Source organism: Sturnira hondurensis, unplaced genomic scaffold (assembly GCF_014824575.4).
Source record: "Sturnira hondurensis isolate 20B ecotype Veracruz unplaced genomic scaffold, ASM1482457v3 Scaffold0022908, whole genome shotgun sequence".
NCBI classification, from domain to species: Eukaryota; Metazoa; Chordata; class Mammalia; order Chiroptera; family Phyllostomidae; genus Sturnira; species Sturnira hondurensis.
Window position 1 is genome coordinate 7,533,543 of NW_028095539.1, and position 133,555 is coordinate 7,667,097.

The following is a 133,555-nucleotide window of genomic DNA, read 5'->3' on the forward strand; positions in this document are numbered from 1 at the left end:
GGGCTCCTCTCTCCTGTGTCCCCTGCTTCCCTGTCCTTCCCTGGGCCTCCACCTGCCGCCCAGGCTGAACTCGGCTGCCTCCAGCTCTCCACTGGCGTTCATCCTTTTAGGCTTTCTTCCCTGCTTTCCTTCTCCTGAGGACCTCAGCCTGAGGTCGTCGTAGATGCCGCTTTCTTCGTCAGCGCTGCCCACCCCCCACTCCTTTACATGCTGTGTTTACACCGCAGCAGTTCCACCCCGAACTGTATGTACCTTTCGGGGCGCTCTGTCCAACCTGCAGATCAGGAGACAGCTCCTCCGGCTGCAGTTTGAAGGCCCGGTGCCCGGTACCTAGTAGGCACTCCATAGACAGGTATTAGGGGCGATGCCTAGCAGACTGAGTGTCTGTGTCCCACTCATTCATATATTGAAGGCCTACCTCCAGTTTGATGGCATTTGGAGGCGGGGCCTTGGGGCAGTTGGGTTTAGCTGGGTTCCTGGGGGGGGCCCACAGGGGGGTTAGTGCCCTTGTCAGAGGAGCAAGAGAGGGAGCACCTCGCCCCCTCTGCCACGGGGGTGAGGACGAGCGAGAAGGCGCTGTCTGCGAGCCAGGAGTCTTGTCCTCATGAGAAACCCAATCTGCTGGCACCCTGATCTTGGACTTCCCAGGCTCCGGGAGAGTAAGTGTCGTCTGCATTGCCCAGACTGTGGGATTGGGCTGTGGCCTGCCGGAGCTAAGACAGGGAGGTGGGCGGGTGGGGAGGAGGAACCTGGTATGTGCAAGGTGCGGACAGTAACTGAATGAACTAAGGAATGAACGAGCGAGCACAGGGATGCTGAAGGGATGAGCCCTTGGGGCAGACTCAGTCACCGAATCTCACTCGGTGGGCTGTGCACTGGGCGGTGGTGTGGACCCAGCAGGCAGCCCTGGAGGGGCTGGGAAGGGGCCGGGGCTGGAGGTCTGGACCCTTCTCCAGCGATGATGGCCTGTCTTTGCCTTGGGGGGCTGGGGTCCTGGTCTAGGGAGGGGATCCCTGAGTCGGTTTCCAGAGGGGGAAGAACTGCTGAACTGTACATGCCCTGGGTCATAGCTTCACGCTAGAAAATACCCCAAAACCAGATGTCCCCATTAGATGAAACTGAACGCCCACCTACAGAGAGCGGTGGGTGAGGTAAACCATGGACCCATTAACTACGTTCATAAAAGCCGCGGGAGACTCTAGGAAGTACTTAAATAAAGCAACATCCCCGGAGAAAGCGGTTCACAGCAGCAAGAGGTGGACGTGTGTGGGCAACGGGGCCAGAACGTGAGGAAACGGACTCGTGAGCTAAGGGAGAATTTTTTTCCCAGTGTCCTTGAGTTATTTTTTAACTTTTCTGCATGATTTCAAAGTGTTTTAGTTGACTGTTGGGAATGTGCAACATCCAAAGACTCGTCCAGATGTCCGCACCGGAAACATCTCTCTGGCGAGAAGAGAGACCCAGGGCTGGGGCGACAGTCCCCGGGAGCGGCCCGCGGGCGGCACCTAAGCCCCGCCCCCGCCCTGCGCCTCCGAGACTTCTCTCGGGCTCGGTGACGTCCAGGCCGGCTCGGACCTCGCCCCAAACCCCCTCTCTCCCAGCCGGACCTCGGACTGGCAGTGCCAGTCGGGGCTTCCTGTCCCCAAACCTGTTTTCTTTGGAAGGGAAACACGATCCCCCTCTCGACACAGGGCTGGAAGGGCATGCAAATCGTCCTAACAGTGCCCGTTTTGTGCGCTCCTGTCTTATGCAAAACTTCCTCCCGAAATACATTAATTATCCCGTAAACCGCTGCGGGGCCGAGGAGGCGAAGGTGTGGGATGGGGGGTGACTAGGGAATGGGGCTTGGTGCCCAAATGGATAGAATGTCCGACACTGGCCGTCCACGCTTCCCGCCTGGTGAGCAGGGGGACACACTGGAGGCCCCCGCGGACCTCCCCGGGCTCCTCCGTGGCCACCAGATGGCGGCACAAGCACGCCCTGGGACCCGAGATGGGCTTGCTGACTTCCCTACCACACCTGACTGTTCCTTCACGCCTTCCAGAGCCACGTCCAGGGAGGCGTGAATTTGACTTTCGTGCTCAAAAGCGACCTCTGCGAGGACAGAAGGATGTCCCGAAGAGGGTCTGCAACTGCTCAGTAGCCAAGTGCTTTGTAGGAGAGTGCCTCCGGGCTGGGGGCTGTTGAACTGGTGGGAGAAGAAAAGGGGCAGGGAGGGAAGGAAGGAGGGAAGGAAGGAAGGATAAAAGAAATCCTTGAAAGAAGTTCTCAATACAAAATCAGTACATGTTTCCATTCGACTTTAAAATGTCATAACTGAGCCATCAGTGTCTTTGCCTTCGATGCCATTCAGACTCTCCGGAGAGGGAGTGCAGGCAGCCCCGGGAGCCGGAGCGAGCCCGGGGTTCAGACTGAGTGGGGAGCCCTGTCCTGGGAGGCTTTGATAAGCAAATACAGCCCCGCTCGCTCGCTATTGGCTGTCCCCTCACCGCCAGATTTTGACAAATAATCAGATTGAAAATCAGGGAGGGGAACAGAAGAGGGGGGGGAAAACCAGTGAGGGAGAGAGAGAAGGGGAAAAAAGGAGAAGTATCTGTTTGCGCAGTCACCGAGTTGACCGGGTGGAGCAGCGAGCTTCCCGCCGCGGCGCCCGGACGGGACAGGTGAGTGTGGAGAGGCACTCGTCCCTGCCTCCTCTTTCCTGTTTGCCGGTCTGGCTTCCAGACAGGTTCCTTGGTCCCCGCAGCCGTTCTAGACAGAGTGAGGTGGGCTGCAAACCTCTCTAGCAGGACTTGGCCTTCCACCCCTGAGCCCCGGGGAGAGGCGGAGGTGAGGAGCTGCTGTGAGCCGGCGCGGGAGTGCCACCACCCTTTCCAAAACTCAGTCTTAGCCTGTGGGTATCACCTGCCTGCACAATGTCATACACACACCCGGGGGGCCCAAGGACCCGGGCAGGGCACAGTGTGGTGTGGCAGGACACAGGCCTGAGGTGGGGTCCCCCGTCAGGCACAAACTATCCAGTCCCGGGGACTGTGAGCCCTTCTCCGTGTATAGGCCCTCCTGGGATGGAGAGACCGCTGAAGGGAGTCCCACAGCCCCCAAGTCCCCGAGTTCCCCGATGCTGAGTGGGGTGCCCTTCCAGCGAGCCTGCTGAGGGGACAGGGGCGGCTGCCCTCTCCACTTCTCCCCCCAGCCTCCAGGAGCGGTCGGACTGTAGATGGGGAGCTGGTGTCACAGCCTCTTCTACCTTTTTTGGGAGAAAAAACCAGGTTGCAGTCTGGGTGGCGGGGCAAGGTGCGTGCTCTCACTCACATGGGCTTGCTGGGGGGGTGGGCAGTCCGCGGGGTCGTGGTGGGCGGCTGCCTGTGTACTTTCTTTCTGGGGAACAGCCCATGGCTTCTGTGAGATCTGAGGGTGCAGGGGTAATTGGCTGTCCCTGGACACGGAGCTGGCAGAAGCTGGCTGAGCTCCCCCGTGCCACCCAGCAGGTTGTGAGAAAAGGTCTTCAGTCTCGGGAAATGGCAGGTCCCTTGTCCTCAGAGCTGGTGCCCAGGGAATCTGCGGATGAGATGAGGGGATGAGGGAGGTCCCTTGCAACTCTGATTCATGCTGGTTTCCCCACGGAAAGGACTTGGAGAGCATCAGAAGCTCCTGGGGTTCGGTGTGATGGATGGAACTGCTCGAAACAGGGGTGGACCTGTTTCTGGGGCTTTCGGGGGGGTAGGGTGGTCATGGGGGTGCTTAGTGAAGAACACAAGGACTCCCTACGGCTCTGGGGCCAGATGACCAGACGGGAGCCTGATCAGATGCCCCGGGTCCCTGGGACTCGACCTCTCTCCCCTCTCCAGAAATAGCAGGGAGCCTCGCTGCTCTGGCCCCCGTCTAGAGGCAGGCTTTCCGCCACTTGTCTCCGGGGATCCAGACCAGCAGGGGCTGCTCCGGTCTCCAATTCAGAAATGCTCAGGACACGCCTTATCCTCTCACTTTTGTTTTCACGGAGATGAAACAGACCTGACACGAAACTGGCCGTTGTACTCGGACGGCTCAGAGGCAGTAAGTCGCCCCACGTGGTCGCTGCCACCCTTGCGCAGAGCTGTTTCCGTCTTTAGTGACTGAAACTCTGCTCATTAAACAGTAGCTCGCCGCTCCCCTCCCCCAGCCCCTGGCGACCACCGTTCTCCTCTGGTCTCTGTGAGTTTGCCTGCTGCAGACCCTGCGTGTAAGCAGACTCCCCAGCCCTTGCGCCTCTGCGACTGGCTCGCTTCGCTCAGCAGAGTGTCCTCCAGTTTCGTCCACCTCGTAGCAGGTGTCAGGGGCTCCTTCCTTTTTAAGGCTCAATAATCTCTGACGAGATGCAGGGGTTGCGTTTATTCATCATCCATTGGCTGGCCCTTGGGGCGCTTCCACCTTTCGGTTGTTGCAAGTGCGCTGCTGTGAACGGGGGTGTGTCGATACTTGTTCGAGTCCCTGCTTTCGGTTCCTTTGGGGGTACACCCCGAAATTGATTCGCTCACTTGTTTAAAGAAAGATTTTATTTATTTACTTTTAGAAAGAGGTGACGGCAGGGAGAAAGAGAGGGAGAGAAATATCAGTGAGTAAGAGATGCGCTGAGCAGTCGCCTCTCACATGCCCCTAACTGGGGACCTGGTGTGTAACCCAGGCAGGTGCCCTGACTGGGAATTGAACTGGCGACCTTTCAGTTTACAGGCTGGTGCTCAGTCCACAGAGCCACACCAACCAACCAGGGCTGCTTCACTCACTTTTGACGTTGCATTCCCTGAACGTAGAAACAAACATTTGAGAATGCCTTCCAAGTTTCAGAAAAATAATGCCTCCTCCCCTGACGTGACCGGGGCCACTTCCCCCTCCTTCTACCTGGAAAGGGCTTTTGTTTGTTTGTGTTTCCCCCTAAGTCACGCCTTCAGGCACGAGGAAGTCCAAAGGGTCCTCCTCTACAGCCGACTCTGAGAAACGGCAGTCTTGCCCAACCCTCCCAAAAGGGGAACCCGAGGGACGCGTCTCTCAGACAAGGTGGGTCGGTGCGGGGCTGCTGGGCAACGGACAGCGCATGGGATTTGAGAGCAAGAGGGAAGTGGAGAAACCTTAGTCCAACCGTCCCGACGAGAGACAGGAAAACCAAGCCTCAGGTCGGCAGCTGATGCGGCCCAGCACAAGGTCGCCAAATCAGACCCAGGGATCCCAGGCCTGGAGGTCGGGGTGCAGCGGGGGTCCCCCAACCCCCTCCATGCCGGCCTCCCAAGTTTCCGCTGAGATTCTGACTCTGGGAGGGTCGGGACCCTCTGTCAGGATTGGGGGTTTTTGAAGAGATGTTAACAGCGAGTCTCTTTCCGGAGTCCGATACCATCGAGGTCTCTGTTTTATGAAGAAATCTAAGCCTTCTTTCACAATCTCTGCGCTTACCTCCTCCTCAGAACGGGTTCCTGTGAATCAAAACGGTGTAGTTGTCGTTGTTAATTAACTACCATATAGGTGATTGGTTCCTGTTTTTTTTTTAAACTCAGGTGACAGGGGTCAAAAGGAAGTTCTGTGGGTGCAGCGGGCCGCAGGGCAAGCTCATGAACCTGAGAGTGTCATCGTCTGGCCGTCCTGGGCTCCTTGGACCCCAGGCCCGCGGAAGAACAGAGCTTCCCACAGGAAATCTGTTCTCTCACCTGCCTCTCACCAAAACCCTTTAGGGCCTGACGTGGGGCTTCTGGGTTCTGGAAAAGGTGCAAAGATCAGGGGGATTTGCTCGTTCCGGCCCCCAGCCCCAGCCACCAGCCTCCGCCCGCCATCTCCACCCCAGGCTGGACGCACCACTGACGCAATGCACTGAGCACGGGGCCAGAGGTCAAGGGCTGGCAGGATGGGCACCTGGCCACGAGGCTCTGGCAGGCCACACTCCTCTCTCAGCCTCAGTTTACCCCTGGGTCCTGGGAAGACAGTCACTGCTCCCCCTGCCCCGTGGGTGTCGGATTTGGTGACATAACACCGCACCCAGGGGGCTTTAAACGCTGTCCTGTTTTCCTGGTGGCCTGGGGCTGGGTGCCCACATCCTGCCTGCTCCACCTCATTCTGCCCTGGGACCAGCTCTCAGCCTCAGTTTCCCTCTGTGAAACGGGGTGATAGTGACTCGGTCCCCAGGTCAGGGTGAGCAGAGCTGAGACGAAGCAGGCCACAGCCGTGAGGAACTCCGGCGGGGTTCAAGTGCAGCGGCTTTAATGCCTGCCTTCGGCTCTAGTAGGTTTGCCAATGAAACACCACGTAAAAGACAAAATCTCTTGAAAGAGAGATTGACCGTGGCCTTAGGAGGTTCCCCAGGGCGTAGGGTCTCCTCAAACTGCCCAGGGTCTGCTTCAGTGGGTTCCTCCCCACAGCCAAGAGCTAGAAGGGGGAAGGAAGGGGGCTGTGGGGAGCCCTGGGTGGGTGGAAGGGAGGAGGCAGGAAGAGACTGTCCCCGGGAGATAAGGCCAGCCCGGGCAGCTCCGTGAGGTCGAAATCTGACAGTGTCCTTCAAGTCCCACCCCTTCATTTCAGAGCCCCTCAGCAGAGGGGCCTGGAGTGGACCCTGCTCCCTCTGGGCTGACCCCCACCCTCTGAGGGTGTCCATGAGGGCCAGCACTGGGCATGGGACGAGGTGAGGCCGGACAGCACACAGCTGCGCCGCCCTCGCCCGGGCCTCCCTGCAGCCCGGGCACCACGCCTGGCACATCGCACGCTTGTCTGCAACAAACAAGGGTCCTTTCCTGCCCTGGCAATCCCAGGAAGCTTGGCTGTGATGCCATTTAGCAGATCTGCACACTGAGGCATACAGCAAGGAGGGCCCAGCCTAGGCTGGCCCCAGGTCAGGCAGGGGGGCTGCAGCCCACACACTGGAGGTCCCCAGGGACTCCATGCACAGCTGGGGGCCCTCGTCTGCCTGGTCAGAGCCATCCCCGGGGTGACGCTCCAGGTCTGCTCTGAAGGCAGAGCCCCAGGCTGCCCTCTCTAATCTTCCTCCCCCAGAGAGCTGCCCGCCGCCGGGGCCTTATCAACCACCTTGGCTGCTGCTTAGAGCGGCGTCACCCCTTTCCCGCGCTTGGCCCTATCTGCCCTGCAGCCCCGGGGCTGGGCGGGGGGGAAACTCCTCCTCGAGACCTAGATGCCCATCTCACAGAAAAGGGAACAGGCCCAGAAAGGTTAAGTGTCTGCCCCAAACTGCACAGCAGTGAGCTGGGATTCTTACCCAGGTGCCTCTGTCCACACCCTGAGTGGAGACCACCCCTCGCTGAGACCCCTGGAGGCTGGGCCAACCAGGATGCAACGCAGCTCCCCGGACTGCAGGGTGTCACCTGTGCCGACACCCCCTTCCCCGCTCCTGGGGCAGCTCAGGCATGCGGGTGGCAGTGGCTGGTCCTGGGGCTTTCTAGAGGTTGGCATGTTTGTTTCCTACCCAGCAGTAGGGAGGAAGTCGGGGTTTACAGTTGCCATCCCCAGGTGCCACAAACCGGGCCCCTTAAGACAACAGGACTGTATTATCTCGGGGTCTGTAGTCTGTAAAACCAAAGTCAAGGTGGCGGCAAGCCTCTGCAGGTTCTCAGGGAGCATATTTCACACCTCTCTCCTTCAGCTGGCGGCCCCCCGCAATCTTGGGTGTCATGGGTTTGTGGCCGCATCCCCCCAATCTCTGCCCCCCCTTCAGCGGCCTTCTCCCATGTGTGTCTGCCTGGGTGCCTGAATCCCCCACTTCTTACAAGAGTATTGGACCTCGGCACCCCCTACCATCCAGCGTGACCTCACCTGAACTCTTTGCACCTGCAAAGACCCTGTTTCTGAATAAGGTCGCAGTCACAGGTTTCAGGTGGACACTGTTCAACCCAGGACAGTGCATTCCAACTTCGGGAGGTGGCTCTACCACGCAGCTGAGTACCGTCCCCCTAAGTGTCCTCCCCTCTCCCAGTGCAGGTGTGAGGGGCACACGTGGACAATGCCACGCTCCTTCCTGGTGAAGAGCAAGAAGGCTCACACGTACCACCAGCCCCGAGGCCAGGACGATGAACCAGTCTGGCCCCCTGCCCTGAGCCTGGGTAAGTGGGAGCACAGGCGGGCCTCGCTGCACCCCGCCCCTGGCCCCCCGCCCCTTGTGATGGGGCTACAGCAGCTCACTGCCCTCATTCTGGGTCTGGGAGCAGGAGGAACTCGGTCCGCATCAGCCGAATGAATGAAGGAATGTCCGATCTCTCTGAGCCCTGGTGGCAGTGAGAGCTCAGGCTGCGGACGAGGAGGACGTGTGGGTCCTAAATGGGGTCCGATCTAGGGTTGAGGTTGGGTGCTCTGAAAAACAGATACTGGTCCAAGAGTTTTCTGGGGGTCCCGTCCTGGTTGCCAGCCGGCTCCCCTGTCTGGGCCAGGCCCCTGAGTGTGAGCAGCCAGAGTCAGCAGCGAGCCGGCCTCCCCCTCCTCCTGGGGAGGGTCCTGTCTCCCTCCCGGGGTGCCCTCCCAGGGCTGCAGCTTGCGGCGGCGATGATGGTCTTGTCTCCCCACAGCGACCAGGGACCAGGTCCCGAGCAAGGACCCTGTCCTCAGCACCCTGTTACCGAACCCGTGCCTGGACTGGACTGACCTCAAACGGGAGCCAGAGCTGGGGCTGGACCAGGGCTTGACCAGGATGGTCTCGGCACCAGGTACCTGGCCCAACACCCCCGGCCATTCCAGTGAGGGCCAGGGAGGGGAATGGCTCCTGGGGGCAGGGGCCCTTGGAGTCTTGGAGTCAGGAAGGACCAACAAGGACACAGTCACCTGGACACTGGGCTCCCGGGCTTCTGCTTGGACCCCCTCCTGGGCAGGAGCTCCTTCCCAGATGAGGAGCCTAGCTCGGGGGTCAGAGGGAACAGCTGGGCAGGCTGAGGAAGTGGCATGTGGTGGGGACACTCCGGGGGGTGGCACTCTGCCGGGGGCACTTCGGCCTGGGCTGCCGAGGAGGCGCAGTGAGAACCCGGCCCCCTCCCCCCAGCGAGTGCCTGGGACTCACGCGCTGAGTGAGCCCAAGCACAGGCAGGAGTGGGCACTCCGTGTCTCAGTGAGTCCCCACCAGGCCCGTCTCCCTCTCCACAGAAGGTCCTGCTGTGATGCCCCAGCCCCAGGATGGGGACCCGCCCTCCTCCGACTCACCCCCGTTCTACAAGCCCAGTTTCTCCTGGGACGCCCTGGCCTCATCCTACAGCCACAGCTACCGGCAGGCCCCTTCCACCATGCAGTCGGCCTTCCTGGAGCGCTCCGTCAGCCTGTACGGCAGCCCCCTGGTGCCCAGCACCGAGCCGCCCTTGGACTTCAGCCTCCGCTACTCCCCAGGTCTGGACACGTACCACTGCATCAAGTGCAACAAGGTGAGCGGCGGCAGGTGGGTCTGCAGGCCTGCTTTGCCTTCCCCCCAGCACGCTGGCACAGTGGGGCTTCGGAGCAGGGCATTCCAGGGCAGCTTGGGTCCCCAGGGGGATAGAGGATCCACAACGCTGGCCTGGTCGCCCTTCCTTAAGCCCTGGCTGGGTACCCAGCCCCGAGCTAAGCACCTGATATGCATGAGCCCGGGAGGTGGATGCAGGGCTGAGGCTCAGAAAAGCTGAGTCACTTGCCCAAGAGCACGCAGCGAACAGACCTCAGAACCAAGTTCAAAGCTGGCTCCGGCCCACTTCGGTCCTTAGCCACCAGGCATCCAGAGAGGGCTAGGAGGGGCTTCCAGATCCCCTCAGCCCCTGCTCCACACACAGGAAACCCAGCCACACAGGGAAAGTGGCCTTCCCAGGACGCATAGCACAGGGGATCCTGAATCGGGGATCCAGGTCTCCTTCTGCGGGCTGCCCACCGCAGCTGGAGTGGGGTGCCAGCGGAGGTGGGGGGCACAGCCCTGGGACCCAGGTCTGGCCCCTCCCCACAGCCCCCTGGCCTCACACGCTGCCCCTGCCCCCAGGTCTTTTCCACCCCACACGGGCTCGAGGTGCATGTCCGACGCTCCCACAGCGGGAGCCGGCCCTTCGCCTGTGAGGTCTGCGGCAAAACCTTCGGCCACGCGGTCAGCCTGGAGCAGCACACTCACGTCCACTCCCAGGTGGGCACCCCGCTTCCCCTCCTGCACTGTGCTGCTCCCAGGAAGCCCAGGGGCCACAGACGGGGGGCCCCTCACTACCTGCCCTCCCTCACCTGAGTCTCCAGTACCCACCGTTAACATCCCTCCCGCCCCAATGGGCCAAGCCGGACGAGCCCCTTGGCCCAGGGGGGTCCCCGAGCAGCCTGATGTCTGTGAGGCTCAGGAACAGCCCTGTCCCTTGGGGGTGAGGGCAAGTGTCCTCACTGTGGCATCCTGGAGTCAGGCTCGACTGCCCATTTGCCGCACGCAGCCCTGCCCGAGGCGGGAACCCCTTCTTTAGCGTTCCGCTCTGGAAAGGCGCCTGCCGCTGACCCATTGCTAACGCGGGAGTGGGTATGAAAGTCTCAGTTGGGAGAAGTGGGAAAGGATCAGGAGAGCTTGCATTCGTGAGCTCCCCGGTCCTCCCAATGACCCTTTGAGGTCATCAGCGCTACTGTTGTAATGTGCAGATGAGGAAACTGAGTCTCAGGGAGGCTGAACGACTTGCTACGGTCACGTGCCTAGCAAGAAGCAGAAGCCAGACTCAGGCCTCAACTATTCAGACCCTTACCCAAACCACCGAGCAGCTCATGACCGTCCTTGCTTCAGGGAACCGCTCTGGGTTCAGGGATGTGAAACGTGAATCCCTGAAAAAAAACTCCCAGATCAGTCGGTCCACCAGTCAGTCAACAAACATGTATTTTGTTGGGGACACTGTGGACGTTACCAGGAAAAACCCCACAGGAGGCTCCTCAGGCCCCAAGTTCTCAGCAACTCCTTAGAGGGGAAGGAATGGGGGGTCCTGGGTCCTGCTCTGCCGGGCCTGTCCTCAAGGCCACCCCAACAGAGTGTCCTGTTCCTCAGGGGATCCCGGCCAGGTCCAGTCCTGCGCCCAGCCTGGCAGCCCTGGGTCGCGAGGCCCCGCCTGCGCCTGACCCCCCGGGGCCTCGTTTCCTCCGGCAGGAGCGCAGCTTCGAGTGCCGGATGTGTGGCAAGGCCTTCAAGCGTTCGTCCACCCTGTCCACCCACCTGCTCATCCACTCGGACACACGGCCCTACCCCTGCCAGTTCTGCGGCAAGCGCTTCCACCAGAAGTCGGACATGAAGAAGCACACCTACATTCACACCGGTGAGGCCGCCAGCCCCACGCTGCCCCTGCCTGGTCCGTGTCCCGGCAGCGCCCCAACGCGTATTGGAACGGGATCCAGCTTTAGGACGGTGGGGTCAACGTACGTGGGGGGTCCCCCTCCACCCGGAGGGCTGGATGCCATGTGTTACTTGAGCTCACCTGATACGTAGAGGAAATACCAGCAGGAAATAGCCAAAGTCAGCAGTGCGGGTCTCCAGGTGGAAGTGAGGCTAGCGGGGGAAGTTTCACTCCTTCCTTCCTTCCTTCCTTCACTCACTCACTCACTCACTCACTCACTCATTCATTCTCTGGCTGCTGCCTGAGAGCCTGTTTTGTGCCGAGGGCTGTGCCAGGTTGACGACCCAGATGGACTAGATGGACCGGTCCCTGCCCTACCCCAGTCCAGTCCAGTGTGGGGGGGGGTGTCACAGTCAGTGTGGACTGACAGCGGGATAAAGCAAGAGCGATTTGGAGAACCTCCATGGGGCGTCAGGGCAGTAGGCCTGGCGAGCACGGCCTTGACCCAGTCTCTGCTGCCCTGCAGGCGAGAAGCCACACAAATGCCAGGTGTGTGGGAAGGCCTTCAGCCAGAGCTCCAACCTCATCACCCACAGCCGCAAGCACACGGGCTTCAAGCCCTTCAGCTGCGAGCTCTGCACCAAGGGCTTCCAGCGCAAGGTGGACCTGCGGCGGCACCGCGAGAGTCAGCACAACCTCAAGTGAAGAGGCACCGACGCCCAGCCCTGGCCCGCCCCGCCTGGGGTCCCGCGGCCAGGAGGGAGGTCAGCCTCACGCACCCAGATCCCCAGTCTCCTGGAGGCAGCACCTGATGGGAATCTTCCAGCTTGTTTTGAGACTCACGAAATGGCTGTGTGACTTCGGACAAATTGCTTTCCCTCTCTGGAACAATAGTTCTCCTGCCATGCAGTGTGCACTGAAGGTGTGAAAACTTGGGTGCCTTCCACAGGGCAAAGCCAGGGAGGCCAGAGTAGCCCCACGTGGGCAGAGATGCCCTGAACAGACCAGAGCTGGGACCCACAGAGAAGTTGGAACCCCCCAGTGCCTTCTGCCCACCATGCTGGTATCTGGCCCCCTGGTTTTAGGGGGCCTCTTTTGGGCTGCCGGATGGTCAGATCAGAGCTGCCTCCTGCAGCAGGGTGGGTGCCGAGCACCCCTCTGCTTTAGCCAAACCTGTGGGCTGCCCCCCACTTCTGGCCGGCACGCAGCTGCCCCCAGGGTGGGGGTCCAGTTCTGCCATCAGACCCCAGGGCTGCAGAAGCCAGTAGTTGCCGCTGTCAAATGTCTGCTCCTCTCGACTGCTATAGATGGAAATAAAGACACAGATTTATTTACATTGGACCAGCATTTATTAAGCGCCTACTGTGTGCAAGCCAGCATAAGAGGCTTCAGGGAGGAACGGTGGGGAGCTCTGAGAAGCAGAGACAGCCACGCACACAGTCTCCTAGGACCGGCTGGGAGAGGAGCACCCAGACCAAACGGGAAGGGACTGTACCAGAAGCACTGGGCAAGCCCACCCACCAGGCAGGGCCCGGTCAGGGCAGCAGGGGCTGTGCTTGGAGCTTCACGCAACACAAATCCCTTCTCCCACAGTCCTGGAGGTTCAGAAACCCACCAGGAGTCCCATGGGGCCGAGCTCAAGGTGTCAGGGGGCGAGTTCCCCCTGGAGGCCCTGGGAACACCGGGTCCTCCTCTGACCTTGGAGGCCACCAAGTTCCTCAGTTTGTGGCTGCTTCCTCCACCCTCCAGCTGTCCCCGTTCCCCCTCCGTGCCCTTCTGCCTTCCCCTCCCTGCCACCCTCTTGTAAGGACCCCTGTGACCACGTGGGGCCCACCTGCCTAATCCAGGGTCAGCTTCCCACATCAGGGTCCCCACATCGTCGCTGTGATAGGCTGAACAGCGGCTCCCAGAGATGCCCCCGGGGGTCCTGGCCCCGGGACCTGGCAGTGTCAGCCCCTATGGCAAAAGGGAATTAGCAGATGTGACTGAGTGAAGCCTGGTGCCCCCTTGCTGGCTGCATGACTTCGGGCTGGGCTCCTACTCCGTGAAGTGGTGGGCATGGCCCTCCGGGGTGTGGGCGGGGACCCGCACACGGCGAGCACAAGGCCTCCTCCCGCCCCGGAGCACTGAGCCTGGGCTGGCGGTCTCCAGGGCGGCTCTCCTCGGCTAGCCGGTGTTTCTCTGGGTTCCAGCTCTCAGCACCATGCCCAGGCTGGGCCCCCCGCGAGGGCCCCTCTAAATCAGTTGCGTCCAGGTACCAAGCGGGGCCCAGGGTTTCCACGCACTGCCTCCAACCTGTGCAAAGAGGTGTCCCTCTCCCATTTTACAGAAGGGGCAACTGAGGCTCAGAGAAGTCAGCCAACTTGCTCAAGGTCACATGGCAGGCAAGTGTGGCCCTGGGACCAGGATACCTGATCCCAGGTCTTGGACTTCAGGTCCCCGTTCATCTGACCCCCAAGGACACCTGCAAGTGTCTCCTCTGGTCCACGCCTCTGCTGGGGCTCCAAGGCCCCATGAGGAAGGGAGTCCCTGGCCCTGGGGTGGGCTGGGCAGCACCCCTGGCCCATTGCATTCCCCAGGCTCTTCCTGTTCACCTGAGCCAGGGTTCCCCTGCACAACCCTGTCCAGAGTGTGGAGGGTGGGGTGGGGGTGGGGCTCGGAATTTGTGTGGGAAGGCAGTCCGGCCCCGTCAGCGGGTCTGGCTCCCTCAGCAGGCTCCCACCAGTTCACACCCCGCAGGCCTGGCCCTTGAAGTTGGAGGAAGAGGGCCCTCAACAGCCAGCACCCCAGAGTGACTCTGCCCTGGAGACCAGGATGCCCAGACAGGGAAAAGGACTTGCCCACACAGTGGGGCCGGGCCTGTAATGGCTCCTGTCCCGTGTGTGTGGACAACTCCCCCACCCCCACACACACACACGGGAGCTGCTTTGCATGTCCCTTGTTTGCTAAACAAAACCACACCAATATCGGGATTTCAGCCACTTCTGCGGCAGGGCGGGGCGTGAGCCGCACAATGCATCTTTCTTCATCTGCTGAGGTTCTGGGAGAGCAGGATTTAGCTTGTGAGCCCCTCCACTGAGGGCCCCGAATGGCGCAGGAACAGGTGGGGGGCGGGGGAGCACTGCAGCCTCAGCGTGCTGCACGTTGGACCCCACCTGAACTTTGCCCAGAAAGGGGCCAGTGTGGGGACAGGCATGGGGGCTCCGTGACATCTGCTTCTCCCTCTCTTCTCCTCTGCCCCTCACAACCGAAGGCAGTCGCCAGGACTGGGGATGGGGGCTGCTGGGAATGCCCTCCCCCCGCTCCGTTGCCCTGGCCCCTGCCCCACCCGCAGGGAGGAGGGGCCTCACTTGCACAGCTGTGGCCCCTGGAGGAAGTGCCCAGATGGGCTTGGGCAGTGAGAACAGGGCTCCTGGACCAACGCCTGACCCTCGATCAGGGTCAGGGGACTGCTCGTCACACTGGGATGGGGGTCCGCACCCAGGAGGTGCCGTGAGGTGCCCTTCGCCGTTGGGGTTGGAGGGGGTTCCCTCACCCAATTCCCTGCTTCTCATGACACTCCTGCCTCCCTCCTGTCTGAATCCACACCGTCAGCACTGCAGTGTGTGAACTCGGGGACAACGTCCAGCCCCACAAGAGGAGGTGGCTTCCCTTTGCTGCACCGGGGCACCACGGCCCAGCATGGGGCACCACGGCCCAGCAGTACCATCTGTTAGCCTAGAACCCAGGTTTCCTGGTGGCCTTTCCACCAGGGCGCAAATCGATGGTACAACGTCAAGTAGGGTGTGACTGGACACCAGAGTCGCACGGTGAGGCAAGGGGACTGTCCCCTCCTCAGACTGTCACACGGAGCCCCGGGAGACCTCAGGGCAGTGCTGGCAACCCGGCTCGAGCATTGGTTCACTCAGCAGTAAATAATAAAACTAATACTTCACTGTTAAAACAAACTGGCCACATTAGCAGCAGAATGCAATATCTGCATGAATTTTTGGATCAAATGTTCTGTCAACGGTGGAAGCTTCAGGCTACACCCCCAGGCCCTGTGCTCTGTGCTCTCCTGCATGGGGGGGGGGCATGTGACACCCCCCCACCTCAGAGCAGTGCACACCCAGGCAGGGCAGCCAGGTCCCACCAGCCCCAGGACCAGGGACCCCGAGATACAGACTAGGAGGTGCCCAGAGGAAGTCTCGGCGTGAAGATGGAAACGTGTCTCCCAGGGTCGGCCCAGGCGTTGGTATGTGGCCACAGCCCATCCCCGTCTGCCCACAGTACGGAGTGCGGGTCCAGAAGGAGCAGTGGACTGGGTGAGGGGCTGGGGCGGAGTGGAAGGGTCCGGGTTCTGGATTATCCAGAAGATTAGGTTCTATTCTGAAAGTTCCCTGGAGGCCAAACATGGCCCTGCCCGCCATCAAGTGAAGACCCAAGTCCCAGCCCCTGGCCTTGGCCCAGCCTGCACTGCCCTAGATGGGCCCCCAGCCAGTGTGGGAGCAGGCTACTCCAGAGAGAAGGGGCAGGACAAATACGGGGGGTGGCGGTGACAGGGAGTACAAGAGACACACCCACAGAATGACAAAGAACCCGGACTGGCCGGAGGCGCAGGGACTTGCAATGGCCACACGCAGCGGACACAGCAGGGCGTGGGCCGGGGCAGCAGAAGAGACTCAACACCTGGAAGAGACTCCAAAAGTCACAGAGCCATTGACTCCTTGGCAGACCAGGGACAGGCCATCCCCGGCGGAGGCCCCGTGTGGCCTGGGAAGCACGGGGGGGGGGGGGCCCCAGGCGTTGGAGGCTAGTCTGGAGTCACCATCAGGGGTGACTGCAGCACCTGATGTCAGCCAGCTCCTCCTGGCTCCCTGCTGAGGCTGGCCGGGGGTTATGCGGTGGGGAGGGACCCCACTGTACCCCTGTGGAAGGGAGGACGCAGAAGAACATCAAGGCCAAATTCCCCACCTCCCTAGGACTCTGGACAAGCAGCAACATCTTTCCCATTCCCCCCCCCAAACAGCCTTTAGGGAACTCTCGATGCCATTTCTTGCCCCTGAGGCTTTGCACATGGTGTTCCCTCCCCCTAAAATGCCCTCTTCCCTCCCCTGGACCCTGGAAGCCCAGCCCAAGTACATAAATTGTCCCCATGTGCTCACCCCACACCCTCCACTTGTTCCTAGGAACACAAGGCAAGGAAATATTCCCCGGTGAGCACACAGATCCACTGGCTCCAGAAGCCCACGGGTCCTGGGGGGGAAACTGGAACCACCTGGAACGGGCGCAAGGAGACTGGCCACAGGAAGGAGGATGCGCGGGACAGAGGCCACGCAGCTGTGGGAAGGGCACGGCGTGCGTTGTAAGGGCTGACCCCAGGGGGCCCGGCGCTGCTTCCCGACAGCCTGCGGTCCTGGAAAAAGCACCGTGTGCGTCTGCGGGTGTCCGGGGGCAGCAAACCCGAAGCAAGCCCGCCCCTCGTTGGGAGCAGTGGTTTCCCCGGGGGCAGGGAGCAGGGCTGGGCTTCACGCTCTCCGCTGTCTCAGAGACTTGAATTTGTGTGCATGTCTGTCTACCTATCTGTCTATCTAGCTATCTTTTTACTGAAAAAAAAAAAACTGGAGAGGATAGATTTCGCAGAGTGAACGCGCCGACACAGGGAGCCGTTCTGACGCCCTGCGTGAGGAGTGGTTTGGAAATCAGTGCGCACCTCGCGAGCCCGTTTCACCGGCTCGAATGTGGGAGGAAGTTCACAGGCTGCAGGGCGGTGTACGGAAGCGGCCAAGAGGGGGCTGTGCCTACTTGTCTCTCCTCATTTTTCAGGGTGGATGCTGCACTTTTGTGCAATGGGCGCTCGTGATAACACTATCAGTGGCACTACAAAAAGACCCCCTGGCACAAATGCTTCCCTGCCTCGGCCTCTGCCTCTCCACCCCTCCCTGCTAGCCCTTCGGGTTTCCGCAGGTGACGGGGCACAGAGAGCTCCATCGGCAGGTGCCTTCCTCCCTCACGAGTGCTGGCTGGCTTGTCCTCAACCCGCAACCCCTGAGGCACCTCCCGGCAGACACTGGGTTCAAGCTTTTCTCTGTATCCTGACACTGAGCTAGTGCCCAGCACCTAGAAGGTCCCCCAAAAGTCTAAGATGAATGTACTACCTCTGGCACCTCCTTGGCAGGTGGGGTGGGACCCCAAAGATGGAGCCCCTGGCTTGGGAGCAGTGGGGTGGACACTGAACATGAGCCCTTCCCAGACACCCCGCCCTGCCTCTGGCCTTGGTGGGTCCGGCTGCGATTGGGTGCGGGCCTGGAGCCAGGCGGAGCCCAGGGCTCAATGGCTGGGGGGAGGGGGTGCAGGAAGGCAGGGGGAGGGAAATCTGGGGCAGGGGCTGTGCTGAGCAGCGGGGCTCAGGTTTGGTCTGATAAGTTTATCACACGGTGCCGGCCGCCAACTGTCAGCGTGGAGCAGGCCCCGGGGCCCTGGCAGCAGGAGGCTCCCTGCCGATAGCACCTTCGAAGTGTTATCAGGGGCCTGGTGCCCAGCGAGCGGGAGAAGGGGAGCAGGAGAGAGAGACCCTTCCGGCCACTTCACCCCAGCGAAGGAGTCAGGGAGGAAGAGGCCTCCTGAGGTTCCTTAAGGGTGGGGGGCCCCCCACTTCCCATCCATACCAGCACATGCAGCTGAGAGTGGGCCCCGTGTGGGCAAAGGCTGGAGATGCTGCTTCTCCTGGCCCTGACCTCCCAGAACGTGGAATGGGACCATGTGTCCCAGCTCTTCTGCAAGGCTGAAAGAAAAAGTCCCCCTTTCTGGAAGCTTCTACCCCCCCAAATACATGAGAGAAAGCATGAGGGAGTGAGCGAGACTTCCCCGCCCCTCATCCTGCACCAGCCTTTTCTCTCCCTGACTCTGTGGTCTTGGCGTGAGGACTTGCTTCTTGCTTAGGGGGCCCCTGAATGTCCCACCCAGCACTTATCGCCGTCCCAGGGGACCACCACCCGGGAAGTCGGGGACGGGATCACCCCCGCCTTCTGAATGAGGAAGCAGACGGAGAGGGGCAGACAGAGAAGGACCCGGGGGCCAGGAGTGGAGCCGCGGAGGAGGATGGACAGGCAGCTGCCCCCAGCATGTCATCCGGAAGGGGGGCTCAAAGCGCAGCCACGGGCAGCCTGACCTCCAGGTGGAGACAGCCTGTGGGGGGACCCCACGTTCTGGAGGGTTATCTTGGGGGCAGGAGGCATTGTGATGAATGTAAAATTTTCCTTTGTCTAGACGTTTCCTGGGTTTTCTATGATTTTTATAATAGCCACGTGGAGATTTGCATTTGGTGGGGTGGGGTAGGGGAAGGGGATTTGTTTCCAGGTGGAGAGAAGGAGTGAGGGTCCCCGGAGGGCGGGGAATGCTCAGCCGGGCCCCCCAGCCCAGGAGCCGTCTACAGACACGGCCTCCGCAGCCCAGTGCCGGGCACGAGCAGAGGCCGGGCCTGCCCGCCTGGTGCAGAGCGGACAGCGTGTCCCCCAGGGAGCCCACAACAGGCCGGGCTCGGGACCCTACCAGAGGCACAAAGACCAGCCTCGTGGGTCAGGAAGCTTTCATCCATCGACTCATATTGGGCGAATGCCCGCCTCAGGCTGGGTGCTGCTCTGGATGGTGAGCAGAGGCAGGGGGCCAGGGACGCAGACAAGGTGCCCTCCTTCTTGGATCTCAGCGGGAACACAGAGGAAAAACAGAGCTGGGAGACACAGGGTGGGGAGGGAGCGGTGAGTCCACTCCGGGGTCACCGTCCACAGGTGGCCAGGGCGGGCCTCACGGAGAGGCGAGAGAGACAGGGAAGGAGCGAGCCCTGGCTGAGGCATCGGGGGCTGCAGGTCACTCTGGGCCCCCTTGGCAGGAGGCAGTGACTTTCAGCACCCTGCTTTGGGCCTCAGTTTCTCTGTCTGTAAGATAACACCTGTGGTGTTCAGAAACCTCTAGATTGGACGGCACACTCCAGGGGCCCAAGGGGCCCTTGAGTCAAGGGAATGGAGGGTGGGGTGGTGACACGGGGAGAGGGGCCTCACACACCGGGGGTCTGCAGCCTCCAGGAGAGACCCCGTGTGGAGCACGGAGCTTGCAACTGAGGAAGGTAGAAAATTGGCATCCGACACATTGTTGCAACTGAGCCCCGGAAAAACTACCAGCGAGGGAAGCACCAGACCACACTGCCAGCACTTTATAGAAATGACCTCTTTGAAGGAAGCATTACGATTGTCCCCATTTTCTTGATGAGAAAACTGAGGCCAGAGAAGTAAAATACCTTGGCGGGGGGTGTTCACAAGTGGTTCCCTGTTGCCCACATCTGGCCATGCCGCTTGGCTCTGACCCTCTGCTCTTGCCCCACAGCACGCACGAATAAATGGAGTTATTTCCATGGCCAAAGACCATGACCTTGGACCCCAGGCCCGGGGCTGGGTGCCCTGGGCCAGTGTCCTCCCTGCTGTAGCGTGATGAACAGAACTGAGCCACACTCATGGGCTGTCCCCGCTGACAGCTGAGGCCACAGACGCCAGGCTGAGGCTCAGAGCTATTTCTGTACAGGGTGACTTGGGACTTCCTCCCGGATCTCTTAAAAATAAAGGGGTTATCGTGGCCCAGGCTCCTTCCTCCACACGAGGAACCCTGACATGATTTCTGGGGAAGGCCAGAGCCCCCAGGCCTCTCCAGGCCCAGCGAGGACTTATCTCCGAGCTCAGTGGGCCAGCAGGAAGGCAGCAAATCGACCGCCGTGGTCAGCTCTTCCTGCCCCAGAAGCCCCTTTTGGGAGCAGCAGGGGATGTGGCCACTGACTCAGGGGCGTCAATCACCCCAGGTCCCCGGGCTGCGGTTGCCCATCGGACTCTGAGGGGAATCAGAAATCAGGGGGCAGACAGCGTTCTGGGGAAGCTTCCGCCAGCCTCTGCTCCCGGCCCTCCCACCATGCCCAGCACAGCCCTATCTCTGGAGCTGGCCCACCAGGGACACCCGTCTCCACTACAGCCCCTGCAGGGGTGGGGGTCAGGGCACCTGAAGGTCAGGCCACTCTGCAGGCAGAGTGAGGGGTGATGGCCCAGGCTGCCGCAGCCACCTCTCCCCGCCAGGGCCCTGGCTGCAGAGGGGAACCGTGGGCAGCCAGCCCGCCCCTTGGGAACTTCTTCCCACCTTGCAGGCCTCAGACCCTGGGTCCCATGCAGGGCAACTCCTCTTCCGGTGGTCGAGCATTTGCTGGGTGTCCACCCTGGGCTGAGCCCCAGGGGGAGGGGGTCGAGACTCAGGAGAGGGACACCTAGGGGATGCTGGGGGTCCCCAAGCCCAACCCAGGGTCAGGGAAGTTTTCCTGGAGAAAGCAGGGATCTGAAAGATGAAAATAATTTGATCTGTCCAAGGTGGAGAGGCGACCCCACACCAAGGAAACAGTGGGTGCGGGGCCCAGGGTCTGCCCCAGCTCGGCTCTGTCCTGCCAGCGGAGCCAAGAGGGGCAGCTGGCGCCATTCTCAGGGCTGCCGGGGGCCGGTGTGTGAAGCAGGGTGACCCAGCAGGGCGACCCAGCAGGCTCCACGTTCACCCCAGCTCACTGTTGCCTCTCAGGGTCCCTGCCGACCAGTCCCTGATGGCCGACAAGATGCCACCTACGCCCGCCTTCAGGCTAAGGTCCCTGAGCTGAGTGTCCGCAGGGCAGTTTGGCAGAACAACAATCTTAGCTGGAAACTGTCGCAGTGGCCTGGGGTTTCCTCCCCAGCGCCCCTCTGCGGCCTCGCACTTATCACTAGGCTCCAGCTGCCTCGCCCCCGGCCCCTCCAACCACCTCCCCTGGGTGATTCAGCAAATCTTCCCTCCCTGGGGGGAAAAACAGGGGTGAAAAAAATCACAATGTCAGATTACAAAGCCCCAACCGTAGGGCTGTAGGTGGGCCCCTGGCAGGGAGATAAGGGACCGCTCCCCTCAAAGCCCCTCTGGCAGATAATCCTCCTAAAGCAGCAGGGCTGCCACAGGTGTGGGCGTGCCTCGGGCCGTTGGGTGGCCCGGCGGCCGGCCACCTCGAGGCAAGCAAGCCAGGCAAAGAGGAAGCACCCTTGGCGGGCACTGGTGTGGTCACCCACCCCCGCCGGGGAGAGGGAGAAGGAGAAGGGCGGGGGCCTTCTCAGAAAGTTCACTGGGAGGGCGGCCACGAGCGCCCTCCACCCAGCCCCCTGCCAACTGGGCCTGTACACCGCACTGGCCCGCCTTGTGGGGGCGCCGGTCCTCAAGGAGGGAGGGGCCTCCAAGGCCCGCACAGCCGCCCAGCCCCGGACAGTCGCCTCGGCCTGGACAGTCTCCGGGTCAGTCCTGGCTTCCAGGCCCGACTCAGCTCTGGACTTGGGCAGGGGCTGGGGACTGAGGCCGCCAGGCTTCCTTGACCGGTGGGGACACGCAGACAGAATGACGGGTCTGCCGCTGGGCCTGGTGCGGAGCTCTGTCCTCGACAAGAGGTTGTCTGCAAAGTGAGAGGGCTAGCCCGGCCCCGCCCCTGCAGGGCTGTCAGAGGGCCCGGGTTCACTGGACAGGCTGCAGCCGCTCCAGGTGGTCTCTGGTCTCTGCTTCCAGGGCTTGGGGGTCTGAGTCAGGTTGGAAATGGGCGGGGCAGTGGCTTGGGGACAAGTGTTCATGTGGTACTTCCCACGTGGCACTAAGTGTCAGCCACCTTCGCCTCTTTTATCTGGGGAAGATGTCTCAGGTCATCTCTCAGGAAGTGGTGAGGGTGGCCAGAGTGGAGTAGGTAGGGAAAGACAGTGTGCCCTTGTGACGTGGGGGTCCCTTTACTGGCCTCGAGGCGCGAAGGAGGGCGGCCAGTCCCAAGGAGGCCTGCGGCCCCTTTGCTCTGGAACGTTGCAAAACACCGACTGTTCGCTGGTGTGCTGGGCCCCAGGTGCCGAGCCAGGGGCACGAGAGGAGCCAGCAGGCTTCCTGGCCACGGCGTCCACAGCGGCCGAAAGGGGAAGCAGCTCAGTGTCCATCGATGACGGCAGGCAGATAAGCAGCGGTCCGTCCACTGGTGGGGCGCACGGGGCCTCGAGAAGGAAGGGACTTCCAACGCCTGCTGCTGCCCGGGAGCCCCACGGCCGGGCGCCCAGTGGGATAAGCCAGTCACAGAGGGACCATCTGCGCGACTCCGCCCCTGGAGGTCTCCAGACAGGCACGTTTAGAGAGACAGAGAGTAGCAGGGTGGTTGCCCGGGGCTGCGGGCGGGGGCGGAAAGTTACTGTTTAACAGGCAGAGTTTCGGTTCTGCGAGATGCAAAGGGTTCTGGAGACGGAAGGCTGTGCGTGTGCTTTAAATGCCACTGAATCGTGCACTTAAAATGGTGGAAGTGGCCATTTATTTTATGTCTATTTTAGCACCATGGAAAAAAAAAAGCTGGATCCTGGCCCCCAACAGCTCCGGGTCCAGCGGGAGAGATGGCAGGAAACGGCCTGACAACGGGCAGCCTCCGAGAGGGAGCCTTGGCGGCACGAGGCCCCGGACTGAGCCCCGAGCACCCCACCAGGCAGGCATGTTGGCATCCCCGCCCCGCCCCTTTCTTCCAGGCTGGCTCTGCCAGGACGCTGTGCCCTCTGCCCGAAGGCCGTCCCCTCATTTCTGCACCAGGTGGCTCCTCCTCTATTCTGTTTCCCTCAACGTGACCCACGAGGAGGTGTGCCGGGTGTAGGCGCCCCCAGCCCCTGTGCTTCCCCGAGATGCTGAGCACGGGTCTCACCAAAGAGCTGTGTGCGCCCTTGTCAGGACATGTTCCCTGAAGCACCCAGCAGATAAGTACTTTCCGACGGCCGGATAGACGGACAGATGGGCAGCAAACAAACTCATGGGCCTGCCCCCTTCCCACCCCCAGGGGCTGGTGTGTGGTGAGGACCCAGGGCCGGTGCAGGGGGCTAGGACTGTGGACTGCAGTTCAGACCCACACCGGTGCGGACCGCACACCTGTGGGAGAGCTCTCCCCCGGGCACCCCAGCTCCAAGCCACACCCACTCCGGGGGAGAAAGACCCCTCTCTAATCTGAGCAGCGTTGTGGCCGTCCACAGGCACCCGCCTCGGCCCGGCGTTTCCCGGACGATTCACAGTGAAGAGCGCAGAACACAGGTGCCCACTGGGCCAAAGCTGGGCTGAACCTGAAGGTGCCTCTTCTCGATGGCTTTTCAACCTGGAGGCGCACCTCCCCAGGGAATCGGGCCACGCTGAGGGGGCTGCAAGGGAGCCAGGGCTCAGAAGGACGGAAGGGGGCAGGGGCAGGGCGCCAGCCCCAGGGTCAAGGAACACAGACCCCCTCCCTCTTCACGTCCACCCACCCCCTCTCCTCCTCCTCCCCATTTGTCCTCCCTTCTCCCTATTCATCTGGTGTCTGGGGTTCCCTGAGCGCCCTCTGCAGCTGACACCCCAGCTGGTCTGTCCTGGCATCCAAGGCCCATGACCCCTGGGTCCCAGTTCTGGCAGGGGCAGGAGGGGACAGTGCGCCCCCCCGGGGGCGTGGCGTGGCCACTGGGGCCGCATGGCTAGGGGTGCAGTTCTTGTGTGGGTTACTAAAGCCCTCGTTCCTTAGCCAACACGGACTAGGTGTCTGTCAGTCTGTGAAGGGTGCCAGAAACGGGCCAGAGACCCTGCCGCCAACAATCAGGAAGGGGTCCCAGACAGGGCAGCCTTCAAAGTGGGGGCTGGGCCCCCTTCCAGAGGCTCCTGTGAGGGGAAGATGGGGCAAAAGCATCAAGGTACGGAGGGGTGGGAACCATAAGGTTAGGAATTTGGGGGCAGGGGAGCAGGACCCCCAGAATCTGTTAAAGGGTTTGGGTACCCCGCAGCAGTGGGGAGCCATGTATGCCAGAGGCAGCACGGAGAAGGGCTGTTCTGCATTTGAGGGGAAACAAGTGCACCCCCCTTCTAGGGCAGGGACGGGGGCGAGGCAGCCCAGGGCAGGCGGGCAGGGGGTGGGGCACTGGGAGGTGGGGCTGCCAGGGGCCCAGGTGGAACAGCTCCGGGCATTCGGGCCTCGCTGGAAGAACGTTCGTGACAGAACTCACCTAGCGCCCCTCCCCAACAGGTAGCCCAGGTAGGAACGAACACGCAGGGTGACTCACGGCTGCACTGTGTCTGCACAGGCTGGAAACAACCTAAGTGTCCCCGAGAAGGGCTGATACAGGAATCGTGATCCAGCCACACGTGGAACACTGGGCGTCCTTGTGAAAAAATGAGGAAGTGTGTGAACTACTGCGGAATAACTTCCATGGTGGCCAGTGAGGAAGGCGGGGAGGGGCGAAAGGCACTAAGGCGACTTTCATGGACCAGGGTCATATTGTCGCCTCCAGGGAAGCCCACGGAGACACGGGCAGCCATTCACTAGAGGGAAGAGCAGGACGAGCCGTGGGTGGGCTAGCTGTTGGCCTCTGCAGAGGACGGACGGGACTCGGTTTCCAGCCACGCAGAGCAGCTCCAGAGGATAAACAATGAACTGGTGGCCTCAGTTGCCTCCAGAGAAAAGACAGTCCTCAGTCGGGGGACAGGTGTGGGACACTAGACCTTTTCACCACCAGACTGGGGTGTCTTGGATTTGGAGTCACAGGGATCTAGTTGCCCATCCCCCTGAAATGAAGACACGCGCGGATGTGGCCACACCGGGAGGGGATGTGAGCAGAAGGGGGTGATGGAAGGGTGGGAAGACAGATGGGACCCGGATTTAGAAGGTGGAGACAACCCTGTCCCCGTGGATGGAGGCGGGGTGCCAGGGACGGTGGGACTCCGGGGTGGCCCTGCATTCCCGGGGCTGCCATTCTGAGAAGGGGGACCCACAAGGAGACCCGGCATGAGTCCCGGGGGCAGGGAGGACTGTCCAGGGTCCTGCAGGGGTCTCAGGGGGAGGGCACGTCCCAGCACCACCCTTGCCTGTCCGAGGGAGCCCCGGGCTCAGATGCCTGCGCGTCACCCTCCAGAGCCTGGGCGCCCACATGCCCCGGCCACAGGATCGGCCAGCTTGCTGGCTGCTGAGGATCGGGGAATTCTCTGGTGACCGAAATGTTCCGTGTCATCGTTGAGGGGTGACCGCATCCGTGTATCTGTCACCTCACTGAACTATGCACTTACACTGGGTGTGTTTTATTGCACGTACATTGTACCTCAATAAAGTTGATTTAAAGTACACACACACACACACCATACACACATATACACACACGTGTGCCATGGTAACAATAACACAAGAGGGGTCTAAACATGTCTTCACATGGTCGTGGATGTGGTAAAAACACTGACTTATAATTAGCATTTTTATGATTGACTTTAATAAATCAAGGATTCATATTATAATTCCCAGGATAACCAGTAAAAGGCAAGTTTAAAAAGTACATAATTAATAAAAAGGGGGAACAGAGCGGGGAGGAAAAGGACCCAGAACAGATGGGACGAGCAGCAAATGAACAGTAATATGAAACTTAAAGGTGGGGTGGGCAAAAGTAGGCTTACGGTTGTGAGTGCGCAGAACAACTTATTCTTGTGTTTTTATTTATGAATGTGTTGTGTTCCGCACGGACAACTGTAAATTTCCCCAACTGTACACTGGCATTGCATTAACCACAAAACAACTAAACACCATACTTCAAAGACAAAGGATATTGGACAGAAGGTTCAAAGGAGACACACGCCTACATCCTGCTCACAGGACAGACTCAAAATGCAGAGACAGACAGACAGACTGAAGTGAGTGATGGAAAGATTTACATCGAGAAAACATTAACCAGAACAAATCTCCTGCAGCGATAGTAATGTCGCGCCGTTTAGACTTCCCTAGATAAAAAGGGGCCATTCGTGCCCTGGCCGGTGTAGCTCGGTGGGTTGAGTGCAGGCCTGCGAACCAAGGGATGGGGCTTGATTCCCGGTCAGGGCACGTGCCTGGGTCGCAGGCCACAGACGGACACAAGAGGCCTCTATTGATGCTCCTCTCCTGTTGTGGACCGACCGCTCGGCCTGGCTCTAGGAATTGTATCTGGACCCCTGTGGCTAAGGACAGGGAGGGACGACCTCTGGAATGTGAGCAGCAGGAGACAAAGCTTGACTCTGGTAGCAAATGCTGCCTCAGTTTCCTCTCCCTGCCCCCAAAGCTTGGTAGGAAGTCAATGACAGGTAAGACCCCTCACGGTGGGGGGCAACCTAAGCCAGACTTGATCACTTGGGAGGCCTTCACGGAAGGACTTGGGGGGGGGGCTGCAACAAAGAGCAATGGACTCTCACTGCCCCCGCCCAGCTTTGACAAAGCCTGAGTCCCCATGTTCTCTGGGAGAAGTGCTTCCTGGCTCTAATCCCCTTAAGCCTGAATACCTGATGGGGAGGGGTGCAGCTCCTTGCCTTGCTAGAGCGTGTCCTGGGGAAAAATCTGGCATCACAGAGACTTCCTGATAAACCTGTGAAATCTGCTCTGCTAAGAGTGCTTTCATTCATATGTTAAGGGTTCGAGCAAGAAACCCTAAAACTCTGTTCCTGACAGACTCTGACTCATAGTGAGCCCTCAGATTTCTTTGAAATGTTATCTACTCTTTGATCCTTGCTGCCCTGTATTCCTGTGTATTAGAACCCAATAAAAGGCCCTAGAAGAGGGGGCTCAAGGCCTTTGTCTCCCCTGAGAAACGGGCCACCAGCCCACGGCCTTTTCCCTGCAGGAAAATGGCCACTTTTCCTCCCCAAACAGATCACATCCTATCTCGGTCATATTTACTCTTCATCCGTGGCACTTGGGGGGACTTGGAGGGAAGTCACCCCCACACTCTCCCTCTCTCCTTCCCTTCCCCTCTAAAGATAAATAAATAAAAGCTTATTTTAAAAAGACTTTATTTATTTAATTTTAGGGAGGGAAAGAGAAAGAGAGGGAGAGAAACATCCATGTGTGGTTGCCTCCCACATGCCCCCAACTGGGGACCTGGCCCGCAACCCAGGCATGTGCCCTGACTGGGAATCGAACCGGCAGCCCTTTGATTCACAGGTCCGCACTCAATCCAACCAGCTATGCCAGCCAGGGCCGGAATGTTTTCTGATGGACCTGCAACACATGACAAGACCGACCGCATGTCGGGCCACAAAGCAAGTCCTCATAGGTGTTAAAGGAAGGCTGCAACCATACGGGACTCTGATACCTGACCGCGGTGGAATCGAGCCAGAAACAAACAACTGAAAGACAGTTTCACAATTCCCCAGTGTCTGGATATGAACCGCTAGACCTCTGAATAACCCACAGGTCGAAAACCCCAAAAGAACGACCACGGCTGTTGGAAGCGTCTCAGCTGAGGGGAGACGGAGGGAGAAGGGGCGGGAGGGAAGGCAGAGGCACCATTTCTGGCACAGGGTAGAGACCCTGGGAGAAGGGTCGCTTTCACAGGAAATCGTGTAAAGCCACCGATCCCCCCACAACAATGAAAACACGGAATGAACTGAAGAGCTACAAAGCTCCAGGAGAACACAGTCTCGTGCACTTGAGATACAGAAGGATTTCTTAGGGCGCTGTACAAGGACCCATAACATAAAGGGCACAGGGGCTTCTGAGGTACAGGAAACGGATCTCCTACCGCTCGGTCCGGGCAGAGGTGATGGGGGCAGTCGGGGGTTCGGGGGCACACTTTCAGATCTGGATGCCACCCTTCCATGGAAGAGCTGGTTTTTATCAGAGAGAGCGATGTCCCCAACACGCACGGGGGAGGAGCAATAGTGAGTTGGGGCAGAAGAGTCAGAGGCCACCCCCCAACCCAGGAAGCCGGGAGGAGGGGCGGGGAATGGGCTTTACACCTTGCAAACTGAAACTGTCCCCAAAACATCGTTTTCCTCTCACCCCAGGCCCTGGCGACCAGTCCTGCTTTCTGTCTCCAAGGATCTGCCTTCTCTGGAATGTCCCACAAAAGCAGCCATGCTGTGTCCCTCCGTGACTGGTTTATTTCCTTAGCAGAATGTCCCCCATGTCCATCCACGTGGTAGCATGTGTCAGAATTTTTCTTTTTAAGTCTGAGTAATATTCCATGGTAGAGTGGACCACTTCGTGTTCATCCAGTCTCCCCCTGTGGGCAGACCTGAGAGGGAGCTGGCTGCTGACCTCGCGCCCACCCAGCACAGGCCTGTCAAGAGGCTCTGCTCAGGCGCCCCAGCCCACCTTTCCCCTTCTCGCAGGTGTCATGGGCACTGGTGAGCACCAGGTGGCGGTGTTGCCCATGAGGACGCTCCGTCGCCATCTGGTGGCCAGAAGTGAACACTGCGTCTTCTCCCCCGTCCTTAGAATGCAGCGAGAATCCAGCACTGACTAGGGACTGTTGAACCCCCACTGCGTGCTTCACAGCCTGACCAGAGGCCCAGGGAGGAATATTCAGATTCCGGTGCCCGAAGAAAGCATTTTCCAGAACCCTTCTTGCCCTCAGTTAAGGATCAGTAACCCCCCTACTTCAGTTCCCTGGGCCATTCCCAACTCCACCTCTGCGGTCACATGGCCTCCTCTTCACTGTGTCCAGTCCTGTCCGTCTCTGTCATTGGATTTAGGGCTCGGCTGGACAACCCAGGAAAGTCCCCCTTCTCCAACGCCTTTGCTGAATCTCACCCACTGAGACCCTGTTCCCAGGGAAGGCCGCGGGTACAGGCTGCTGGGGTCGGGATGTGGCCGTGTCTCTAATCCACAGCACGTGGGGTGTGAGGTTTGGCACCTACTCATGGTGTCTCCCTTCTCCAGCAGGGAGCTGTTGCTGGGGCAACGTGAACACGCAGCAGGATGAAGTGCAGCGGGCCAGAGTGAGATTTCGTTCTAGAGAGATCACTCCCGCTCCCGTAGGGAGAGCAGACGAAACCACTCATTAGATTGGGGGGCGGGGGGCTCAGGACCTCAATGGGCTCAGTAAGGTTCTAGGTGGTTTGGAACCAGCGTTGCAGGTTCCGAAACTTGATTCCTTCAACACCTAAAAGTAGAGGTGCCATATTTAGCAAACAGAAATATACTAGCTAAGTCTCAATTCCAGATAAATAATGAACAGACGTTTGGTGTCAGTGTGACTCCCTATTACAGAAAATTCAAGTGTAACTGTGCACCTAATCTCTCATCAGTCCATTCTACCAGGCCAGAATCTTCAGGACTGACTCCTGTGTACCAGATTCACAGGGGTCTGACAAAAACACACCAATTCATTAATTTACTATCACAGGCAGGATGTAATTTACTATTATGTACTAACCTACCATCAGTATACTTACTAATATATGTCTATTACTCAGACTTTCCTTTCAGGAAAATTAAACCAACCACCAAGATTGTTTGTCGAGCACAGAGTGAGGGCAAGTGAGAAGTTTAAAAGGAAATTTCATGTCAGGGCATGGAACCTGTGGAGACCCACTCTGGCCACACTGCACAGAACACACACACACAAGCTCCCACCGGAGAAGGCGGGTCTGCCAGCTGAGTCCCACTGTGCTCTCAGGGGCCTTTCTCTCCAAGTGCTGGGCACTGGGCCAAGTCTTCGCATTACAGTGTGACATGTCTCACACTCAGGTCTCATGTTTCCCTTCATCCCACCCAGAACAAAGTAATCTTTTGATTCAGAAGTCATTATATCCAGAAGTCTCTCACTCTTCCTGACTTGAATCTCTTCCTATCCTCAAAGCTAGTCCCTTCTTTCCACTCTAACTGGCACTTCCCTCGCTCCAGGAAGCAACTCTTTCCTCTCAGTCGGTTTATCAGAACCTTCTTCTGCTCCCTTGCCCTCTCTGAGGTCCATTCTCTACACACCAGTCTTCCCCCTGCTCCCAACGCCACCCAGGAGCGGGAGGAAGGGAGAAAGGGAGGGAGAGAAACATCAATGTGTGAGAGATACAGCATTTGGTTGCCTCTTTCCCGCAACCAACTGAGGATCTGGAAGGCAACCCAGGCATGTGCCCCAGCTGGAATTGAAACAGCAACCTTTTGGCTCACAGGTCGGCACTCAGTCCACTGAGCCACACCAGCCAGGGCCCAACCACAGTCTTTTAAACTCATAGTTTAGACAGTGGCACTCCCTCCGAGGGCTCTCCATTGCACTCAGAAAAAGCCATCTTTTTAGGGTCTTTCTGGCCACTGCTGACCTCTGACCCCCTTCATCTACCCCAACTTCACTCCCTATGATTTTTTTTTTAAAGAGAAGGGAGGAAGAGAAAGAAACACGGATGTAAGAGAGAAATACCCATTGATTGCCTGTAGATCACGGCCCAATTGGGGACCGAACCCACAACCTATGCACGTGCCCTGACCAGGAATCAAACCAGTGACCTTTCCCTATGTGGGACGATGCCCAACCGAGCCACACCAGTCAGGGCTTCCCTCCCCAGTTTTGTCTTCCACAATTTTTCAAGTAAGAAACGTCCAAATCTGTAAAGAATTTTTATAAGATTTGAGCCAAACTGACAATTAGCAGGGAGCAAGATCTCAAATGTTCCGGAGAGTGACAGAGAATGCCGTTTCTTTTATGCATTTGGAGTTAAGGAGGGAATTTAAGGAAAATTACATGAGGATGTGAGAAAGCAAGGTGGGAATTGGAACAGGATAATGAACAAGATTATGTGTTCCCTTGAGGGTGGTTACGCTTATTTTTCAAAGGTTTGTTAACTAGATGGACAAAAACAACGCCCAGGACTTGCTTAAAGCAAAGATAAACCTTTTACTAAATTTATGCGCTGAAGGCGCGACTTCCACCATGAACTGCCCATTTGGGAATTCATCAGCAGATCTCCCCACGAGGTTACTTTCCCTAGAACCCCTTTCTCACCCACAACTTCCTGAATGGCCCCTGTCCCTGCTTTACGGTCCCCCACACAGCTGCTTGCGTAACGCTTAGCTTCTGAGTCTACCCCAGCGCACTACCGGCGCTTAATAACTGTCTAAGAAATGAAGGACTGACGCGGGCACTGGCGAGCATTCAAAGTGCAATTCCCTCGAGCTCGCTATTTTCAGATAGAGCTCCCCACCTGGCTCCAGGCGCTGCTAGAAACCCGTCCTGGGGCAGCGCAGGCTGCAAAAGTCGTGGTGGCCCCAGCCTCCAGGAAACCTCAGCGGATTCCGCGTCCCGGAAGTCAAAGGGTAGCTGCGACCGTCCTTAGGAAGGTGAGCCGGAAGTATGTTTGGAGGTACTCGTCCGGACCCGTCACTGGGTGAAACTAAGAAAAAGGCGGAGACCCGGCCTAGTTCTGGTTCTTTATTGGCTCAAACTATGAAGCTGGAAGAAGGGGTGGAACCTGGCTTCTGCCTGACTGCTCATTGGCTAAAATCTCAGCTCGGCCTTCAGGTCCTCATTGGCCTAAATCGAGAGCTGGGCGGTGTCCTACTATCCTACGGGCCCCTCGTTGGTCTCTCGCTAGTCAGTGGAAGAGGCAGGGCTCTGCCCCGCCCCTCGGGCAAACCCCTCCATCTTAAAAACACAATGTTGAGAACAGAGTGGTAGTTTATCCCGAAGCAGTGGGGCCTTCGCTTGGGGATTTGCTCCTCGAGTCCTTGGAGACTCCGCTGAGCACAGCAGTATAGGGAGAGACGAGAGCGGTGAGGGAGGCTGGAACGAATCCTTCCCGGAACCACTGACGCGAGGCTTCTGGGAGCACGTGGAGGAACGGTCCGCGGCGCGTCAGGCCAGACTCTCAGGAATGGCAGCGGGGGCGGCCAACGCGGGGCCGGGGGTGGCCATCCCCGTGGATCTGCGGCGCGAGCGGCGCATGGTGTGCGTGGAGTACCCGGGCCTGGTGCGCGACGTGTCCAAGATGTTGCAGACCCTGGGTGGCGAGGAAGGCGTCTCTCGGGTAAATCTCCGGGACCCCAGGGGAACGACTGTATTGTGGTCCGAGGGCTGGGGGGCGGGGCAAGTGTGGTTTCCTTGACAACGAAGCTTTAGGCGGGCTCTGGAGCGATCAGTGGGCGGGGCTTTGCTTGCGGGAGCGCGGGGAATGAGCCCTTTTTCCCCTAGAAGGAGAGAGGGAGGGGGTGTCCTTTCCATCCGGTCTTCGGATGGACGGATGTGCCAGGCTGCCACATCCTCTTTTCACAGTAGGAAACTGAGGCTCGCCGAGATTAAGAACCATTGACCGACGTGAGAGGGAAGGAAGTGTTTTGTTACCAGGATTAAAGGTAGTAATAGTTAACGACTTTTCTGTAGCATTAGGGTCCTCATTAGAACCCTGGCAGGCGGGAACTGTCGTCCACATTTTGTTAATTCTTTAAAAGATTTTATTTATTTTTAGAGACGAGTGAAAGAGGGAGAAAGAGGGGGAGAGAAACATCCCTCTGGACTGGTTGCCCCTGGCACTGCCCCAGCTGAGGACCTGCCCTGCAACCCACGCACGTGCACCTACTGGGAATCTAACTGACGCTCTATTAACTGATTATCAATCCACTGACACACATCAGCCAGGGTTGTCCACATTTTACAAGGAAACTGAGGCAACTTGTTCCAGGTCACCCCAGAAATAGGGCAGCTGGGATGAATTCTTACGTGGTGCCAGGCTCTGTGTACGTGCTTCCCATGCTCCAGAGCTTGAAATGCCTCTTGCGGAGGGGCCTTCACTGACCGCTCTAACGCACATGGCCGTTGGCAGTGCACGTTGCCTCCACAAACTGTGGATTCCAACCTGAAGTTGTATTTTAGGGTGCTCATCATCCCTCTTGGCCCCTTGGCTCTAAGATTGTAAACGCCATGACAGCAGGGCCTTGTCTTTCTGGCTCACCTCTGTGGCCCTAACGTCTGTAACGGTGCCTGCTCCCAAAAGACTTGTCAGATGCATGACTGAGGCTTCACAGCCAGCCTGTGAGCTAGGTCCAGCTATCACCCCCACTTCTCAGGTAAAGGTTGGGTCAAGCAAGCCCCTACACGGTGCAGTGGGGATTTGAAGTCACTCACGCCTCCTCTCTGAAGTCTGACCTAACTGCTGCTTCCTCATCTCGTGTGAATACCGAAAAACCTCCAGCCTGTCACCGACCACAGGATGCTGGCAGAGGCCTGTGGGTCACCTTTTGTTCTTCTGTCCTGACTTGTTTACTTCACGCTGGCATTCACAGGGCTGTTGCTCTCAGTGACCCCGACCTTCTGGACCAAACTGTCATCCAGTGTGAGCCTTTCAGGAAGAGGCTGCTTATTCACTCATTTTGTGGTGTTTCTTGAGGACCTCCCCTGTGCCAGGCCCCCAGTGGGGGCCGTTCCCAGCCCAGCAGTCTCAGACAGCTGCGTCCCGGAGAGGGGATCCCTAGGAGCAGAGCTCCTTTCAACCTTCTTCTTTCCCTGGATGTGTCCTGAGCACCTGCTAAGGGCCAAGCCCTGTCCCGGGTGCCGGGGAGCCAGCACACTAGGGGGCAGGTGGTCTGCGCCCCCTGAGCGTTGTTGGTCCTTCCGTGTGCACACAGCCGACACCCCTGGTGGGGCAAGCACTTGTATGTAGGTGGCACGCGATGCGTGTCTGCCGTGAGCTAGGTACTGGGATTGGTGTGTTTTCGTTTAATCATCATAATGCTCCTATCAGTAGGTGCTCTTACGGTGCTTGTTTTAAGGAGAGGGCAGGCTTGCAAAGGACAAGCAGCAGCTGGTCGGAGCCAGCTGCTTAATCCAGCGGTGGGTTCGGTCCCTTTCGGACCTACAACATTTGCCCGTGACACCGAGACCCTGGCCTGGGCAGTCAGTCCCCGAGTAGGGCACATTGCCGCCCAAAGAGCCTCGTGATTCCCAGCACTGACCGGGGCCCTTGCTGATGCCAGCTTTGCTTAACTGGCAGTTTCTGCCTCCAGCTTCACAGCCGCTGAGAAGGAGGAGACGATGCTCGTTTTCTCTGCCACATAAAAACTGACTGGGGTAAGGGAAGTGAGTCTTCGGGAACTAACAGCTCAGAAGGAAATAGGCTTCCTGGGTCAGCAGCAGGCTTTTGTTGAGAGTGGAGCGGTCCCTGCCGGCTGCTGAGCTGGCCACTCTTGGTCCCCTTGGCCTCGCCACAGATCTACGCAGACCCCACCAAGCGGCTGGAGCTGTACTTCCGGCCCAAGGACCCCTACTGCCACCCCGTGTGTGCCAACCGCTTCAGCACCAGCAGCCTGCTGCTCCGGGTCAGGAGGAAGGTGAAGCGGCAGGAGGGGGTGCCGGGGCCTGAGGCCCCCCCTGAGGTCACATTCGACGTGGAGACTGTTGGCATCGTCTCTACCGTTTACAAATTCCAAGGTAACCACAAAATGCATTTTTATCCCCCTGGGTTCTTTTGGGGTCTGTGTCCCCACTTCCTTGGGAACCCGTGGGTCAGCCACATGGTAAAGTAGGCCAGGAGGGCGCAGGTATGGGGGGGCTAGAGGTGAGGGAGCCACTTCCCTCCAGCTGATAGCTCTCTGCAGACCACCCCCAATTTCTGTGCCCTTTGGAGAAGCTGGGGCTCCGTGAGAGGTGTCCTCATATTCAAAGTTCTTTTGTGGGGTCAAGAAAAACCAGGCAGCGGCCTCTAGTTCTCACCCCCCAGTGTTGGGGGGTCTTTTCTCCGTCTTCATGGCTGCTAGTGTTGCCTCCCTTCGGAAGCCTTCGCGGATCACCTCTTCCCCTTGGGACCTTCTGTTTCTTGAATTCTTAGCCAACTGGATGTCTCCCATGGGGTCCTCAGTCAAGTGCGCTTCCCACAGGGAGCGCTGTGAACAGGCTGGAAGGTGGGGTGGGGTGGGGGGGGGGCAGCGAGAAAGGACACGGCCTCCCTGAGCTTCTCTGGGCAGGTTGCTGGGCCTCCCCACTTTGGTCTCCAAGTCTGGATGGCAGGGCCCTGAGGTCGTTAGGCCCCGGTGAAGATTTGGGGAGATGATGTTGGTACAGGGCCAGCCCAGCACATCAGGGGCGCTCAGAAACGCCCAGTTGCAGCTGTGGTTCTCAGAATCTGAACAGACTGACGAGTGAGGGAGTTGGAGGGGATGGAAAGAGAGAAGAGAGGAAACAGGACCTGGAGCCCCAGGGTCGGGCATTTGACTCTGTCATCCTGATGGGTGTGGTGTGCACCGAAGACGCTGTCCGTGCCGGGCCTGGCTTCTGGGGGTTCATCTCCCGTCTCCTCCTGAGCCAGCTCCTCGCTGTCAGCGTGCCTCCCAGGCCTGCGGCTCCTGCCTCACCTGGGGGCCCGTCAGAAGCCTATCGGAGTCTGCCTTTGACTAGATCCCGGGGGAGTCACCTGCACCTTACGTTTTCAGGAGCGCCAACCCGCACTTGACTGTCACACACCACGTGACCCTCTCGCAGCCCCAAATACTCTTTATCCAAGTGGCCCGCAGTGCACGGAGCCGAGCTCACGGAAGCATTTGGAGGGGTGCGGTTTCTGCTCCTGCCACCGGGGCTCAGCAGCGCTTCCCTGAGGGGGCGTGGGCATGGCCGCGGCCCCTCCTCCACAGGGGCTGTAAGGAGAGCTGTCCCCGGCTGCGTCGGCCATCTGTCTGCCTCTCTCCAGGGATGTCGGACTTCCAGTACCTGGCTGTGCACACGGAGGAGGGCGGCAGGCACATGTCGATGTACAACAGGGTGCTCCTGCTCCGGCCTGAGAAGGAGGCCTTCTTCCATCAGGAGCTGCCGCTCTACATCCCCCCGCCCATCTTCTCCCGGCTGGACACCCCGGCGGACTACTTCTTCCGGCCGGAGACGCAGCACCGGTGAGCCCCGCCCCCGCAGCGTGGGGGGCGGAATGAGGGCCCTGGCTCAGAGGCTGGCGGACAGCCTGTGGGACCGCAGCTGCTCACCGCGGAAACGGGGTAGTGAGTGCCCACCCATCAGGGCCTCAGGGTTACACTTAAAGTGCCTAGGAAGCCCTGGCCGGTGTGATTCCCAGTCAGGGCACGCGTGGGTTTGGTCCCTGGTCTGGGCATGTGCGAAAAGGCAGCCCGTTGGTGTTTCTCTGCCACATCGAGGGGTCTATGTTCCTTCTCTCCCTCCCTTCCCCTCTCTCTGAAATCAATAAGCATGTCCTTGGGCGAGGATTAAGAAAAGGACAAAAGCTCGGGAAGTTTCAGCACCTGGCCAAGTGCAGAGAAAGCCCTCAGCGAGCGGTGGCCTGTGTGCTCCTGATACCACCTAAGAAATCCCCCCGTGAGCGTGCCCTGTGAGCCCAGCCCTTTTCCACCACCGCTGTCCCCTTCAGGCCTCCCTGTCCCCACCCCTGCGGGCCACTTCATGGCCCATCTCCCTCTGCCACACTCCCCCCAGCTCGCCCAGCTGTGTGCCATCTCCCTGTGCCGTCGCTCCCGTTGTGGCCATGACCTTGCTTACTGTGCACTTGGTCTGGTCTGTCTGCTTGTGACGGCAAGCTCCTGAGCACAGGGCTGCGTGTCTCTTGAGTCGGGGCAGCTCTGGGGCTGAGACGGGGAAGAGCCAGACAGATGTGTGTCACAGTCTGCGTCAAAACCCATCCCCCAGCCCCGCCTCCCAGCCCCGCCTCCCAGCCCCGCCTCCACGTGCACCCCAGCAGGACTGCATGCGGGTACGGGGTGTGCCGCAGCAAGACGAGTTCTTTCACTGAGAGGCCGTCTTGCCGGTCAGTGAGGAGAGCCCCAGGGATGGTGGGCTCGGCAGGCCTGGGCATGTCGGATGGTGGCTTGGCGTTGCATTCTAGCCCCCTTGCCGTGACAGTAAGGGATGGGTTTCGTTTGTATAAAAGCCACAGGGAAATGGGGCCCTTGACTGGCCTGGGCCACACAGGGGGCCTGGGCCCCCGACGTTCTCACCGCCGGGCCTTGGTCATTGCCACCCTGCGTATTTTTGCATGCTTCAGCTTTTAATATTTTTTATTTTTTAAAGATGGGTGGGAGTGCTGATTTTTTATTTCTTTTTAGACAGAGGGGAAGGGAGAGAAAAAGAGAGAGAGAAACATCCATGTGTGATTGCCTCTCACATGCCCCCACCAGGGACCTGGCCCACAGCCCAGGCCTGTGCCCTGACTGGGAATCGAACTGGCACCTCTTTGGTTCTCAGGCTGACATTCAATCCACTGAGCCACACCAGCCAGGGCAGAATTTTTTAAGTGTCTCAATTTTAGTATAAACTCCCTGAAAGGAGTGATTCGGTCTGTCCTCTTTTGTAACCCTGGTGTCTAACGCAGCCAAGCCCGGGAGAGGCCCTTTGCAAATGTGTGAGAACCTGTGAGTGAAGCTGTAGGGTAGCAAGACTAGGAAAAACGGATGTGTGAACGGAAAAAGGCACTTTGAAAGGTGGCCCATAGGTGATGATATTAGTTAAAGGGTCATTTGTAGCAGGTTTTAAGCTTCCAAAGATGTGGAGGGTTTTAGCACCTGCTGACTTGGTGGCTGAAGGTCTTCGCCCCTCTGGCCGCTGGGGGCTGCCGGGTGTGCTCAAGGCCATGGCCCCCACACCTCCAGAAGCAGCTACACAGAGGCCCTGCAGACCCAGCCCCAGTCCCCACACCCCCTGGAGGCCTTGCTGGCCCCACTCTGTGGAGAGCAAATCAGGCTGCTGCCTTTGGACTTGAAGTCCTGTCCCCAAAAGTGTGCCCCTCAAGGTGCAGAGAAACAGACCCCCCACACATAGTGAAGGGTCGACCTTTGTGGGGAGCAGTCTGGCAGAATCTACTATGATTTTAGATGTTCTTTTCCTGCTCACCGAGCAGCCCCACCTGCCCAGTGGGTCCCATGGCAACTCTCGCCTGAGAGCTGGAGGGTGCAGCCCCGAGAGTGTTTGCTGGCCGACTGTTGGAGCAGCAAGATTGGAGAGCCCATGGGGTGGGGGTGAGGGGCCCGGCCTCTCCCAGCAGCTCTGTCTGCAAGGGCGACAGTGGGCGCGTGTGTGCCGCCCTGTATCATGGGGCCTCAGTGACTGCGGATTTTTGAAACGCTCACTTAGTGAGTGCCTGGCAGAGTTTGCTGAAGTAAACGAATCAGTGACCAGTCCCTTAGTGGGGACGTGGCCGGTTAAACTCCAGCCTGTGGAGCCCGGGGAACACCATGCAGCCTCGCTGCAGGACTGACTCGGGGCACCTCCCAGGTACCTCGCTCTGTGATAAGGGCAGGGTGTAGAGACAAGTCTGTGGTATAAAAATAAATGGGTATGATACTAGAAGCCTGGAAAAATCTGGAAGGTTGGGCCCCCAACACTGATCTCTGAGATGGGAACTCTCTTACCTCATTAAATAGTGCCTCGAACAAGCAGTGACCACCTGGTGTCAGGGAGAACAGGGCAGGTGAGCTTCCGGGCTGGGCCGGGCCTGGGGAGCTGGACGGAACACAGGTGACTGATAAGTGTCCAGATGCAGGCGTGACAGGAGATGAAAGGGGACTGGGTCTGAATGGGCGGGGAGTGGGGTGGGGGTGCTGAGGGTGTCAGATGGGCCCTTGGAGGAGCTGACATCTGAAACAGACCGAAGCGTGGGCAGGCAAAGACCCAGGAGAATGTTCCAGACCAGGGGACTGACTTAGCAGAGAATGAAGGGTCCGGCCGCAACCCCAGAGCAGGACAGAGGGAGGGAGGGGCAAGGGCCTCACCGGGCAGGCTGAGGGGCCTGGGTTTTCCTGAGGAAAAGGTGTGTTGTTCTCTGTCTTTGAAAAAGTGTGTAATAGAGAGCCCAGACATACCCGAACTAGAGAGACGCGTCTGCTGGACCCCCGCCTGCAGCAGCAGCAGCTCCCCACCCACCCCAGGTCTTGGATCGCGTGGGGTCGGTCCCTGACGAGGAAGGACTCGTTTTTAAAAACATTACTGCAGTCCTGTTGTCCCAGCGAGCAGACCTAATGCTCTTCCTTACCCCGTCCTCATTCCGGTTCCCCGGCTGTCTCAGCAGTGACTCCAGAGCCCGACCGGCCCCACGGCGCTGCTGTGATTGGCGTCTCTGGCCACCCAACGCAGAGCGTCATCCCAGCCCCTCTTCTGGTTGCAGGAGGATGTCCTGCTGGTTCAGAAGACGAGGCGTTGCGGGAACGCGTAACCGAAATCAGGCCCCTTCTGCTCCTGCTGCAGCCTTGCACGTGGAGGGGTGTTTCTGAGCGGGCATTAGGGTTAGTGCGGCCAGGTGCGAAGCAGACGGTGTTAGGGCCCATTATAAACTTAGGTGTGTCGGAGATCTTCTGATTATTTTTCCTTTACAGGTATCTTACTCTTACAGTCAGAAACAAACAAAAAGATGTAGGGGAAGAGAATGGGGCTCCCAGTGCAACACTGCCCTGGCTCTGGTGACAGCATTTGGTCACTACTCTGCCCTTCGGGGCCAGCAGCCAGCTGTTCCCAAGCCCCCAGGAGGGGGACATGGGAGGAGGGCTAGCTGCCCTTGAGGCCGTGTGCTGTATTGATTTTCCAGTACATGGAAAGAACCTGCCTTTTCTCCCAGGCCCCTGCTGCTTATCGGCTCGGCTGGCCTTCCCAGGAACACGGGGATGGGGAGGTGGGCGGTCACACGGGGCCTCCCCTCGAGGAAGCCGGAGTGCGGGGAACTCTGGCCCTGCTGAGAGCTGTGTTCCTTCACGGGTGTGTCCGGGGTTTCGGGGAGGTGGCTTTGGAGCCAGGATACTGGCTCAGCTGCTCAGGGGGGCTTCTGATGGGGTCATGGCTTTTTAAAAAGGGCCCAGACTTGTTCCTGTGTCTGTAGTTCTGTTCCCAACGTCAAAATCACTTCCTTGTTCTTCATGAATATGCAGGTGGCATGCACTCATGTAGAAAAATTTAGGTAAAATGGAAACAAATTTAAAAAGTAACAATCACTTCAATACAGTTGTGACGTCTAGGATGTAATGCTTTAAAACGGACTTCAAGATACTTGAGTGAGTCTGGGTGCCGTGTGGGCGAGGCGGAATTAGCCGTGGTGGAAATTGATGACGCCGATGATGGGCTTACGGGGGTTTTCATACTGTCCTCCCTGCTTTCGTGTGGATTTGATGTTCCTGACGCCCCGTCTTAAAGAGGCGACGCTCTGGGCACCTTGGGACGCGATTGCCTGGGTGTGCTCTGTCTGACACACGGAGACCCATGTCCCTGGTCCAGGGACCCTTGATTTTCACCTCTGCTCTGGGACGAGGCCACTTGGTCCTAGCCATCGCTCCTGCTCTGGACGTTGTCCGGTTGTTTCCGGGCCAGACTCACGCCGTCAGAGGGTGTCTGGGGTCCCCGGCACATGTCCCAGCTCTGAGCCTGGGCCTCAGTCACCTCGCAGGAAAACGGTTTCCTCCTCATCAGTGGTCTCAGGGTGAGGGACGAGCTGTGGAGGTCAGTGGGCGGAGCTGCCACATGGCAGCAGCAGGTCCATTGTCCCGCCCGAGGGCATTTAGGTGGTTCCCAGTCTTTGGCTGATGAGAGCTCCTGTGAGTCAATGCAGTCAGGAGGCCACTAGCCCCGGGACAAGGGCCCTCCCCAATACCTCGGCCTGCGGGACCTCCCGGCCTTGCCAAGCTTCAGAGCTGCAGGCTGGAGCCCCTTCTCACTGGCAGTCAGCCTGAGCACAGACTCCTGGCTGCAGTAACCTGCTCCGAGACCTTCTCCCTAACCCAGACTCCAGGGAAAAGCATAAAAACTCAGGCTGCTGGCGCCACAGGCGGTGGCTCCCTATCTGGTCTGGCTGGACCTAGGCCAGAGGCCCTCCTCAGTGCCCCGGCCCTCACCGGCCCTCTCTGGTCCCAGGGAAGGCTACAACAACCCCCCGGTCTCAGGCGAGAACCTCATCGGCCTGAGCAGGGCCCGGCGCCTGCACAACGCCGTCTTTGTCAACTTCGAGGATGACGAGGTGCCTGTGCAGCCGCTGGAGCCTGCGGTGCAGACCTGGCGGCGGCTCTGCACCAACCCCATGGACCAGAAGGTGGAGGAGGAGCTGAGGGAGGTGAGCACATGCCCCCTCGGGGGCCCACCTGCCCAGCTCACCTCCTGCAGACCCCTCGGGGCTTGTCCTCCTCTTGGGCTGTACGGTGAGCTGTGCTGGCTTGTCTTAAACTGGCTCTCAGCCCACAGGAAGGTCTTGCCCCCGACGTCATGCCTGTGAGCATGCTGGTGCAGGCTTGAGTCTGGGGTGCAGATGCAGCTTGGAACTTTCTGGGGCTCTTTGGGAGGCAGATGCTGTCGGTGTGGGGCCCCGAGACCCCGGGAACTGTCCTTTCTCCCAGTGCTTCGCTCCATGCCAGGTGCATCGCCTGCGTGAGCCAGGCCCTGCTTCTCCCATTGACAGCCAAGGACCCGCCTGCCCCAGGGCAGGAGTGGCCTTCTGCTTGGCCCTCTGGCCTGTGGGTTCTGGGGTGACACAGGCCAGGGCTCTGTTCCTCGTGTCCCCACAGGCACGGGGCCACGTCACTGCTCACTGAGGCACACCTGTTGTTGAAGTGACTGTTCCTTGGGGGTGATACTTCTTAAAGGGACTGTGGATGCCTTGTACTTGCAGCAGTCACTGGGCGGGGGCATAGGGGGCATAGGGGGCATCGGACAAAGGCCATCCCTTCAGTCTTCATGGTGTCCCCTGTCAGGTGCCGCTCCCTAGCTTGGGACCAGCCCCCCTCTTGGCCCTGCTCTGAGCCCTCCGGTCATTTGCCTCCCCTGCTGGCCTGTGAGATGCACAGGACAGTGACTGTGTCCCTCGTGGTCAGTCAGGACCCCTGGCCCTGCAGCCCCACTGTATGCATGCCAGGGTGCAGCCCCAGTGCTGGTGTGTGGGCCTGGTGCCCCGAGCACAGCTGTGTGCGTCTCCAGCCCCTTTCTGGAAGGGCCTCTGGGGGCCGGACCACTCTGGGCGTCAGGCGGGGTACTGCCCATGCTCCCCTCAGCCTCTGCCTTGATGCCCTCCCCCAGCTCTTTGCCATCCGTCCCGTCTGGTCCCGCAATGCCGTCAGGGCCAAAATCAGCGTCCACCCCGACAAGCTCAAGGTCTTGCTGCCCTTCATGGCCTATTACATGGTGAGTGTCTGCCCTGCACCCTCTTGGGCTCCCAGCAGGGTCCCCGCCAGGGTCGTGCTGACCCCCGATGCGCACCCCCAGAGCTGAGGCACGAGCGGGCACCCCCTGAAATGGCTGGGGACAGGACGTCCCATCCACGGGACGGTAATAGCATTCACTGAGTGCTCACCATGTGCCCAGCAGTGGTGTGGGCTCTGGGGGCTCCTGTCATCTCCCTCTGACAGGAGACCGAGCGATTTGCCCAAGGTGGCAGCTGACGTGGAGAGCTGGGGTGGGGTTCCAGAGCCGTGTCCCCAGCTTGGGCTGTGCCCACAGCCCCTCCTGCCTTTTCTGTCTCCAGGTCACGGGTCCCTGGAGAAGCCTGTGGATCCGGTTTGGGTACGACCCTCGAAAACACCCAGAGGCCAAGATTTACCAAGTCCTCGATTTCCGAATCCGCTGTGGAATGAAATACGGTAAAAGTCACTAACACCTCTCTTTTTCCGTCTGTCCTTCCGTCCCTGGCACTCTCCTTGGTCGTGAGTACGCGTCCACGTGGAGAGGGTAAGAGGCCTTCCCCCGTGGTGAGGGCCCCAGCAAGGTGGGCAGGAGGATCCAAGCCGAGTCCCGGCTCCAAGGGTGACCCTCCAGTTTTGGAACTGCCGTCACTCGTCCATTTGGTGACTCTGTCTTTGTGGCTGCTGTGCCATAGGCCAGGCGGTGGGTGCGTGTCTGGTCCCCAGGCCCACAGCGGGCCCCTGCTGCCCCAGGCCCTGCCCCAGGAGCTGTCCCCAGTGAGCCCTGGTGTGCCTGTCGCATGAGTCCAGTGCTGTGGGCTGGAAGGGCCTCTGTGCCACCATGCCTGACATGCCCCCTTTGTCTGCAGGCTACGCCCCCAACGACATGCCTGTGAAGGCCAAGCGCAGCACCTACAACTACAGCCTCCCGATCACTGTCAAAAAGACGCGTGAGTGCCTCAGGCTTGCTCTACGACTCGGGGCCGGTTGGCGCTCTCCCTCACCAACACAGGATGACGGCGTCTGGCTTCTGGGGGTGGGGGTAGGAGCTTCCCCTAGGAGACAGCCCGGGCCCCACAGGCTGCGCCCCCTGGGAGGGATGGAGGGAAGGGTGGGGGGCGGGGACCCCCGATCTCTATTCCAAAGCACTGCTGTTGTCACCACAGCCAGCCAGGTTGTCACCATGCAGGACCTGAAGCAGGGCCTGGGCCCAGCGGGGACGACCGGCATGAGGAAGTCAGCCTCCAACAAGTACAAGCTCAAGGTGGGTGCCCGGGAGCCCGAGAGAGCAGCTGCCCTCCGGCGGAGAGCGGGGTGGAGGGCGGAGAGGCCCTGACACTCCATGCCCCCAAGAGGAAGGCCCCCCCATGACCTGCCCTGGTCTCCCCTCTCCCTAGGACTCGGTCTACATCTTCCGGGAGAATGCCCTGCCGCCCTACCGACAGATGTTCTACCAGCTGTGTGACCTGGACGTGGGGGAGTGCGTACATGAGGGCCTGAGAGGCAGTGGGGGCCACGTCGGGGGCAGGGCCGAGAGACTGCCCGAGGACCCCCTGCCAGGCCTCCGTGCCTCCTAGCCGTGATCTCAGCTTGAAGGCTCTCCAGCCTGGGTCTTAGGTGCTGCCTGGCGAGGGTCCTCTCTGGGCTCACAAGGCCCTCAGGAGCAGCTTCCGGGGTGCACCGTGGGCTGCCCCTTGGAGCAGCGGCTGTGGGGGTCCCCAGCACAGAGCTGGGCCAGCTGCAGAACCGTCTGCCATGGAGTCACTGCCTCTCCTACATTGCCCACGGGGGCTCACAGCACAGTACCCTACCCACAGTACCCTACCCGTCAGCACTGACTGGAGTCCCAGAAACCTTGAACCTGGTCATTCTTAGTGATGTGTAAACACAGTGTGGAGTCTGGTAGAAGCGGCGACTCACCCGTAAAATGGGGTGGCCGTGCGTCCCTGCTCTGTGGGTGGTGTGGGGGGGTAGGGAGCACACAGCGAGGGACCCCAGTGTTTCTGGGTATCCTTCAGTGCCGCATCCGACCCTCTGACCCACTCTCAGGGCTGGTTTTCTAAGCACAGCCCTCTGCCGCGCTGCTCACTGACCCTGTGGTCAGGAAGCCCCCTGGAACGTGGTGTCCGGTCCCCAGGTTGCAGAAGATCATTCACCGCAACGACGGGGCCGAGGAGACCTGCACGGAGCGGGATGGGTGGTGCCTCCCCAAGACCAGTGACGACCTGCGGAACGCCATGTCCCTCCTCATCCAGCAGACCATCCGGGCGCAGAGGCCTGGTGAGAGCGCGGGCGGAGGGGCGGAGCCAGTGTCCCAGTGGGCCTGACCTCGAGGACTGCCCCGAGGCGGCTCCTCTGTCCCTGACGAGAGTGGAAGGGGGGCGGTGTGAGCCAGGACTCAGCCCCAGAGCCAGTGCCCTGGGCTGCTCGCTGCCACCCAGGGCTGCCACTTCACACCCAGCCTCCTTCCCGCCCCTTCCGGCTGCACGTGTGTGCGGCCTGCCTGTCCTCCCTGGGGAGCGGGGGCCGGCGCCGTGGGCTGGAGGGGAGCTGAGCCCTGCTGCCAGCACGGCCTGCCCAGGTGGGCACCTGCTCAGCTGGGGGTCTACGAAGCTGGGCTGGGGGCTGGTAGGCAAGCAGGCCTCTCCTAGGGGGCTCCTTTCAGGGGCGCTGTGGCGCTGGCGAGAGGAGGGGTGACCAGTCGCGTTTGGGACACGGCCCCTTGACCATGGCACTGAGGCCGTGAACCCCTGCCCCACTCACAGAACGTCGTGGGCACTCCTGGGTAGTCACTGGGCCCAGGAAGCCACCTGAGGCAGCTCGGGAAGAGTTTTCGAAGCTCTTTGCCTCCACGGTCCCCAGCTCCATCCTCCACGGCAGCTCCTGGGGAGCCCTGGAGCCCGAGGACCTGCCCTGGGACTCAGGGCCTGTCCCCCGGCCCCAGCTCTCTTCTCCAGCCCGGCCAAGGCAGACGATGACGACAGAGGGAAAGAGCCAGCTACAGGCGGGTCCGGGGAGGATGAGGACGAGGACGAGGAGGAGGAGGAGGAGGAGGAGGACTTCAAGCCATCAGATGGGAGCGAGAACGAGATGGAGACGGAGATGCTGGACTACGTGTGATGTGGCTGTGGGCCCCCCGGCCAGGCAGCGCTGGCCACAGATCCCCGTGGGCCCATGGTCGCTGGAACGGCCGTGTGTCCCCTCCTAGGAGAGCTGGGACCCCAGCACTGGGTGCAGCTGGCCCTGGTCCTTCCTGGCTTGCTGCTCAGGGCTGTCCCCAGTCCTGGCCGCTGGGAACATTCCCGAAGGCTATACCCTGGCCTCCCTGTCCACGAGCCAGCCCAGGGTCCAGTGGGCTGAGACCTGCAAGGGCTGGAGGTAGAGATGCACCTCTGGTAGGGGGTGGGGGCTTGGCCTGGGTCTCAGGACAACAGGAGGATGGTGGGGGAGCCTGACCCGGGGCTGCAGGTGGTAGGAGGCATCCTTGGGTCTGGGTTTACCCTCTTGGGGTGGCCTGGCAACGACTGGGTCACTGGAACTGCCCTCATTAAAGACATCTCCCCAGAGACTGGGTGTTGGAGCTTGTGCTGGGGGCCCGGGCTCCCGCTGGTGGGCGTGGTCCACCCTTCCATCACAGGCTCAGTGACCCCACGGGGGCAGCACTGGGACCGTCGAGAACAGGCCTGATGCCCCTCGCCAGGTGGGTGGGGTGAGAGCCTCTGGAAGTGGCCCTGGGGGACACAGCCTGTGTTCTCCCACGGTCGCCCCAGTGCTAGCTGTGCATCCAGGGGCCCCGGGAGCCCTCCCAGGAGAGAGCGGGAGCCCCGGGGCCCGTGGTGCTGGGCCCAACCTTGTAGAGAGCCAGCCGGAAGCAGCCCTCCCAAAGGCTGGCGGCCCCAGGCCCAGTGCTTCTGTCCAAGGCCTCCACTCTCCACTATGCATCTCCAAGGGACTCCCCACTTCTGAGCTGTACCCCGAACCTCAGAGGGAGAGGATGTGGGTCCTGGTCCCCACCTCCCAGGAGTCACTGTGGTCCCTGTCCAAGCCTGAGGAGGGTGGGCCCAGGGCGGGGGTCTCCCTGCACCCGCTCTGCCACTTCACACGAGGTGTGTGGTGACCCCTCGGTCAGAGACCTGGGTATTGTGTTTAACCCCGTTTTTTAAAAGGCTTTTTGTTGTGGAAAATGCTGAGTGGCTGCAGAAACACTGAGTGTTGTGGAACTTCCTGGTGCCAGGCCCCAGCAGCCCCCTACCAAACTTGTCCCCTCTGCTCCTCAGTGTTAGGGTCCCGTTCTTGTCTTCCTGGAACTCTCTTAAGGAGAGGTGCCACCTCTCAGGAGGGACCCAGCACGCCACTGCTGCCACCACACCCGACGCTCTGGCAGCCATTCAGGGTCAAGGCCCCTTCCCGGGGCACTGGGCACGGCCTTGACCCACAGGTGCAGGAGTCATCCCTCAGTGTCGCTGCACCGCAGCCTCCAGCCACCGTGATGTTTGCTGGGACCGCCTCTTCCTCAGGCTGCAAAGGAGCGACTTCCAATGTGTGGCCCCCCACGTCCACTGGCTGGACTCCCAGAAAGGGCTCTTCCCCCTGAACCTCAGGGTGTCGGGCTGCCCCGAAGCCACCGGAGCTGGCGGAGCAGGAAACGGCCCGTTCCCCCTCCGTCGGCTTTCAGGGAAAGGACTTGGCACCCAGGCAATGGCCAGTGATGACGGGCGGGGGCGGGGGGGGGCGCTTTTTTCTTTTTTTGTTTTGTAATGACCTCTAAAATCTGTTTCAAACGATTGTAGTCACACTTTTGGATGCCCACCTTGTCCCATCTCTGGCCGTAGATGGCCCCGGTTGCCGCCTCTGACCTTTGCCACCCCCTCTAGTTCTTTGTGCCTTTTTGCTCCCCGCCTGCCGACCCAGGATGCCCGGTCCCTGGCCGCCGTGGGGGGGTGTTCAGGGGCCCCAGTCTGGTGCCCAGGGGGCTGCTGCTCCTGAGTTTTCTAGTGTTTTTGAACCCACAGAGCCAGGAAGTACATCTTTTTTCCCGAACAAACATAGTAAAGTGTGAGTTTATACAGATCCCAATTAAAAAGTAAAATGATAGGGTTTTACATCTCAGATCTTCGGTAGACAGGACAGAACTGGGTTTGCAGTTGTTGGCGGGAAAAGTGATGGTGACTCAACAACACGAGAGCAAACTGTGTGCCCCGCGCCCACAGTGGCACTTGTTGCCCGCCCGCCCTGCCTCTGCGACCGGTCGTGGGCCACAACGCTGTCTCATGGCGGCGCCAGGCAGGCCCAGCGTCCATCTGGCCGCAGTGTCTGCCTCTTGCCGTGTCAACACAGGTGTGTTTGCCCACAGAATGTGCTCCGAGCCGGGGAGGTCATTTCAGGTACTTGCCCGAGTCCTGTGTGCCACTAAGTCAACAGGGTGAGGGCTCTGCCTTGTCAGTCGCGTCCATTCAGACTTCATACTCCAGCCCAGTTACCCAAATGTCTCGGACTTTTGGGGAACCCAGAGACCCTCCAAGCATCCAATACTAGCCGTGGAGTCTTCCCACGGGAGAGGGCAAACCCACAAATACATGCATCCCGTTCCAGAGGCACTGCGAGTCTGTCCTTGAACTTGCTGGCAGGTCCACGGGCCACGGTTCAAAACTCACCTCATGTTTCCCTGCTAAGTGTTGGTCTCCTTGACTAGTAAACGCAAGTAAAATGGAAGCACCTCCATATAATATGTTGGTAACCCAGAAGGCAGATGTTTCCAGGAAGTCAACAATACGTGACCTTGAAACACATGCGGTTGGTTTCTGTACTTCGGGAGCGTGAGGAGTCCTTCACATCCATGCTCATCCCTCTCTGAGCCAACTGGAACAGCGCTCCCTCGGGGGTTTTAGGTATGAACCTGGTAACGGCATCGGAAGTGGGAGAGTATCTTGGGCCCATGCCAGGTGAGGTGGCCTGTCTGCCAGGGCTTGTGGGCGGGTTTTTAAGACTCTTTGCTCCGGCGTTTCACCTCACAGCGGCTGTGGACGAGACGGTGCTAGTCTCTTCTGGAAGTTTTGGGGATGCTCACCCTGGGTTGTCAACTATTCTGTGTGGGACCCTGTGGGCCCCGTATTGTTAAATAAGTGACCACCCAAGTCGTTGAAATGTGGGGCTCTGCCCCCTCCCTCCTACAAAGAACACGCACTGACTGTCCCTGAGCACACGGGCCCGTCCCTCGTACTCGGTATCACTTAGAACAGGTTCTCAGGATCGCAACAGCTGGGAAAAACACATCAGCACACGCGCTTCCTTGCCCCCCAAGCATTGCTCCCAGGCTCTGCTGCCCAGCCCCCGCCACACCCGCCTGGCTCCTGCTTCCCCCATCCGCACTCCTCCCCACCTATGTCCCACGGCTTGAGGCCCTGGACCCTGTGGGCAGGCAGGCCCGATTTGTGTAGATCCCTGTGGGTACTGGGGACAGCCGTGGGCGCACTGAGGTCCTCCACGGCCTGCGTTAAGAGCACCAGTCCCAGGCAGCAAGGAGGCTGCCTGGACCCAGGCTGAGGGGCTGTCAGCCTGGGAGGACTCGGGCTGTCCCCGGCTCCTGGATGCACCCCCTCACTGGGGATAGCTCTGAGGCCAGACCCCTCGAAGGCGAGAGCTTTGGCTTTGTCCATGTTGTCTCTCCCTCTTTAACAACCTTCTCCGGTTACCAAAGTCAGACACACTCCCCGAGGCACAGCTGTTTCACACTCTGTGCTCAGTTTCCCCATCTCTCCGGCTCTGTCTTTGTCTCTCATCGCTCTCTGCCCCTCTGTCTCTCTTGGGATGCCCCAAGCCCTTCCTTCTCCTCCAGGAAGCCCACCGGGCTGGGCCATGGCCCCCTTTCCTCAATGCCTGTGCTCACCCAAGCCCCTTGTCCTGCCCTCCTGGGCCTGCTCACACCGAGTGTGAGGTCTTCCCCACACTCTGAGGGCAGGGTCCCCATGCCCAGCTCAGACCACACACCAGTGGGCCCTGGAAACCAGGCCCAGCAACACGGTGGCCCAGTAACACACAGCACCTCAGTCCCAGAAGTCACATGCCCAGTCCCCTATAAACATCCTTTGCTGAACTCGGGGGGTTGGGGCAGGGGTTCAAGCAGGGCATGGAGACACATCATGCCCCCTCCTCTAAGGATGGCACCGAGCCCTTGTGGGTGAGCCAGAATGCAGGGCGCTGTGCACCCAGACAGGCCCCGCCCCCGCAGACCTTGCAGCCCCTGCCCTGTGCCACCTGCCTCTGTTCCCAGCAGCTGCCCAGGCACACTGTGGGCCCCAGGTACCTGGTAGCAGCCACCTTGCACCCGCACACATGTGTGAGTGTGTATGCACAGGGGCGTGTGTGACCTTGGCCCAGCCTGGAAACCGCATCTGTCTCCCGGCCTCGGGCACACCACCTGGAGTGTGGCCAGCCTGGGAGAAGGGACAGAGGTAGGAGGGGAGAAAAGGACCCTCCACGGGCAGCTGCCAGTGCAGGCTCCCAGCTGCCTCCAGCCCCATAAATACCCAGGGGCTGGAGGCAGGGCCATGCAGAGGCAGGCACACACCATGGGGCACCTGCAGCTGCTGGTTTGGGGCCTCACCTGCTGCCTGGCAGCGGTGAGCTCGGCGAAGGTAAGCGAAAGCCCAGCAGAGGAGGCAGGGCCCCTGTCCTCCGCCGCACAGATCTGGGGACTGGGGACGGCAGAGTGGAAGACAGACAGAGGAGTCCCTGGCAGAAAGAGGCCCCCAGCCCCCAGAGAGAGAGCCAGTAGCTCTTCCAGGGGCTTGCCTGGCCACGCTCTTGTTTGCACGGTGACTGGGGCACAGACCAAATACGGGATGCCCGGCTAAACTGGGTTTCACAAACCATGCAGTTTTGGGTATAGATGTGCCCACACAGCATGCAGGTACATGCATGCACAAAAAATATTCATTGTTTGAAATGCAAATGTAAGTAGGGGCCCTGCCCCCACTTCCCGTTTGGTTGCTGAGTCTGGCAACAGACCCACACACCCCTCCCTCCGTCTGCTTCCTCTCTCCAGGCAGATCGATGGAAGGTGTTCCCTTTCACAGAAGGGAGCTATGGCAACACAGAGCAGGCCAGCAATTTTCCCAACATCACGCAGCCCCAAGAGTCTGAACAGGGGTCTGGGACTCAGTCTAGTTCAACCCGGAGTCTGGCTGCCAGCAAAACGCCCTTGTCCTGAGAAGGGGTTACTCCCACCTGCCAGCTAGTGGCCTTGTCCCCTGCAGGACGGGTCAGGAGGCCTCCGGGGGCATCTGTAGAGTCTGTCCCTCCTAACTGTCCTCTCACCGGTGTGAGGGACAGGGCAGGCCAACCGCTCTGAGGACAGAAAGCCCAACAGCTCCAAGCACGCACGCTTCAGTGGGGGAGCCCAGCACACCTCCAGGCTGTTCCCTGCTCCGCCTGCTGTCTCCCTACCCCTTGTCCTGTGCCCTCATCCCTGCTCTCATCTCCCCGCTGCCCCGGGACCTGCCCCTATCCCCTGGAGGTTCTGAGACGGGTCTGGGCTGCCTCTGCCACCAAGGGGCAGTCCCTCTCTTTCTTCGGGGGAGGCCTTTTCTGGATGCTAAAAGGACCTGGTTGTCTCCTTGTTGCTCCAGCAGCCAGCGCCACCTCCCCCCACACGAACGCTGCCCCACGGCAAGGGTCCCCCTGCCCTTGGCGCTCTGCGCTGGGGCCAACCTCAGTCACATAGCCCCCACCCCTCCACCCCATCCCACCGGCCAGGGAGTCTAGTCAGGAGAAGTGCCTGGGAGTCTGGGCAGCCTACCCCAAGAGGAGATGAGAGACACCGAGAGAGAACACAGGCTTACGCCTGCCACAGGACCCCTGCCCCTGTCCCAAAGCACCTGGCATGTGCTGCTCTGGCCCCTTCCTCTCCCCAGTCCCAGCCACCCCGACCCCTGGCCCAGCATGGCAGGGCCTTGGGAGCAGGGCTGCCCTGCCCTTGCCCACCTAGACCCCAGCACAGGTGAGAGCCAGGAAGCTGTGACCACTCACCGCTGCCCTGACAGGCAGGAGGCAGCCCTGGGAGGGGATAAGAGGCTGGCTCTGATCAGCGACAGCCAACAGGACAGCCTTGTCCCCTCCAGGGTGAGGGGAGGAGGAGTGCCAGCCCCCAGGCCACCCACATAGGGCCAGCTCAGTGTGAGGACTGGACACATAGTGGAGGTTCTGACGGCTGGAGGCGGGGGAGGAGAAAGAAGGGTCCCCACTCAGGGAGCTCACAGCTGGGCACGAGGCATCTCCCGTGGCCAGCACCTGCACCAGCTAACAGGCTCTAGGAGACACCACTGTCACCCATCTTACAGATGGGGAAACTGAGGCTCACGGTCACAGCTAGGCCAGAATCCAAACCTCCACTCATGTCAGAAGGCTTCCCCGAGTGGGAGCACAGTGGTTGAAGCAGCTTCCTCCGAGATTCTGGGGCAGGACACCCTCCTTTGGGAATGAGGGCGACTGGGGGTCTTGGTCTCAGGTGCATACCAGCCCCTCCTTGAAGCTGTCTCTGGGCCCCCAGGCCCTGCTGGGATTGCCCTCCACCCCAGCGGGGGGCACCCAGCCTGAGCACCGCTAAGCCTGCCCGCCTCCCACCCCAGCTGGGCGCTGTGCACACGGAAGGGGGCTTTGTGAAAGGTGTCAACAAGAAGCTCGGCCTTTCTGGCAACTACGTGGACATCTTCAAGGGCATCCCCTTCGCTGCCGCCCCCAAGACCCTGGAGAACCCCCAGCAACACCCTGGCTGGCAAGGTGCGAGTGGGTGTGTGCTGGGCAGGCCGTGTGGCAGGGGTGGGTGTGGTGGGGCCATCCTCCTCATGCCAGCCCCCCCGGCCACCTGCAGGGACCCTGAAGGCCAAAGGCTTCAAGAAGCGATGCCTCCAGGCCACCATCACCCAGGATAACACCTACGGCTCGGAGGATTGCCTCTACCTCAACATCTGGGTCCCCCAGGGCAAGAAGGAAGGTGTGCCTGCCCCTGCCCTGAGTTCTCCAGCTCCCCCAGTCCTACGGGGAGCCCCCAGGCAGCCAGAGGCCCCAGCCCTGCCCCTAGGTGGTGTCTGGGGCTCTGGATCTGAACCGCCCTGAGGTCAGCACCCAGAGGGGAGGGAGGCCAGAAGCACCTGGGGTCACCAGGCCCTCTTTCCTGCCTCAGTCTCCCGGGACCTGCCAGTCATGATCTGGATCCACGGGGGCGCCTTCCTCATGGGGTCCGGCCAAGGGGCCAATATCCTCAAAAACTACCTGTACGACGGCGAGGAGATCGCCACCCGGGGCAACGTCATCGTGGTCACCTTCAACTACCGCGTCGGGCCCCTGGGCTTCCTCAGCACCGGGGACTCCAACCTGCCAGGTCCGCTGGGTGCCTTGGGCACAGGGATGGGGGGAGCCTGGTGGGGATGACCCTCAGCATCCCTCGATCCCAGACGTTCCCTGAGAGGCCCCCTGGAAGGCCCAGAATTCTATTCGCAGAGCCGGGAAGCTAGAGATGGACTGTGAGACACAGGAGTCCCTGGGCAGCCGCCGTGAAAGAGGAAAGGCTGACAGACAGACAGACAGAGACCCAGAAAGGGACCAGGGGGTGGGGACAGGGAGCGGAGGGAAAGAGACAGAGATGAGACATGGAGGTGGCATCTTGGGGGGACACAGAAACTGCAGGAAGGAGACGAGAGGGGCCATGGCCTCCTGCTCCTCGGTGGGTGTCTGCCCCAACCCCTGTGCCCTCTCCAACACCCCCTCCCACCTGCCTCCTGGGACCCGCCCTCGTCCCACTGCAGTCCCCGCCCGAGGCCCCTGACACAGGCCTCACCCCACCTGCCCAGGTAACTACGGCCTTCGAGATCAGCACATGGCCATCGCGTGGGTAAAGAGGAACATCGCAGCCTTTGGGGGGGACCCTGACAACATCACCATCTTTGGGGAATCCGCCGGAGGTGCCAGCGTCTCTCTGCAGGTCTGGGGACAGGGATGGAAGGGCGGGCCTTCCTCTAAGGGGGTTGGAGGGAGCCCATGGGGGCGGGGTGGGCGGGGCTGGAGCTGACATTCTTGCCGTCCTTGGCGGGGGAGCCTGGAATGGGCAGGCGGGCCAGGCCGGCCGTGGTGACGACGGGGCCTCTGTGTGTCGCAGACCCTCTCCCCCTACAACAAGGGTCTCATCCGGCGAGCCATCAGCCAGAGCGGCGTGGCACTGAGCCCCTGGTCCATCCAGAAGAACCCTCTCTCCTGGGCCAAAACGGTAAAGAGGAGCTTTGGTGTGGGGTGAGGGGCGCGGTCTAGAAGCTGGGGGAGCAGGGACAGGAGTTCCTCCTTTCTACTCTCCGTCCCACCTCCCCATCACCCCAGGGNCCTTGGCGGGGGGGAGCCTGGAATGGGCAGGCGGGCCAGGCCGTGGTGACGACGGGGCCTCTGTGTGTTGCAGACCCTCTCCCCCTACAACAAGGGTCTCATCCGGCGAGCCATCAGCCAGAGCGGCGTGGCACTGAGCCCCTGGTCCATCCAGAAGAACCCTCTCTCCTGGGCCAAAACGGTAAAGAGGAGCTTTGGTGTGGGGTGAGGGGCGCGGTCTAGAAGCTGGGGGAGCAGGGACAGGAGTTCCTCCTTTCTACTCTCCGTCCCACCTCCCCATCACCCCAGGGCTGGCCTCACCTACCCACCCCCATCCCCAGATTGCCAAGAAGGTGGGCTGCCCCACGGACGACACGGCCAGGATGGCCAAGTGTCTGAAGGTCACCGACCCCCGTGCCCTGACGATGGCCTATAAGATGCCCCTGGCAGGCATGGACTGTGAGTGGGGGCTCCACGTGGGGGGGGGCCCTGCTCCCGCAGAGAACAGGAAGTGCAGCAGGTCTCGGGGCCTCCAAAGCCCTGCGGAGTCTCAGGGCCCCAGCTGGCTGCTGGGAGGGGGCCACTCTGAGGTTCCTGACCCCTTTGAGAAGCTGATGAACATCTGTCCTCCCCCCAAGAATGCACACGCACACCATCACTGACACACAATTCTAGGGACCCCGGATCGAGAGCCTTCGTACTTGATGACTGTCCATTCTTCCCCCCCGCTCCCCAACTTGGCGAACACCACCAGACACCTGTGGCAGCATCTGGCCTGCCCAGCTCTGCCACTCTGTCCCCAGGGAGGGCTGGGGGTCCCTGTCTGAAACAGCCTGGGAGTGTCGGCCTCATCAGCCCAGCAGGCTGCAATGCTCTCTTACTCATTCCAAGGCCAAGTTCAGGGACCCCTCATCTATCTGTGCCTCACTAAGCCACAAGTGCCAGGCAGGCAGAACCAAAGCAAACCACGTGGACTAAAGTGCAAACCAACCATTTTCTCAACGGAAGGAAATCCGGGCTGGACATGACGAAGGCCAGCAGGTCCGCCGGCCCAGAGCCAGCCCCGCGGTCCCTTCAGGGTTGGTCCAGGGGCCTGCAGGGCAATGCAGACCCGGTACAGCGTCTGGCTAACAGACTAGGAGAGAACCCTGCCTCCTCCATCGGCCCCTCAACTGCTCTTGGTCTCCCTCCTCCTGATTCCCGCCCAGGGAGGGGACAGGGACTTCCCTGCCGCGAGGGGACAGACGTGGGGGCTGGTCCAGTGGTTCTCAGTCTGGGCGAGTTTGTCCCCTGGGGTCATGTGGCAGAGTCCGCAGACAGTTTGGGCTGTCACACTGGGGAGGGGTGCTGCTGGCACCCAGCGGCTGGGGCCGGGGATGCTGTGCTGCTCAACACCCCGGGGATGGCCCCGCCACCCAGAATTACCCTGTCCGTTGTCCGAGCGACAGGCTGAGGTCCCCAGTCCTGAACAGAGGCAGCGGGAAGGCTCCCCCCTGTCCCGGGGACAAGCGGGGCTCTGGGGGCTGTGAGCACCTGCCGCTCTCCACGCAGACCCCATGGTGCACTACCTGGGCTTCCTCCCCGTCACCGATGGAGACTTCCTCCCCGACCACCCCACCCGCCTGTTCGCCAACGCGGCCGACATCGACTACATCGCTGGCACCAACAACATGGACGGCCACATCTTTGCCACCGTTGACACGCCCGCCATCGACAAGAACAAGCAGACTGTCACAGGGTGAGTAGGATGCAGGGCCCAGGGCAGGGCCCAAGGGCAGTGAGGGGAAGCATCCGCTGGGCGAGGCAGTCGGCACGTGCGGGTGGAGGGCCACTGCAGCCCTCGGGGGGTGGGGGCAACTCCCTTCCCGCTGGCCCTGGGTGTCGGGTCCAGTGCCGGCTCTGTCCGTGCAGTGAGGATTTCTTCAAGCTGGTCAGCAGGCTCACCATCAGCAAGGGGCCGAGGGGCGCCAGGGCCACCTTCGACTTCTACACTGCACCCTGGGCCCAAGACGCATCCCAGGAGGCCATGAAGAAGACAGTAGTGGACTTCCAGACTGACACCCTCTTCCTGATGCCCACGCAGATGGCCCTGGCCCAGCACAGAGCCAACGCCAAGTGAGAACCTGGGCGGGGGGCCCACTCGGAGGCACACGGCCACCCACTGCCGCCCTACCGGGGGCAGCCGTGACGGGGTTGCTGGTGGTGCCTGTGCCCTTGTCGTCCCCCAGGCCGGACAAAATTTGAGAAGGCCCCTCCTTGCCACCTCCCAGCCTCGGGAGGGGGGCAAAACCCTCCCTCAGCCCCAAGCCTTCCCCCTGCAAATCTCTCGGGTCTGCTGCCCACCCTACTCTGTGATGGTCTCTGCAGTGGGGACCCTCTACACAGTAACAGCCAGTGAGAATAAAAAGTAACGGAGGAATGCTTAAAAAGTAGGAAGATGAAATCATACCCAGAGGTCCAGGACGAGGACTTTGCAGCAAACTAAGCAATGAATTCAGCCCTGAGCTTCCTGTCAGTCAAGGCCAACAAGGAAACCCCTGAGAGCAGAACCCCGGGCCCATCAAAGGAAAAACACCCATTCATCCTCGGAGAAAAGCATCTGCCTTGATACTGAATTGCAGGGGGAAGGCGCCTCTTTGTTTTGTGGAGGTGAAGCAGACGGGTGTGCAATTGAACTTGTAGAAGGCACAAACCCATGAACTTGGCCCACGGCTTCCCCTTCCCCAGGGGCAAGGACCCAGGCTGTGCATGAGCCTGGGGAACTGCCAGCCCTTCTCTGGTGCCCTCCTGGGGCCCCTCCAGGCCCCGCTCCGGGCTGGGCGGCCCAGGTGAGCCCCACACCGACCCGGGTGCTGTCCTGTGCCCCCCACAGGAGTGCCAAGACCTATAGCTACCTGTTCTCCCACCCCTCGCGGATGCCTATCTACCCCAGCTGGGTGGGGGCCGACCATGCGGACGACATCCAGTACGTCTTTGGGAAGCCCTTCAGCACCCCTCCGGGCTACCGGGCCCAGGACAGGACCGTCTCCAAGGCCATGATCGCCTACTGGACCAACTTTGCCAGAACCGGGTAAGGCGGGGTGAGGGAGCTGGGGCCTCCCATCACCTTGGCCCTCTAGGCCTGGGTTCTAGTCCCTGTCCCCTTACACTTAACCTCCCTCAGCCCCCAACGTGTGTGTGAGGGTAAGAGCTGCTGGCTGGGCCCCGGGATGGGCACGAGCCAGGCTGCTGCCCAGGATTCAGGGAGGTGCCCAATGGTCGGGTCGGCACGGAGGGCAGAGGGCAGCCCGGGCGAGCCGGGGCCACGTGGGGGCGTGGGTCCCCCACCCCCACATCCCCTTTCGTCTCACTGCAGGGACCCCAACATGGGTCACTTGCCTGTGCCCGCACACTGGGACCCCTACACCCTGGAAAACGGCAATTACCTGGAGATCAACAAGAAGATGGACGGCACGTCCATGAAACGGCACCTACGCAGAAAATACCTGCACTACTGGGCCCTGACCTACCAGGCACTGCCCACAGTCACCGAGGGCGAGGCCACCCCCGTGCCCCCCCAGGATGAGTCCCAGGCCACCACCACGCCCCCCCAGGGTGACTCCGAGGCCACCACCGCGCCCCCCCAGGGTGACTCCGAGGCCACCACCGCGCCCCCCCAGGGTGTCTCCGAGGCCACCACCGCGCCCCCCCAGGGTGACTCTGAGGCTGTCCCTGGGCCCCCGGAGGATGATTCTGAGGCCACCCTCATGGCCCCTGCAGGTGACTCTGAGGAAGCTCAGATGCCTGCAGTCATTGGCTTCTAAAGTCCTTGGCCCCAAGAGGCCACAGGGTGGGACCCCGGGGAGCCTGCCTGCTCCCAGGCTCTTCCCGAATAAAGCCTCCTCTCTCTCCGGCTGGCGTCTTTCTTTGCTCTCTCGACCTCAGTCACTGCCGGTGTAGGGCCTGGTGCTCCTCGGTCTCTGTCAGTCTCCGGCACGGGACGTGGACAGTGCCATGACAGCCGCATTTCAGAGGAGGGAACAGGGTCTGAGAAGGGGCAGAGCCAGAGCCACACTCAGGCGTGGGCCCCCCATGCCAGGCTGCTGGCTCTGAGGGGCTAGTTCTGCCCGAAGTGTGAACAGGCCCAGTGCGGCCCAGCCCTCCGGGCTCGGGAACTGGCCTGGGAAGAGAAATGGATTCCGCCTCCAGGCGGACCCAAGTCAGAGACAGAAGAAAGCATCGCACTGGACGTTCAGAAACACAAGGTGCAAGAGGGCTGGGCGGTGGCTGCCCCCCCCCCCAGGCAGGGGCCTGGGCCCATCCTGAGGCGGGGGCACTGAGGACCCCTTTAAACGGTCACTGGCATTTTGAGAGAAACAGGCCCTGAGAGGAGGCGCGTGCCCCAGGCCATCAGGGCAAGGATCCGAACCCAGGCTCGAGACTCCAAAGCCCACAGCATCGGGGCAGGGTGAGGGCTCAGAGAGAAGGTTCTGGAATCCTGGGCGGCCCAGCCTGATGGGTGCATGTGTCGGGGTGCTGTGCCAGGGGACCGGCCGACTACTTCCTCTCCCTCTCCGGCCCACAGACGGGACGCCGAGGCCCAGACAGCCACGTCCTGTAGCTCTAGCATCAGAGCGGCGCGAGGACAAGCCCCGCCCTGGAGAGACAGGGGTACTTGGGCTGCCCTGGGACCCCTGGACTGCCGGGCTGGGTCAAGGGCTCTCGAGCATAAAGGGGGGATTCCTGGTCAAAGGCTGAGGGGATGGACCCCCACTGAGTGCAGGCCTCAGCTGTGCCCTCACCTATGTCCCCTGCTCTCGGGGACACGCATGAGACACGAGGGGCCCCAGCGCGCCGTCCTCGCCACGGGACACACACGCCTTCTCCAAGTGTCTCTGCCTGTGCAGTCTGCTCTCTGGGGCCTCCTGTGCCACAAGAGGGTCCCCTCGAACCCCAGTGCCTTCTCCTGGCCCTGGGACCTGGCATTTGTCCCCCTTGTTGAAGGAAGCACAGTCCCACGGCCTGTCACCCAGGAAGTCACATTCCTGCTTAGCTAGGCCACGTCAGAACGGCTTGGGCTATCGGGACCGGGTGTGCGCTCAGGCCAGGTGGAGGCGAGCCCTCTGAGCCCCGACTCGGGCAGCCACCGGGATAATTCCGGGTGGCCCACAATCCACTCGGCTCTGCCTTTCCAGGCGGTCTCCGGGGCTGAAGTCGAAACACTGAGAGGCAGGCCGGAGGCTGTCCGGGGTCTGGGAGGTGCCTGCAGGGCTGGCTGTTGCTCTTTAGCCCTGATCTCCATGGGAGACCCTCAGGGGTGGGGCTCGGACCAAGTTCTGCCTCTCGGACACGATTCAGGATTTTCTCAGCAAGGCTGCACCCGTGGGCAGGCAGCCTTGGTGTTCCTCCTCCCCTTCCCTCCCACACCTTACCTTTCACCTTCCCCCATGAGAGGGGGTCAAACCGCCCACCTCCCCAGGACCTAACTGAAGCCCAGATTTGGGCCAAGGGCACCGCGGGCTCCAAGGGCTCGGCCCAGCTACCCTTTCGGACCTGTGGGAGCTAACGTGACTAAAATCTAGACTCCTCACTGGAGGTCAAGAGCAACCCCAGGACAAGCCGAAACTATGGCCTCTGCCTCCCCTAAAAGGCAGTCACGTCCTGGGTCAGGAGTGGGTACTCGCAACTGTTATTATTTAAAAATCAGGGGGAACCCTGGCTGGTGTAGCTCAGTGGATTGCGAGTTGGCCTGCAAACCAGAGGATCGCGGTTCGATTCCCAGTCAGGGCACATGCCTGGGTTGCGGGCCAGTTCCCAGCAGGGGACACATGAGAGGCAAACATACGTTGATATTTCTCTCCCTCTCTCCTTCCCTTCCCCTCTAAAGAGAAATAAATAAAATCTTTAAAAAATAACAAAAAACACATGTGGGTTACCTAAAAATACACAAATAAATAAATAAAAATCGGGGGGAAATATACACAACACATAACACGCTAACTTAACTGCTTTTAGGAGCGCAGTTTAGGGACACTATCAGCACCCACAGTACGGTGACAGCACCATGGCTGGGTCCAGAGTTTTCATCACCCAACCAGAAACTTTGCACGCATTCGGCAGCGCCGCCCCCCGCCACGCCACCACTAATCTAGTCACCTTCCTGTCTCAGTCAGTTTGCCTGGTCCAGATATTTCTTCTCAGTGGAATCCCACGTCCGGGGCCCATTGTTGCGGCGGCGTGGATCAGAACTCCACTCCTCCCGGGGGCCGGACAGCACGCCAGCGTGTGCTGCTGACGGTGGTGCCCCTCTCTCAACAGCCCTTGTATTTCTCTAAAGTCGACTGTAACGCCACGCCGGGGGCCCTGAGGGCCGGACCACGGCGCGGCATCTCAACCTCTGGGGTCGTGTCCCCCAGGAACGGGCCCATTTCCTGCGCTCTGTGACGGGTTGAGAACTGGGTACCGAGTGTTACAACGTGGAATCTGAAGAGCCGGTTCTCCTCGAGTGTCTTTCTGTGGCTGGTTGAGGGGGGCGGCCTGTTTCTATAGAAATTTCTCCAAATGGTTTTTGCAAAGCCTGCAGTTCTTGTTGTGGGTGGCCCCTGGTCTCTGTCCCCAGGTCCCTGTCTGCAGCGTGTGACCTGGCAGAGACTTCCTTGCCTGTTCAAGTTCAGCGGCACGGCCCCCCCATTCAGCCACCCCGACTGTTGCATCTGATGAGGTCCCAGAGCCCCAAGGCTGATGATTCTGGTAGACCCCTCCAGCGTAACAGTCGTTTCCACAGAGAGACTGACCCTCGGGGCTCCTTACTCACCAGTTTCTGCCCCAGAGTTGCTTTTGAAGACGCCTGACTCTCTGTGCCCCTCGAAGGCACCTTGACCTCTAATCTCAGGTGTCCTGCACATCCTGTCTCAGCTCGCTGCCCAGGTGAGTGACACTCAAGTTGATGCGTACCCTGTGGACGTGGGACTGGGCGTGCCCGCGGGAGCCAGACATGGGGTGGGGGGGGCGCTGCCCCGCCCGCCTCCCGGCAGAGAACACGCAGCCACGTCTGAGCTGCACACGGACTGTGTGCATCTGCAGGGCCTTTAAATCGGCAGGGGAAGCGAAAGGGAAGCGCCACTCCCAGGCTATCGTAGAAACAGGATTTTAATATAATATTCAAGTCTAGCATTTTCTATTTACAACAAATAAATATTGCCCCTCCCCAACCGGTAAACATGGTTTTTGCCTTTTATACAAATACTCAATGCCCTCCCCTCCCCCCAGCCCTCCTTTCCCACGGACCCTGTCCCGTGTGGTCTCGGTCTCCTGCAGCCCAGGGCGCAGTGGCGAGTGGACCTGCAGTGTCGTGAGACGTGTTGTCAATGGCCCCGGCTGGGACCGCCCTTGTGCACCGGGGGTAGAGGGGTCCAGGAGGAGGGCCTCTCCTCTCCTCGGGCGGGCCGGGGTCGGGCGCGGGCTCCCTCTCGGCTGGCCCTGACGATGGAATCTTTGGTGCAGCCTGAGGAAGGCTGGAGCGGTGGCAGCGGGCCGGGACCCCGGCAGTGGCACGGCCGGTGCCCGTGGCTGTGAGGAGAGAGCTGCAGGGGTCGCGCCCCGGGGTGCCCGTGGGCACGAGTGGCAGTGACCCACACCTGGGCGGGTGTGAGGGAGGTGTAGCGGGAGCATGCCCCGTGGCGGGCAGGGCTCCATGCCCCTTGGCAGCGCTCCTTGGCAAAGTCGGCGAGTCCTCTGGGTCCACAGAGCGGAAGGCACCTAAGGTGGTCCACGGGAGGCCGGGTCAGCCTGTGGACGTGCAGGCGTCAATCCCGGCAGCGAGAGAGGTCCAGGGTGAAACTGGAGTCGGGGGTGGCCTGGGCTGGCAGGCGGGGCCCTGGAAGGCGCCTGCCTAGCTGGTGCCACTGTCATCTGTGACTGGCTCATTGCTCGGCCAGCTCCATCCTGGAAAGGGCGGGCCTGTGGCTGGGCCAGCCTGGGGGACCTGCTAGAAGATGCCCTTGGCAATCTTGAGTCCCTTCTGCTTCATGCGGGGGAGGGTGGAGCTGGCCCCGTGCCTGACCTTTGCCCCCTTGGTGAAGGTCCGTTTCTTCAGGACGAAGTCGTAATTGGCAGCGGAGTTCATGGCGTAGAACACATTGGCGTTGTCAGGGATCTTCAGCTCTGGTCGGGGCGGGGTGGAGGGGTGGTCAGGGTGAGGCCCCTCAGGGTGCTGCCTCGACACGTGGGGGCCCCAGAGTGGACCTTGGTGGGAGACTGAGACCCCTGCCCTGACTCCGGGACCACAAAGGACCCATCTCAATGACACTGACCCGAGGTGCTTAGAGCCCTGACCACCTCCCCTGAGTCCTGCCCCGCTCAGGACAAGAGCTCTGAGCCCAGGGACAGGCAGCCCTATTCGTCGCCTGGGCACCAGGCATTGCAGGTCCTCACTCGGCCCCCACGCCCCACCTGTACCCTCTGGCCTGGAGCCTGCCATGCCCCTGCCGGGCTGGAATCTGGGCCCGTTCCATCCTGTGACTCATTCTAAGCCACAGGTGGCAAACACAAGGCCTGTGGGCTGAATCCGGCCCTCCACCTTGTTTCCACCTGGCAGCAGCCCCGAGCTCTCGCTTGACTGTGAAGGAGGAGTTACGTTTACGCAGTCCTGACATTGCGTTCAGACCTGTGAAGGCAACCCGAGGCTGAGGGGGCCCCCGGTGACAATGAGTCTGACACCCCCGCCCTAGGCCCTGAACCTGTGCACACCCCCTGTATTCCTTCTCCGTAACAAGGGTCGCGCCTGCCCTGCCTGCTCACCAAGGTGGTGCAAGAAGGTAAGAAGGGATTTAGGAACCAACCTCGAGGGATCGAGGGGGCATTACCAACTTCTGGGGCTGAGGCAGAGAGCGGGCGACGAGCTCAGGGCAAAGGAGAAGGCGGAAGAGACGCACGGACAACCCCGGTGTGGGAAACACCACCACGATTAACGAGCCGTACAGGAGCAAGCTCTGTGTCTCGTGTGCTCACCACTGCAGACCTACTCGCCCCAGCCTGCTTCCACAGACCCACCGGCCCCTCATTTCCGGCGTGGGAGGGGAGCGTGGCCGGCCCCGAATCTGCACTCAGAGTGCATTCCTCTCCCTTCCCCAGGGCTCAGAATGCTGTGCTGCTCCCAAGTCCTCCTGCCACGGGCTGAATGCCTGTGTCCCCTCGGAATTCCCGCTGACACCCTGACTTCCAAGGGATCAGGAGTTAGGGCTTTGGGGAGGCGGTGAGTTCCTGAAGGTGGGGCCCCTGTGAGCGGGACTGAGCACTCTTATAAGCGACCCCAGGGAGCCACCCCTCCCCATGTGAGGACACCCCCAGAAGTCAGCAGGCTGCAGCCTCGAAGTCGGCCCTTGCCTGACCTCGACCGAACACACTGGGCCCCGGGCCCAGACCCCAGCCTCTGGAACTGGGAGGGACACATTTCTATTGCTCACAAGCTCTCAGTCTGTGGGTTTGTCACAGCAGCTGGGACGGGCTGAGACGATGGCCTATGAATGTGGGTTTTAACCCACGCGATATTCAGGCCCCCAGAGTCAGTCTCCTGACACACATGTCCTGTCCTAGCCAGAAAGCGCCGCCCACCCCCCCACCACCACGGGCTGTGGGCTGGGCCACCAGGCTGCTCTGCCCCCAGGAGAAAAGTCTTTTCACTGCAGCTCTGACCTGGGGTCCCGACCCCGGTGGGGGGCGCCCTGGAGCGGGCGGGTGTGAGCAGAGCCTGCCCCTCCCCTGCAGGCCTGTGTTCGGGGCTGCAGCCAGGGTAAGGTGCGGTCCCCTGACCCCCCGGCCCACCCCGGGCCCCAGCTTACTCCGCTCATCCGAGATAACCTGCACCAGCTCGTAGTGTTCCGGCTCGCCCTCGTCCAGGTGGTGTTTGTCCATGGCCTTGCGGATGACTGCTGGGGCCTTATCTTGGCTGGTCACCTGGATCCGGATGGGGACAGGCCATCAGGGTAAGGATCCCAGAGGGGGTCCTGGGAGTGGGACGGCCAAGGGACCCATGGAGCCGCCTCAGCACTGTGCTCAGGGTCACAGCCTCTGGCTGGATGGGACAGGAGACACCCCCTCTCCTGTCCTCCAAGGGGGGTCTCAACCATGAGGGGTCTTTCCCAATTGTTCCTTCTCCCCCTCCCCCCACAAGCCTGCCACCTCCTCCCGTACCACGTGGGGAGACCGCCTGCCCCTGCAGCTTCAGTAACAGGGAGTCTGGGGAACGGACAGCCCCGGTGTGGCATCCACAGGGTGTCCAGGGGCCACCCACACGCCAGGCCCACCCTGGGGCACATGCCGATCCCTGCTGCTGCCTCCACCCCAAAGGCCAGAGTGCAAGAGAGCCTCAGACACAGGGTCACATGGGTGCCTGTGTCACGGGGCACCTGACCCAGTTGTGGGGGGCAGCGGGGATGGAGGGCAGCAAGGGTTCCTCTTAAGCCCACTTCTGGAGGACGGGGAGGGTCCCTTCCACCCCCAGGGCTCAATCCCGCTGGCTCGACCTTGGCCTTCAGTGACACGCAGTGTCTGACACCGCTGGCCGCCCCCACAGCCACCAGCCCCCACGACCTCCTGCTCCACTTGCCCGAATCTCCCATCGCCACCAGCCCATCCCCTCAGGAGACTAAAGTCACAGGTCACCACTGTCTTCTGCCCCAACCTCCAGTGGCTCCTGTTTCCTTCTGACACTTCTGTGACCCTGACTCTTATCCCTGACCCCTGCTCCTTCACCCTGGGCCTGCCTGCTGTCCCACTAACCCCCAGCACACCCCCACCTTGGGACACTGCCCTCCAGGGGCGTCACCAGCGAGGCCCTTCCCGGCTGTGACAGGACCTGTACCTACGGCCCTCATCTGATTGCCATCTCGCCCTGGCGTCTTCTCCCCCGTCCCTCCTGACCGGACCCACTGGCAGGCCGCCTCGGGAGGGTGGGATGGCACGGGGAGTCCAGCCCCTGCTGTGGCCTGGCAGGCGGGGGCCCCACGGGGACGCCTCCCACCGCACTCACCAGGATGCTCTTGTACATGTTGCCGTTGTCCACATCCAGGCTGACTCGGATGATGCAACAGTCGCCCACCTGCTGGTTGTAGAGCGGCAGTGAGGCGCTGTAACTGCCGACCCCTGAGACGGAGCGCTTGTGGGTGCGGGTGCCGGCCACGGGCGTGGTGGAGGCCGAGGAGGACGAGGCACTGCTGGAGGCCGAGCTGATGCCGGAGGTCTCCGGCGACGACTGCGAGGCCGACTCCCAGAACTGTGGGGGGGCCTCATCAGCAGAAGCCCCAGGCCAGGGCTCCAAAGGGCTCTCTTTAGGAGTTGGGGCATCCCTGCCCCGTCTGTGGGTGTGCGGGGGGAACTGGAAGGGAGGGACTGTGAAGGGCTGTGCGGAAGGGGCGGTCACCTTCTTTTCCTGGCCGTCGGGGGATTCTGGGACGAAGCTCATGTTGATCTCCTCCACGTCGGAGCTGGAGGAGCCCGCTGAGTGGACGCTGAGTGCGTCGGCGACATCCCCGCTGCTGAGGTAGGGGCCACACCTGAGTTGGTCACAGGACTTGGAATGCGAGCTGCCACTGGTATTCAGCTCCGTGCTGGGGGCCTGGCGGCTGGAGAAAAGGCTGGGTTACTTGGGGGAGGCCTCCCCTGGGGTGCATCCCCCACATCTGCTCCAGGCACCGGGCCGAGTGCTCAGCCAGTCACCTAACATCATTTAGCATCACCCCGTTTCAGAGGAGGAAACTGAGGCCCAGCCAGGTGAGGTGATGCCCCTGGTCAGTGGGCTGGTCAGCGGAGAGGCTGAGACCTTAGTGCCAGCTACTGGCCCCCCTCTGCCCAGAGGGGCCCCTGCCGCACATGGGCACCTACTCGCTCCAGCGCTTCACGATGGCTGTGTTCTTCTTGGCCTTCAGGGTGTTGCTGGCTGATTCAGAGGGGGGCTCCAGCTCACAGGACAGGTTGTAGCTGCAGGGCAGAGTGGCGGCTGTGGGTCAGCCTGAGCCACACAAGGTCCCCCTCGCAGCGCCTGCCCACAGCTGGAGTCTGGACACCAGGCCATCTTGCCAGGCGACAGGGTCCAGTGCTGATCTCCCACCCACGGCACAGTCTCTGGAGCTGGCTCTGGGGACAGCCCGGTGGTGACGGGTCCGATTCCCACCCTGGCCTCACCTTTCGGTCTCGCTGAGCCGCTGCGTGGCACGGAACCAAGCCCCGAACTGCTCCTCAGGCTCGATGCTGTAGTTGTTGCAAGCCGACTGGAGCAGCTTGATCTGGGCGATCACCTCGAACTCCTGGGGCCAGAGGGCAGGGCAGGACAGTGATGGCCCGAGTGGCGTGGCGGTCGGGCTAGGGCCCAGGCTCTGGGCTCCCTCCTCTTCTCTGCCCTCCCCAGGCCTGACCCGACTCTCAGAGCTGGGTTCACACAGTCTTTCCCCAGGCAATGAACCTTGGTTCTCAACCCCACCCCCACCCTGCCCTGGGAGAGGTTCCCCCTATCCTGTGCCCCACTCTCCCCACCCATAGGTCAGGAATGGGGACACAGTCAAGAATGCTCTGCCCAGGGGGTGCCTCCGATTTCCAGTCCCGAGGTGCCGGCTGTGGCTACTCACCTTCCTCCTCTTCTCGAAGTTGATCAGCCTCCCCTGGAAGGCAGAGCCAAAGCCCATCAGAAAATGTCTCCTTGCCTGAGACGACCTGACACTCCCTCCAGGCTGCACTACCAGAAGCACACACCAGGGGGCAGACCGTGTCCATAAGCTTGGACCTTGGATGGGTGCTGGGGGGACCTTTTTGCTCAACCCTCTGAGAGGTCAGGAGGGAAGACTGAGGCCTTTGGGCAAGAGGGCCCTGCTTGGCCACCAGACACCTGACCCTGGAGGGTCTGGCTTCTTGCCCATGAGTACCGCCCAAGGGCGGGGCTCTCCCTGAACTCTCCTGCAGCTCTGAGCCCACCAGCCAGATGGCAAGCTGGTCACCCACTGGTAAGAAGGGCAGGTGCCCCAACACACAGGGGCCAGGGGGCCCTCATGAGATGAGGTGTGCCGTGTGGGGAGCTCAGGGCCCAGTGAGGGGTGTGCTCCTTCCGGGGTTCAGGGCCCAGCCCGGCCCCCTCCCGGCCTCCTGGCCCCCTGGCCCACGGCTCACTCACATACAGGTGGTCCTTCATCGCGGTGTCTAGCATCACCAGGTCCGTGAGGAACGTGCCCAGGTAGGGGATGGTGCCCTGGATGACACCCTGTGGTGTCAGGGTGGGAGGGGATAAGTGGGTACGTGGCCACTCCCCTGGCAACCCCTCAGCCCTGGCAGGCCCCAGGCCTCCTGCTGGAAGCAGCCTGTGGATCTTTGGGCACCAACCTCTTCATGTCTCTGGACCCCAAAGTCCCTCTAGTCACCTTCCAGGCCTGGTATCTGGCCAATCCCCAAGATTATACGGTCTCTGGACCTCCCCACTCCTAAATCCCTGCACCCGCCTCTTCCAGGCCCGTTGCCCTGGTGGCTCTACCTAGTCCCCCTGAGACACCCATGGGTCAGGGCTCAGAGGAGGTCAGCCCCTGACTCTCCCAGGTCTTGGGCAGGCTCACCGTCTCCTTTGGCCGTTTCTGGGCCCTCTTGGGGTTCATCTCCAGGGTGGCAAACTTGGAGGTCCCCTCCTACCAGAGTAGAGGACGGGGTCAGTGAGGACTTCTCCCTTTGCCCTTCGCACCACATGCACCCAGATCTGTCTGGTCATTTGCACCCATGCCTGGACAGCCCCTCTGGGACCTGGTTCCTGGGCATGCCCTGCAGTGCTGTCCCTGGGCTGGTCTGGGAAGGAAGGGATGCCTACCCCTGGCACCTCCACCACCAGCCCGGAGGACACTGGGTGCCAGCAGGAGGGGACAGCACAGAAGCAGGAGACCTGACCCTGCCAGCTCACCTGCCCCTTCTGGGAAAGCCTACATGCCCCATCCTGTTCTCAGGGCCACCTGAGCACGGAGCAAAGAGGTCCTTCTCTCCCCAAAGTCCAGACAGGACAGACCTGCGAGTTTCCAAAGAAACTTCCGCTGAGCAGCCCCCCCGCCCCCCCTTACCTTGATGAGCAACTCCCGGCTCAGTGAGTAGTTGTTGTCATCTGAGAAAATCTCCGACAGCTTCTGGAAGACCCGCAAGCTATCCCTGGGGGCATGGTGGGGGTGTCAGTGCAGATCCATTTTACCCAAAGGCCCGAACTGCTGGGGCGGGTGGTCCCACCAGGCCCTAGGGCTCCGTGGGCCTGGGGAAGCATCCCTCGTGTCGGTCACCTGGGTCCCCTTGCCATTTCTACTGAGTGGCTCTGATGTGGCCAGTTTTGACCTCATGTGGCTCAGGTCAGTACCTGACAGACAGGGACACTGAGGACTGAGGTGGAACCACCGGCCCAAGGCCACTGAACACATAGAAACCACGTGCCCATGGGCCCTGGCAGGAAGCAGCTCCCTGAGGGGACAGTGCCCCACCCAGGGGGTGTGGGGGGACCCGGTGCACCATGGAGCTCCTACAGAGAGGCCTGCCCACCTGGAAACTTCCTCCCACGTCTTCTTCAGCCGATGGACGGCGTTGCTCTGCAGAGCGGAGAGGATGGCGTAGAGCGACGAGAAGTTCTTGAGCACCCGGCATTCCTGGCGAAGCGGGGGGCGTGGACATGAGGGGGGGCCGGCGCCAGCCCCTCGGCAGACCAGACGCCCGGGGATCTCCCAAAAGGACCTGGGTCCCGTGAGTGGCACGGCAGGGGCGGGAGGACCTGAGCCCCAGCCAGGAAGGGAGGGAGCAGGAAGCGAGTGCCCAGGCGGGGGCGGGGGGGGGGGTGCGAGTTGGGGTCATCAAGCCCCTGAAACAGAGGGGCCTGAGAGTGGGTGAGGGTGGCCACAGGGTTTCCCAGGCCCCCCATGGCGTACCCTGGCCACCTCGATCCAGTGCTCTACCACCCGGGCCCTGTCCCGGGCCGTGGCGCTGCGGTCCCCGAGGCAGGTAGTGATGACGCAGTTGGCCACACTGTTGAACTGGGTGACAGTGGCACGGACAGTGGGAGCCAGGTGCTCCTTGCCCTTCTTGTCACGCTGGGACCAGATGGAACCCAGGCAGTGGTAGGGCACCACCTTCTTGAACAGCTCCTGGGGGGCAGATGAGCGTCACCCACCGGCTCTGCCATACCCTGGCTCAGCACGCTCAGTCTCCCACTGGGGCCCTGGTCAGAGGGAGCTCTGGAGACTGCAGACGGGGACTGAGGCTCTCAAGGGTCTCAGCTCGGTTTCCTGCCCGCTGCAGGCACCTAGCACATGGGGGGCCGGGAGAGAAGGCTGGCAGGAAAGAGGCCGGCATTTTCACCAGCCCGTCCTCACTAACTCTGAACACTGGGAAGTGGCTTCCACCTGAACCGACCAAGTGGCACCCTGAGCCCTGTCACACCTGTCTGTGCCTGTCCAGAGGCTTGTCCACTCTGTGGGCCTACAGCTAGGGGCCTGGTCTGGTGTCTGCCACATAGCCAGGTGCTCATCTGGTGCCCAGGAAGTGCCGAGGCTGGCGAGGCCTCTTGGGCAGATGGGGGTGGGTAACTGCTGGAGCCACTGCACCTCAGGGAACTCCCCACCTGTCTGCTGTTCCACCTCATCTATGCAGAGGACAGGGTGGGGGTGGGGTCCCAGCTCCACCGTCCACAGGGAAATCAAGGCCTTGGGGTTAAGAAGCTTGCCCAGGTCACTCGGTTTATAATGCTAGGGGCTGGGATTTGGGCCAGGACATTGGCTCTGAACCAGAAAAGGTAGGGCTGGGCAGCATCGCTCACCGCATCCATCAGGGTAAACTGTTCTGCCACCAGGTCCGGAGGGAACGCCAAGAGGTGAGGCTTCTCCTCGCTCAGCCCATTCTCTGCAGCCACAGGCGAAGGCCAGGAAGGCTCTGGTGCTGGGGCTGACCCTAGCTCTAGAGTTCTCGACAGAGCTGCCTCCAGCTCTGGAGTGGGTGTTGGAGCCAGTGCTGGCGTTGGCTCTCGCTCTGGAGCCAAGACTAGCTCTTGCCCTGAAACCAACACTGGACTGGGCGCTAGAGCTGGTGTCAGACTGGGCGCTGAAGCTGGTGCTAGAGCTGGCTCTAGCTCCGGCATGGGACTGGGCGCTAGAGCTGGTGCTGGGTCTGGAGCTGGAGTTGGCGATAGAGCTGTAAGAGGAGAAAAGTTTAGCAACACCTCTGCTTCTCCAAGACAAAAATCACAACACTGCCTTCTAGAGAAGCCTCAGGCCAGCACATCTTCCCCACCTGTGGGACACCAAGTACGGGTCTGAGGCCAGACTTTGCTCCTGGCCATGCTAGCCTCTGGAGCCCCCGCTGTGTGCCCAGCACTGGTCCCTCCCCAAGCGCCCACCGCCTCTGGCTCCTCACCCTCCAGCTCTGCCTGCTCCAGCTGAGCCAGGAGGAGGTGTGCGCGGCGTTCCAGGTCGGAGCCAGGCATGTTGAGCTGCACGTAGGCCGCTAGCTGCCGAAGGCAGGGGAAGTCGGGGGGCTGGCAGAAGTCCTCTGAGTACTGGTCCAGCCAAGCGCCCAGGATGGAGGAGATGGCACTGAAGGAGGGGTGCGGGGAGTGGCAGCAGTCAGAGGCCTGGCCTCTCCCTCCATGCGGCCCTCCCTGGGCCATGCCCGTCTCTGCCCACCCAGAGGCCAGTACCCCTTGCCCCCTGCCTTGGGCCATCCAGGCAAGGAGCAGGCCTGGTGCGTGGGCAGGAGCCGGTCATCTCTGGGGGAAGGAGCCCTCCTTCCATGGTGTGACCCCCTCCTGCCCCAGGAAAGCCTGACACCCTCCTATCTGTTCCCAGCCCCTCTCCCTGGAATGTCCTGGTCACAGCACAGAGTGGCACACAGTAGGTGCTGCAGAAAGGTGGGAGGGAGGAGGGGCAGGCACCGCCCAGCTTCTGGGCCCTCGTCTTCCCTCTGACACTATTCTGGGGAACTGGGGCAGGAGTTACAAGCTGTGTGGGGCCACAGTTCCCTCCAACCCCGCAGCCTCGGCCCCCAAACCTCCCACCGCAGGGCCACGCCCACTCACTTTCTCAGCTGGTCCTGGGGCCCGCCATCCTCGTGGGGGTAAGGGAGGATGCATCCGTATCTAGAGGAGGCCGTGAGGGCGTCACATCTACCGTACCTGCTGCGACGTCTGGTGTTACTGGCGGAGCCCCTCCCCCCGCCGCCCCCCATTAGGTTGGAGGCCCTGGAGGACAGGGTTGTTCGCCTGCTTTTCTCACAGAATTCTGTCACATCCCCAGAAAGTAGCTGCACACGGGGGGGCTTCACATGTGTCTGTGGGAGGGGTGAATCCCAAGTGGTACCATGCAGACATGGGGGCAGATCTGGGGTCCCCCAGGCAGCCCCCCAGAGTCCCTGCCCTGGTTTCTCATGGAGTGGACCCCCCGGGGAAGACCTGGGCCCTCCATTCAGACAGGAAGACCGTGGTGCCCACGGGCACAGGGCAGCGAGGCTCGAGACGGAGCTGCTTGGGTGGGGAAGTCGGAGGTAAAGACCAGTACAGCCCTGGACAGCCCCGCCATCCTGACAACCCTTGGGGGTCCGTTCTCTCCGCACCCAGTTTTCACCGGAGTAAGCCGAGACTCAGAGAAGGGGAGCAATACTCCCAAGATGCACAGCAGGCGGTGGGTGGGGCGCTCACCTTTTGAAGAGCAGGTCCAGGACCTGCTGGGTGGTGGTGAAGGCCCGGTAGGTGCACAGGAAGATGGTGACGTAGGAGAGGTCGCTGCCCTCGAAGGCGGGCACCAGGTGCTCCACCAGCTTCTCCAGCGTGCCCGCCTTCACCGTCCGCACCTTGCAGGTCTCATACAGGTTCAGGGCCGACTCATTTTCACACTGGGGTGGGACAAAGGAGGGACAGGTGGTCAGAGGCAGCAACAGGGACCCCCAGAGGTGCAGGGGTGGGGATGGGGCTCAGACAAACTCCTAAGTGCTCAGCGACTTCTGGCAAGAGGGGGATGTGAGTGTCCCCAGCACTCGTGTGTAAAAGTAGAATTTGAGGTGAGGGGTGACAAAAAATACTAACTCCTGCAGGTCATCGGCTAGCTGAGGAAGGCAGCACCTGCCTAGGTTAGAGCACCAACTACCCATGAGCCCTGGCAGAAAAGCCCCAGGAAAAGAGGGGGAAGACGAAAAACAGCTCATCAGGGTGGGAGGGGTGGCACACAGGGACACACGGGACCTTCAGGGCGGCTCTGTGGAAACACCACAGACAGAAAGCAAGTCGCAGGGCCCTGGAGGGCGGAGCCGCCAAGGTAACCGGCTCCCTTCTGGGCCGCCAGACCTCAGCTCTGACCTGGAGGGGCCACGGGGCTGCACTCCATGAGAGCAAGTTACAGGGAAGTGTATGCAGTAACCTGAGCCCCCGCCCTCTCTGGGGCGAACACTGCCCTTCCTACCAAGTGGGGTGACGCTGGGGCTCAGAGAAAGGGAAGACAGGCTGAGGGGCTGACGGCCCCAGGGCACAGTGCGGGGGCAGGAGTGAAACAAGAAAAACTGGGGTCCAATGCAAGAAGACGCCCAGACCACCGTGAAGTCAGAACAGTGTAAAAGTGCCCTTTCTGATGTTCACTCGGCTGGACCAGTAACTGCAGTCGGCCAAGCCCGGGGCGGGACAATGGGGGCCCAGGCAGGAAAGCCAGTGGGAGCAAGGGCCGTGGTGGCCCTGGCCATGGTGGCCCCACCCTGCCTCCACACTTACCCCCAGCCAGCGCTGGCCCTTTGTGGCACCGTGGTGCACCTGCACCTTGCGCAGCGAGATGGAGTAGACGACCCCGTTGACCAGCTCCTCTCCGATCTCCTGCGTGGAGCTCTGCGGAGACAGGGCCCGGCCACCGGGCGGGCAGGTCAGGGCCCCGCTGGCCGATGCTGTAGGGGTGCCCCTGCCACCTCTGACCCCCAGACACGATCCAGAGCAGCAGCTGCACAGACCCCCATCCGGAACAAACCCGGATGTCAGCTCGCAGACAGGATGCACAGCAGGGCAGGGGCGCTGCCCGGGGCCCTCCCCTCTCACCCTGCCAGCCGTGAGCCGGGTGTGAACACGACCAGGCTGCCAGGCTCCCAGTGCCCCAACAGCCTGCCCCCAACACAAGTACGGTGGCTTGATCACTCCACAGATGAGGAGCAACCAGTCCAAAGTCACGTGACACAGCAGGTACGTGGCGGACCCAGGACCCCACGCCCCAACACAGCCCACCGCACCCGGGGACGTGGGGTCCCACCTCCATCTCTCCTCTGCCCCGCCTGCCTGACCCCCGGCTGACCCCGCAGGGGTGGCAGCCCCTCCTGGCCCAGCCCTGGAGTCCGCGTCATGGCTCTGAGGCAGGTGTGGGGATCCTCCGGGCCACGTCCGAGGCCGCTTCCTTCCCCTTCTGCTCATTCATAGCCTTGTGCCTTCTTGGGCAAGAGAGGAGTTCCCTGTCTGTCATCACGTGCGTGGGGACAGAGTGAGAAAGAGGACAGTGCTGACATGCAGGCTGGTGGCTGGGGTTCCATCAAACCCCGAGGCCATGGGACTCTGGCTGGGCTGGGAAGAGAAGTCATCTGACCAATATTGGACCCTGGGCAGAGAGCAAAGGCCTTCGTTTCAGGAGGCAGCAGCCCCATCCTGCTGGGCAGGCTGGTCCAGGGGCTGTCATCAAGGCTCCCACAAGGCCACTTGGTCACTGCTGGGCTGGGCTTCTCAACCCTGCCCCAGCTAGCCCTGTCTAGGGAAGGGGGCCCCACAGCAGTGGGGGGCCTGGGAGTAGAGGCGCCAACCTCTGAGAGCTCAGGGAGGGACCGAGAGCCTGCAGCTGGGACCACCCACAGGTCACTGCCCCAATGGGGTAGGAGTGGAGTTCAGAGGCCCCCCGCCCCCCAACCTGTGAGATGTGCTGACTCAGCCTGGGCTCTGCTGAGAGTCCTGCCCCGAAGCCCGTGGCCTCGGTGGGGGCCTGGGCAAGAACCAGCTGCAGCATTCTGGACTGTAACCCGAGATGTCAGTACCCCTGGGTCAGGGACCAGGGGCCTGGGCCTCTCGGCTCCTGCCTGCTGGAGGCTCGGGAGCCGTCCTCCGGAAGTCCGCTTCCTCTGACCCAAGGCCGCCCTCCTGCTCCTGGCAGCGTCCCAAGGGGAAAGCCACTGTGGCCACACAGGACTCCACACCACTGCCACCTCCAGGGAGAGCGCCAGCCACTTCTTAGAAATCAGCAGGGATCCCACCGTAGATCCAACCCCCCCCCACCAGAGCAGCCCCCGACACCCTCACCCCGCCCACAGCCCACGCCCGGGGGATCAGCCCTTCTACTGAGGAGGGACAGTTCTTCTCCTGAAGCAGAAAAACAGAAACAGATGTGCACTGTCTGTCCCACCCCCCCCCACCCCTGTCCCCACCTAACACACCCTCCCTGCGTAGAAGAGCCCCTTGGAGGGAGTGGTGACGGACAAGGGCCTCAGAGGCCGGCTAGTCCTGCCACCCCCACCCCAACCGGGCCCTGGCCACCCCCACAGCTCCTCAAAGGTCCCAGAGCCTGCCTCCCACAAAGCCCTGGCCCCTCCTGGGGATTTCGGTCACATCTGGCCCCGCTGAGAGCCAAAGAGCGTCCCTCGCGCCCAGATTCTTGGCAGCAGTGTGGAAGTCCATGCAGGGTGTGCCTGCCAGAGGGCACTGGACTTGAACCCCTGGGAGCCCACACAGCACCTGGCTCCCAGGGGCCTCCATCCAGGCTGGCTGGACAGAGCGCTTCCTGGCCAGGAGAACCCTCGGGTGGGGCCAGGGTCCCAGGTCCAGATAGTGGCTCACTGCAGAGCTGTGGGCCTCCCTGGCTGCGAGCAGCTGGCCGGCCCTGCTGGGTGTCATGTGATCCCTAAGCCCTTCCCCCACCTTGGAGGGGCCCCCTCTGCCAGCCGGTTGGGGGGCAGGGCGGGAGTCTGCGCCACAAGAGCCAGGCTGGGGGAGTCGCTGCCCTGTCACACAGACGGGGAGCTGCTCCAGCCGGAGCGGAGCCAAGCCTGTCCTCCCCATCCCCTCCCACAGCAGCGGCAGGAGGAAGCCAGACCCCTGAGGACAGGCGCCACGGAGCCATCTACTGAGAGCCAGAAGGGTGGCTCTGCAGCCAGTCCTCGGGTCCCAGGCATCTGCTCCCTGCGCTCACCCCCTTGCCCGGGACAGGGAAGGAAAGCAGCCTTCAGCCACAGCCTGGTCACTGGCCCCAGGACCTGCCGGGCAGGCAGGGAGGGTGCCGGGACCCGCAGATGACCCTGGGTCACCTCATCTGTGGAGCGGGCTGCTCGGAAGCAGGAACAGCAGCCCGGGGGGCCACCAGGCCCCAAGAGCACTAGGGGCCCTTGGGGGTGGGGAGGAGGGGACTGGCCTTGCAAACAGATGTCCTGAGGGCGGCCCTGAACTGTTAGGGGAACAGACTGCCATGGGGATGGTCTCCCCTCAGGGGAACCAAAGCAGACACTCTCGATGTCCCCAGGGTCAGCAGTCCACACCACTGCCCGACACGCCTCCACCCGGGTCCAGTGGAGTGAGGGTGGTGGGGTGCCCCCAGGCCCTGGTGAGCAGAAGCCATGGGAACAGGCCCCCAGGGCGTCCCACACCCTCCTGTCCCTCAGGGTACAGCTGGAGCCCTGGGGAGGAGAAGGAGAAATGGCCTGGGGGGCACACTAATGTGTCACCGATCAGCCTTCTTGGGGTGGTGGACCAGCAGGATGCTGTGTCCCCAGCTGATCGCTGGCCACGCCGCAGTACCCTCAGGGTAGAATGAGGGGCTTGCCGGGGTGTGGGGGGGCACGGACGGTGCTGGGCCCTCCCCCAGCCCTGCCATCATTCCCGGAAGGAAACTCACAACTGTGCACACGGACAGCCATGCTTCCCACCTGATCAGCTCTCTGGGCCCGGCAAGACGCACCTTTCCTGTGAGTGACCAGAGGCCCAGACTGGCTCCTCCTGAGGAGACCCACCGAAGCTTTCCGACTTTTTTTTAGCCTTTTGCTCAAATGCGGGAGCTCAGACTCGAGACATCAAAGAGGGCTGCTCGGCTCTCAGGCACCCCCGACGCCCGGAACAGGCCGAACCCCAAAGCCATGCACCCATTATCCAGAGGGGGAGGCTGAGGCCCAGGGGGTGATCAAGCAGACAATGTCCAGCCTGAGGAGAGAACCAGGACTTCACAAGTTCAAGTCCTGGTTCATCTGTAGACCACAAGCCCAGGGCAGGGTGAGTGAAAGTGCTGAATGTGCGTCCCCAGTCACCCTGCTGGTATGTGGCAGCTGGGTGTCCTACACTGAGCTCCAGGGCATAGACACGGCCTGGGTGGGGGCTCGAGGTAGGCCCTAGGTGAGGGTGGGCCACACTCCTGGTCCCCATAGAGGCAGCCCTGGCTGGGGGCCACTTAAGATGTCCAGTCTTCAGGATCGCCAGGAAGCCCAGTGATCCCAGAAACTGGGGTTTGGGGGTTGTACTGAGGCCCCAAGGAGGTCAACCCATCTCCAGAACCTTCTCCCCGCAACCTGAGCCCAGCTATTTAAATGTGCCTCGGGTGGGGAGGGGTGACTGGCCCCCATGGGCCAGGTCTGCGAGGGGATGAGACTGGCCTGGTCCCTAGGGGGGTGGAGGGTGAGGCTGGCTGAAGGTCCCGTGCCAACAGCAACACCAGGGGCCAGCGTCCAGCGCATGCGGGCACTTCCTGGGTGCCCTCGGTGCACTCATCATGTCTGGTCCTCCCAACACCTCACCTGATGGACAGGGAAGGAGCTGGGCGGGGACTTGGCCCGGGGTGGGAGCCAAGAAGTAGCAGCTGGGGCAGGGACTTGAACACTGGCCCGTGACTCTCAGGTCTTCTGGAGCCACACCCAGGCCTCACTCCACAGGTGGCTGCCACTGTCACAGCCTCAGAACAGAGTCCAGTGACGGGAAGGACTCCCTTGGGTCACACGGCCAGTTGTGGGTGGCCCAGCCCAGCTCCCTCATACCTGCACCTCTCTACTGAGAGGGGATGTCCAGGGCCGCCATGGGCCCCAAGGTCAGCCACAAGGACCAGACCCGGGGAATGCCATGCTGACCCGGAGCCCAGGGCGAGGGCTTTCCCTGGAACCTGGCCAGGAAACACAGCCGGGGCAGCCACTGGTGTCTAGCTCCGACGCCGTGCCAGGCACGATAGGGACTGTGTGTCAGGCCGCCCGTCTCGCTTGGCCCTCACCAGAGCCCTAAGCAGAGGAACTGGCACGTGGTCCATTTTACAGACGAGGGAACAAGGCTCAGGGGGCAGGTCCAGGGAGTGGGGCCCAGCCGGCACTGCAGCGCCTCCTCTTCGCCCCGAGCCCAAGCTCCTGACCAGCACACTTGCCCCTGCCCCGCGGTTCAGAAGAACAACATCAGGGCGTGGCTGCAGAGCAGGCCGAGCAAGCCGCCAGCGCCTCCCTGGAGAGGGGAGGAGACTGCCAAAGCCACACCCACACCCAGAGGCCCCAAACGCAGCCCTCAGGGCACTCAGGATGCCCCCACCCTGCTCGCCTAGCCCCTTCCAGCTCCGGCTGCTCACTGCCTAGATCCTCAGACTCGGTTGGACGGGGGAGTCGCTTCACTGCAGCTGCCTGTGTCTGGGAACGCAGTGTTTCCCAGCTTTCGAGGCTGGAGGCCCGAGCCTGGGACAGGGTGGCCACAGCGCGATGCCAGGCTGTGGGAGCCACCCGGGCCACCAGCCAGCAGCCCCTGGGAACCAGCCCTCAGCTGCCTGGTGCAGCCTCCCAAAACTGCCCTGCTGGCTCATCCAGAGGCCAGTGGCGAATTGTCGGTGGTGAAGACAGAGCCTAGATTCACCCAAGTTCCAGGTGGAGGATGGGCCCCCAGCCCCGCCCACGAGCGACACAGCGTCTCCCAGGGCTGACCTCCCCACCTTTGCCCTTGCTACCGAGAGAGGCTGAGCAACCTAACTAACCTCCAGTGCCCCAATCCTTCCAACTGTTAAATGGACTGCTTAGTCCTGAACAGAAAAGGGCGGGACGCCTGCAGGCACTCGGTGCAGTGCGTCCCACAACGTTCTGGCTCTCGGAGCCATTCTCCTAAACCTTCGGGGTCGGGCTGTGCGTCTGCTCCTTCCTGGAGCTCTCGCCCGAGAGCTCTGGCCCCAGGGCTTCCAGGCTCCAACTGAAATTGCCTGGACCACGACCCTCCTCTGACCCCTCTGGTCTCTCATGCACTGCAAGTGCCCAGCAGCAAACCCGCCAGGTTCCAGCCGTGGCTGCGCCCTCCTCGGCTGTTCAGATCTGGGCCTCTCTCCTCGGGGCTCCAGGCCCTGTGGAGCGGGGCTGGCACCTGCTCTGGATGGCGGTATCTGTCTGCACCCGCCTGCTCGGCCCAGGCAGTGGCCTGCCCAGAGGCAGGCACAAGGGCCAGGCGACCCCCAGAGAGCACAGAACCACACAGGCCAAGCCGGGTCAGTGGTGGCTTGGCTCAGAATCAGGATGAGGAGTGAGCGGACGCCCAGATGTGTGAGAACATCTGGCAGCCCGGAGAGGGAAGGACTGGGTGTTGGCTTGGTGGGGAAATGGGGGACGGGGGAGGGAAGGCAGAAACTGCCTGGTGGTTTCCAGAGAGGACAGGGACCACAAGCAGGGCTCTGGCACACTACAGTGACCAGGAAATCAGCCCAGGAAAGGGGGTGGGGGAGCTGTTGGCAGGAGGGACAGGGACTTCCCCGCCCCCTCCACCGGCCTATGGTAAATGGTCATTGTGTTTGGTTTCCGGCAGTGGCCTCCTCTTCTGCCAGGACCCTGGTTTTCCTGCCCCAGCCAGAAGCTTCCCCTTTGATTCTAAACAGTGACCATGGCCTGGATCTGGTGCTGAGCTTCCCCCACCCCCCAGCAGAGCAGCAGCAGGAGGGAGGGGGTGAGGGATCAGGGATGGGGGAAGGGAGGCAGAGAGAAGGCCGACCCCTGGGCAAGGGTTGGGCTCCGATCTGCCTCTCCCTCAGGTCCTCAGGGATGCACAGGGACAGAGAGGGAGGGAGGGAAGCCACTGTGCCCCACCCTGGCCAGGAACCTGCCGGTCCGCTGGTCCCCTGCGAGCACGAGGGCGGACCCTCCCGGCACACAAAGCCAGACTAGCTGCCAGACCTAATGAAAGTCGGATGAGTGCTGAGCCCGAGTCAGGCCTCCAGGGTCCTGCTTCAGTCGCCAACAGAAGCCAAAGCTTTGGGCGGCTGAGGGTCCCAGAACAGCAGCAAGCTTGGGAGGGACAGGCCTCCCAGGCCGGGGGTTCCCTAACCCAGAGCTCCCCACTCCGTGCCCCAGGCACGGAGACACACTTTATCCTTGAGCAAATATGAACTTGCCCAGGCCGCCTCAGCACTGGAGACACACTGGGGCACGAGACCCAGGCCGCGCATGGCCCGAGCTCACGGCACACCGGAGCCTAGAGTGAGGAGGGCTGCCGGACTCCAAGGGGGCCCCAACCAGCATGGGGGCTCAGGAACTTCACTTGTAAGGCTCTGGCTTGGCCTTGATGTGTGGAACCCCTCAGCGCAGCGCTGGCCTCGGTCCAGGCCCCACGCCCAGGAAGAGCAGGGCCAGGGGCTCATCCCTGGATCCACCCTCTCTGCTCCAGCCGTCAGGTGCACAGGTGGGCAGGTGGAGGAAGGTGCCGACCCGCCACCTGCATGACCCCATGACCTGCTGAACCCCACTGGACCCCACTGCACCGAGCACACCGTAAACAAGAGTCTCAACCCTCACCCTGATACCCTGCCTGTGGTCCACACCTCGGTGAAGGGCCTATCTCTCCTTTTCTGAATCCTCCCCCACCCTCACCGATTCATGGTATCAAGGCGTTTTCTAATCAAGCAGAAAGGAGTCAGCCACCCCTCTAGGTGCGAGAGGGCCTTGTTCCAACCTCCCTGCCTGGACACACAGCCTCCAAGATTGGAGGCCTGCTTCCTCTCCACCAGACCCCCCCCCCACTGTCCCCTGCAAGCAGCCCCGAACATCAGATGTACCTCCGACCCCAAGGGTGGAAGGTCTGGAAGGCCACTGTGGTCCCAACCACCCCTGAGGGTCCCGGGAGTTTGATCCCCTAACTACCAGTTCAATATGGATTGCGAAGCCAGGCCTGTGCAAGCCGGGGCTGGCAGCACAGGTGGAGCAGGGCCCAGCCCTTGCTGTTGGGAAGACGTAAGCAGACAGTGACAGCCCGCGGAAACAGGTCTGCCTGGACTGCAGGGGCACGAGGCTGGCACACCTGGGCCCGGTGAGGGAAGGCTTTGGGGCGGGGAGTGGGGCAGGGCTGCCGGTTCTGGTTCTTAAACAGCTAGGCCGCCTGCCCCTGGTGGCCTGACCCCCCTCCCCTTCCACCTTGCTGCCTGGGGGTTAGAGCAAGGAGAGGACCCTCCTTTTGGACCGATCAGGGCACTGGGCCCCCACCCCCCTTCGCTGGGCCGCGAGGCGGGCCGCCCTGGCTCACCCACCTCCAAGCGCGGCAGGTCAGGGTCCAGCTGCGTGAAGCTGTGCAGCACCACAGGGCAGCTGTCGGGGCCGCCCACCTCCAGGCGCACCGCGTCCCACACGCTGCGGCTCCGCCGGGAGCCCGGAAACAGTGTCTCGGCGCCGGCCACAGGCCCGGCCGCCTCGGTCCACATGCGCTGCACCATGGACGGCTTGCAGCGGCGCGGGCGGCCGGCCGGCCGAGCCGCGGGACCCGGGGCGGCGGAGGCCCGCGCGGCTCGGCACTGCCTGCGCTCTGTGCCCGCCGCGCGGCCCCGCTGAGGTCAGCCCAGGGGCCGGGCCTGCGGGCGGAGGGGCGGGGCCGGAGAGGCCGAGGGCGCTGAGTGCGCGCGCGCGCGCGCGGGCACCCCCGCCAGCCGGCTGTTTGCGTCCTTCGGAGAAGGGGTGCTATGTGCGGGGTGGGGCCGTGGGCACCCCGGTTAGGCAGCTCGTGTGGGTGCGTGTGCTCGTGCAGCGTGTGTTGTGTGGGTGTGTGATTTGTGGACATGCTGATGTACGGTCAAGAGGCCCTGAAGTCAGAGGCGCCTCCTAAGAATTCCAGTTAAGCCCCTCCCTCGCTCTGTGGCCTCAGACAAGTTGCTTAATCTCTGTGAGCCTCAGTTTCTTCATCGGAGAGGATCCCGCTGATGGACAACGCTCAGCTGGTACCTGAGCCTCACTGTGGGTTCAGGAATCCTGCAACCCTGGCTGTGTCTTTGGCATACTCGGGAGTGCGTTTGGGAGGCCTGGCGGGGGGAGAGGGGCCACACTGAGGAAGGACTGTCAGGGAGGAGAGGGGAGAACCGAGAGGCATTCGAGTGTGAGAGGTCGGGAAGGACAAACACGCTGGAGCACCTGCCACTGGCCTGGTCAGCTAGGGCCACTGGTGGCTTGTGTCCTCGAGGTCTCGGGCACAGGTGAGGGTAGAAGTGAGGCTGCTGAGGGCACAGGAGGAAGGAGGGCCTTCTAGTCTTTCTGGCAACCAGTGGGGTGGGAGGAAGGATCCTGGAGGTGAACAGCAGGGTCAAGGGAGTTTGCAGGTGGATGAGTGAACAGACACGCCCACCTCCAGACACACCTGACCCTGTGCTGGGGCCTCAGGCCTCAACCCTCGCCGAGGCCTGTGACCGTACTAGTAGCCCTGCCAGTGCCCAGACGGGTCCCCTGCCATCGGGCCCCAGTTTCCCGCCTGTAGCATGAGAGGGCGGGACCACTCTGCACATGCCACAAGCAGGTGTTGTGCACCCACCACACGCCAAGCCTCAGGTGTTCTCGCACAGTGGGGCCCAGAGAGTTCCCGCCCACCTTCGTGCCCACCTGGGCAGCTTGAGCGCCTGGTGGCAGGGGGCTGCGGCAGGGGCTGGGGCTTGTGAGAAGACAATTTGGTGGTTTCTATTACAGATCTTAAAGAACACTGTGCCCCTTAGTTGGCAAGCCCACCGTTAGGAATTCACCCTCTGGTGGCAATGAGGGGAGGACGTGCGGTTGACTCTATAGGAGACTGTTTACAGAAACCTCACTTACAAGGCTATCCTCGCTGTTAGTGACGGGGGCTGCGATTCACAGGGCGCCTCCCCATATAATCCCCACTCGCCTAACCTGGGGTACCCCTTACCAAGGGTAGGGTCAGCCCAAAACAGAGGGGACCCAGACCCTCTGTGCCTGCCGCCTGATGGAAGACACAGAAGTGTTCTTGCTCCAAACCGGATGCGAACACAACCAGGCCTCCACACGTAACCCCATTCGGGGGAGTAACAGGGAGCAGAGGGACGCATTCAACACACCATGAGGGCACAACCCAGGCCCGTGGGACTTCACAGGACGAGCCAGCCAGTTTCTGCGACGGAGACATTTCAGGGCAAAAAGTAAAGCGGGCACTACAGACTGAAAGAAAGGTGAGAGGCAGCAACCAGACGCAGTGTGTGGGTTTTAACAGGGCAACTGTTAAAAAGGCAAAACAAAACAAAAAAAACCTCAGGGGCAATTGGGATTATGTGCACCTGACTGGATGGGGGATGATGTTGGACGTCATTGTTGGGTGTGATCACAGGACCAGGCTTGCGATCAGAGGAACACACCAAATCTGCGTATGCACGGTCCGCTGGGCAGGAGAGGAGAGGGAGGGCAGTCAGAGGGGACACTGGGTGGCTCTCAGTGAGGTCACTGAGCTGGGGGCTTCTTATGCCCTCTTCTCCACTTTCGTGTCTACTGGGGACTTTGCACAATAGAAGTTAACACACACACACACACAGTTGGAGACTCGCCCTCGGAGGCCACTGAGGCTCCCAGAAGCCACTGAGGAGAAGCAATGATCTCCAGGCCATGGCAGTGACCGTGGGCCAGCTTCCCCCTTTCCTGTGCTCCATGTCCAGGGCCACCCGCGGCACCCTTACAACAGAAGGGGCTGGGGACTTCGAGTTGGGGGCCTAGGCAGTGGGTACCTGGGAGACTGTATCTGCATAGCTCAGATGGTCCTGGAGGCACCCAGAGACCTTGGGCGAGCCTGAAGTTCAAGCTATGGTAACCGTGCCCTTGGAGGGTCTGCTGGGAGGAAGAGAGCACAACGCACTGTAGGATGCACGGGGTTATTGTAAATCGGGGTCACTCCTTCCCCCTCATCCTGCTCACAATGCATCCAGACCCTAGGGGTCCCAGGTTCCCACCCTTTCCCTGTGGGGTGCACCTGCCCTTCCTTGGGGTCACAGCAGCCCCCCGCCCCCACTACACCACTGTGCTGTCTAGACTGGTCCACAGTTGGGATGCTCCTCACACAGGCTGCTGAAAAGGCAGGCAGTGCACGGCCAGCCGGGAACAAGACCAGGCCAAAGCCGGTCCGCTCATGTTATGTTTGGCTTGCAAAGTGTTTTTCGGTTTTTGAGCCAACAGTGAAAGATCAGGTGATTTCACATAAAAATCCACATTTCTGGCTTCTCCTGTAACTTTGGATGACCTGGCCACACGAGGCCTGTGTTCCCATGAGCAACAGGACGCTGGGAGGGAGCTGATAGGCAGCTGTCCCCTCCAGTCGTCCCTTCCAGCCAGGGCATGCCTGGGTTGGCCCCAGGCCCCACCGGGCCTTCCATCCTCCCTGGCTTAGAGCCACCTCCAGTTTAAGGGAAAGGTGTGCTCAGGCCAAACCTGGGGCCCCTTTTCCCTCCCACAGTCATCCTACCATGGTCCCCCTGACCCATGGCCACCAAAGAGGTCTTGACTCCTTCAAAAGCTCTCCAGCCAGTCCCTGCATGCCCTCAGGGGGGAAAGACCAACTGCCAGGGGCAGCCCCAGCAGCATCCCTGGCTGGGTCTCTGGCCACGCCCAGCCAGGCCGTGCAGAACCGCACAACTGCAGCGTCCCCCTCCCCAGGCCTCCGGCTATCGGCTGTCGCCTCCTCTGCCTGGCCCTTACTCTCTGCCTCCCACCCACCCCTGTACTGGGTACCGGAGAGGTGAATCATGGGGCCCCAGGGGTGGCTCTGGGGAGGTCTGCCAGGCACACAATGGCCCAGAGCAAGAACAGGGCTCAAGGCAATGTCTGGGTCACCACAGGTCTTGGCTGTCACCTCCCCCCAGGCTGGGCTCGGACAAGGCCACAGAGGAAGCAGGCGGCCCGGTGAGGACAGGGAGCCACGTACCCGGGCTCGGGTCAGGCCTCGGGGAAGAGCTTTCCCCGCCCTCTGGGGAGGCGGCAGTCCCCTGTCTGTCTGCCTTCTGTGGTCTGTCTTCAGAGCTCAGGGAGGACACAGAGGGTGTGGCCTGGCCACAAAGACGTCACCATTCCTGGACTGCCCAGGTCCTGGGGTGGCCCCCTGTGGGCGGATGAGCACACACCTTGGCAGGAGGCAGCACACCTGGGCTCAGTGTGGGAGCTCCGGGAACCCTGGGTGGGCCTGGCTCAGCCCCGCCTTCCCTGCTGCTAGCTTTCTGGGAACCTCCAGGGCCACTCTTCTCCTGAGAAAGGAGGGATCCCCACAGGCAGGAGGCAGAGCCCAGAGGTGGTCAGGGGATGGGAAACGAAGCCTCCAAACCACCGTCCTGGGTGGAGGATGTGCGGCACCGTCACCCTGAATCTCTGACCTCACTGGGCGTCACTGCCCCGAATGATCAGAACACAGTATGTCAACGCCTGGGGCTGGGCACCACCCACCAGTGGGGTGCAGACCGGAGCCCACTGGGGGCCTCCCAACCCCTAGGGTGTTGACGGAGACCCCCCCGGGGCAAACGCACAGTGCGGGGTCACTGTGACAGATGCTGCCTACGGAGTGGGAACCCGGCTGCCCTGACAACGCCCCCCCAAGTGATGACATGCCAGCACGCACTGACACCAGACACCTCTGAAGGCCACCCATCCAACAGGGGACAGCCTGAGGTGGAAGGCAGGAGAGGAGAGAGGAAAGGAAGCAGAGGGGACCCAAACAGAAATGGAGACCAAGACCCCACTGCTGAGCCCAGAGCTCGGAAGTGGACGGGCAGGAGTGTGGTGAGAAAGGAGAACAGACGGCGGCGAAGGGGTCCCCATCCCTCGCAGGACTCATGCGACAGGGCACTGGGCCCACGTGGCTGGGGAGGGACCAATGACCGGGCAGGTCCGGGTCTCAGCCCCAAACCTGTCCCCAACCGGAGGCACCGATCAGGACACAGCTGTGTCCCACAGCAGTGCTGCCTGGTCAGCCAGCAGCTGCTGGAAGTCATAGCCAAGTCACAATACCACAGGCCCCGCAGTGACCCTGTCCCCGCAGCACCATTTGGGATACTGACCCGTAACACTGGGAGCTCAGGCTTACGCTCAAAGTGCCAGCTCTGCACCTTCCTTGCCTCAGTTTCACCTCCCTGAGCCTTGGTATGTCCACCAGCAAGATGGGGACAGCAACTACAGATGGTGAAGGTGGTAAGGCCACCGCCTGGCTGTCAGGGCTGTCAGGACAGCAGATGCTAAGACATAAAGGCCCTTGTAATCTGAGCCACGCCGTCCATCTGAAAAGGAGCTGTGAGGACAGCGTGGGGCCACCCACTGGCCGTGAGCAGGTAGATGGGCCCACGGTGGGCTCCCTCCTCTCCCACTCGAGTGGCGGAAGGGGACTGCCCTGCAGCGGCTTCCCGTCAGACTCCTTCAACCAGTTCCCATGGGAGGGGAGGGGAGGGGAGCCACCCGCCTCTCCCAGAAGCACCGGTTGCCCTGGAAACTCACCTCAGTGGCCGGGGTGGGCAAAGGCGTTGGCCATGGTGTGGGACTCCGGGTGGTGGGACTGGGACGGCGGGCGATGGCCCACCTCCTGGCGGTCACCACAGAGACGCAGGCAAGGAACACCCAGCCCTTCCTGTCCCTGGGCCCGGTGGGCCTGGCTGCCCGGGCCATGGCCGGTGGGAGCCGGGCTCCCGGGGACACCCTCTGCCAGTGTGCCTGTCTGCCTGTCTGCCTCAGGAGAGTCTCGCACCCGAGTGCCTAGACCTGGTGTCACCTGCGTAGCTGTCATACCTGCTCCCATGACAGGCAGGGCCAGGAATTCCCACTCGTACCGGGCCACACACCAGCCAGGAAGTGTGGATGGGGCCTTTCTGAGCTGGGCCAGTGCCCCCGGCCTGGACCTGGAACCTGCTGTCAGGGGGTGAGCCCAGCTGTCCCCTCCAACACCCCAGCAACCTGGGGCCCTGTACCCTAACCCCCTGCCAGTGGAGAAATCACACCAAGAGTCAGAAAAGCGGCAGGCACAGGTCTCTCAGATCAAAACAGGGCTCAGCCAGTGGGACCCCTGGGTGGGCGTGAACCCAGCCAGGCGCTGTGGGGGGAGCGCGGAGGATGCCGCTTTCTGCGAGGCGCACCTCATTCTGGAAGCCTCCTCTGCCACACAGAGCCCCTCCCCCTGGCACCCAGACACTGAGTTTCATTTGAAGCTGCAGAACCAACCCAGGGCTGCCAACTGTTTAGTCTGCCAAGTGGTGTAGTTAAAGAAAATAATACTGCCTCCACAATTACCACCACCTCAGAAAAGACCCCAGGAGTAACGAGGAGGGCACGCCATCGGGGACGAGGGCAGCCGTTACTCGAACACACGCAAGAAAAACACGTGACCTCGTCTCTGTGTTTCTCTCTTTGCTGCAAAGCAGACACTGTAAGTTGCAGAACAAGCCCAAGGCCCATTTGACACGTGGAAAAGCTGAGGCCTGGTGGGGGGCAGGGACGTGCCCAGGGCCTCCTGGGGAGAACCTGGGCCTGTGTGAGCAGCTTGGCGGGGCTGCTGCTGCTCCTGCCGCCAGCCTTGGCCAGAGCCTGGGCCCCGGGACCTGCAGAGCCTGGGCTGACTCCTCACCCTCCTGGGACCCTGGTGGGCAGCATGCCGGCTCCAGGGGGCCACGTAGGCCAGAAGAGGGGGGACGAGCAGGGGCTCTGGAGCCAGCGTGCAGGCACAGGGTGGGCCACGGTGAGGTGGCTGGGGCCCCGTGTGCTGCCCTGACGCCAGGCTCCACCAGCTATGGCTCTGGCGCTTGAACCGTTTCACATCCTCTTCCGGTGGCTTTGTAGGACGCAGGGGACACGGCTGAGCAGGCGGCTCCAAGCTCATGAGCAGAGACCTGGTTCCCTGTGGGACTTACGGGTTGGGTTCCTCTTCCCACTGAGCCTCAGTGCCCTGACCCACTGTGGACGGAGGGAAGGGGGGGATGGGGGGCTTTTGAAATTCAAATTCCTCCCCAGCCCAGCCTACCCGGAGCTCTTGACCTTGAACTCCCACCACTAGGCTCTGCAGAAAAATTTCTTTCAAAGGAGAAAGGGTTACTTACACACCAGTCAGAAGTCCCTGGGGTGCAGTTCTCTAGGGGATGTGGGTGGGCATCCAGAGGTGGAGGGCTGGGGGAGTGGGCACCAGAGAAACAGAGTGGGGGTGGGCGGACGGGGGGGGGTTCCCAGGTGGACCCTGCAGCAGACACCCTGTGGCCTGCCTGTGCCCACCCTAGGGCCCAGTCAGAGCACACCTACCCCTGTGCACAAACCCTCCAATGGCATCTGTCCCACCAGTCCCTGTGCCAGGGGCTCTCCGTAGCCTTTGGGGACATCAGATAAAACGGGGCAGGGGCTTCCCTGAGCTGTGGCCCCCTCATCTCCAGGTGGGTCCCTGGGCCCAGTGCCAATGGGCCAATGGGTGAGGGGTGGAAAGGGTTACACCTGTGTGAATGGCCTGTGGTGTGGGGAGCTGCAGGAAGCCCTTGGAGGGCGGGGTGGGGGCAGGGGCACCCAGAAGGAACCCCGCTGTCCTGTTAGTGTGACCAGCCAACCAGCATTCACTGAGCAGGCCCCAGGCCTCGTGCAAGGCACCACATCCCCTTCCACAGCCCTGGGCTCCTGGGCTCTCTAACCCCCGCCCAGGCTCCAGTGCCTGCTGCCTGGCCTCAGGGCCCAGACTGGAACTATTCCTTTCGGAGCCAGCCCAGGCCCAGGCTGCCCGGGGCAGTGGGGCTGAGTCACAGCCCGGTGGCAGGTTAACCAGCTGCAGGCAATTAAGGCAGAGCCCCCCCCCCGGGGGCGGGGCTCCCCACCCCTCCTTCCTCGGAAGGAGGGCAGAGGCTTCTTTGTTCCCTGCTGGCCTGGTGTCACCACATGGTGCACCACATCACTGTCACCGCCTGGAACGAAGACTAGACCAGACCGGACACAGAGAGCCAGGGCTCTGGGGCTGGGCACGATTAGGGTCAGTCTACCTGCACCCCTCCGTGCTGCGGGCAGGGACTGGGCTCACGGGGGGGCTTCCTTCACTCCTTCTGCGCACAGAGCTCTGTGCACCTGGGAGCACTCACTCCACAGCCGTGCGCGGTCCCCCTGGGGTCAGCAGTTAGACCCGGGTAGAGCAAGGGCGAGGGGCCAGCGACAGAAGGTCGCCAGGGCCAAAAGCCTCAGGTGCCTAGCAACAGGCAAAGCTTCGAGAACCAGGACCTCCCCGAGCCCCCCACCTCCACAGTGACCTTTCATATCACCGTCCTGTGGTTTGGACCCTCCGCTGACCTCCCCTCCCCCCACCCACGTCGCTAGTCCTGACGCCCAGTGGCCTGGTGACTCCCAAGCAGGCCTGCCCTTGAGGGTCCACTCCCTGAAGCCCCCACCCTGGGGGATAACATCTCAGCTGAGCCTCAGCTCCAGGCCCCGAAAAGCAGCAGAACCAGACAACAGCCTGGGGCTGACCTCCGGACCAGCTGCGCTGACTAATGGATGACCTCTGCCCTGGCGCTGACCAATCAGCAGGCTCTGCGAGAGCACACCTGGGAGGCTGATGCATATTCTGTTGCCACCCTCCCCTGGGGCTGCCCCTAACCACCCCCCTCAAAAGCCCTAGGGACAGAGAACCCCGGCCCAACTGGCGCCGTCCCTCTCTGAGCCCGGAGTCCTCTTCTTCCCTCCAGGGGCGCTGCCTTCACCCTTCTCTCTGCTGCGCCCCAAGGGCCCTTCCCCCTCTGAGAGCCGTTTCCTGAGCCTGTCTGTCCCACCTCGGTGACTTTCTGTTTTTGTTTTAATCCTCACCAGAGGATATGTTTATTGGCTTGGTTTTATTTTTTTAAAGATTTTATTTATTTACTTTTACAGAGAGAGAGGGAAGGAGGGAGAGAAACATCAATCAGTTGCTTCTTGCACGCCCCCAATTGGGAATCTGGCCCTAAACCCAGGTGTGTGCCCTGACCGGATATCGAACCGGTGACCCTTCAGTTCACAGGCCAACGCTCCATCCACTGAGCCACACCAGCCAGGGCTGTTTACTGATTTTAGAGAGCGAGGAAAAACTTTGATGTGAGACAGAAACAACAATTGGTTGCTTCCCATATGTGCTCCGACCGGGAATTGAACCCACAATCTTTTGGTATAGGGGCTGATACTCCAAGCAGCTGAGCCACCTGGCCAGGGCTCTGTGACTCTCTAAATAAACCTCCTACAGTTTGAGTCCCAGCTCCGAGGCCCCTCTCAGCCAGAACTCAAGTACTGAGGTCGCTGCACCACAATCCGATCTGCCTCCCCCGGAACAACACCCGGTGCCGTTCTCACCAGCAAAGCCGTCACTTCTCCCGGGACACCGTGGTCATGTACCTGCTGAAGGTCTCACAGCGCTCTACCCACCACGCCCTGTGGCCACGGGACGCCACAGCTGGCCAGCCACAGCCCAGCCCAGCCCCAGTGACACCAGGCTCAGGACATGTGTGCACAGGTGTGTGCCTGTGCTCTCCTCGGCCGGGACTCAAGCCGTCCGTGGGGGAGCCCCCGTGGGGGGCTGGCTGCAGCCTACATCTGCAGGGCCCCCTCCCCCTTCCCAGGCTCCTGGGGGCAGGCTCTGGTTAGGGGGGAAGCACATTGTTGATAAACACTGCGTGTCGCTAGGAGCCATGACTCAGAGCCAGAGCGGTGACTCCTCTCGAAGCTGTTTACTCAGCACGACATCCTGTCCAGGAAGCAGATAGGAGAGGCCTCGCCTGGCTTTTGCTCCTCTTTCCTGCAGCCTCTTGACCTGACTCAGGGTCCGGCTGGGGGCCGGGGGCAGCCCAGCTCCCTTCCCCCTCGTTTCTGGGAACCTGAGGCCCATGATCCAGTCGCTTAACACGGAATCCCTGCCAGCCCAGCTCTGTTGGGTGGGGGGATGCCGCAGCTGTGCAAGACAGTACCCCAGCCCCGGAGCCAGGGAGAGGGCGTGGCCCAGGCACACACCTCCCCAGGCCTCTCCTCCCTCCCGTGTTCTGACTGAGAGACTGGGAGTGGCCAGGGCCCTACAAACCCACCAGCCTGCAGCCTGAAGGCCAACCCTTGCCCACACTCAGAGATCTTGGGGGCAGGAGCAGCCCCTGCCGCACCCCCACACCCCCAGAGCCCAGCTTGGCCCTGCCTTGGGCGCTCCTCTGTGGGGACAGAGCCCTCCCCCACTCAGCACCTGACAAAGCCCGGTGACGGCCTCTGCTGTGAAGTGGAGAAAGCCGAGGCCCAGAGGGGGCAGATACGTGGTCCAGGGCTGCACGGACTTCAGCGCCAAGGTGAGGTGCACACCCCAGCCTGTCAGTCCCCAGGGCAGCGTGCCTCGCCCCACTCTGCACTGGGTGCAAGGTCCCAGGTGGATTTGCTCCCGGCTGCACAGGCAGGCTGGGGACTGCGGCGTCCCTGTCAGCCAGGAGGGCGTTCTGTCCTGCATGAGGCCCGGCTGGGGATTCTGACTTCCATTCCCAGTTTGCTCTCCCCACTGACCCTGCCTAAGCCGAGTCAGTGACCCCTCGGTATTTCCACTATTCACGGACATGCCAGTGTGGGCATCCGTCACGATGTTTGGGGCAGGTTTGCAGGTGACTTCTGGGAAAAAAGCTCGGGACACGGTACCAAATGCCCCCAAGCCCCACAGCAGCCTGGCTGTGTGGCCGGTGCTCCCAGGCCCTCCCAGCAAGAGTCCAGAAGGTCCCATTGTCATGGTGTCCCTCTGTGGGCCGGAGCCCTGCCTGCCAGGGAAGCTGCTGAGGGCCGGAGCCTGCATGACTTGTAAAAGGACAGGGCCAGCAGAGGGAGCCCTGCCGCCTGCCCCAGGCTGAGGAGACAGGGGAACCCCCAGAATAGCAGGGCCACAGGAAGCACCTGCGGGGCACAGGCAGAACGGGGTGTGCTTATTTTGGCCACTGAGGTTTGGCCCCACAGCAGGCAGCGCAGCGGCCCAAGGGCGGCCGCCCTGCTGCTGGGCGCCCGCCGCAGGGCTCCCCCGCGTTGGCTGGCCTTTTACCAACCCACTGAGTCACGCAGGTTGCCAAGAAGCTGAGGATCTGAGAATCCAGGCCCCGTCCCAGCCACTCCTGCTGGCATCTCGCCCGGCAGGATCCAGTGCTGCCGAAGGCACCCACAGCCCCCTCCCATGGAGGTGAGGGCGGCCCTCAGCCCCCACACCCAGCTCGCAAGGAGCCCAGCTTTAAGAATCAGGGTGGCAGCTGTGAGCCGGGGCTCTGTGTGCAACCCCCCAGCCTGCCCCTTGCTGGCTGCGGAAAGCAGGCCACTTACTTCCCTTGCCAAGCCTCGTCCTGTGCCCTGCACGGGACGACCTCTGTCTCCCAAAGCAAGTCCAGGCCAAACTATCGCTGGAAGTACTGTGGACAGGGTCTATCAAGGGGGCCTGGGGGTGCTGCAACCTCAAGCAGAATGGGTGGGCTGAGAAAGTAACACGCAATAAAGACATGAATGGAAACAATTCACCAGCTGTGAGAGTTTCATGTCCCCCCCCAACCACCCCACTGGGCTCTAAGCTCCCTGAGGGCAACAGCCACACCTGTCCTGTCTCCCCTGACGCTCAAGTGCCCACGTGGGGCCTGCCAGGCCTGCAGCCAGCGCACACACTGCTGCTGGGAAGAGGGCCGCTCGCTCACATGCACGCAAGCACACATGCAGTCCGGGAGCAGGAGGGGCACTGGTGTGCTCAGCACTTTTAAGTCCTTCCCTCTTTCTAAAACGGGAAGGGTGAGCTCCTCCAGGGCAGGGACGCTGCTCCCTGAGGTGCCGAGCACAGTCCCTGGCACCTGGCGGGCTCTCAGCCAACACCCAGTGAACAAGTGGGCGGGACGGGCTGGACGGTGCCTCCAGCTTCAAAGTTCCCAGACTCGAAAATACTCAGAGTTCAGGGCCAAAGGTTCCTTGTGGGAAGCTCACCAGGAAAGCTTCCTGGAGGAGGTGACGAAGCTGGGGGATAGCCTGAGGGATGGCAAGGACGAAGAGTGGGGCCCTCTGCCAACCTGCCAGGAAAGTGCCTTCCGGAGAGCAAGGCCGGTTCGAATGGTGTGGGGGGTGCGCCCAACGTGGGGGGTGCGCCCAGGTGGGGGTCAGAGCAGGGCAGCCGAGCTGCGGTGGGGGTGGTGAGACCAGAAGCCAATCAGCCTCATGGTGTCAGTGGTGGGAGGCAGGCCCCTCTGGTTCAACCTTGTTTTTCCCTCCTTCCTGAACCTTCCATGCTCTCGAGGGAAGAGTGGGTAAGTAGAAGTGGCCTCGGTGCAGGCCCCGGGCTACAAAGCCCCTCTGAGAAGCATGGCCAGGGCCTGCTGAGGCTGAGCAGCGGGCGCGGAGCCCCTGTGTCCCACAGAGCCTGGTCACTTAGGGTTCCAGGGCCAGGAAGGTTGAGACAAATGGGCCCTTGTGGTGAGGAGGCTGTCAGCCGTGCCAGGGACACTGCGTGCCCGGCGCCACCACCCGCTGTGGGGGCTCAGGGCTGGGAAGCAAGGCTGTCCCATCAGAGGGGGGCCTCCTGAGTTGCCCTGGCCTCTGGGAAGGTCCTCGGGCCCCAGCTGGCTGCTGGGAGGTGGGGGGCTGGTGCCTGCTGTCCTCTTTCCCGCAGACCTTCTCCATCCAAGGAAGTCCCCCAGGCAAGGGGGGCAATGCCTTGGGTTCCCAGGGCCCTGGGGACGAGTGGCACATCTCAGAGACACTGCCTTTGTCCCTCCTTCCTGCCACCCCTTGTTCTTCTGCCAAACCCTGGGCTCTGCCAGGAACCAGGTGGCACACGGTGACACACAGGGTCACAGAGTCACTCAGAGGTGCGAGTAGCCACCAAAGGCAGGGGCATGCTCCCAAGACACCCACACGCATGCGCAGACTCAGGACGGCATACACCCTGGCGGCAGAGACCGGGAGGGTGGCGTGTGCACTGTGCTGGGGTTTTCCAGTCCCGAGAGTCCGGGAAGGAGACGCCCCTTGGAATCCCAAGAGTCAAAATCATCCACTATGAGAGGGAGGTGGACGGTGATGCCCGCTCAGCCCTTCCCAGCTGCTGGACACTGCCCCTGCCCACCCACCCACCCCACCTGGAGGCCATGGCTGTGGCCCAGGGCCTCAGGCCAGGCCAACTACCTCAACCTTGAACTTCAACCCCGAGCAAAAAGAGGGTCAAAGGCACTCCAGGGGACTTCCTCGTTCACACCCCCCATGGAGGGCAGGGGCGTGGGGGTGGGGGAGGTTCCCCATTGGTCCGGAGCAATTTGCTCGGCTTCTCTGGGCCGCCCCTCCCCCCCCCACCCCGTTCCCTACTTGGAAACACTGGGATTCAACTCAGGCCCTTGACCCCAGGGCTGTTGAGGCTTCTGGCGCTCACAGCTGGTGGGCCACCCAGCCACCTGCCTTCCACGGAAGGGAACTGACATTTCCCAGCACCTGCAGGGGGCCAGCTTGTGGCAAGTGCCAAGCGCTTCAGAAACATCCTGCACACCTTGACCTCCAGGAGCCCATGGACGAGGCGACCCGGGAACCTGCCCATCTGGGGGCCTGCATGGCCAAGCCAGGGCACCCACCCCTTTCCAGACTTCTCCCTCCCCCTTGACCTCCAGACAACCTTGGCCACCCACAGACTGCAGGTGAAGACAGTCAGGGCCAGCTGCCCCTCCCTCGGAGGGAGAGTGAAAAATCCCACTGGAACGGACTAAGTTCAGGAGGCAACAGCCCCAGAGCCTTAAATATGCTGCTCCTCCCTCATGCTTCACCCCCCCCCCCCACCGCCCCGAGCTTGGAGCTGGGCAATCACAGGGAAAGCGCTGTCCAGGCGGAGGCCTGTGGCCAGGCTGGAGCCCTGGAGGGGCAGGTGGTGCAGGTGGGGAGGTTCCTGGACTTGGGCCACTTACTGACTGAGGGCACTTTCCTCTCAACTGACGAGCTCGCTCTGCACTCAGGCGGGCCCCCCTGGAGTCTTGGGCGGTGTCCGGGAGGAGGCCTGTCTGTGCCTCTCCCCAGAGGACGGATTCTGGGTCCTCGCCTGGAAGGAGGGGAGCACCTGGGTGGCCCTCCAGCCCCAGGGTGGGTTCTGTCACTCAGGAAGGAAAGACGGGGTCAGGGCTGAGCAGCCTCATTTTGCGCCTGCTGGGCATGGGGAGCAGAAGAGGTAGGGCAGCACCCCCAGTTTTTCAGTATCTCATTCTCTCTGGCCACTGACACCTCCTGCCCCTCCTCCTGGGCCACGGAGCGGGGGTGGGGTGGAGTGGCCTCTTTCCCTTCCAGGGCCAAGCTGAGGACTCACCCCTCCGCCCACAGGCTCAACAACAGGACTACCAGCAAGAACACAGGCAGGGGTGTGGCCTGCACTGCCCTCCCCCGCCAGGCTTTGCCTGCAGCTCTGGGCCCTCCAGGTCTGCTCTGCCTCTGTGCACAGGCCCTCCTGCCACCTGGAGTTTCAATGGGGGTCGGCAGGGCAGAGTCCAGCAGGCCGAGTCCCGCACCGGACCAGCTGGATGCCCGCAGACCCAGAACGGGAGTCCTGCCCAGAGACAGGGACCCTCGGTAGCCCCCCTGCAGCTTGGCGGTGGGCACGTCCCCTCCCCAGATGACAGAGGCAGCCAGGGAGGCTCAGAGGGTCACCAGAGAGAGAATGGTCAAAGTCAGATTACAATCCTGGCTCCCTGAGTGTACCCTGAAACTCCCGGGGCGTCATCAACTGTTCCACCTCCACCACTTTCCAGCCGCTGAACCTCACCTTTATCAGCTCTGAAGTCCATCCCTGACCTCCAGTCTTGTGGTCAGGAGCTCGGCCACCTCCTCCCTCTGGGCTGGACACAGGCCCCATCGGTGTCCTCCGCACTGCCAGACGCGCAGTCAGCACCCACAAGCTAATGCAGCCCCTAACAGAGCCCACAGGGCTGATTTCTGTCCATCCCCACAACAGCCCAGAGGTGGGCACTTTCCGCACAGCAGGGTGCGGGGAGCGAGGCTCAGAGGGTCCAGTGCCTGCCCTAGGACACCGGGTCACAAGGGCTGAGCTGGGTGGGACACAGACTCAGGTGTCCACCACCCACCCATAAGGTCGGTAGCCTTATGGTGAGGCTGCCTGCCCCCCCAATCCAGGCACAGAACCATAGTTCCTGGGGCTCTGCCCACCCCGGCCACACCCTGCCCCCAGGCCCAGGTCACTGGAGGCTGCAGGGTGCAAAGCACAGCACACCATGCCCCCCCAGTGGCCGGCGTCCACCCATCTAGTGCGCTCTCTGACCCTGCGCTTTCTGACATTCTACCCAACGCAGCCACCTGTCACTCAGGTATCCAGGAAACAGCCTCCGTTGCTAGGGGGACTGGTGGTGAGGAGTGGGGAGCTGGCTGGGGTTTCCCTCAGGAAGGATGGGGGTGTAGAGGGGGTGTTGAGGAGGTGGGGAGCAGCCATGAGTGACTTTTCCATGGGAAAGCCCCAACCCTGGGCCTTTTTGCTGGCAAGTATTTTGAGGTCCTGCAGTTGCCAAAGCAACAGCTCTGGGTTGCCATGGAAACTCTCCCTTCTGGGGCGTGTCATTTTTAGGAGGATGCCCTCTCCCTGGCTTGGCTGCCCTGGGAGAAGGCTCTGAGGTTCATAAGCCCACACCCCCTGAGGGACCCACCGGCTGTGACCCTGAGAGAAGACTCCCTGAAGTTCAAAAACCCAGAACCTAAGAAAATGCAGAGCCCGGAGTCCTAGGCCTTCATCAGCGGGCCCACGGAAAGGGGCTCATTAGCCCTGTCTACGCCTGCACTCCCGCTGCAAACCACCACCTTGGGCCTGCCGGGCCCTGACCCTGGGAAGCTCACCGTAATCGGTTGGATTCAGTCCCAGCACCTGTGCCGGCCCCGCCCAAGCTCGTCTGCACCAGGGATGTGCCCCACCAGCCCTGTCCCCACCTAGCAGGTGGGAGTCCTTTTGCCCTCCAGTGCCTGTTTCCCCACCCATGAGGATGGCTGTGGCACCGATCTCACGGACACAGTGAGGCAGGGTGGCCCACGGCCAGGTGCAGGGAGGGTGCTGTGGGCCGGTGGTCACCGCCAGGTGCCTCCACAGCACAGGAGAGAGGCGTGGGAGGAGCCTGGGAGGCCCCATGGCTGGTGCGCCTCTAATGGCAGAGCGGCCACGGTCCCCAGGTCCCCAGGCCTCCAGCCCAGTGCCGCCTGCCCAGCTCGAATGCTTGCCCTACACCCTTGCCCTGTGGTCTCGTCCCCTCAGACAGGAGCCACGTCCTCAGCGCAGAGGTCCTTGATGAACAGCTGTTGCTTGAACCCATGACCCGCTGTCAAGAGCCAGTGGCACTGGAATGGTGGAGTCAGGAGCCCCCACCTCAGTACCGTGCTCCCTCTCTGGAGCCCACTCTCTGGCAGGGAGCCGGCGGCCCTCCCTGCTTTGTGCCGGAGGTGTCCACACTGCCCTCCGTGTGCCCCAGACTGGGACACGCCCTGCCCTGCGGTCACAGGAGAGCTGCCTTCTGGAAACTGCAGGGCCCCTGGAACCTCGGAGCCGCGGGCTCAGCTTGCAGGCGAGGCGGGGAGAGAACTCCCGACAGCTGACTCCTGCCCCTGCCGCTTCCCGCCTGCCCTCCAAGTAGCCACCCAGGCAGTGCCCCGGGGCCCCGCCTCGTGTGACTTCCTCCACAGCGTGTCACCTCTGAGATGACTGTGCTACTGGTCTGTTTACAACTGAGTGTTGTCTCTTGGAAACTGGAGGTGAGACCTTTGTCTACTCAGCTGCCATTCAAAACCGCGCTGAGCAGCCCCAAGGTCACAGCGCCACCTGCTGGCGTTGGGCCAGAGCCTGCTAGCCAGCTGTCCCTGAGCACACACACCCCAGGGTCCACTTACCCCATTCGCACCCACAATCCCCAGCTGCAGACAAGTCCCAGAGACGGCCTCGGACCCCGGCTGCTCCCCTGTACCCACGGGCACTGGGGTACCTGGCCTTCAGGGAAAAGGAGTCACTCTGGGAGTCACCGTGTGACCACGGTGCTGTGTGGTCACACTGGGTGAGGGTGGGTCCTAATCGGAACCAATGACTGCCATCCTCATACAAGGAGAGGAAACTGGACACAGAAACATAGAGGGGGACACGGGAGGACGGGAGCAGAGATGGGAGTGACGAAGCGAAAAGACAAGCCGGCCACCACCAGGAAGGTGCTGGGGACGGCAGGAAGGGCCCCCTCTTGGAGGCTTCAGTGAGCACGCTGCTGCCGACCCCTTGGTTTTGGACCTCTGCCTCCAGAACTGAGAGAAGAAACGCCCGTTGCTCTGGCCACTCAGTTTGTGGTCCTTGGTTAAAGCAGCCCCAGGAAACCCACATGACCCCCACTGGCCTGGGGGGCCCTGGGACCTGCTGCCAGCGCAGGTGGGGCCCGGGGCAGTGAGGGCACAGACACCAGCCACTCTCGTCCGTACGGCACCTCCTGGAACTGACCCTGACCACAGGACACCTCTGAAATCTCTCTCTGCGCCCACCTGTCCCAAGCAATCCTGACGTTAACCCCGACTGGTCTTGGAGACAGATCCTGCCCCGGCAGCACCTCGGGTGAGAACAGAGCTCCAGCCCCTGGGAGACTTCGAGGCAGAGGCTCCTGGGGATCCGAGAGGAGTCTGGGTCACAGAGACTGTGAGACTGCCAGCCTTTGGTCACGTAAGTGCAAGTTAGGACAGTGCTGTCACACGGCAGGGACAACCAGCAAAAGCAGCCGGGTATGGAGGGACCTACCCTCCTGGCTCCCCCCGCCCCTGGATCCCTGCTCTCTCCCACCACCCTGGCTTCCTCTCTGACGAATTCTCTCCCATTTCCAAGTCTCCCGCACTTTGAGAGCCCCCTACCCCCAACCCACACACTGTGCCCCAGACATGTGCAGGGCTGGCTCTTGTCCTTCTGGTCACAGCATAAATGTCACCCTGGAGGCCTTTCGGCCCCACCCAGGGTCCCGCCCTCCTTCAGCACCTGCCCCCTTTCCCCACAGCGCTGCTCGCCTCTCCTGGGCTGTGAGCTTCCAGAGGGCAGGGACCCTGTGGGGCCTGTCAGCAGGGCCCCCCAGGCCCAACCCTGCTCCTGCTTGGGGTGTGTGGGACACAGAAACTGAATGAATAATGGCAGGGTCTCAGCGCCCCTCCTGCCTCTGAGAAGCTCACATTGTGGACAGGGAGACTAATAATAAAAGGTGCAGGTGGGGTCCCAGGTAGCCGGATGCTTCGAATGACCCCTGGATGTCCCTTCCTGGCTCCCGCAGCTCCTATGAGCACAGTGGCTGCAGCCCGCCCCCTGGTGGTCAGTCCAAGGAAACCAGAAAACAAAACACACACCTTTGTTTGAATGTAGTCAAGGCAGCTGCCCTCCGCGGCATGGGTGGGCAAAGGAACAGGACCTGCAGGCTCGGGGTGACACCTGGGACCCCAGAATCCCCTCTTTCCCCACACTGTCCTGGAGTCCAGTTCCTTCACGAAGCCTCCTCACCCCAGCTGGGGCAATAACTCTGGACCCACTTCTACGTGAGGACCGTGAGTCCAACAAGGATGGCCTTATCCTTGGTCCCCAAAGCAGTAGTCCCGTGCTCTGTCCTGTCCTGCACTACCCAGCTTCCAGGACCCCCATCTCCCAGGCCACTCAGAAGGACTCATTTTCCAGGACTCAGAGCACAGTGGGGTCATGGATGGAGGGCTGGGGACAACAGACTCTTCCAGGAGCCTGAGGGACCCTTGACGTCACACACTCTATGCGCCCCAATGTACAGAGGCCTTCTCTCCTGCAGGCCCCTGCACACTAGGGAGGGGGTCTTCTCCTAATTCCGGGGGCCCACAGAGGAGGACACAGGGCTCCGAGTCCTCTCCTGGCTACCCTGGGGACGGTCCCAGCCCAGGCAGACCCCTGGGCACCTTTGGGACTCCCTCACCAACCGTCTGGCATCTCTCCCCTCCCCGTGTTACGGATCCCTGGCACGTTGCTAGGATACTAGATGCTCCTGCCCGGTGGCTGGGCTGCCTCCAGCCTCTCTCTGCTTCTCCCTGTCAGCTCCGCAGTGTGTACGCCTCCTCTGAACCCACTCCACGGCCCCAGCCTGGGAAGTCAATGTGTGTGTATACGTGCCTGTACCCATATGAGTATGCCCAAAGGAAACAGCCCCACCAGAGAGGGGTGGACAGGGGTTTCCCCAGGATCTTAGGGACTCTCGTTCCCAAAGGAAACCCCAGGGGTGACGTGAGGCTGGCTTAAAAGGCTGAAACCTTTCCCGTTCCCCTGGATTCTGCCCACCTCGTGGGCCCCGGGGCCAGTCCCTGCCTCTCTCCAGGCCTCAGTTTCCCAGTTGTACCAGAAGGGGTTGAACGCGGAACTGCGTAAGCGCGCGCCTAGCGTGAAGGCAGCGCCGTGCTCCCTCCCCGCCGGATGGGGTGTGACGGGGCACATGCGGGCCTCCCTCCACCCGTGACGCGGGGGAGGCGGCGAGGCCGGGCGTGGCACTTACCTGGCAATCTACCATCATCCTCAGCCCCCGCAGCGCATCGCCGGCCCCAGGGTGGGGCCCGGGACTCCCAGAGGCCGCTGGCCTCGGCCTGCGCGCCGCACAGGGGGGCGCCCGGCTGCGAGGCTCATGGCGCGGCCTCCCGTCCCCGCCGGGCCCGGGTCTCCGCGGCCCCCGCCGCCAGCGCCGCTCCCATTGTCTGCGCTGCGCCGCCGGCCGCTCGGGGCCCCGCTGTTCGGTTCCGCCCGGGTTCCCGGGCAGGGGCCGGGTGGGCGGGGTCAGCCGCGGCCCCGCCCCAGCCCGCCGCAGGTGTGAGGGGCGGGCCCCGCCGCTCGAGCTCGGGGGCGCGCACCAGCTTCCCTCCCTTGGGCGGACGCCGCCGGGGCAGCTGGGTCTGGAATCCACCGTCGGGCGCGCGCACGGGCCCGCGGACAGCGCGTGCACGGAAGCCCCGCCTTGCCGCTCGCGCGCAGCGCACCAAGGACTCGGCGTTCCGCAGGTCCCACGCGTCTTCCGCTGCGAGCCTCCTACTCCCCCTAAGACATCGGGCCATCGGAAACCCAACCAGGCGGAGTCCGCCAGGGGCTGGGCCGTGTGGGCGTGGAACCCTGGGAACACGGGAGCCTTTGCACATGCACCTCCACCCTCTGGTCCTCATCCCCATATGACACCTTCAGAGGCAGCTTGGTGGCTGGCTGGGGTCACGGGGAGCTGGAAATAGTAATAGACACTGAGGCTAGGAAGGAATGTCAGGTTGCCCCTTCCACCTCTCTATACTCCCCCTGTGCCATTGTTTCAGGCAGGAGCCAGGGTCCATGGAGGAGGGAGCCCCACCACTGGTGGGGCTGGTATTGGGGGTAGTTACTGTTATAGCCCCTACCCAGAGGCACTCAGTGCTTTCATCCCACTTTACTTTTTATTTTTTTTTAAGATTTTATTTATTTTTAGAGGGGAAGGAGAGAAGGAGAGAAACATCAATGTATGGTTGCCTTTTGTGCATCCCCTGCTGGTAGTTAGCCTGCAAGGAACTGACCTGCAACCCAGGCATGTGCCCCCACTGGGAATCAAACAGCGGTTGTCTGGTTCGCAGGCCTGCGCTCAATCCACAGTGCTACGCCAGCCAGGACTCATCCCACTTTATAGATGAGCAGCAGTCCCAGGGCTCAGGATCAGCTCTGAGTGATCAAGTCCAGCTGCGAACCCGGGACTCAGAATCACCACTCTGTCAGCCCTGAGTCCTGCCCTGGCTGCCAGAGTCCTGTGCTGGCATTCCCTGGCCACTACAGGCATCGGGAGGCAGTGGCCCTGTGTCAGCCTTGCAGGGAGAAGACCCCTCGCCTCACTCCCAGCCTGGCTTTGGTCCCACCGTCTTTCAGACCCAGAGCCTTCTCAGCCCCAGCCCACGCCCACAGGGACTATGGCTGACCCTGGTCCAATTCCAGGGCATGGCCCTCAGACATCAGTTTTAGCCCAGGTTTTCTACAGAACTGCCCTCCCCTCCCCACCCCATGAGTGGGTGCATTCAACATCCAGGCTGCCTATATCACCTGGGGCCAATGGCACAGACACTCTCAGGAACAGGTGGAGATACCCTGGCTGGGGCCTAGCAGGCGCCGCCTTTATTAAAGCTGCCCCAACCTTCTTACAAAGGAGGTGGCGCGTGCCAGGGAGGGTGGTCGCCACGGGGTGTGGCTGCACTGGAAACCAGAGAGAGCCCAGGCCCAGTCCGGTTCACGGGCTCCTGAGTGGGGAATTGGTTCCATGTGGCCGAAGGACATCACAGTACTGGGAGCCCTGCAGCCAGAGAAAAGGGGCCCTGGACGCCCTTCACACCAGCCATGACAAGTGCAACTCCAAGGGCAATGGGCAGGAAAGCGGGCAGAGGTAGAAATGCAGGCACGGTGGAGGGCAGGGTGCAGAGTGGCCCTGAGGATGTGAAGGCACGAGGATGTGAAGGCAAGTCTATGTGAAGGTCGCCCGGCGGCCCTGCTCTCTTTACCCTGCCCATCCCACCTCGCGGGCCACGTTTGAGCTGTGCTCTCCTCCTATGGGCATAGCCCGTCCACAGTTGGCCCTCCCAGCCCTGCTTCCGGTGGGATTCTCCCGAGAGAGAGGCAGGCAGGACAGGGCAGGTCTCAGTTAAGGCCTGAGAAGTGAGGCACTCTGCTGGGGCCGCTGGGCGCCTGTGAGGGGCCAGCTGGCTGTGCGGCTTGGGGCCCCGTCCATGGCAGCCCACTCTGCGGTCAGCTCTGCAGCCAGTGGAGGTCCTTGTCCAGAGTAGAAAAGCGGATCAGCTTCAGGTTGGGTGGCTGGGGCTTCCTGTGGTCCCAGAGGTACTCCGGGGACAGCACTTTGGAGGGCTTGTGTGAGATGAAGCGGCGGTTCAGGTGGCTCTCCTCCTGCCAGGCCGCCACGATGCCATTGGCTTTGTCTGCCAAGATGGCCATGTGGCAGCCCCTAGTGAAATCATACACCCTGTCCACCCGCCCCCCAAAGACCTCCCTGCCGTAATAGAAGTCCCCCTCACTGTCTGCCACAAAGGCGGTGGACTCATGCCTGCGCTCATAGGGGAACTGCTGGCGGGGCATGGCGTAGTAGCCCGGGTGAATGGCAGCTACCAGGTCTCCCAAGGTCTCGGGGCCCCAGTGGTTCCGGAACACCATGTCCACGTTGACACAGAAGAGGTAGTCCACCTCCCGGTGCGCCCTCTGGGCAATGTGCTGGCTGATGGTCTGCATCCGGCGCATGGAGACCTCCTCCCAGCGGGGGTGCTTCTGGATGGGGATGATGCTGAGGGTGCGGCCGGGGCCCAGCGGGACCCACGGGACGGCTGCGGGGTCATCGGTAAAGATGTAGTAACACACCTGGTAGCTGGGCATGAAGAACTGCTCTGCCGACTCCAGGAAGCGCCGGACGAAGCGGGTGTACCTGGCGGTAAGAACCTGTCATCCACGGTGGCCCCAGCAGGATCCCCGCTGTGTGCCGGCACCACACGGGGCACGGGACTGCCTGCAATCGGCCGGGCCAGGTCCCCCCTGCAGCTCCCACTCGGGGAAGTCATGCAGCTCTAACCCTTGGGGTCCTCGTCTGTCAAATGCACACAGTCACAGCACCTGCCTCCCAAACATCGTAAGAGTGAGTCTGAATAGGATACCGCTCCTGACGCTCCCCAACCGACCTGACTCTGACTGAGCTAAGTGCCAGGTGGGGCCTGGGGATGCCACCGTGGTCCTGTTTTAGGCAGATACGCTGTGGCTCGGGGATGGAAAGGAACCAAGATGCTGGTCAGGTCGGTGGCTACATTAGGGAGAGGGGGAGATGCCGGGGCCCAGGGTAGGTGGAAACTCTATGGCCCTGCTCTCCAGGCCACAGCTGATTGGACTGGGAGTCACCTGGCCCCAGATGGGCCATCCCTCATCTGGCCAGTACTTTAGGCCTTAGGGCCCCATCATGGTCCCTCTGTGCAGAATCCTGGAAGGGGACACAAAGGGAAGCTGCCAGGTGGTGGCCCTACTGGGTCCGGGAGGACGGGGGAAAGAGGGGAAACTCAAACGGCAGGCGGCAGCCTAGGCAGACCTCAGGGCAGGGCCAGCTCAGCCGGGGTTGCTGGTTTGCCAGCACCCTGGCCTGACCATGGACCCCCTATTTATGTGAGGTGGTCTGAGGGCTCTCCACTCCTCTATGCCTGCCTGGGCTGTTCAGGGGAAGCGGAGAGGGATGAGGGGGCAAGAGGGTCTCCTGACAAAGGCTCCTGCTGTTCCCTCACCTGGGCCGCCTCCATACCCCCCAGGCCAGAGCCCGACCCCCTTCCTCCAGGAAGCCCTCCTTCCCCACCTGTGTCCAGGTCCTGCCTCTCCCCAGACCACGAGCCCCACTGGCCGTGACAGGTCCGGCCCACCACTCACTTCCCCGCGGCAAACGCGGTGAGCCCGATGGTCAAGTTCAGTGGCCGGTAGATGCTCTGCAGAAGCTCCACGTCAAAGGTTCCCTCGGAGACGATGGGCGCCAGCCAAGGTGTGAGTGTCAGTAGGTCCGTGGGCCTGGCAGCAGGAGACGCCCCGGGGCTGAGACCCACCCTTGGGCTCGCCTTGGGCTCCCCCTACCCTGCCTCCCACGCTGTGTGACCCCAGGTGCCTTCATCCCTGTGTCTGGACCTCAGCATGCTCATGGGGGAAGTGGGGCTGGGAAGATCTACCTCCCAGGGTGGTCGCAGGGCCTGAGGTTCAGGCACATCAGGCACGGGGTTATCTTTATTGTCATTAAAAAGCCCTGGCCGCGTGGTCGGAAATCGTCCCACAAACCGAAAGATTATGGGTTCAACTGCTGGTCAGGGCCTGGGCCTGGGTTGTGGGTTTGGTCCCGGGACAAGAGACAGCTGATCGCTGTTTCTCTCTCGCATTGATGTTTCTCACTCTCCTTCTCCCTCCCTTCCCCTCTCTAGAATCAATAAAAGGGAAAAAATTTTAGACGCACTGTCGCTGACGATGGATCGAGCACCTGCCACGTGGCGGGCGCACTGCTGTGCAGCCCCAAACCCCGGCCCAGCTGGCCCTCCAGCCTCCGGTGAGTGGGTGTCCAGGCCCCAGTCCACCCGAATGCCCAGGCCACCAGGCACCTCCGTCAGAGCTCTGCGCCCCGACCTTCCACCCCAGGTCTCTCCGCACTGCTCCGGGGCCCTACGCAGCGCCTACCTCTGCTCCAGCAGCTTGGGCTGCGGGTACTGCGTCCTGTGATGGAGAAAGGCCGGGGTGAGGGAGGTGGCTCACACCCTGAGAGCCACAAAGCGGGACCTGACAGTGTGCTTACCTGACCACGGGCTGGAACGGCCTCTCGCCCCTGTACTGCAGCTGCATGTTGCTGGTGGGCAGAGGCGAGAAAAGGCCATTACTGCCAGTAGGTGGCAGAGTGAAGGTGAGGTTCACTCAGCACCCCCTCAACCCCGAGCAGGTGACCCGGGACTCCTGAACCCCCTCCACCGCTCTGCCTGCTGTGCTGGGCCTGGGTCCCACCAAAGCATCTGTCCAGGGCCACCGAGTGGCAGTGTGCTTGTCCCCAGAGCTGGTGCTCTGTCAGCTTGGGCACGCTGTAGGAGCCCAGCACTGGGAGGGAGGTTGGAGAAGCTGCAGAAAGCCGGCGTGCGCAGTCCTGCCAGCTCCCGGCCTGGGGGCCGTGGGAGAGTGGCCTGACCTGAGCACACAGTCCGACCCAGTTACACAAGCACTGTCCAGCAGCCACGGAGGCCTCCTGCAGGTGTGAGGAGGGCCTGCACCAGCTGGCTGTGGGTAGAGACCACCCTGACAAGGGCCGGGCCAACACCCCCAGCTGAAAGGCTTGAGGCCTCCCTGAAGGAGGAGTCCTGTAGGGGTCAGCTCCCATCCAAGAGTTCCAGCCTGCTAGCCCTGACAGCCTGGCCCATGTTCAGACTGGCCTGGCCACTCCCACAGTCAAATAAGCGACCTCTGTCTGTCTGTCCAAGCACCTACCCCCGACCTCCCTCTCTCCCGCCCCTGCTCCTGCTGGTGTGGGTCCACTGGGAGCAAACTGGTGCAGGTTCGGTTTGCTCCGGGAGCCTGGCCGGTCTGCAGCAAGAGTGCCCGTCCTCAGCCACGAGTGGACCGCAGGATGTGGGCCAGGGGCTCTCGGCCCACACCCAGCAGCAGCCTGTGTGGTCAGCCCACACTCCCATGGAGGCCACCCTGGGCAGCATGCAAGGAGGGGGTCCCCAAGGAAGGAGGTGGCAGGTTGCACAGAGTCCCTGGTTCTGCTACCATATCCCCAGGGACCTGGGCCAGACATTTGACTCCTCGGGGGGTTTCGTTCCTTCACCCTTAAAAAATGAGACAATAAACCCTCTGCAGACAGCTGTCTCCCAGGCAGTGGAAGTGAGGCCCAGAGAAGGGATGGGGCCACCCTGCGCCACCCAGGGGCCAGCTCTGGGAGGGCCTGCGGTCAGGCTGAGACCACCCACCCAAAGACACGGTGCCTGTCATGCACTTGGGAATTCTCCGTATGTCGTGTATGATGACGCGGCTTTAGCCTCCTTGTCTTCCTACCTATTTTAGTTTATGCTTTTTTGTGGGTGTGGTAAAAATATGTAACAAAAATCACCACTGGAACCCTTTTTGGGCGTGCAGTTCAGTAGTGTTCAGTGTGTTCACAGGTTGTGCGCCAGTCCCCGAGTCCACCCCCAGAACTTTCCCATCTCCCTGACCGAAATCCCGGCCCATTAGTTAAATACCGCTCCCTCCCCTCCCCGACCCCTCCCTCCATCTCTGGGCATCTCCGGTAAATGGACTCACACCACATTTTCCCTCCTGGGATCAGTGTCTGCTCTGGAATCAACAGTTTAGAAAAGCCAGTCGGTCACATTGGCCCAGCTTCACACAGACGACCACACTCAGGTCCCTGCTCAGAAAGTGATGGGGCTCTGCTACCTGCTCCGAAGGGAGGGCGCTGGCCCCGGGGCCAGCCCAGCACAAGCCCCTCCCCGCCCCCACAAGGCCAGCCCCAGAGTCCAAGGTAACACCCCAAAGCCAGACAAGCCCTGCCAGACAGAGGAGCTTGACCTTCCTGACCCCTGAAGGTAAGGGGGCTGCAATTCCTGAAGAAAATGCAAAGGAAGCAGCAAAGTCAGGGCCGTCGAAATTGAGCAAGACCCCAGCCCCCTTCAATCTATGAAAAACGAACTCGGTAGAACCTAAAGACAGACAAGCTGCAAAGAGTATGAAAAATGCAGCAAATGTGCTTAGCCAAGGGCGATGGCACAGCAGGGCCTGGGAAGACGGGAAGGGCCTGGGGGCACAGAGGCCTCCGGAGAGGTCAAAGGAATGAAATCTCAACGGAGGAGGCAGCGTTTCCCATCTCCCACCAGCAGGGCGGGGTCCTCCGTTTTGCTAGTTCAGTTGTTTTCTGGTTCCACCCAGTACTTCCAGCAGGGGCCTGGGGGCAGTGTGTGTGGGTGCGGGACGTCTGGTCCTTCTGGAAGGCAGCCTGACGGGCTGTTTGAGAACCTCTTGGCCCTAACAGGCGGGGCTCGGCTGGTCGGAGGGCTGGCCTGCCAACCGAAAGGTCACAGGCTCGATTTTCAGTCAGGGCATGTGCCAGGGATGTGGGTTAGGGGCCTGGTTGGGGTGCCTACAAGAGATGACTGACTTGGGTTTCTTTATGAAACCGACATTTTGCCCTGGCTGGTGTACCTCAGTGGATTGAGTGTGGGCCTGCGAACCACACGATCGTGGTTTGATTCCCAGTCAGGGCACATGCCTGGGTTGCAAGCCAGTTCCCAGCAGGGGACTCACGAGAAGCAACCATACATTGATATTTCTCTCCTTCTCTCCTTCCTTTCCCCTCTAAAGATAAATAAATGAAATCTTAAAAGAAAAAAAACAAAACCGACATTTCTCTTCCTCTTTTTGCCCCCCCCCCCTCTAAAATCAGTGAGCCTGTCTTCAGGTGAGCATTTAAAAAAAAAAAACAAAAAGAACTTCTCCATATCCTCCGACCCAAGGAGGGAACATGGCAAATGAAAGGACCTTAAAGACGGAGAAAGCTTTAGACCCAAAGCAGCTCACTACGAGCTGATTTGGACCACCAGGAAACTGGGAACCACTGAAATCCCTGAAGTTCTTGTGGGAAAGGTGGGGAGGGATTCAAGAACTATCACCCAACTCCTGGGTGGAACACATTGAGAGTGACTGTGAAGAGTATGAACACAGGCCAAAAAATAAAGTCACTTCTGGAAAACGCGATAAAAAACACAGAAACATTAAGATCACAACTATTTCGCCCTAGTTGGTGTAGCTCGGTGGATTGAGCGCGGGCCTGCAGACCACATGATCGTGGTTCGATTCCCAGTCAGGGCACATGCCTGGGGTGCAGGCCAGTTCCCGGTTCCCAGTGGGGGGTGAATGAGAGGCAACCCTACAATGATGTTTCTCTCTCTCTCTCCTTCCCTTCCCCTCCAAGATGGATGAATAAAATCTTTAGAAAAAAAAAAAAAGATCACAACTATTTCTGCCCTGACTGGTGTGGCTCAGTGGACTGAGCACTGGCCTACAAACCAAAGTGTCCCTAGTTCGATTCCCAGTCAGGGCACATGCCTGGGTTGTGGGCTGGGTCCCCGGTTGGGGGCGTACGAGAGGCAACCACACATAGATGTGTCTCTCCCTCTCTTTCTCCCTCCCTTCCCCTCTCTCTGGAAATCAATACAGAAAATCTTTTTTTTAAAAAGATCACAACTGTTCCCCATAGCAAGCAGCCCTTCCGGGTTTGGAAACTGGTGAGGCAGAATCTGTCACTTAGAAAGCACAGCCCCCACCAAACTGACAGCGAACTCTGGAACTGGAGCAAAAGTCAGACCTGGGGGACCCAAGAGGGTTTCTTTTTCCTCTTTGCCGCCCCGCAGCTTCCTAGTTTGCTATATTCTGTGTTTTTATAATAATGAACCAGGCCGTGTTAATTCGAAGTCTATGACCCAACTTCGGACTTTCCTTCAGCCGCCATAAAACACAAGATGGGGGCCCGAAGGCCCCTAACACTGTCCCAACCCTTTGCTTCACTCGCAACTGTCAAAGTCAGATGCCAGACTTGGTCACAAGTTCATGTGCTCCTTGGATGCACGTGGAGCACAGAGCCGAGCAAAATGGTCAAGTCCACACGCACTGTTTCCTGAGCACCTGCCACATGTCAGTGCCCCCCCGCCAAGGGTCCTCAGGCACCACTGCACTCCGCGACCCCCGCAGCCCAGAGGGGCGCCTCCCCACCCCACCTCACAGATGCAGCAGGTAAGGCTCAGGGTCCAAGTGTGGAGGGTCGTTGGAAGGGCCCCCAAAGACTGAAGCAGGGCAGCCCCAAATTACCCAAACGCCCGTCCCACTGATCATGACCTTGGGACCCAGGAACCTGCAGACAGGCGACCTTAAAAACTCTCCCATCTGCCCCACTCCCTGCAGCCCGCAGAGCCCCCTGTTTTCCCAACCCCATACTTACAAGATCGCTGGGCAGGGGAGATAATAGGGGATGTAGGAGAAAGGCAGCCAGTTTTCCACATACACCCTGGGAAGGAGGAACACCTGCTGATCCGACTGCCCAGAGGCTGGAACCTGGGGCGGTGGGGGACTCTGCCCACTTGGGACACATTGGCAGGAGTCAAGGCCCCAGTGGTACCTCTGCGGTCCCCAGTCACCCCTGAGGTCTGACTGACCACAGAGGACAAAGTCTACTGGTCCTCTGGCATGTGGTCATTAGCCACCCGTGAAGTCATTCATTCCTGGGGCAGGAATGTTCTTGACTCCATGCCCTGCACACAGGCGGGGGTGGTGGGCTGAGGGGCAGCCCAGGGAACTGCACAGAAGGAACACACAGGGTGAATTGGGGAGCGTAACCAGGAGTTCCTCACTGCCATGCCAGGAGGGTGGTGGGGGCGGAGGGAAGAACATGTGCAAAGGCTTGGCAAAATTTAGAAGCCTAGTTTGGTCTTACTGGGGTTGGGGTTGGGGTTGGGGTTGGGGGGGTGGCAGGTGTGCCAGGAGAGAGGTCAGGTTTGGGGGTTGAGATACCAAGAGAGAAGTTTCAGGTGGGGCTGGAGGGCTCCAGGGTGCATGCTCACCACAGAACACAGAGGGCCGTGCCCACCAGCAGGCAGAACCCCAGGCCCAGGGCCAGTCTGTGGCAGCGCATGGCTGGGTGCAGCTCCTGAGCCTGTGCACCGGCTGCGGGCGGGCCTGCCTTGGGGTATCAGCCTCCTCTCCGGGCCCCTGTCGGTGAGGGGAACACCTGCAGAGAAACATTCCTTACCCAGAGGACAGTGGCCCCATCCTTGTTGCCCTGCCCTCCCCTGGGCGGCCCCACCAGGGGAATGTGGACGCCAGGCCTCGCTCTTGCGGCTCCGGAGGAAGCCTACAGCAACGTCTGGGAAGAAGCACACCGCCCCCAGCCCAGGCTCTCAGGTCTCCCTCCTAACTCCTCCCACGACGGTGAGCAGAGGGGACCCGGGTCCCGCGGAGCGGCAAGGGGGCGGGGCGATTGGGTGGGACTTGAGGAAGCGTCCCCAAGAGCAAAGGTGAGGACAGCCGGAACTCGAGCACGGAGGCTGCACAGCCGGGACAGGGCCGCGACTCCCCAGGGAGAGGCGTGGAGGGGTGGCGGCAGTGCATTGGTCTGAGAGGTGGGCCTGGCTATTCCAGGGGACCTCGCAACGCGCCCCATCTCTCCCTATCTCGGAAACGTAGCACAGGTCCCTTTCCCGCCTCCATCACAGCCTCCGGGATCTCCCGGGATAAAGACGCTGGGCAGGCGGAGAGAAAGGACAATTCGCACCGCCCCTGAGGGTGATGTGCGGGAAGGGCGGTACAGCGCTCGGCTGGGTCCGGGTCGGAGCGAGCCCGAGACCCGTCGGAGCGAGCCAGAGAAAGATCCGGGAACCTGGAGTTTCGGTGGCCTCTGGCAAGTCTGCTCCTCTCCCGCCCTCCGCGGGCTCGTTTTCCCCACACGGGCCCGGATGAGCGGAAGTCTTCAACTTCGGCTCCGCTAGGCCGTACCTCCCGAGGGGCCTAAGACACAGAGCCGGCTTGAACCCCGCCCGCCCCAGCCCCGGGTCCGCAGCGAGGAGCTTCCGCACCTCGACTTCCGACCCTCAATACGGGCCCCGGGCTTCCCGCGCGACGCGGAAACAGCGTCCGGCGGAAGGAGCGCAACGGTACCTTGCAGGGTGCAGACTCACCTCCTGCGGCCGGAACCGCGTTAGGACAGACGGAGGACGCACGCCGACCCGGTGACCAGCGACTCGGCTCGCCGGGGTCCCCGCGAGCTCCCGCGGCGGCGCCGAGCCCAAAGAAGAGCGCGGATTGGGCCTGACCTAAGGCCTCCTGCGGGGAGAGGGACCGGGTGGGTCCACCAGTAGGCAAGGTCGCCCCTCCCACGGGCGCGGCCCCGCGCCCCGCCCACGGATCAGAGCCCCTCCCTTTCGCCCCGCCCACCGATCGCAGGCTTGGTCCCTCAGTCCGCAGCGCGTGCTGGAGTCCCCTGGGCGCTGCCTGCCACTAGCCATCTGTTCTGTGCCCTAGGACAAAGCAGGCCCAACTCCGGAGGGAGAAGCACGGGCCTGGGAACTCGGAGCCAGGCCTGAGAAGTCGGAGAAACGATTTGGGGGGAAAGCTTGAATGTCTTTAACAAACATTGAAGCAATCACAATTAGGGAAAACCAGCTGGTCATCTTGCTTATTCTCGGCTTAGGATAGTTCCACCTTTGCTCAGGACCTCCGAGCCTGGCACTTGGCCTGGGGGACCAGGAGCCGCTCCCGGAATCTTTTGGTGCCCCTGTAAATAAGGTTGGCCACACTTTTCCTTCCAGGGTCTGTCTGTAGCCGGGGGCCCTTGCTCACACCCAAACTCCAGAAGCCCCAGGGAGACCCTCTTACAGCTTAGGTGTGGTGAGGGAGGGGACATGGAAGGTGCCCCAATAGTTAAAAATGTAGCAGTAAAGGGGGTGGGGTCTCCTTAACTCAGAAACCACAGAAGACAAAACAGAGAAACCACAGAAGACAAAACAACTGAGGTTCAAGGTCACAGTGATGCAGCTTGAAGCTGCAAACCCAGATCTGCCTGGCACCAGGGCACAGCCTCCCAGGCCCCTCAAGGGGATTGTCAACTGGGTCCTTGGTGTTTTCTCTGGGGGACCCCTGGGCCCCCCATGGCAGGCGCCCATTTCCCCAATGTCTGGAGGGCCAAGGAGCTGGTGAGCACCGGCCGAAAGGTCACCTTCCATTTTTAGCCGCAGATAGTGGCTCCCTGGGCCCCGGTCTGGGACCAGCTGGTTTGTTTTTCTTCCTCGGTGCAAGTTTGCCATTTCCTGGTGTGCCCTCTCGTCATGCATCAGCAAGAACCAGGTCTCTATCGAGACCTGGTTCTTGCTGATGCATGTGAAGAATTACAGATCAGCAAATCTAGTAGCCTGCAATCAGTGATTAGTGTCTGTTCCCCTGGAAGAGAATGGGTCTTGCTAGAGTAGGGGGAGGAGCAAAGGTTCAGGGCAAAGCAGGGGGGCAAAAGTAAGAGGGGGGCAAAAGTAAGCTGAAGGCCCAGGGTGGGGGATCGGGGGGGGGTCAGGGGGCAAGAGAGCCCAGGGCCAAGAGACTGAGTCCTTTGTTCTGAGGACTTACATAGTTGGCAGGATGGGAGTAAAAAAGTTACATATTGATTGACTGGTAAAGGCGGTGCCAGCGTTCCCAGGGGGATGTGACCACCCAAACTTTGGTACGGATCGGGGTCTGTTAGCCCAAATCCTTATCTTCCTCTGGACCCCATTTATTTATGTTGTTGTAAAACAGATCCGTGCCAGAGGGCAGTTAATGAAAGCTGGGGCAGTTACCCAAAGTTACTGATGGGCTCCTTCTGTGAGCATCAGCCATTCCCTCGTAAAACAGGTCGTGACCAGAGGCAGGCAATTCGCCAAAGTTGTTTTATGGGCTCCTTCTTTGGGCACCGCGGACCCTCTCCCGCATCCCAAGCCCTGGGATGAAAGCACAGTGTCAAGGCTTTCTTTCCCACACAGTGGAAACGATACATAGAATTTCAAGGACTGCCCTGTCCTGTGTTAACACTGTTTCTTGTGATGTTTGACACCTGGCAATATTATCAAATCAGGCCCAGGACTGCTGAGTCTCAGGTGAGACATGTCTCCTTCCTCCTCCCTGCCTTGATTTACTGTTCATTCTACCTATGTGATAAAAAGCGTTTCCTGGCAACCAGGATGCTAGACACTGGCCCTCCTACTTCCTGGCTGTGGGTGAGATGCTGTCCTGCTTGTTAGGGTATGAGCTCCGAGAGCAGGGACAGTGTCTGGGGTAAAGAACATTCTGGGGGGTGGGGGCCACAGCCTGAAGAGGCATCCTAGCCGGCACTGAAGAAGGATCCAGTCCATCTCTCCGCCCAGGTCCCATGGGTCTGGTGCCAGCTCCTGGTCTCTGGCAGAGGCCAGTGCGAGTGCAGGTAGGTGACGGTTCTCCCCGAGGGGCCAGTGGGTCTAGATGCCCCTGGCCCGTGGCCGAGCTGCCTGCAGCCTCACACCAGGTGTGGGGGAAGCACGCTGCTGCTCTTCCTGGGCCTCAGGATTCTCCAGGACAAAGCTTGTGTTAGTGTCCCTGATGTTCGGAGTTTAGTGAACTGACCGAGTTCACACAGCGCTCAGTGATCATTCTTCTGGGGAGGGAGGGGTCAAAATGGAGCAGGTCACAGGACCAGGAGAAGGAGCTGTCCCTGGTCCTGGCCCGTTGGCTGCTGTGGTTGGAGCTGCTGGGACAGTGGGTGCTCACAGGAGCCTGTGGTCACAGACCATCCGTACCTGGGAAGGTGTGAGGGAGACGAAGAGCAGACAGTGCCCCACAGCCGGCAGGGCTCCCTGCTCATGGACTGCTCTGTGGCAAAAGTCCGCCAGGAGCTCAGAAAGCATTGAAGGTCAAGAGTGATCCACGAGAGGCCAGATCAGCCTGTCTGCGGGCATGGTCGCTGACAACAGAGAGACTTTCAGGATGAAAAGTGCCTCTCGGAGTGGCCTGGGCTGGCAGGTGGGGCGGAAGGCGCCCAGGTGGCCCGGCTTGCTCCAGTCTGCATCGGCCTGCCAACCTGTCAGCCACGGCTCGGGCAGGAGGGCCCTGTGGCCGACCACTTCCGCTGGTGAGTTCGACCAGACATTTAAGGGAGAACAGGCCAATCTTCCCTAAACTCTCCCAAAAAATTAGAGTGAGAGGAAAACCTCTCAAACTTATTTTTGTGTGGCCACATTACCCTGAAACTAAATGAGATAATATAAACGAGGACACTACGAGAAAACTACAGGCCAATGTTCCTGACAGCGATCGATGCAGAAACTCTCAGCAAAATACTAGCAAACCGAATTCAACAGCATTTTAACAGGGTCACCCACCACGATCAAGTGGGGTTTATCCGGGGGGTGCAAGGGTGAGTCAGCACGCAGATCAGCCAGTGTGATGTGTTCCATTAATAGGATGGGAAACAAAAACCATACGATCCTCTCAAGCAGAAAAAGCTCTTGACAGAATTTGACATTTGTGCGTCATAAAAAACTCCGCAAATTGGATGCAGAAGGAACCAGCTTCACTGTAACAAGGCCGCAGATGACGAACCCACAGCCAACACCATTCTCGGGGGTGGGGAGTGGAGGGCTTTTCCTGGCAGATGTTCCTGGCAAACCAGGTAGTGCGGGGGTCGGGAGCCCGCGCCCCACCTAGCCCCTGGCTGTCCCAGAAACTCTCCCTCCCAGAGGAAGAGCCCGGCCGTGTCTGCGTGACACCGGCAGCCATTCGGAGGAGGGGACGGCACTGAAGTGCCAAACTTTTACAGGTTTCCAGGGGATGTTGATTTTTTATTTTCTCTATCTTATTCCTTTTTCACTGTATGTTTTCATTACCATTTGTTCTCCCTCTACTTTCTTCCACCTCCACCTACCCCCAGGCCCTCCTGGGAAGGATGTTCAAATGCCAGGCGGTGACCCTGTAGTTTCTCTCTCCTGGGGGAACAGGGCCATGCGCGTCTAGCCCGCCAGGCCCTGCCGCAGATGGTGTGGGCCCCAGAGCATGGAGCTTTACCCTGAAGCAGAAACTCTGGACCTTGGCTGGCCACACCCTGGCTGGGGCGGCTCAGTGGATCGTGCGCTGGCCTGCTCAGTCCTCTGGGTTGAGAGGTTCGATTCCCAGTCAGACCACATGGACCGTGGGCTGGGTCCCCAACTGGGGGTGCCTGAGAGGAGGCCGATTGATGTTTCTCTCATACGTTGATGTTTTTCTCCTTTCCCCTCTCTCTAAAATAAATAAATAAGTAAAATCTTTTAAAAAACCACCTGTGGAACTTGACTTTTGTTTGGCCTTGCTGAGGACACGGTTGGACTTCTTCCATGGTGGAGCAGGGAGAGAAGGGACATTGGCCACCCAGGGGGCAGCTTCCACCTCCACCCAAATAAACCGTGCCGCCCCACAGTCCCCCGTGCGTGGGTCCTTGGAATGCTCTCCTTGTGACCCCTCGTGTTCTCCTCAAACACCGCCACCCACCGATGGACAGGCCTTCCCTCTGTGTCAAACTCTCCCAGGAAGTCTCGGACACAGAGGATGGGGCTGGGGCGCGTCCTGTGCAAGTGGGTCTCCATTTCCACACCCCCTTCCCCTGCAGGGACTGCCCCGGCTGCTCACCTCACTCCGCCTCTGCATGTTCATCAGATTCCCCTGGAAGTCAGCCAGCCAGAGCCCGTCAGAAAGAGTCCCAGCCCCTCCAGCCCTCATCCTCAACCCTTCCTACCCTGCGCTACCTCCAGAACCCACCAGGGGGCAGGGCAGGACCTGGACCTAAGCCAGGCTCCGGGATGCAGGGCGGCTGGGCTTGAGAATGAGGCCTGGGACCTCCTAGCTCCGCCCTCTCTTCCGGTGGACAGACCGAGGCCTCTGGCCACGCGTGTACCTGCTGTTTCTGCACAGGGCTGCCTTGTCCCTTCTTCCTGGCATTCTAGCCACAGCAGATGCCTCCTACTGAGGACTTTCGGGCGCTCCCGCCCAGGCAGACAGGCCTCCCTGCAGCTCCGTCTCACTCTAGCGGAGCTCTTTTCTTTCACTGGTCTCTTCGTCTGTGCTTTTGTTCACCTCCCTGCAGACTGAGCCCTGGGTGGACAGGGGCCCCTGGGTGGTTTTCAGCACTGCCCTTGGACCCATCGGGGCTTCTTCCAAGCAGGAGCTCTTAGTGTTTGGAGCCCCCGCTCCTGCTTTTGACCAGCTCAGACTGTGAAGACTAGTAATAGACGGCGCCACTTGCTGGGGAACAGCCAGCGTGACCCCCGACTGCTCCCTGCTCACAGCTAAGAGTAGTTGCTCACTCCGAAGCTGCACCGGCCCCACCTACCTGGGAGACTGCCCCTGGTGGCCAGGACTGGAACTGCAGCCCCAGGCAAAGGCGCCACAAAGCAAGACGGGAGCTCAAATCAAGATAGTGAGTGTTCTCCAGGTTCCCAGCGGGACCTACGGGCACCAGACATAGCATGAGGGACCTCAGAGGCCTTCCTTGCCCTCTCTCTGTCTACCCATTGGTGTTGTCTTCATCCAAGAAGCCTGCTCGCCTCGGCCCAGATAACGACCCCCACCTGATTCCAAATAAGGACTCCAGTGCGGACTGGCATTTCCCAGCACCCCAGAGGTGGTGCACCTAGCTTGGGCACTGTTGAGGGCAAGAGTAACTAGCCAGAACATAGCTGTAAGGAAGCAAAAGGTGTTTTACTAACTAACGCAAAGAGGCTCCGGGACACGCCGGAAGAGCAGGGTGTGTTCCAGGATGTGGGTTAAGAGCAAAGGTTAGTCAGGCAGATAGCCATCTGGACAGTCACTAGGGAGGGAAACTTTGCCCCTGTGCACGAGCTCAACTGACCAATCAAGTAAAGGAGCACGAGCCAGTGCACGAGTTAACTCACCAATGATCAGTAACCCTATTGTGCCCCTGAGCCAACCGCTAACCGCCACATCTGCTTCTGTATCCAGCTTGCTTGCGGCGCCTCCATAAAACCCTAAGCCTGTAAGCGTTTGGCGCGACTTCCATTTTGGCGGCTCTGCGTAGCCGCGGGACTGCGGTCTCATTTGGGAAGTTCGCCCCTGCGCAGGTTAAAACTTGGCCAATAAATATACCATCAAGTTGCTCTCAGTTTCTGTGGACTCCTTTCACTCGCAAGTTTGCATATAACAGGCACAACCTCCCTAACCCCGTCCTCCCCCACCAGGGCCCTGAGCTGCGCTCAGACCTGGACCTCCAGGGAGAGGAAAGCACCTCAGCCCGCTGAGTCATTGATGGGGAACCAGAGCCAACAGACAGTGTGTGAGCGCACAGAACTCTCGGGGCACTCACTGCAGGTGCCCTAACTTGCACAGGGGACTCGGCGGCCTCTCTCCTGTGGCTGCTGCCTGCACTGGGGAGCATGAGCTCATGGACACACTGGAGACCCTCGGAGGTTGGTACTCCCCCATCTGAAGACCCAGAGCTGAGCCCAGGCTGGTGTAGCTCAGTGGACTGAGCATGGGCCTGAGAACCAAAGTGTCGCTGGTTCGATTCCCAGTCAGGGCACATGCCTGGGTTGCGGCCCAGGTCCCCAGTAGGGGGTGCACTAGAGGCAACCATACATTGATGTTTCACACCCCTTCTTTCTCCCTCCCTTCCCCTCTCTAAAAATAAACAAATAAAATCTTAAAAAATAAAAAAAGGGAGAAAATTAAGGAAAGAAAAAATTGTACCAGGAAAATACTAAATAAAAGAAACCACACCTGTCCCAGGGGGGAAAATGGGACACAGATCTTAATGGACACCTCACCAAAGAAGATGTGCAGATGGCAAATAAAAACATGAAAGGTGCCCCCCATTTGTCATTGGAGAGACGCAGATTAAAGCAACCAAGAGGCGGCACACACCTAGTAGAACGGACAAACCGGGAACACGGACACCGAGATGCTGGCGCGGGTGCAGGCTGGAGGGGCTCTCAGCCGCTGCCGGTGGGAAGGCAAAACGGCAGAGCCACTTCAGAGGACAGCTCGGTGGTTTCTTACCTCTGAGCAAACTCGTGCCGTATGAGCAAGCAACTGTGCTCCTTGGTGTTTATCTAAAGGAGCTGAAAACACTTGTCCACCCTGAAAGCTCCCTGTGGGTATTTACACACATTTTATTCATAATCGCCAAACACATGGAAGCAACCAAGGTGCCTTCAGTGGGTGAGCAGGCGAATGAACTGTGTCCCCCTCCCAAAAGGGGGGTGTTTCTCAGCACCGAACGGAAAGGAGCGGTTGTGAAAAGCCACGAAAAGGCTCCGAGGAAATTTAAGTGTGTATGACAAAGTGGAAGAAGTTCATCTGAAAAGGCTACGTGCTGTGTGACTCCAATGCTATGACATTCTGGAAAAGGCAAAACTGGGGGGACAGTAACAAGATCAGTGATTGGCTAAGACTGTGGGGTGACTGGGGTGGGAGGGATGAATAGTCCGCAGAGCATGGAGGAGCTGAATCCCTTGAAAACGTTCCATAGGACACTTTTCTTTTTCTGGCCGAATACCACTCCGCTGCACGGTGGCAGCACGCCTTGCTTATCCACGCGTCGCTGGGGACAGGGAGGTTTTGTTGGCACTTTCTGGCTGCTACGAGCAATGCTGCTGTGAATGTTCGTGTACAAGTTTTTGTGTGAAAGGATGTCCTCCTCTCTCGTGGGGAGACACCTGAGAGCGGGAACCACCCCTTTACCTCCGCACCAGCAGGGGGTGGGCGAGGGTTTCCCTATCCCCACGTGGAAAGGGAAAACTTTCCAACCCGTGGCATCGTCTGGCTGTTTCATTCCCCTGTCTTCGCCGGGGTGAAGTGGTGGCTTGCTCTGGTTTGGACTTGCATTTCCCTGGTGGCTGATGATGTGGCCATTCGTAGGTCGTCTCTGGAGCGATGGCTATCCAAAATGCGTTGCCCATTTTTAACTGGGCTACTTGTATTTGTTGCCTACTCATAAGAGTTTGTCGTATGTTCTCAATTACAGACCCGTATCGGACCCGCAAAGACGTGCAGATATCTTCCCCCTTTCTGCTGCCTTTTCCCTTTCTTGGTAATATCCTTGGATGCACAAAAGTTTTAGTTCTGGTGACGTTCAATGGCTCTCTCCCCCCTGGGGACACTTACATGTGGATGTCACATGTAAGACATTGTGGCTTAACCCAAGGGGGTGAAGAGTTAGTCCTGCGTTTCCTTCTAAGAGGTTTGTAGGGTCAGGTCTCGCCTTTGCGCCTTTCGACCATCCTGAGCTCATTTCCACCTGTGCCGTGAGACAGGTGTTGGACTTCGCCTTTCTGCGGGTGGACAGCCAGCTGTCCCCAGCGCCACTCCCCAGGCGGATGACCCTCTCCCCCTCGTAGTTCTCTCCCTTTTTTCTGAGCTTTTGGAGTTTTCACCCTCTGCACATGCTGCCTGGTCATTGGCAACACAATTACTCCACGTACTTGACGAGCTTTCCCTTTGTCCGGGGCCGGTACTCCCTGGAGGCTGGGCAGACCCCCGCACCACCGTCTGGCTGGACCGCCACGCTGTCTTTTCAGGTGGGCCCTCTGCCTCTACATCCGCCCCCCAAAATCCATCCTCAGTGCAGCAGCCGGAGTGGCCCTTTCAAACCCTAAGTCACGCCCCCACTTTGTAAAATGGGGCTCTCCAACACACGGAAAAATTAACGTCTTCACGGCGGCCTGCAAGCCTGACACGTGGGTCCCAGCCTCTCTCTGACCCCTCAACTTGGGCCAGTCTGCCCCTGCGACACCCACTCCGGGCATGGCCCCAGCTGCAGACTCTTGCTCGGTGCCCCCTCTGCCCAGAGCCCTCTTCTGTTGGACGGTTCCGTGCCTTACTTCCTTCACTGTGGCTAATTCTGGGTTCACGTGTCGCCCTGGTGAGGCTGTCTCAGACCAGGCCACTTAGAACACAAACCACGCCCCTGTGTCAACACTCTCCACTTTGACTTTTCCCCTTGGCACTGATCACACTGATCACCTTTAAATATGTAATTACGTGAATGAGCCTTCCGTCAGGACACGGGGGCCATACAGCAGACTGAGCGGGAACCATTTACACAGTGAACAAAGGGAGAGCCTAGGCCAGGGTTACAGGAGGGTGGTTAAGGAACGAATCTGAGAGGGACCGCCCCCTGGCCCCACCCCCGCAATGGCTGGGTTCCGACCCTGCTGGAGCAGGTGTGGCTGCCAGGGGCACGGGGTGGCAGGGGAGGGGAGGGGGGGATAGCGCTCTCCCCGCTCCCCACTGCTTCCCAGCGGCATCTGACACGGGTTGGCTGAACACACCTAGCACCCAAAGAGGACATGGTTGGAGAACTTTGTAGAATTCATTCCACGGGGTGCAGGGCAAGATAAGGGGTGACAGAGGCCCCTGGAGCCCCACCGCAGGTTTGTGGGGGCAGCCTGTTGTCCCCCATCGTTTTCAGGGGCTGAATCACGTTTGTCAGTGTCATGAAGAGGCTTAGCCCAGCGACTCCCATGTTACAAGCGAGATGCCCCGTCTCTGCGGTACAGTCTGCGGAACAGGGCCAAGGAGGAGCCCCAGAGACTCCAGGAGAGCTGCCCATCTCTGGACCCAAAGTGCACGGGCTCCGCCCCTTCCCCCATCAGGGCGGCCTTTCTGCGCAGCAGCCCCTCCCAAGCTGGGAGTTAATTACTGGGTCAGGCCATCACCCTCGGTACCCGCCCCAGGGCCAATTAGAGAGTGCTGATTATTACTCGAGTACTTGGGGGTGTCCAATCTTGGGCCAGAGAGGTACAAAGCTACCCTTGTGTGGCCCCAGTGGCTGCCTACAGGTCTTGGGTCTGCTGTGGGTCTCCTGGAAGAAGATTCAGGCCTGAGAACTACAGGGTCAGGGAGGGAGAAGGCCAAGTTCTTGGTGAGGAGGCAGCCAGGGCTGTGGTCGGCAGCGTCATGAACTCGGAGCCCAGGCCCGCACGTGGCTTCTCAGCTACTTACTGGAAGGGAATGGGAGTTGAGGGCTGTGCTGGGGCCACAGGAGGGGTCCACGCTGAACGGGGGAGGGAAGCACTTGGGGGAGGGTTCTAGAGGAATGAAAGGGAAGGCAGGTGCACCTGGGTTGGGACAGGCTCTGGTGGTCCCAGGCCCCACTCCATGCAGAATGGGGGGCACCCTCCGCTCTGCTGTTCTGAAGCTCAGCCCCTTTCTCCCCCGCAGCCCTGGCTCCGGGAGGGGTGTGGGAGAGGGGAGTGCAGCCAGGCCCTTCCCTCTGTGGTGCCAAGAGCACCCGCGGCCAAGGTATCAGCCTGACACGGCCCTCCTCCCAATGGCTCACCTGGCAGTGGGCACCCATGGGAGGTGCAGACATGGGTGGCACCTAATCACCACCCATTGCATCCCAATGAGGATGACGTCCACCCACCGGGGTCAACTTGGCTGGGACGCTGGGTGGGAGGGGTGTGCCCTGGGCCAAGTGCCCCAGGGGCCAGGAGCTGAGGGTATTAAAGGGCCACCCTGTGGGGAGCCGAACAGCCTCCTCCAGAACCCCTGGTGACCTGTCGGTGACTGAGCAAAGAGTCCTGGGATGAAGGTCCTGGTCCTGACCGTCTTGTGTGGCCTGATCACTGCGCTGCAGGCCCTGGATCCCCTGTCCTTGGCTTTGGAGGGATTGGATGTGAGTCTGGGCCAGGCGGGGAGGGCAGGTGTGGGGGGAGATGCCAGGGGTGCTAGAGGCGGTGGTGGCCTAGGCGCTGTCTGTCATAGGAGATGTCACTTAGGGGCAGAGCAGGAATGCTCTGTCCTGCTGATGTGGGCAGGGTCGTCCCCTTGCTCAGGGGCTGGAGTGGGGAGCGGACTTAGCCTGGGCTATTGAACTGACTCCCTGGGAACCCAAAGGCACGGAGGGCCTCCCGAGGTGGGGCCTTATGGGGTACCCAGGTACGGCCCCTGCCAAGGTCAAATTTGCTGGGTCACAGACAGCCTTACGGTTGCAGCTGGGAGCTCTCTGAGTGTGGGGCTGGTGCTAAGAGAGCTGGGGGCACAGACGTGTGAGACCCAGTCTGCCTTTGGCTGCAGCCAGCGGACCAGGGAGGGCGGGGGGGGGCGAGTGGGGAGGGCCGGCTGTGCTGGGCGGGTGGCTCACGGCCTGCTCAGATCACAGGGACATGGTACGTGAAGGCCATGGTGGCTGACAAGGGCCTGCCTAAGGAGAAGAGGCCAAAGGCGGTGGCCCCCATAAGGCTGGACGTCCTGGACAGAGGCTACCTGGAGGCCTCGTTCACCTTCCTGTGAGTGCTGCCTAGCGGGGTCCAGCTGCCCCTCCGCCCCCTCCCCAGGCTGCAGTGTGGCCCAGGAGTTGCCGGCCATGAGGCCTCTTCCCATCCCAGTTTGGGGTGTTGGTAAAGGGCACGTGCTCCCAACCTTGGGGGGAGGAGTCTTTGGCAGTGTGGAGTGGGGGGCAGCTGACAGTGGAATTCGCAGGGACCTGTGTGCCGGGAGGAGCTCAGGTGTGTCTCCCAAGAGCTGCCCCCTGCACCCTCTTTCCCCAGGAAGAAGGGCCAGTGCCACGAGATGAAGGTTGTGATGCACAGTACGGAGGAGCTCGGCAAATTCGGCCTCTGTGAGTCCCCGAGGCCTGAGCCCCCACCGGAGCCCGGTGCCCCCACCCCCGCTGCCCTGCCACCTGGGGTCCCCATCCTGTCCCCCTCCCAGGGGTCTCCTTGACTTGACATCAGGTTCCAGATGGAACAGGTTTGGCCCCAGCAGGGATGAGGGGCCCGTGTCCCCCTGGGGGGCCCTGGCTGGTCACCCTGCAGGGAAATGGAGGGCTGTGGCCGTGGCGGTAGAGTGGCGTGGTAGCTGCTGGGCAGGGCTCCTCTGGCCCCAGGTGATGCTAGAGCTCGCTCTGGGACCTTCCCCAGAGAGAGGTGCCCTCCGCAGTGCCAGGGACCAAGACTGGGGGGAAGCCCGTCCTGGGCACAGGCCTGGCAGGGTCGCTGGAGAGATGGGGCCCTCAGTGCAGCTGAGGGTGGCCAAGAAGCTGAACCGGTCCAGAGCGTTCCTTAGTGCGGTCTGGAGCGCGCTCCCTAGGCGTGAAGACCCTGAGACCTGTCTCTCTCTGTCCCCGCAGCTGGGGACAATGGGTCCGTGTACCTCACGCCACTGCCCGTGAAGGACCACTGTGTTCTTTACTACGAGGGCCAGAGCCACGGGAGAAGGTTCCGCATGGGGAAGCTCCTGGGTAGGGACCGCCCTCCCTGGCCCCCCGCCCCGCAATCTCTGCTTCCAGAAGCCGGTGGAGCCAGCATTGGCCACTCCCTGGTTCCCGAATATGCCCCCCTGTGGCGGTCCTTGCATGCCCCTCACGGTTGGTTGCCTGGGACCACCAGTCCCTGCCCCTTTGGTGACCTGACGGCTCTCCAGGGGGAATCCGGCCACCACGGCTGCACAAGTGTCTTTTTCTGGGGTTTCCAGCTGTGGGGGGCCGTCAGCGTGGGGACAGGGGGTGTTGCTGGTAGAGGGTCTTAATTCTCTGGCCAGTACCCTCTGGGCTGAGGGTGTAGTCCAAGAGCTCTCTGGCCAGCAGGCAGCACAGTCCCTCCGGTCCGTGAGGTCCTTCCAGGTTAGGGACGTGACCCAGAGGTCAGTTTGGGGTTGCGTCTGGGTCCAGTTCTTAAGGAGCCCTCAGTGTCTCAGGGCATCCCCACTCCTGTCTCCCCTGTCCCTGCCCTGCACCCACTTTCGGGCTAAGCCCTCCTCTCCCAGCCTCTCCAGGGCAGAGACCGGGGACAGAGGGGTCCGTCTACTCCCCGAGGCCTCGGACTCACCTGGCCACCTGTCCTGCAGGCAGAAGCCCCGATGCGAACCCGGAAGCCCTGGAAGCCTTTCAGAAATTCACTCAGAGCAAGGGGTTGCCGCTGGAGGACATCTCCCTGCCCACCCAGACAGGTGAGAAGGCCACTCTGCCCACCTCCCCATGTCCGCCCCTTCAGCTCCCCCTCCCACTGTGTCCCTAGGACCCTCCTGGGTCCCTCTGTCTCCCCTGGGGGAGGGCACGGCAGCACTGTGCCGTGTCCCAGGGACCCCAGGGGGCCCCGCTCTGGCTGTTGGTTTTCGGAGTCCGAGCTGTGGCCGGGATGGGGTTGGGGCGCTTGTCCAGGGGGTCGCCTCACCCCTGGGTTTTTCTTGGTTTCCCCAGAAAGCTGCGTCCCTGAGAGTGATTAGGGGTAAGTGACCCGTGCAGCCAATAAGACTCCTGAGTTCAACGGGATGTCATGGGCCCCCCTCAGGGGCAGTCAGGAGGGACCCTGTGTGGGCCAGGTGGATGGAGCCTTCTCTGCCTGAGACCCCCGCCAGCACCTGGTCATCGCCTCGGGTGTCCGTCCCCCACGTCATTCCTGGGACCACGAGGGGCTCCTTTCTTTGCTCTGTCTGCTGGGTTTGCTTACTGTGCAAGTCAGGCACATGGGTCCAGCTCTGTCCCCACTGGAGCTGCCCACCTGGCAGGAGCTGGAACCTTCTCCCCACCCTGAAGCCCCCAGAGTCCCGAGTCAACCCCTCCAGCCCTCTCCTCCCCAGGCCTCGCTGACCCTCCCCTCCTTTCCAGGGTGGGGGCCTCCGTACTCCCCGGGGCCGCGCCACCAGGACCCACGCTCCTGCAGGACAAAGAAGAACCCTGTGGCCCCAGCCCACTCTGCACTCCCCCCAAACTGTGCGCGCCTTCCGTGGCCCTGGAGCCCCCTCCCTGTGCCACATAAAGAGCTTCAGCAGTCCCTGGCGACTCTGCCTGTCTGTGGGGCCCCTCAGGTGGCAGGGGACAAGGAGGGGTGGGTAAGCCAGGGCGGGAAGGACGGGGACCTGGGCGTCCTGGTTGTCCGGCGGATGCTGCAGTCTGACCTGCACAGGCTCGGGGCGGGGGGCGGGGGCTGCAGCTCTGCCCAAGGTCTGGGGGGTGTCCGCAGGCTCTGGGTGTTCGTGTGGCTGGGGAGAGGGGGTGTGAGACAACAGGGTCGGCTCCAGCCCCGTGGTGGGGACACCTGTGCAGGTGTGTCACCTGGCCATCTCATTCCCCGCTGGCTGGAGGCTGCGACAGGAATGGGGGCAGGGAGGCCATAGTCAAGGGTGCAAGCAGGAGGCCAGGCTGCTTGGGACCGCAGACTGGGGACAGCAGGACACAGGGACCCCTGGGTACAGCTCTGCTCCCGAATGCGCCTCCATGCTGGTGACGGCCCTTTCCCTGAGTCACCCCAGGGCCTGGCCCTGAGGTGCCCGACAGCTGCCCACTGGGGCCAGTCTCCTGGCTCCAGGAGTGGTGGGGGCAGTGTCCCCAACCAAGCTGCCTGGGGACATGGGGTGTGGGGCCTCCCCCTACGCAGGCTCAGTGCAACCTCCTGAGTTCCAGGCCCCTGGTCCCCAGTGGAAGGCAACCGCCATCCTGCCTGGGGGCGTGGCCTCCTCAGAGCTCAGGGGTCTCCTGGGAGGGGCTCCCTATGCGGATGCCAAGGACCCCTGTCCTGCTGAGCAGCTGCTCCAGGTCACAGGACGAGTGTCCCAAGAAGACACTCAGAGGAGAGGTGGCCGGTGCTCAGGCCGCAGCCCTTGACTGGCTGCAGCTGGTTCTGGGGCTGGACGGACCCCCATAGCCTCCCAGCACTGTCCCTTCTCAACACCCCTCACCCTGAGAACCCCTGCCAGGAGATGTTTCTCTCTCTTCTGCTCTCTAAAATCAAATTAAATTTAAATTTTTAAATTTTATGTTACTGAAACTCATCTTCTCTCTCTCTTTTGAGATTTTATTTACTTATTTATTTTTAGAGAGGGGAAAGGAGGGAGAAAGAGAGGGAGAGAAACAGCCATGTGTGGTTGCCTCTCGAGTGCCCCCTGCTGGGGACCTGGCCTGCAACCCAGGCCTGTGCCCTGACTGGGAATCAAACTGGCAACCCTTTGGTTCACAGGCTGGTGCTCAGTCCACTGAGCCACACCAGCCAGGGCATAAACTAAAAATAAAATTTTTTAAAATCATGGACCTAAGTTCCTACTCACAAGCCTTTTGGGTCAGGTAAGTTTCACAGGCACTGAACACACCTTCCATGGATTTTCTGTCCCTCACACAAGCTCTGCATCTGTCTGTCCTTCCGAGGACCCTGGGACATAGGTTCAGCCACAGACTCCAGGGTGTAGGAACCGCAGGGTTTAATTTTTCTTTATAAGCATCTGGATCAATCAGGGCTATTGACTACAAATATTGGGACAAACTGTAGCTAATTTAAGCAGAAATAAAATTTAATGAGCTCATCCTATAGCTCCCAGAATTCAAAGGAATCTGGAATTCAGCCAGGAGAGCATGCAGGAGGCGGTGGAGAAGTCAGCCAGGGACCCCAGCCCCACTGGAGGGGGAGCTGGGTCAGCAGGCCCCCCTGGACCTCGGGACAATGGGCGATGGCCCCAGGAATCATGGGCTTGGGACACGCTCGGCCTCCTGACAGCACCTTGTTCAGACAGCTGGTCCCTGGAACCGCATGCGAGCGCATTCCATTATTCCAAACCACCACCCTGTGGTGAAATGTGTGCACACGGAGGTGCGTGCCCACAGACACACAGACCTGAGGACACACAGACACACAGGCTTACACACAAACATCCGGGCTGGTCCCAACGTGCGGCCCCCCTTTCCATGCCGCATTCGTGCACCCGCGACCCCACTGCCCTGAGACCCTCTCACAGTCCCGGATCCCACGGACACCCTGTCCTCCTCTGCCCCAGCCTGGCCCTGGCCACACCCACTCCTCGGCCTCACTCTCAGGGCAGCGCCTCCTGGCCAGCACCCACCTGGTGGCTGTCCAGCCCACTCTCGGGGGTCCTCTCCCCCGACGGGCCCCACCCCTGGCACCTCGGCCCACCTCCCTTGCCCAAGTCGGTCATCTCCTGTCCTTGCCAGCACGCTCCGCTCTTTCCAGGGTCCTGGTCGGGCACAACCTTCGGGGGACCCGACTCCCTGCCTTCTCCGCACCCGTCTCAGTGGTGAGAGAAGCGGAGCCAGCCCCGCCTTCGCATACCACAGACCCCAAGGGCCCCCGTGCTGCCAGGCCCCTCCCAGGTGTCCCCGGGCCACCTCACAGCCCCCTGCTCCAGGCAGATTTCACCCCCTTCTCTCCTCACCACCAGGCCCCGCCTCCCCGGGCCGTGCAAACCTTCACCCCAGCAAGGCTCTGTCTGGGCTGGGACGTGGGTGTGATGCGTGCGTCATCAGCTGGGAGGGGCCCGGGGGCAGCTTTGGAGACCCCCCCCCCCGGGAGCCCACACCGCCCCATCAGCAGGTGACTCTGCGCTCCCCAGGGCACGGGGCCTCCTTCCTATGAAGCTCCAGGTGAGGGGGCTGTGTAGGGGGGGCCTCAGCTGCACGGCAGCCCCATGGCTCCTGCCCCAAATGGGGCTCAGGCGCCCTTGGTGTCTGACGGCTCAGGCGGGGACCCGAGTGCAGCCACCCTCTCAGGGTGTCTGAGTGGGTTGCCCCATCCCTGTGCCCAGAGGCCCTGCCGGGAGAGGGCCACCCAGCTGCGCTCCCAGCCGGCCCGGACCTCCCAGCGCCCCCACCACCTGTCTCGCCTGCAGACCGCACCCTGGCCCGGGCCGCACCCTGGACGAGAACTCAGAGGACCGGACCCGTGGGGGGGTTTGTGGAGGGTGGAGAGACCAGCAGGACGGCGAGCGTCACCCCCCGGAGCTGGTAACGAGCGTGGATACCCCTCTTCTCCAGGCCTTTCAGTCACCACGCACCCCATCCCGGGGCCCACTCACCGGGGTGCCCACCCACTCAGGGCCCACTCACCCGGGGCCTCCTCCAGGCCTTTTTGGCCTCCCATGGGACAAGACCCTGTAACCCCTGCAGGGGTGTCTACCTCTGCGTGTCCTTCTCAGTCTGCAGGCGCCTGTAAGATGGCTGGGGCCGGGGATTCTTAGTGGGGCCAGCAGCCAGGATTTGGGACCTCCCGACCTCGTGACTCCACAGCCCAGCCTTCTGTTGCCAGATCTCCCCAACTCCGAATGTGGCTCCGCCCAGGCCCCCGGTCTTTGGGTCACGTGGCAAATACGTTGATTTCTCCTGCGAAGACTGGAAGCCTCCCCAGTTGGGCTGAGGGTCACCTGCTGGTCACACAGTTCATCTCTCCCCCTCCCCAGGGACATCCCTCCCCGTCACCAGGTGGGAGTTTCCTTCAGGCCGGAGAGAGACAGGTGTTATATTCTTGGTTCCTAATTAAATACATTCCACAGAGAAACCGTGTGTTTTCATGACATAAAGCGCTTCCAAGGACTGACTGACAGGTCTGCAAGCCTGTCTTAGTACTCGGAGCAGTGCCCAGAGTTGGGAGGTCGGAGGTCGGAAGCCAAGCGCTTCCTCCCCCACCCCGCCCGGTGCCCTGCCCTTCTCAGAGCCGGTCACCCTAAACGCTGTGCTGCCCAGTCCTCTGCCGCTCCTTTCCCGCACACGGCTCCACCCCGCACCGCGTCGCCACCTATGCCCTGTCTCCACGGCCGTGGGAACGTGAAGCCTCCAGTGCCCAGGCACCACCTGTGCACCGTGTGTTCACTGGGCTCTCTGACAGTGTGCGGGCCTTTGGGGGAGGTCTCGGAGTCTCCAGGGGCACACCCACAGTCCCCCGCCCCTCCTGCCCGCTTGCGCCCTGCTCACACCTGGGAGCGCCAGCGCCCAGACCCCAGAGGCAGAGGCTGCACCCACAGTGGCAACTCTGTGTTTCTTGGAATTACGATCTCCACCAATGAAGCACGTCACACCAGTAGCTGGGAGGAGAAAAGAGCCCACGGGATCATCTTAACTGACACTATGAAACAAAGGCACTTGATTAAAAGCACCAATCATGACATAAAAATGGTCCTTTGCCAAAAAAATAGAGGAGACCGGGGTCAGTACCAGACCCGTCACGGAACATCCCTGGGGACGAGGCGGCGGAAAGGCCTGCAGACGCCCGGAGAGCGGGGCGACCCCCCCCCCCTGCCCGCCCCCCCCTCCCCCGCCACCGCAGGACTGGCTGCGCCTCCAAGGCCCTGGCCTGCGCCGTGGGGCAGGGCAGAAACACGAGAGGAAGAGCAGCCTCGTGGACCACACGGCTGGCTGCCGAGAGGAGGCCACTTTCCTAAAATATCTACAGATTTCAAGACGCCTACAGAGGAACCCATCAGACCCGGGTCCGCAAGGACGGACACAAATCAGAGTGAATTTCCATTTCCCCATGGGAAACAAGGGGAGACTTCCCTCCCTCCTTGGTCTTTGAGCGTGCACGTGGAGAATGCGCAAGTACTTTCTCCTCTCGGTGCATACTCACCGGGGGTCACGTATGAATGATGTGAGGGTTTTCTTTTAATTTAAAAAAATCATAGGATCTCTTGCCCTGACCGGTGTGGCTCAGATGGTTGGAGCACCATCCCATAACCAGAAGGTTGTGGGTTCGATTCCAGGTCAGGGCACACGCCTGGGTCAAGGGCCTGATCCTCGGTCCCCTATCCCGAGTCCGCAGAGTCCCCATAGAGTACGTGCCCCATAGAGTCCCCAGTTCAGGAATATTCAGGAGGCAACCGATCAATGCTTCTCTCTCATGCCAATGTTTCTCTCTCTCCCTTCCTTTCTCTCTAAAAGCAATGAAAATCAAGTGAGGATTAAAAAAAAATCATGGCACCTCTTGAATGCTCAAGGAGAGGAAGGGCTGGCACCACCTCCCCAAAGGGCGGTTGGTGGTCTGCAGCCCTCCCTGTCTTCTCTGCTGGGGGGCACTGTGAACCCGGCCACCTGCCTGGTCCCCCCGCCCCCCGTTAACACTCACCCTGGTCCTGGTGGCGGTCTCTGCCCACATTTGCAAGGGGGGCATCCTGCACACAGTGAGGAGGTGGGTCCCCGCCTGGCGGCTGGACGCGCACCGCCCGAGCATCACCCTTGAAAACTCCCCCAGGGATTTTCAACGGACCCTCAGTAAGAACCACTCCCTCAGTCGTGGGTGACACCAAGATGGAGTCACTTTTTAGGGAATAATTTGCACTTGGACTTTGCTCTGAAAGCTGTGTCTGGGAGGGGCGAGGGGAGGGGCCAGTCACCGGGGTATTTCAATTATTTTTCCCGTTAAATATTTGTGAGTTCTAGGACCAGGAAAACATGACAGGAAGTTAAGAGAGGATTTTGGGTGGGCCTGAGGGGTCAGGCACACCACGCGACACCCAGGTGATCCGGATGGGGCTGCCGTCCTCATTCCTCTTCCTGAAAACAGTGGCGCTCAGGGGAGGGGTGGCTGGTGCAACAGAAACCAGGTCAGGTTGTCCCTCACCCAGGAACTGTCCTGGACCCTACCAGGAACTCTCGCGGACACAGGGGACCTTCCTGTTCCGACCCAGAGGGAAGAAGACCTCCTATTGTCCCAGACCAGGAAGCCACCCGAGGGCAGAGGAGGAGCCTCGAGGATTCTGGGAACCCATGGCAGGGGGCCCACACAGTACTCCTATATAAGGTCCCGCACCCGCTGCCTCGGCCTCCTCGCTCCTGAGCTCAGACTCGCCCACAGCAGCTGCAGCCATGAGGTGTCTCCTGCTGGCCGTGACCGTGGCCCTGGCCTGTGGGGTCCAGGGCTTTTACGTCCCTCAGACTAGGGTGAACCTGGACATCCAGAAGGTTCGGGACCGGGGCACTCTCTCTGGGTGGCTGGGGTGGGAGGGGAGCAGCGGGCTGGGTGGGGACCCCGGGCCTCAGGAGAGAGGGAGGCTGTGATGTCAGGGCCCTCTGCCAGCTGCTGCCCTTAGGTGGCTCGAGTGGCCGCTCAAGGTCCAAATGGCTCCAGGTCACTCAAGATCTGGACTTCAAAGCCACCTCAGTTAGCATGGAGGTGTTGTTTCAAGTGCGGGAGATACTGTAGCCCAGCAGGTGGCTCCCAGCAGAGGGCACCGGTGCTCACTGATCCGCCAGTGAGACTGGGCCTGGCCTGGCCTGCACCCGGAGGGACGGGAGCCCTGTCAAAGAGCAGGGGTCCACTCCCCCCACCCAGAGCAGCCCGGCCCTCCCCAGGTGGCTGGGGCATGGTACCCCATGGCCATGGGGGCCAGCGCCGCCGCCCAACTGAACACCCAGAGCATCCCCGTGAGGCTGTTCATCAAGGACCTGAGGCCCCCTGCCCAGGACGGCCTGGAGATCACCATGAGCAGATGGTGCGTGGGCCCGGCTGCTGGGGTGGATGGGTGGGGCTCCTGCTGGGACCAGCCCCAGGCTCTGGGCCCACAGGCCAACCACACAGAGGGACCAGCCTCAGTGTGGGGAGAGGCCACTGGCCAGCTGGGGCTGGGGTCAGGGCCTGGCACTCCTGCTACCGCCCCTTCTGCCCCTGGAGTGGGAGTGGGGGTGTTGGATGGAGAGAGCAGGGTGGGGTGGGGTGAGAGCCCAGAGTCCACACTGCCAGGAGGCAAAGCAGACCATGGCCCAGGGCTGTGAGGGCCCTTTTCTCTGGCTCCAGTGAGCCCTCAGGCACCTGGTCACTGCAGCTTTTGGAGGTGACAGGGGATGCAGTTGGGACAGGTGACCAGCCTGGGGGCCCAGACCGCCCCTCCCCGGGGGCCCTTCTAGAGCCTGGCATCTCTCCCAGCTCCTCAGCTGGGCCTGATGGCCACAGAGTCTGTGCAGTGGCCCAGGGGACACTGTGGCTCAGGGGACACTGTCTTCCAGGGAGGACGGCCGCTGTGTAGAGAGGAAGATGTTCGCAGAGAAAACCGCGGCCCCTGCCTCCTTCCAGATCAAGAGTACGTGCCAGTCAGTGCCAGGGCCGCCGCCATCCACGGGGACCGGGTCTCAGGGCCAGCCTGTCCTCCCTCCCTCCCTCCTTCGGTGGTGCCCAGGGTCTCCACTTGGGGTGCACCAGGGGACCCCGCCCCTTAACCTGCTGGGTCCCAGGACGCAGGGGTGGAGGTGCAGTGAGTGACGACTGAGGTCGAGTCCTGCAGACAGCGGGTGACTCAGGCCAGGCGCCCAGGCCCCTGTGCCCAGGGAGGGTCTAGGAGAGGCCGAGGCATATCAGGCCCAGAGCCACTCCTGGTCCTCGCCCCATGGCTGTGTCGGGACAGTGACCAGCATGCCCTCTCCTGGTGGAGGAAGAGCCCACTTAAGATAGCCGTCTGGTCCCTCTTGCAGACCAGGAGGGCAACAAGGCGGCCCCTGTTCCTGACCAGGAGGAGGGCAACAAGGCCCCTGTTCCAGACCAGGAGGAGGGCAATGTGGCCTCTGCTGCAGCCCTGGAGGGGGCCAAGGTCCACGTGCTGGACACCGACTACAAGAACTTCCTGTTCCTGTGTGTGGAGGCAGCCGCCGCCCCCGCCAAGCAGAGCCTGGCCTGCCAGTACCTGGGTGTGCACCCCACCCCGGGCTCCCTGAGCCAGTGAGGGGGGTGGGCAGGGGGAGAAGAGGGCATGGCCCAGGGTCCCTCAGTGGCTGGGGCTGGGGCTGCCTGGTGACGCGGCACAGACATGCAGGCTGGGGAACAGGGTTTGGACTAGCGGAGGTTGCTATGGTCCAGCAGCCTTTGCTGACAGAGTTTCAGTGATGTCACCAAAGACGACATCAGCTCCAGAAACGTCCTTAAATGTTAGTGTCCTGAAAACACTGTGAGGTGGCTGCTTCACTGCCACAGAGGGGGTGCCTGGGGGCCTCCCCAGGGCTCCCCAGTCAACCGTGGGTGAGGGGCTGGGCAGATGCCAGGTGGTGGGGGCCAAAGAGCCCTGGGGCCCCGGGCCCTTGTCCCCCTGGGGCTGTGTAGACTCTCCCCCCAGCTCCCACCCGGGAGGAAGATGAGGGGGGACTGGGCCCAGGGGGAACCGGGACCCCGGAGGGCTGTGGACTGAGCCCTGGAGACCACCCCTGGGAAGTGGGGTTGAGCTCTGCCAACCCCAGGATGTCGGCGTGGCCTTCCAGAGCAGGGTCCCCAGGGAAGGGTCCCTGGCACCCTAGACCCCCTGGGAGCCCCCATGGCCCCAGTACTGACCCCTGCCCCCTCAGCCAGGACCCCAAAGGCTGACAAGGCAGTCATGGAGCAGTTCAAGAGGGCCGTGAGCGAGTTCTCTATGCATTCCTCCATCACCTTCATCCCGATCCAGGCTGAAGGTGCGCATCAGACCCCCGAGCATCAGGTTCCTCCCTCGGCCCCCAGTCAGGGAGCTCTGTCTCCCATGGGGGGCCCCTAATTCCCCACAGGCCTCCCCGGAGGCCCACGGGAGGTGGAGGTGAGGGGTGCAGAGCCCCTGAGATGTGGGGAGATCCCTCTCTGGTGTTGTGGCCAAGCTGTGACCTCCCCACGCTCCCCCTCCTCCCACAGAGAGGTGTCGTGTCTAGGGGAGCTGCTGCCGACCTGCCTCCTGGGGTAACGAAGCTGCCCTGCCCCCTCGTCCTGGGCTTGAGGGTGGGGTCTCTGTGGGGCTCAGACTCCCCTCTGCTGCCCGCCTCCCCACTGGGGGAATGGCTGGAACCTGGCAGCCCGTGGGGTCTCCCCCGGGGGTTTCTTCCAGAGTCTGTGAATGGAGGCTGGCCACATGCCCCCTCTCTGGAATGGCCTTGAACTGCAGGGCTGTCTTTCCTGTCTCCTGGCCCCACTCCCACTGAGGTCCCTCTGCTCCTCCTGGGCCCCGGTGTGGGCCAAGGTGGGGTGAGGAAGGGCAGGGGGTGGCAGGGGGTGGGGTTGGACAGCCACTCAGCCTGAGGGGGGCGCTGAGTTGGGGTGTCCGCTCCCCAACTGCTGTGGGAAGGGGCTGGTGAGGGTCCACCCCGCAGGGTTCCAGGGGAATCACCGATCCATTTCAGGAGCCTTGGCCCCTCTGCAGAGATGGCATCACCTGTCCTCCCGTGTCAGAGGATTCAGGAGGGACTGAGACCATGGAGGCCGCTGGATGTCACTCCTCCTGGCACCAGGCACCTCCGGATCCCAGCCTGGGACCTGGGCTCTGGGCTGCCTCCCTTTAGCAATAAAGAAACTCAGCAGCGAGCCTGTCTGTCCGAGTCTTTCCTGGCGCGTGTTGGGCGGGGGGCCAGCGCAGGCAGTACTGTCGGAGGGCCGGCCCCAGCGCTGAACCCAGGATGGGTGTGGCGGAGCCTCGCCCGCCCCTGTGTTGGGGGTTGCTGGGCACCATCTCCCGTCACAGTGTGACCAGGCCTGGCACACAGGCTGGGGGAGCCTGTCTTGCTCGCCCGGCAGCACACCTGAAACCCACAGCTCTTCATTGAAATTTCTGAAAACGGGGCGGTCAGGAGGCTGTCTGAACCTCCTGCCTCCTGCCTTCCCTGCAGGTTGGGGCGCAGCCTGCTCTGTGGGGGCCACAGAGGTCAGCCAGGATGGGCGGGGGTCAGCTCTGCAGCTGCAGAGAGGAAGGGACACAAGGAATAGCTGCCCCCAGGGGTGCTGGTCACCTAATGTCCCTCAGTTTCAGCGAGTTCAGGGGGCAGTCACACAGTCCCAGGGCACCCGCTGGGTCAGAGGCTGGGCTGGCGGAGCAGCGGTGCCGCTTGCTCTCTGCGCTGGGCTCTAGCCTGACCAACACCCCTCCAAAAGGAACACGCCCAGGTCCCCGTCGTGGGGACCAAAGCTGTGGGCAGGAGGGAGGCCTGGATCCGGCCCCAGGTGGCTGGGAAGGCATCGAGCTCACTTCTGGGAGAGTGGAGGGTGGCGTTGGCTGCTGAGCTGGTTCCCCTCCGACCCGCGATCGCCCCCGTGGCTCCCTGGTGTGGTGGTCTGTGGGTGGGCGCTGACCCAGAGCTCAGAGCGCAGGTGGTGAAGGGAAACCTCATCAGGGAAGACTCCCCAAGAGGCGAGGCACGAAAAACGTGCCGGAGATCCACATCGGACGTCAGGCGTGGCAACGGCCTCGCGGGTCCCTGTGCAGCTGCCCCCTCCA

At 61.2% G+C, this 133,555-nt stretch overlaps 7 protein-coding genes across 22 annotated transcripts; 5 read left to right on the plus strand and 2 right to left on the minus strand.

Moving 5' to 3' along the window:
* The first annotated feature begins 2,590 nt into the window (after positions 1–2,590).
* Positions 2,591–12,585, plus strand: GFI1B (growth factor independent 1B transcriptional repressor). 3 transcript variants are annotated; one of them, XM_037036817.1, is made up of 7 exons: positions 2,591–2,663; positions 7,945–8,066; positions 8,526–8,663; positions 9,094–9,365; positions 9,947–10,084; positions 10,967–11,231; positions 11,776–12,585. In XM_037036817.1, exons 2-7 carry the CDS (start codon positions 7,967–7,969, stop codon positions 11,952–11,954), a joined length of 1,092 nt encoding a protein of 363 aa, XP_036892712.1. In that variant the 5' UTR covers positions 2,591–2,663; positions 7,945–7,966; the 3' UTR covers positions 11,955–12,585. The 3 variants fall into 3 exon arrangements, with proteins under 3 accessions (XP_036892712.1, XP_036892713.1, XP_036892714.1); XM_037036818.1 differs by having other exon boundaries at positions 11,066–11,231; XM_037036819.1 differs by having other exon boundaries at positions 9,947–10,048; positions 11,066–11,231.
* A 19,027-nt stretch (positions 12,586–31,612) lies between these two features.
* Positions 31,613–46,782, plus strand: GTF3C5 (general transcription factor IIIC subunit 5). Of its 2 annotated transcripts, none has more exons than XM_037036630.1 (11): positions 31,613–32,033; positions 34,210–34,429; positions 35,682–35,880; positions 40,841–41,036; positions 41,993–42,097; positions 42,438–42,552; positions 42,963–43,043; positions 43,260–43,357; positions 43,491–43,573; positions 44,231–44,373; positions 45,038–46,781. In XM_037036630.1, exons 1-11 carry the CDS (start codon positions 31,881–31,883, stop codon positions 45,211–45,213), a joined length of 1,569 nt encoding a protein of 522 aa, XP_036892525.1. In that variant the 5' UTR covers positions 31,613–31,880; the 3' UTR covers positions 45,214–46,781. The 2 variants fall into 2 exon arrangements, with proteins under 2 accessions (XP_036892525.1, XP_036892526.1); XM_037036631.1 differs by lacking the exon at positions 31,613–32,033 and adding an exon at positions 32,935–33,069 and having other exon boundaries at positions 45,038–46,782.
* A 2,869-nt stretch (positions 46,783–49,651) lies between these two features.
* Positions 49,652–57,331, plus strand: CEL (carboxyl ester lipase). Of its 2 annotated transcripts, none has more exons than XM_037036868.1 (11): positions 49,652–49,727; positions 51,720–51,870; positions 51,962–52,084; positions 52,274–52,471; positions 52,941–53,071; positions 53,246–53,353; positions 53,784–53,901; positions 54,994–55,180; positions 55,354–55,557; positions 56,315–56,512; positions 56,798–57,331. In XM_037036868.1, exons 1-11 carry the CDS (start codon positions 49,662–49,664, stop codon positions 57,243–57,245), a joined length of 1,932 nt encoding a protein of 643 aa, XP_036892763.1. In that variant the 5' UTR covers positions 49,652–49,661; the 3' UTR covers positions 57,246–57,331. The 2 variants fall into 2 exon arrangements, with proteins under 2 accessions (XP_036892763.1, XP_036892764.1); XM_037036869.1 differs by lacking the exon at positions 53,246–53,353 and adding an exon at positions 53,537–53,644.
* Positions 57,332–60,552: 3,221 nt separating this feature from the next.
* Positions 60,553–99,473, minus strand: RALGDS (ral guanine nucleotide dissociation stimulator). 5 transcript variants are annotated; one of them, XM_037036483.1, is made up of 19 exons: positions 79,914–80,186; positions 72,164–72,274; positions 71,105–71,298; positions 70,487–70,585; positions 69,826–70,004; positions 69,233–69,603; positions 68,346–68,561; positions 67,966–68,069; positions 67,503–67,587; positions 67,014–67,082; positions 66,581–66,667; positions 66,042–66,074; positions 65,602–65,723; positions 65,302–65,397; positions 64,841–65,042; positions 64,451–64,693; positions 63,261–63,375; positions 61,484–61,584; positions 60,553–61,232 (listed from the first exon to the last, which is right to left on the minus strand). In XM_037036483.1, exons 1-19 carry the CDS (start codon positions 80,094–80,096, stop codon positions 61,227–61,229), a joined length of 2,616 nt encoding a protein of 871 aa, XP_036892378.1. In that variant the 5' UTR covers positions 80,097–80,186; the 3' UTR covers positions 60,553–61,226. The 5 variants fall into 5 exon arrangements, with proteins under 5 accessions (XP_036892378.1, XP_036892379.1, XP_036892375.1 ...); XM_037036484.1 differs by lacking the exon at positions 79,914–80,186 and adding an exon at positions 99,108–99,473 and having other exon boundaries at positions 60,553–61,584; XM_037036480.1 differs by having other exon boundaries at positions 60,553–61,584.
* A 1,211-nt stretch (positions 99,474–100,684) lies between these two features.
* On the minus strand, positions 100,685–110,025 carry GBGT1 (globoside alpha-1,3-N-acetylgalactosaminyltransferase 1 (FORS blood group)). 5 transcript variants are annotated; one of them, XM_037036674.1, is made up of 8 exons: positions 109,825–110,025; positions 109,422–109,654; positions 108,712–108,878; positions 108,093–108,158; positions 103,911–103,961; positions 103,796–103,831; positions 103,010–103,144; positions 100,685–102,032 (listed from the first exon to the last, which is right to left on the minus strand). In XM_037036674.1, the coding sequence occupies exons 3-8, from the start codon at positions 108,780–108,782 to the stop codon at positions 101,348–101,350; spliced, it is 1,044 nt and encodes a 347-aa protein (XP_036892569.1). In that variant the 5' UTR covers positions 108,783–108,878; positions 109,422–109,654; positions 109,825–110,025; the 3' UTR covers positions 100,685–101,347. The 5 variants fall into 5 exon arrangements, with proteins under 5 accessions (XP_036892569.1, XP_036892571.1, XP_036892570.1 ...); XM_037036676.1 differs by having other exon boundaries at positions 109,805–110,025; XM_037036675.1 differs by lacking the exon at positions 109,422–109,654.
* Positions 110,026–120,155: 10,130 nt separating this feature from the next.
* LOC118980276 (odorant-binding protein 2b-like) lies at positions 120,156–123,763 on the plus strand. 4 transcript variants are annotated; one of them, XM_037036816.1, is made up of 7 exons: positions 120,162–120,308; positions 120,788–120,921; positions 121,183–121,253; positions 121,764–121,874; positions 122,480–122,581; positions 122,832–122,861; positions 123,244–123,326. In XM_037036816.1, the coding sequence occupies exons 1-6, from the start codon at positions 120,219–120,221 to the stop codon at positions 122,855–122,857; spliced, it is 534 nt and encodes a 177-aa protein (XP_036892711.1). In that variant the 5' UTR covers positions 120,162–120,218; the 3' UTR covers positions 122,858–122,861; positions 123,244–123,326. The 4 variants fall into 4 exon arrangements, with proteins under 4 accessions (XP_036892709.1, XP_036892708.1, XP_036892711.1 ...); XM_037036815.1 differs by having other exon boundaries at positions 122,832–122,859; positions 123,240–123,287; XM_037036813.1 differs by lacking the exon at positions 122,832–122,861 and having other exon boundaries at positions 120,158–120,308; positions 123,240–123,763.
* Positions 123,764–129,013: 5,250 nt separating this feature from the next.
* PAEP (progestagen associated endometrial protein) lies at positions 129,014–132,631 on the plus strand. The gene is made up of 7 exons (XM_037036866.1): positions 129,014–129,305; positions 129,696–129,835; positions 130,347–130,420; positions 130,809–131,021; positions 131,670–131,774; positions 131,986–132,030; positions 132,468–132,631. Exons 1-6 carry the CDS (start codon positions 129,210–129,212, stop codon positions 132,000–132,002), a joined length of 645 nt encoding a protein of 214 aa, XP_036892761.1. The 5' UTR covers positions 129,014–129,209; the 3' UTR covers positions 132,003–132,030; positions 132,468–132,631.
* Positions 132,632–133,555: the final 924 nt, after the last annotated feature.

Excerpts from the sequence above, each read along its gene's own strand:
- GFI1B (XM_037036817.1), top strand. The coding sequence starts at position 7,967 with ATGCCACGCTCCTTCCTGGTGAAGAGCAAGAAGGCTCACACGTACCAC. Across the intron at positions 8,067-8,525 it reads GCCCCCTGCCCTGAGCCTGG|CGACCAGGGACCAGGTCCCG; the intron begins GTAAGTGGGAGC and ends GTCTCCCCACAG. Across the intron at positions 8,664-9,093 it reads CAGGATGGTCTCGGCACCAG|AAGGTCCTGCTGTGATGCCC; the intron begins GTACCTGGCCCA and ends CCCTCTCCACAG.
- GTF3C5 (XM_037036630.1), top strand. The coding sequence starts at position 31,881 with ATGGCAGCGGGGGCGGCCAACGCGGGGCCGGGGGTGGCCATCCCCGTG. Across the intron at positions 32,034-34,209 it reads GCGAGGAAGGCGTCTCTCGG|ATCTACGCAGACCCCACCAA; the intron begins GTAAATCTCCGG and ends GCCTCGCCACAG. Across the intron at positions 43,358-43,490 it reads CCAACAAGTACAAGCTCAAG|GACTCGGTCTACATCTTCCG; the intron begins GTGGGTGCCCGG and ends CCCTCTCCCTAG.
- CEL (XM_037036868.1), top strand. The coding sequence starts at position 49,662 with ATGGGGCACCTGCAGCTGCTGGTTTGGGGCCTCACCTGCTGCCTGGCA. Across the intron at positions 52,472-52,940 it reads CGGGGACTCCAACCTGCCAG|GTAACTACGGCCTTCGAGAT; the intron begins GTCCGCTGGGTG and ends CCACCTGCCCAG. Across the intron at positions 55,181-55,353 it reads AACAAGCAGACTGTCACAGG|TGAGGATTTCTTCAAGCTGG; the intron begins GTGAGTAGGATG and ends CTGTCCGTGCAG.
- RALGDS (XM_037036480.1), bottom strand. The coding sequence starts at position 80,096 with ATGGTGCAGCGCATGTGGACCGAGGCGGCCGGGCCTGTGGCCGGCGCC. Across the intron at positions 67,588-67,965 it reads ACGTGGGAGGAAGTTTCCAG|GGATAGCTTGCGGGTCTTCC; the intron begins GTGGGCAGGCCT and ends CCATGCCCCCAG. Across the intron at positions 67,083-67,502 it reads GCCGGGAGTTGCTCATCAAG|GAGGGGACCTCCAAGTTTGC; the intron begins GTAAGGGGGGGC and ends CTACTCTGGTAG.
- GBGT1 (XM_037036675.1), bottom strand. The coding sequence starts at position 108,782 with ATGCGCTGCCACAGACTGGCCCTGGGCCTGGGGTTCTGCCTGCTGGTG. Across the intron at positions 103,832-103,910 it reads CCGTTCCAGCCCGTGGTCAG|GACGCAGTACCCGCAGCCCA; the intron begins GTAAGCACACTG and ends TCTCCATCACAG. Across the intron at positions 102,033-103,009 it reads ACCGCGTTTGCCGCGGGGAA|GTACACCCGCTTCGTCCGGC; the intron begins GTGAGTGGTGGG and ends TCTTACCGCCAG.
- LOC118980276 (XM_037036813.1), top strand. The coding sequence starts at position 120,219 with ATGAAGGTCCTGGTCCTGACCGTCTTGTGTGGCCTGATCACTGCGCTG. Across the intron at positions 121,254-121,763 it reads GCTCGGCAAATTCGGCCTCT|CTGGGGACAATGGGTCCGTG; the intron begins GTGAGTCCCCGA and ends CTGTCCCCGCAG. Across the intron at positions 121,875-122,479 it reads CCGCATGGGGAAGCTCCTGG|GCAGAAGCCCCGATGCGAAC; the intron begins GTAGGGACCGCC and ends CCTGTCCTGCAG.
- PAEP (XM_037036866.1), top strand. The coding sequence starts at position 129,210 with ATGAGGTGTCTCCTGCTGGCCGTGACCGTGGCCCTGGCCTGTGGGGTC. Across the intron at positions 129,836-130,346 it reads GAGATCACCATGAGCAGATG|GGAGGACGGCCGCTGTGTAG; the intron begins GTGCGTGGGCCC and ends ACTGTCTTCCAG. Across the intron at positions 130,421-130,808 it reads TGCCTCCTTCCAGATCAAGA|ACCAGGAGGGCAACAAGGCG; the intron begins GTACGTGCCAGT and ends TCCCTCTTGCAG.